The following is a 144,179-nucleotide window of genomic DNA, read 5'->3' on the forward strand; positions in this document are numbered from 1 at the left end:
CTGTGTCTCCCTCTGTCTCTGCCCTTCCCCTGCTCATACTGTCTCTCTCAAAAATAAATAAACATTGAAAAAAATTTTAACAAAGATTTAAAAAATTTTTAAAAACGTGCTTTTCAATTTAATCTCTGGGTGAAGGATTTGCATCCTAATTATAGCATAGCATCTTGGAAGGAACTAGAAAGGACCTTGGAAATAAACAAAGGCAAATCCTTCACCTTACAGATGTGTGAAATAAGGCCCCAGAGAGATGGGACTTCTGTCTCTTGGCATACTGAAAGAACAGCTGTGCCAGGGCCCCAGAAGTCCTGGGTTTGAATCTCACCTCGGCCACTTGTGCCCCTCTGAGGCTCAATTTCATCTTCTATAAAATGGGGCTAAGAACAGAATGGCATGGGGATATATTAAATGATATTATTAAAAAAGATAAAATAGATGTGCTTACCCTAGTGCCTATGCAGTGGAATTATTCAGTAGTGTACTTTCCCTACACTGTTCCACCTTGTCTGAAGATACACCAGATCAAGGTTGTAGGAAAAGTGGGAGTAAGAATCTAGATTATCTGACTTGCAGGCCAGTTTGCTTCCCAGTGATTCCTTTCAGCCAAGCCCTGATGCCTATCAACTCTTCAAGGATGTTATTTTCAATCTCTTAGATAGGAGTACAAGTCCTTTCACTACAAACGCTAGGTGTGTTCTTGGCGGATGATGGATCATGGTCGTCTTCTGTGACTTTCCTTTGCCCTCAGGTCCATCTCTTTCACATAACTTAAAAGGCCTCTGTTAACCTCTCTGGCCTCAATGTGTGGCTTTCTCCTTAAGTACTCAGATCCAACCATAGGAACCTACTCTCAGGCAGTCTGTTATCTTTGTGCACTTACAGCAACCCCTTCAGCCCTCACCGGGCAAATTCATACCCATACATTGTGTTTGCTCCAACTTACATGTCATACTTTTTTGGGAAGACTTCCCCAGCCTTGGGTTCGGTCCCCCATATTATAGAAAATATCCTAACACTATGTACTAATGGATTACTGACCTATGTGAGTCCTCTGCTCTGCTATAAAGTCCCTGAATCTTGAATAGACTTTATTTATCTTGGTATCTGTAATACCTTGCATGACACTTTACATTGTAATTTTATTTTTTACTTTTAACTTCTTAATCAAAGTAGAACATACATTACAAAAACTATATAAATCATATGTGTACAGTTGGATGAATTTCACAAATTAAACGCATGCTGTAACTAGCATAAATCAAGAAATAGAACGCCCCCTCATGCCCTTTCCAGTCATTACCCCTCTTATTTATAACACAATAGTGTTGTCTCTGTTTGAACTTTTATATAAATGGAATCATAAAGTACATATTTTCTTTTGTGTCTGTCTTCTTTCACTCAATATTATATTTGCAAGATTCTAAAAGCTTTTTTAAAAAAATACTGAGTAATACAGCAGTATCTAAGATTTTAATCAATGTATATGAGATGTTTTCCATATCACCAGTCAGAAAGAAGGCAGCTATTATAAGGCATGGGTGAAATTCCCCTCTAGTGGATGTCTACTCAGCATTCTTTCCTGTCTTTCTCAATGAACCACTTTTTTTAGATGCCCCCTCCCACCCATGCAACCCATGTAATTCGTGATGGGGTGAGCCTGATTGATAATCTTATTCCTCCTTGCCAGTGGTTGGCTGAGGAATGGGAGTCTCTATTTTGACCAGTGAGACCTGAAGAGAGATTTTCTGGGGCTCCTGGGAAGTTTTTTACCTATTACTCCAGGAATACTCGCAGAAGCGAGCCTCTAACTTTTCTTCTGGATCTTGTCATGTGTGGATGTAAGGCTCAGACCTCTAAGGCTATCACATCACCAGCCTTGAGGATGAAGTCAATACTAGGAGGAAGATGGGGCCAAGAATCACAAGGAAAAAGGGCTGTCTACTGGATTAAGTCAATTTTGAGCCTATCCTACTTCTAAGTTTCCAGTTGTGTCACTCAGCAAATCTCATTATTGTTTAATCCAGTTTGAGATTTTTCCTGTCTGTTCATGTTTGTCTGTTTTTTATTTGTTTGTTTGTTTGTTTGTTTTATTACTTAAGGAATTTAACTAACATATCTCCTAAGGACTTGGATGATTACCTGGAAGGCTTACTGAATGGACAGCCATGGGAAACCTCAGTCTTCAGAATAAGTTGCAAGTCAGGCAGCAAGGGATGGAGTGGCATGGGGCTGAGATAGAAATGTCTCAAGAAAGAGCTATTCTGGCACTACCCACATTCTGCCCATTGTTGTAGACTTAAGGAAAGATGGAACCTCAGAACAGTAACGTTAAGTGGTGGGAGATGAAGGCAGCTGCTTGTGCCTGTAGGTAGAGAGACTTTTCCTTTTCCCCTTGCTGTGGAGATGACGGTCAGAGCAACAACAGTTGTGTAATCTTAGATGAACCAAGGAATTTCTTCGGAAGACAGGGATTGTGCCAGCTGTCAGGCTGCCAGAATTGGTGGTAGTACCGTCCAAGATGACAAAGATTCTCAAGTAATGGACATGAAGTGTGGTGTAAGGAGAGGCCCCTGGGCTGATGGAATAGGTTTTCTGGTTCCCGCCCTTCCCACCCTGCGAGATAGGAAAATTAATATCGACCACTGAGACTGAGAAAGCACATCTGGGGATATTGGAGTTACTATGGAAGGAGGACGCTCCAACAGAGAGGATATTCTGTGAGGTAGCACTTCAGAGCACTTCAGAGCATTTGGTTCAAATGAACCAAAAATAAAGGGAAAATGAATGTTTCTTCCCCCAGAGCTGGGGGAGGGGGATAGATCAGCTACATTTATATGGGGATTATTAGGGAGATTTTGTGAAAAAGGCAGCATCTGATTTGATCTGTGAAGGAAAGATAATATATATACTTGAAGTGACAGGGAGGACATTTCAGTTAAAGGGAACTGAGGCATAAGGGCAGTAATGAGAAAAGTGGACATAGGAACAAGTGAGTAAATCATTTGGGCTCTGCCATAGGGTGTGTAAAGAAGGAAAAGGCTGATAAAGTTGGAGACAGAAGTTGGGGTGAGACAGTGTTGTTAATACCTCCACAGAGCTTCGAATCCTATCTTGTGGGTCATGGAAAACAAGGAAAGAATTTTAAACATGTCAGTGATAAGACTGAAGTTGACCTCAAGATGATTAAAATTAGAATGGACTCGAATCAGGAAAGACAGAAAATAGGAAGATCAAATTAAAACCCAAAGTCATAGAACAGAGGAAAGGAAGTAAATTAGGGTCATGGTGACAGACTGTAGAGAAATAAAAGAACTTAGGAAGGAGAGTTTGACAGGAATCTGATGGGTGTGAGTACGGCATGATTAAGAGGAATAGGATCATTGTCACAAAACCTGGTCCCAGGGGTTCATAATTTTTTCACACCATGTTACATTTTCTGCATAACCATCTTGCTAGTGAAATGATTCCCAATTTGCAGGCTATTTTAGGAGTATATTTGTAGCAAAATGAAACAAACAAAAACCAAAGTGATGAAGTGGTGCATGTGAAAAGGATTTGCCTGAAACAGACTCCTTTATCTCATGGGGTTAACAGTAGCACCGCTTTTAACCAAGCCAAATTGTGCGTTCTGATGATCGTAATGGGAAGAGAAGTATGTTTGGAGCTCTTTGCACCTCCTCTGTCCTCCCAATTCACTATCAGAACCTACCAGAACTGAGTCAGAGCCAAGCATTTGAAAATGCATTTTTTACAGTTTTTCAGAATTTAATTTATTGGCCAGAATGCATTCATTTCTAAGCAGGAAAACCGAGCTTGGAAATTGACTACAAAACATAATTCTCTTTATTACTAAAGAGGAGGAACTGTGGATGTGCTCCTTAAGGCACAGGTGCCAAAAAGCTTTCTTGATAATAGAGGTAACAATACCTTTCAAAGGAGTGTTCTTAAAAGAACAACTTCAATATCTTCTCTTCCTGAAGGAAAACCATGAACTTTTTTATCTCTCTATTGTCATGATCATATTAGTTGCTTCATAAGTATCTATAAAATAAATATCAAGAAGAGATTGTAGCAAACAGAGAAAAACTAAGATAGGAGAAATCCTAAGCAGTGATACAATTTTAAAACTATTGTGTCAGGGGAGCTGTCTTACACTCAGGTAATTAGAAAATCAATAGACCCTCAGAGATAAAAATAAAGAGGGAAAAGTTTTACCCTTGAAGACTATTTGGTTCCCTCATTTAAGATTAGACTCAAGAGTTGGGACTATGTTTCTGTATTTATTATTCATTTATTATTTTGTATTTTTTAAATTTGGACTAAGTTTAAAGGGAAATCTCCATTCTGGAGATTTTAAACAAATTTGAAATTACTTATGCCCTTCAGTTATGTTGGATTCAAGAACATCATGGGGGCTTATGGAAGGATCCTCAAGGCCCATCACTTCATCCTCAGGAAGAGACTAGAGCTGACATTGGTATTTAATCATGACTCTGGTTGTTTAACAGACTGTTCTCCCAGAATTACATTGGTTTGTGTTATGTAAACTAGAGGTCCTATTTTTATTAATAGTTAGAATGACTAGCTAATCTGTAAAGGAAAATCTTGAGTATCTGAGTTACATTGTACTTTAGAGCAAATTCTGCATAGCACCAGGAAAGGAAAAGTTGGATTTAATGCAGAGCAATTAGTATTATGCAATAAAAATGAAAAGAATTAAGAAGTAATGAGATAGTGTGCCCCAAATCATCCTTCCAATGCCATCATTTGCTGGAAATTTTCCAAAGGGAAACAGAAATGTAAGGATTCCATTTTAATTGCACAAAAAAAGGGAGAAAAATGCTCAACTGCCATAAGAACATGTGGGAGGTAGATGAATTTTGAAACAAAAGATGAAGGTAATATTATGACTCTGGAAATGTAATGTCTCCACTGTGACTTAAAGTGTTGTAGCTTATAGTAAGCATCTTGGCAAAAGCAAAAAATGAATATAAAGCTGGAGTAATTATCATGAATCTAAATTTCAAGATATGAGTAAGGAAAAAAGGTGAATGCTAGCTAAAATTCTTTCAAGCCACTTATTCTTTAAATGCATCAGGGCTTTCTTAGAAATAACTTCATTAGAATAAGAGTAGCAAAGTATCAGCATCCTAAGTCGCATCTAAAAATCAATAATTAAAGCTCTTATCTATATAGAATAATCACTTCATGACTTGTTTCCTTTGTCATCATTCAGAAATTTACAGTGAATTGGATATAACCTGAACTCCCTTCTTCTCCCTTCTTCCCTTCTTCGTTTCCATTCTTTTTAAAAAAAATTTTTTAACGTTGATTCAATTTTTGAGAGACAGAGAAACAGAGTGTGAGTGGGGGAGGGGCAGAGAGAGAGGGAGACAGAATCTGAAGCAGGCTCCAGGCTCTGAACTGACAGCACAGAGCCCCACGTGGCTCGAACTCACAAACTGTGAGGTCGTGACCTGAGCTAAAGTCGGATGCTTAACTGACTGAGCCACCCAGGTGCCCCTGTTTCCATTCTTTTGAGGGGAAGGGATGAAGTTATCATTTCCCAAACAAAGGACATTAGTTGAGGATTTTTATGGACTTGCTAGCTGTATCAATAGCTATTGTTGCATAAGAAATGACCTTGAAATTAAATGGTTTCAAACAACCACTTATTTAGTTCATGATACTGCACATCAAGTAGGCAATTTAGGGTGGTATCATCTGGGCTCCCCCACATGTCTGCATGTACCCATGTGATGACGGGTAGCTCTGCCTCCTGGACTTGGCTGGCACCTTTTGGCTCTCCTCCATGTGATTTCTCATCCTCCAGCAGGCTAGCCAGAGTGTGTGTTCAGGTTGGACGCAAAGGTCCAAGATAGAAAGTGGAAGCATGCAAGGGTTCTAGAGGCCTAGGCTTAAACCTGGCACATGTTTACTTCTGTGGCATTCGTTTAGCCTAAGCAAGTCACAAGGCCAGCTTGATTCAAGATGTGAGAAGCAGACTACCTCTTGATAGGAGGAGATGCAAATTCACATTAAAAAGGCATGGATACAGGGAGGCTATTAATTTGGAGCATCAAGTGATCAATCTGCCATACTAGCTACTGTTCTTCTAGCACTTTAAGTTATTTATTAAAGAAACATCTTTTTATTCCTATTTTACTAGGTCTTTTAACTTAGGGGTGAATGTCGAATTTTATCAAATGTCTTTTTTTTTTTTTTTTTTTTTTTTTTTTTTTGCATGTGTAGAGATGATCATGGAATGGAGGTTTTCTCCCTTGGATTCGGATAATATGGTGGATTATCTTAACTGATTTCCTAATACTAAACCTTCATTGCATGACAGGAAATAATCCCCTCACCTTGAATGTGAGCAGCTTCTGTGGCTTTTTTCCAACTAGTAGAATATGATGGGATGTCATATCTATTATTAAGTTAATGACCTCTGTCTTGTTAACAGACTCTCTCCCTTACATATTTTGATGAAGCAAATTGCTGTGCTGGAGAGGCTCACCAAGGAAATGAGGATGGCCTATGGGCAACAGTCCTCAGTCCAATGGCCCTTGAAGAACTGAAATTCTGCCAACAGCTAGCTCCTCCCCGGTTAAGTCTCCAGATAAGACCTCAGTCCTAGCCATACCTTAGTAGCAATCTTATGAGAGACCCAGAAGCAGAGAACCCTGCTATATCATACCTGGATCCCTGACTCACAGAAGCTGTAAGACAGTAAATGTATATTGTTTTAAGACTGTAAGTTTATGGTAATATGTTAACCAGTAAGAGATAACTAATACACATTGAGTAATAGATTCTCAAGGTGAGAAGGATCTTTCAAAAATCACACAGTTTGGGGTGCCTGAGTGGCTGAGTCGGTTAAGTGTCCAACTTCGGCTCAGGTCATGATCTAATGGTTCATGGGTTCAAGCCCTGCATTGGGCTCTGTGATGACAGCTTAGAGCCTGGAGCCTGCCTCAAATTCTGTGTCTCCCTCTCTCTCTGCCCCTCCCCTGCTCATGCTCTGTCTCTCTCCCTCTCTCTTAAAAATAAAAACATAAAACAAATTTTTTTTTAAATAACACAGTTCAAGCTTATATTCTATTGTGAATCTCCTCAAAGTGCTATTCACCTTATGTTTAAATGGCTCAGATGTCAGAAAACTCACTAATATATAAAGTCGTACATTCCATCTTGGGGAAATAGTTCATTTTAATAAGTTAAGTATTTTGTTCAGAGGTCCTGATTCTTACCTAGATATTATACCCATTTCTTCTTCCTTAGAACAAACCTCAAAAATAAGACCATTATCCTTTTTATCCCTATCTTCTATTGTTATTTACACTATAATGAGACTATGAACATTCTGAGACTGGGGACCAGTCCTCTATATTTTGTAACAGTGACTGTAAGCATCCCTGTATACTTTGTAACAGTGACTGTAAGGATATGTTCAACAAATGTTGGTGGAAGAAAATGGAATCATAAATGTTAAATATTCCCAATTCTTCCAAAATCTCTTACATGATACTGTTTTGTGTCCTGTCTTATCATCTTTTCTTAATCAGGTGCCCACAAATCTCTACCCTTTAATTCTCTTCATTTTCCTCTGTATTTTCCTTCCCTTTGTCTCTCTGTATAACATACAATACTCTGGATAATTTCTTCCAAACTGTATCCCAGTTCATTAATTCTTTCTTCACCTTTTCAGCTGAATCTGAGGTCAAATCCCTTCATTGATTTTTTCAATTTTGGTTATCATATTTTTTATTTCTAGAAGATCTATGGGTTTTTATTTTTCAAATCTACTTTGCCAGTTTTTATAACTTTCTATTTTTTGCAGATGAATTCAAGTTTATCTTTTATTTATTTATTTATTTCAACAAAGTCAGCATAGTTCTTCTGTTGCCTCCGAAGTCTTTTGGAGTCTGTTTATGGTTTCTACTGGTCCTTACTCGTCTAGTTTTCTTATATTTCTGATTTTCTTTGTGTGTTGGACATTGTATGTGAAAATCATTTATGGAAACAATTTGAGGTCCACAAATGAAAGTACTAACCTCTAGAGAGAAGTTTTGTTTGCTGCTGCTAAGCTTCTGGAGCACTTTCACCTAAAACTAAGTTTATGTCTTGAGATAATAATTAAATCACAGGCTTCCATTTTCTTCTGGACTGGTTCATGCTTATCCTGAATGTGCAGCCTCTTGGGGGAGAGCTCCCAGTTTACTGAAAAGAGGGTCTTCTACTGAATTCTCCACTTTGAGTCATTCTCCCTTATCTAACAAAGCCATTAAAACAAAGCTTCTGATTTACCCAGATTGGGAAATTCCTTCAAGGCAAAAGCATTTCTATGCCCACTTCCCTTCTGTGCCAATTTGCCTTCCAGAATTCTCATTTTCTCTTCACTTTTGGCCTTTTAAAAAACTGTCTTGTTTCTTTGATGATTTTAAGAATATATTTCTTTTAAGTATTTTGGTTATGTGACTTCGGACAAGTTATTTAACCTCCACATGCCTCGATTTCCTCATCTGTAAAACGGGGTTAATAATAGTACCTACATTACAGGATTACATGTAAAGAATGTAATGTATGGTAAGTATTCAATAAATGGTAACTATTAACAGTATTTATTTTCATACCATCTTATTTATTCCCTTTAGGGTACTTACCATTCTCAAAAGTTGTCGTATCTATTTATTATTGTTGTTTCTCCTCCACTAGACTATAAACCCCACATTTTCATGTTTACCACTATAAATTGAACAATACCATTTTAAATGAATTAATGAATTTATTCAAGCTTTTCACTATATAAACATTAGCCTTTACTCAATCCCAGTAACTCCCAAATGAAACATAGGTCACTTTCTGTGAACAAATAATCCAAAATCTATTTTATAGCCAATCATTTTTTAAACTAGTACATTAAAAACTCATCTTAATACAAGGAAAATTAAAGAATAATTAGACCAGATTTTACAATTTAATTGCCAAAATCACTTGGATATAGAGCATATTACTTCTGCCCGGGAAAACAATACCTCTCTTCAGATTAAAAAAAAAAAAATACCTTAGTCCAAGTATCCTTTAAAATTTACATATGTACTAATTTGTTGAATATCTCAGTATTTCACTATTTATTCTAGTTCTGTGGACTCTTTTCTTTCATGGAGCCATACTCCATTTATTGCCGTTCAGGGATATTCAGCATGTAATGTCTTACATTACAACCTTTTGATAAAACCACTGCAGTATGCACTCTAATCCATGCCAATGAAAGGAAAGGAATGAACTGTAAACATGTCTGATTATGTGAGTGCCTCTCTGTGGATGGAAATGCCATTTGGTTTATAATCTGATGGCTTAAAACTTCACTATCATCTCTGTGTTCTTTTGATTCAGAGTCTCAGAAGGATGTGGATCATTTTAGACATGATACTGGGTTTGTCTTAAGAAATGCTCCCCACCATCTGTCTTGGTCACAGTTGTCTCTGCTTTGTTGTCTGTGGGGAGAACAGGCACTGACTTCTGCAGAGACACCAGGAACCCCTTCCTCAAAGACATCTTCCTCCAGCTCTCTTTAGCAGCTTTCCAGTAGGCAAACACTTTATTGCCTTTAATTTTTTTTTCAATTAGGATAAGATAGAGGGTTAAACTTAACATAAAACTTTTATATTCTTTCTGTTTACAGAACATATAGGCCTTTGCAAAGAGAAATCTAGATGTTAATACATATTTGTAGAGCATACTCAGCTTTATACAAACATTTCTCCCCTCAATTCATGTGCATGTCAGATTTTTGTAAATTAAACAGTAGTCACATACAATAAGGGGTCTTTGTATTAAAAAAAATCTGAGGTGAATTATTTTAGAAAGCATAGAGGACAGGGGAGGAGTAAGAAGAGATGAAGTTCTATATGAACATATAAGGGCCTCCAGACACTCCCTGATTCATCCCACACTACTTTTCGTTAGTACCCTCGGTTCTTTAGTACCAAAATTTAGGGGCAGAATTTTCCCCTCAAAGCACAAAAAGAACTGTGTGTGTGTGTGTGTGTGTGTGTGTAGGGAAGGTAATAGGGGAAAGGGAATCTGATTATAGTCATTTAAGTAAAGTCAGGTTTCAGGCCCTGGAGAAGTTGAGTTCCAAGGGCTTGCAGACCTGGGGTGTGAAGCTGCGAAGAGAGGGTTAGAGGAAAACCATGTTACAACACAAGGATAGAAGCTGGGGGACTGTGGAGAGCTTCAATGGGGCTTTGCTAATTCTCCTTCATGGTCTGGTGGTGGATCTGGCTGGCCAGAAGCAGGACAATAAAGTGAAGAAATGGTGACTCTAAGTGGAGTAAGTACTTTTAAGGAATTTGTCTACCAAAAAAAAAAAAAAAAAAAAAAAAAAAACAAAACCCAAAGAATAAAGGATTTAAACTGGATTTTAGTAAAGTATGTACTAAGATGGTTTGCTCCTTAAGTTTAGGATTTACTACACATTTGAAATACTGAAATCTTGATGTTTTGGTAATGTTAACATAATAGGTATAATTTACAAAAATATTTGTTCTTCAAATAGTCTCTGTAGCTAATGGGGCTAATTTCCAGAAAACAGACTTTAGTGTCTGTGATGATTAGCAACCACAACACCTTTTGGTGTCTATTCTTATTGCTACTAATAAGAACAAGAAGATAAGAGTAACAAGAAGGCCAGTAGAATTCCAAAGCAGGTGAAATCTAGGGCTATGTGAAAAGTCCTACAGGGAGTAAGTTGAAGTTTTCTCAAGTTACCACCTCATCTAGATATGTATACATATATGTTTTTGTAATCTGATTTAAAATCCCTGTTCTTTTCATCTTCTTTACTGCTTGAAGACATTTCTTTCATGTGTATAAGCTAAAGATTTGGGGCTTAGTCATCTTTTCGATTGATCTATGTCATTTTACCTAATGCTTCATCAATTTCCGCTGCCCTGTCTCCATAAGTTGTGAAGGCAAATGGTCCTTCCCTCCTGGCAGCTGAGGACCAGGTCCTGCTCAGTTCTGATTGGCTGAGACCATTGCGTCTGACTAGTCCTGGCCAGTCAGAGGGCATGTTCACAAGGGCAGGTTGCACTTTTTGTCTCTTACTTTTCTAAGATGATATTAAACCATTGGAAAGATAGCAAGTGAAATTTCCTTGAAAACACATCTCTTTTTAAAAAGTGGCTGTAAATACTTACACATTTATATTGTCTGGTGGTGATAATGACATGTATTAGATCTCTTCAGATTAAAAGTGATTGGATTAAACTGGATTAAACTAAACTGAATTAAACCAAAAAGAGAATTTGTTATTCCTCATAACTGAAAGTCAGGGCTAGAGTTCCAGCTCACTGGACCCCATGTGCTCAAAAGCAGTCGTTGGAAATCTGTCGCTCTCCTTGCCTGCTTGCCCTGCTTGCCCCTGCACTAGCTTCATTCTCAGCCTCTGACCAAGTCATGAGAAAAGTGTCAGCCAGCAGCTCCAGGCTTGTATCCTATCAGTTTATGAGCTCCAGCAAATAATGAGCACCTCTTTTCCAACTGTTCTGGCAGATGTCCTGGAGATAAATTTTATTTAAGGAGTGGCTAAGTAAAATAACCACTGGGTCCAGGGGTCTGGACCTTATTGGCAAGCCAGGCTTACACCATGTGCCCACTCCTGGAGATGGGGTTGGGTGTGGGGTCAGCCACATGAACAGCAACAAGCGGTAAGTGGGCTACGAACCTGTGTTAGGTGGGAAGATTTCATTATGGCTCAGCTCATGCCCCATGTTCTCAACAGGCCTTTTCACATGTGGATAAGGCAGACCCCTTTTTACCTAACAGTAGAAACTATTCTTGAAAAGGGGAAAGAGACAATAACTCATGTGAGGAAAGCAGCTGTCTAACAGAAAACAAAAACAAAACAAAACCAAAAACAAAAAACCTGGAGAGACAGCAGAAAAAAAAAAAAATAGCATGAGAAATAGAGTCGTTAAAAGATTTAAAAAACAAATAAAAATAACTATAAGCAAATATAAGGATAAGTAAACAGCTATAAAGTTAACCACCACATTTGCTTTGACCAATTCCTATAGAATAGAATCTCCTTTAGTACTAAGCTCCCTGAAAATGAGTTGCATTGACCTGTTTTGGCTTACTCCAGGGTATACCTCTTTCTTGTCCATTCCTGCTTTCTACTTTCCATCCTTTCTATTTTCTTTCTGACTGCTCAATCTGTACTGACAGCTTCCTCTTTACATTGGCAGCTACTGTCTTCAACATTTTTTTTTACCAAATTTTGTGTCACCTCTGCAGAATCCAATTTTATTTTGCATTCTTTCTAAGAGAGATGGAAAAGAAAAAGGTGAAGAAGACACTCTACCAAGCCACTGGCACAGTTATTTGATATACCAGAACTAAGGCTAAATAATTTTCTAAATTAATTAAGAATTCCATGCTAGCAGAATATGAAACTAAGGACAGGGCCCTTCTGGAGCTGGGCTCTATGCAACCATAAAGGATATACACTCATGAAGCTGACCCTATGCAGAACTCTTTGGTTACCTTCCCAACTTCTATATTCAGATGTCTCTTCTCTTTTACACGACTGTCCTTTTAGGGGAGGCTGGTCCCATCTTCAAATCCAGGAAGATGGATTAAGTCAAGAGTATATCCCTATTCCTTTTGTCAGTTACTGGTTTACGCATGAACACATGACCCAGTGCTGGCCCATGGGATCTGTTTTCATCTTTGATGAAAAGAGACACCAGAGAAGACATAGCTCTTCTTTCCTAGACATTGTCATATGGGCATAACTTCTGGCATTGGTATAGCCATCTTGCTATTGAGGGTAATTTCCCTGAAGAGGGCAAAGTGGAAACAGAGAAGGAACCCATCAATTAGCTGTTGAATTAACTAGCCATGAAACTACTCCTCCTTAGGCTTCTTGGTATATGACATAATAATTTTTTTTATTAAGCCAATTGAGTTGGGATTTTCCTCTTATAGCTAAAAGCAGCTCAATTTATATATCTTAGTAATCAAAGAAATTCTTACATAAAAGTAAGTTCTTACATAAAAAAATAACAGAAAAAAATTAAATGGAAATGTTCATTGTGGTGCAACATAGGAGGACAGGCTTCTTGAAGATAATTTTTTCCTCACTGAAGAGGCCATCTCATACTGTCCAGTTTCCCTCTCTCATGTGAGATGTTAAAACATTTAGAAAGTTTAAAAATAAGAAGCAAAGAAACAAAACCTATTAAATGAAATGCAAACTTGGATTTCAGAAATAGTTTTGACAATACAAACTTTGAATTTACAAATAAGATTTCCTGAGGATAACATGTTAGTTAAAGCTACCAATCCAGAAGCAGAAATAATAAGTCCTTGAATGTAAGCACATTCATTAGGCCACCTTTGACATTACCACCGTAAGTGACTTATATCTAGCTTCAAGAACTTGCTTATTGGCAAAACAGGGATAAACTAAAGGGAAAGATTTTTTGAGACACTGCCAAGTAAATACGCCCTGAAGCTATTTGTTACAGTCAGGACTCTGTCCATAGTAAGTAATAGGAAATCTAACTCAAGTTGATTTAATATTACATAATCAGGGCCTCTAAGGCAGACTGGATTGTGGTCCAGCTGGATCCAGGCTCAAACAATTAAGGCTCTTTCTTTCTCCATCTCTTGGCTCTGCCCATCCTTGAGAGATACAGTGCTCTGATTGGCAGGTCTCCTCCCACACCCTGCCCTGGCTCGGAGAGGCAGAGCTCGCCTACCCCAGCCTTACAGACTGAGAGTGTAGGAGGGGTGATTTCTGAAGGATAACGTAGGTTTTGTTTAAGAAGATGGGGAAAGGATTCTAGGCAAGTCAAAAGCAAGCTTCTTATTACTGTTTTGCAATGAATTACTGTTGGAATTTTAGTTTATTAATAGCAAATATTGCAGGGAAAGACAAATGTTATTCAGAAGTCAAAATAAAGAATTCTAGGGGTGCCTGGGTTGCTCAGTTGGTTAAGCAGCTAACTTCGGCTCAGGTCATGATCTCACGGTTTGTGAGTTTGAGCCCTGTGTCGGGCTCTGTGCTGACAGCTCAGAGCCTGAAGCCTGCTTTGAATTCTGTGTCTCCCTCTCTCTCTGCCCCTCCCCTGCTTGCACTATGTCTCTCTCTCTCAAAAATAAGTAAACATTTAAAAAAATATTAAAAAAATAAAGAATTCTGAATCCAACACTAATGTATCTTGAATTTAAGATTTTTTTTCTTAATATACCAGTTCAGTTTTGAGAATTGGGTTAAGATTTTAGTCTTCTATTCAATCATTCTGAAAGCTAATTCCATTTCTTAATTGAAGGGGATTTGTGAATTCACATATGTCTGATCATCAAATGTAAATTGAAAAAGGAATGCAATTGAAACCAGAGACATATATTTTGCCAAATCAAAATGATGACAGGTTAAAGAAAACAAAGCAAAATTCTTGAGTGAAGCTATCTATTATGCTCCATCAAAGTGGCAATTAAAAAACCCGGATGTAAAGTACATGACTTAATTGGACTCATACAACATTTCTGACTGCTTGTCAGAAAAGACAATTTAGTTATGAAGTTGACTTCATGTATTAGAAAGCAAAAGTGTGTTTTACTCTTTTTTTTTCTTAAAAAGTTTATATTAAAATCTTGTAGTCACAAGATACTGAATGTGTTGTTACCAGAAAAATTTCAAGAAGGACTTCCTATGAAGCAAAAGGCATACTTCTAATTTCTATTTCTAATCCCAGAACTTTTTATTTACTGTAAGTTCAGGGATTCACCTTGTGAAGAACCAGATGTCCACATCTGCATGAATTTGAGACTGCCTCATTTTCACTGGCACAAAGACAACTACATTAGTTTCTTGTTCCAGGAAAACAAGACATTCATTATCTCAAATAGAGGTAACTTGAAAACTTTGCAGTAATTTATAGACATGCAATTGTAAGACACTGTGTTATTCCAAAGGTGGGAGAAAAATTAGCTATTTAAGAGGTGGTTTATCTAAGTCAAAATTATAGCACTGCTTTGCAAGGAGTTTTCTTGCATCTCGTGCAAGCCCAACGCCTTTTTAAGTTATCACCTGAGGGGCTGTGCACTGCTACAGTCAGTACAGATGGCAAGTCCCAGGATGGCAGTGAAGGTCTTGACTGAACGAAGAGATATCTAAAAAAAGCCCAATTCATTCAATATCATCTTTTTATATCTTATTAAACAGGCAGCATCCATCACCACAATGTACAATAATAATATGTTACTAAGAGAAAAAAAAATGCATCTGACACGAAAACTGGCTGTGGCTTTCTCCCTTATAAGGAAGAGGTCGCATAATTCATCTCAGCAGAGAAATCTGTCTCTGTCTGTCTGCTCTCTCATTGCAGAGACTAGAGAAGAGGCAAGGGGGGTTGCAAGACCTGGGGCAGGGACCCACCATCATAGAATCTTTGGCCATTTGAAAAGGGCTTGATACTGAATTGGGAAATAGAGGTTAGACAGCTCCAAAGTGCTCTTCCTGCCCATCAGCAATGGGAAGAACCACTGTTATTGTTATTGTTTTCGTTGTTTATGGCAGCTGAAGAGGGAGGCAGAGCCAGAGTTGGGCAATTCGGTGGGAAACTAGAGTTGGTGAAATAGCCAAGGATCTTCAAAAGAAGCAAGTCTAGCATTACATTTTAAGTTGTCTGCCCCAGAAATCTGTGATATAACGCAAACTGGTATAGCACCTAACTCCTAACCTTTTGAGAATTATAAGCAAGTTTGTTAGACGTGGTAAGCATTGAAAGAGAAATTAAAAGCAATGTATGGCATTCCAAACTAAAACGAAAAGGCTCAGCTAATGTGGGGTACTGTAAACTTGTGGAATGAGAAAGATAATGTGGGATCCCTGGGCCAGCTCCTCAGAAGCTGCGTGGGTTTGGGCGAGTCACTTACCCTTCCTTAGTCACAACTGCCCGTGGCACTATGGGAATTGTGAGAGTTGGCTTTACCCACTGGAGCATTGCCCTGCATCTTAAGTGAAAGGACAAATGGGAAATTGCTTTGTGAACTGCAAAGACTTACATCTATTCGAGTTATTATTCTAGAATTCTAATGCAAACGTGACTGTCCTCCAGATATTTAAAAACAGCCCATCTTCTACATCAAAAGTCAAATGCCAGAAGGTGAGATTATAACTGGTACCTTCAAACAAGACACTACTTTTACCCTGTCACTCATCTACTCATGTGGGGAGAATTATTGGCAGGAAGGCAAGCAGCGGTGGCAGCAAGGAGTATTGATGTCAGCAAGGAAAGGAAAAAGAGCAAACACAGTCCACCCAAACCCTATCCTGGCTCTCACACTGTTGGTTATAGACACAGTGTGTTTTGTACCCTGAATATTTCTCAAGTACATTCTTTATTCACTCCATCACCTGCCTTCCTTCAGGTGCTTGTTGCCTTTGACTGGGCACTGTACCAGCACATCAATCCACTTCCCACACCGCCGCCACAGTTTTCTTTCTAAAATGCAAATGTGGTCATGTTGCTCTCCAGCTTAAATCCCCAGACTGCCTTCCCAATACCTGGATGAGGTGTCGAGTTCAAGCTCAGCAGAATCCCCACAGTCAGCGCTCCCCATGCCTTGCAGCGCCTCAAATAAGCCACAGAGCCACGTCTTTGCACTTGCCCCTCCCCCTCCTTGTTTTCTGATGCTTGTTCACTGGATGCAAGAAGAGCCACTTCTCCGCGCAGCTTTCTTACGTATCTGCTCCGATCCCCATCCCCTTCACAGCACCCCACACACCCAGAAGTAGTTAGGGGTTTTCTCCAACCCATTAACACATTATGCATGCTGCTTTTATGGCATTTTCCACAGGGAGTATCATTATTTATCATTATTTATTTTTCTGTCTCTTCCACTAGACTGTGAACTCCCTGAGGGTAGAGAATTCCTCAAATTTGAATTCCTAGCATCTAGCACATAACAGCTTTCAATAAACAGGTTTCAAAAAAACGGTTTTCAATAAAAATTGGAAAAAAATAGATGTATTAACACTGACTTAAAAATTCTCCATGTTAGCTCAGTTTTTTAAAAAATGACTACATTAGCAATATATTCTAGAATCACAGCTTGCTTGTAATTTTCTGTCTTATGTACTCAGCATGGAAATTTTTTCAATCAGAATAACTGAAGTTGTAATCATTTAAAAGAGGTGTCACTAGCTAAATGGATTCTTGTGCTTAGAAAAATATGAGTGCAGTGATTAACAGAAAAATTCCAAGACATTTTTCTTTATCCTCATTTTCATGTCAAATCTCCTTTTTTTTGGAACCTGCAGTAAAGTTTTGACTCTATTAATTATGACATTACTGGCTACTGCTATCATTATGCTATCAGCATAACGACAATGTCAAGAATGCTGAACTGTGAAAACCCAGCAGGGACGAAGGAGCATGGAATAGGGAATATTTCGGTATGAGAAACTCTCTAAAGGACTAAATCCAGTGCCCAGAGACCATTATCTGGTAAAACAAAAAACAAAAAACAAAAAACAACCAACAGCAAGATTTGTCTGACCATGGGTATAAGCCAAAAGCATTTCATTTATACTGGGCAGAGTACTGGACATAAGTGGGACAGAAGTATTTTAGCTGCTTTTTCTGTGTAATGGCAACGATCACAGAATTCTATAGAAAAAGCAAGCAAAATGCATTAATTAATGACTCGCTCTCTGGAAAGCCACAATTTACGCTAGACTTGGTGGTAACACTGAGCGGGGCATGACATTCAAATTGGTCTGACTTGGTGGAAATTTTTTAAGGGAAATTGGTAGCCTTTTCCCCTTTCTCCATTTTTTAAGAGGCTTCCTTAAGTGGCACATATCCATTAAAGTCCATAAGTAAATGTTGCTTTCGTGTGTAGGCTGGGATTATTGCTCTTTTTGAAAGGACGGAAGAAACCTGTAGGTGAAAGGGTAGGGCAGCAGGACATCTCTTCCTTTTCATCCACTCTGTCACTACTCTAGCTTGTGCCCTCATCATCTTGTGCCTGGAACATGGCAACTGCCTCAGACATCTCCCATCACCCCAGTCTACCTTTTGCTCTGGCCTTTGCTGGGCCACCCAGCTTCACACAGGATCACCTTGGAGCACCTGGCTGCAGAAGGTGCTCTGAGCATCTCTTGATTCATATTCTGGGCCTTCTCTGATGCCTCAGTGTGTGATGCCCATGGGACCTGCTGGGCCTCTTACCTGCAGTCTGACAGTGAGTATAGATGGGAGCCTTGCTCCTTCATCCCTTGGGTGGATAGATCTGAGGCTCACCCTACATGGTTCCCCAGGAAGTGCCATTGGCATCAAGCCCCTATAGCCTACAGTGGTGGCCAGACAACACACCATTGTATTGGCTCTCTTCCCTCTCTGTTTCACTCTATCCAGTTCCCCCACCCTTGTTCATTGGGATCACTTCTCAAAGTGAACTACCTGGGTGCAAACCTTGTCTCAGGGCCCTGCTTTCTGGGAACACACAGACTCTTCTAACTGGTCTGTGACAGACAGACTTTTTCATTAGTAATTGTAATGGGTAGAAATATACTTTTTAGTATTTGCAATAATGATGTCTCCACTTCTACTTTGTAATGGGGGGGGGACATTTATTTAGTCCAAGGTAACTCAGCATCTTTTGGTTAAAAAAGTATTTTTAAATTATTGCAGTGTCTGTCCTTTAGCATTTAAGCTTTTGGTCAATTCTGGATTCTTTCCCTCCCCTTCTCCTGCACTTCCTCCCAGATGCCATTTAAATTCTGAGATACTGAAATATCATCCTGGCATCTTTTGCTTTTTCTGGTATTTGCCTTCTTCCTTCCTAAGACAATAATCCAGACTCTCATGGTCTAGTAATAGTAAGAGATTACAGAAAAAAGTTACAAATAAGAAAAATATTTCTAAAAATATTACAGAAATAGGGGCACCTGGATGGCTCAGTAGGTTAAGCATCCAACTTGATTTTAGTGCAGGTCATGATCTTATAGTCATGAGATGAAGCCCTGAGTCAGGCTCTGCACTAGGTGTGGAGTCTGTTTGAAATTCTCTCTCTCTCTCTCTCTCTCTCTCTCTCTCTCTCTCTCTCCCCCACCCCAAACCCTCTGCTCCTTCCCCACTCATGTGTGTGCCTGCTCTCTCTCTCAAAAACAAATAAACTTAAAAAAATTACAAATATGTTATTTCTTTTTGGGCCTTTCCCCTCTTTTTCATGTCTACTTCATACCAATGTTGAATACATTTTTACCATGTCAGTTATCTACAATGGGACCAAGAATGGCATCCAATTTATACCCTCTAACATCTAATTTGAACTTGTCTTCTCTTCTTCCAGCTTAAAGTTAGTGTCAATATCCCTTGAAGTGAAGGAGGTACATAGGGTATAAAACTTGGGGTAATATTGGGAAGGAGAAAATGGGTATTAGGGAGGTGACCAGTAATAGCCATTAAAGTTGCCACTGTGATATGCTTTTCCTACTGTCCTTCATGTGACTTCCTGCAGCAAAAACAATGCCTGGTTCAATAACATAAGTTTGCTCTTGAGTACACAGATAAACTACATTTCCCAGTTTCCTTGCAGTCAGGATGGAACCATCTGACTGTGTTCTGGACAGTGGAATGTGAGCAGAAGTGATTTACACTACAGCGAGGTTTGGCGCATGAAAATATCCCATGTACAGTCCTCCATTTACTTATCTCCTCTGTGGTAGCCTTGGAAACCACACATGGAAGATGATGACATCAAGAGATGGAATCAATATAGGACTCTGCGTGACTGGGGACAGGTGAACACCTTATTCTCTCCCCACTCTTGGCCCCACCACATTAGATTGGGATGCAAGTGAATAATTAAGGTTTATGGTGTTAGGTCACTGACACTTGGAGGTTGTTTGCTATAGCAGCTAGTGTTATTTACCCTAATGTATCCCTCAGTATCATGAATGGGAATTCTCCTGCCTAAAATGAATTCTGTCTTCCCTCTTTTTTTTCTAATCAAAATCCCACCAATGTGTAAAAACTCAGCTAAGGGTCTTACACAATACACAAACTTTCCAATGATTGCTATAGCTCATGGTGATATCTCTCTTCTAATTCCTAGGATGCTGTTTCCTATTTAGATCTTAAATATGTACTGGTTTGCCTTGTTATTTACTTTTCCATGTGTATACGTTTACTTACCCAACTACATTATCAATCCCAAGTGGAAAAAATGATCATTATTATTGTTATTATTATTACTTGACCCCCCCCAAAGCAATTATCACCGATCTGTGTAGGTGAATAAAAAGTCAGAAGTTATATAAGGCTTATAAATGTTCTATAAATATCATCGTATGTTTCTAGCATGGGCTAAATATAAGAATTTGACCCTAGTAATTCTGGCTCACAGGTAAAACAATGAATTCTCTGAGGATAAAATTAATTCCTATATATAAATAAGCCGTTCTGAAAGTTTGCTTTTTTCCTCAAGGGCTAATTAATGTTAGCATTTCCTCTGCCTGTCCCCTAAATGCATATTGAACAATATCCCAGATTGTGAAAAAAAGAATTAGAACATGAGACTCTTTGAAATCCCCCCCCCCCACCCACTACCGGTTTCCTGTCACCCATATTCAGCTTCTTTTGAAATGAAAGTTAGCAGGTTTAGTACACTCTGTGCGGGATTTTATGAGTCTACTTTTTCAACAACAACAACTTCTTTAAGTTCCTGAATCTCCTCTTTCTGACCCTAGCTGTTAAACAGTCAAATTTGTCTCTTTTCTAATTGGGACGGAAGAACAAGATAGTAATGTGTATCATTCAGGTGGCCATGATTTACTTTGCAATTAAGCAAAGGGATTTAGGGATGAAAGTTTCAAACATAAAGATTAGAACTTGAAACAAGCACATAATGAAAATTTTTATATAAGCGTCTGTTTTTGAAGATGCTGGAAACCATTTTAAACTGGGGGGAAAAGTTGCCTATAGATTTTGATGCTATAGAAATGTGCCAGCTTTCAAAAGTGCAGATTTCTCTGAACTCCTATTCATTCAGCGGCACTGGGTGCCAGCAATCTGCTTTTCTGCCCAGTCAGTGCACTTTCATTTTGAGCTGGGGAGAATACCTCTGCAATTGTAGAGTTCATGCCCTCCAGTCTTTAGTTTATTCTCCACTGAAGCTACTTGTATAGAGATCAGTCTCTGCTGGTTGCACCAGAAGTTCTAACAATCACACAGCATCCAGTCTTATCCTTTTCAAGTACCAAGTGCAACATATTAATGATGAAGAGTACATTTTCTAGCCTTTCAAAGAATAACTTGAAATGACACAGTAACATGGAAGAAATATCTAAAACCAAAGAAACATTTTTGTGGGCGGTCTATCATTCTTGCATTTTAATTTCTTAGCAGCCAAAATTGAACCTCTGGCTCACAGGAAGGGAGGATGAGAATTAGGATATAAATACGTTGGTTCATGTTTTCTTCCTGTACAAACTCTAATGTTAGAATTGCCTTTTAATATGTGGTCATAGTTTTTGGTTTGTTTTTTGTTTTTGTTTTTTTAAATAGCCATCAAGGACTTTCAGCAGAAGGTTTTTTTTTTTTTTTTTTTTTTTTTTGGTGTTTTTGTTTTTGTTTTTAATATAATTTATTGTCAAGTTAAGTAACATACATTGTATACAGTGTGCTCTTGTTTGCGGGGGTAGATTCCGTGATTCATCGCTTACATACAACACCCAGTTCTCATCCCAACAAGTGTCCTCCTCAATGCCCATCACCCATTTTCACCTCTCCCCTGCACCCTCCCTATCAACCCTCAGTTTGTTCTCTGCATTTAAGAGTCTCTAATGGGTTTGCCTCCTTCTCTGTTTGAAACTATTTTTTCCCCTTCCCTTCCCCCATGGCCTTCTGTTAAGTTTCTCAAGTATGAGTGAAAACATATGATATCTGTCTTTCTCTGACTGACTTACTTCACTTAGCATAATACCCTCCAGTTCCATCCACATTGCTGCAAATGGCAGGATTTCAATTTTTCTCCTTGCCAAGTAGTATTCCATTCACATAACTGTGTTTCTCAAAGCAACAGGTTTTCCATGGTCATACCTCAGAGCTGCCCAAAGTGGGGCTGAATGTGGGGACTTTTCTTCCCCTTCCTACTGCAGTAGTTTTGCTTTTTTTCTGTTTTGCATTTGGATTTCTACATAAAATTTACAATTACAAAAATGGATTCTGGGAAGACAAAAATCCCTGAATGTTGGAATCATGGAAACATTTATTTTCCTCTAATCAGTGCAACTTATTTTTCCATATTGAAATAACCAAAATATTATGTTGTAGGAATGTGTAGAGGATATTTGCTTCCCATTCCCTAGCATCCTGATTTCCTTCGGGGAATTACCTGTCTCCCACTGAATGTGATGCCGGCAGATGGTGAATCTGGGACCTTCCCTCCATAACAGCTGAAGTGACCAATCTCTCCTCTCAAATTCCCAGGCCAGCAAGGGGGTATGCGTCCTCAATCAGATGCTCTCTCCTAGGTGTCTGAATCTGCAGTGGGGGACACAACAAAGGAACATAGGTACTTTGTACATTTTATTAGTGGTATCCTTACCTATCAGAAGACTCTGCCAGGATTCCTCCTTCTTGGTCTTCCAGAGCTGCCTTGGTGCCTGCCCATTTCCAAGTAGATTTTCCAGCCTCCTGGCAATTTAAGGAGCCCCTGATAACCCTTCCACTCGCACATGTTTTTCACACTATGTATCTTCATTTTCCTTGCTTTGCTGTTTCTTAGCTCCTTCTGGATCAGACCATAAACTGCCTTATGGCAACCCTCCACTAAAATGTAGTTACTTGCTGTCCTCTGAGATGTATCTTTCTCTTCTTGTAAGGGCTTTGGACCACTTTCACTCTATCTCCATCTACTCCAATACATAGACCCACCATCTCCCTGTTTTTGATTTGTTCTTCCCGTGTTGATGCTGATATCTCAATGTGTCCCTGCTTCTCTATTCAGTATGCTACCCCAGCAATGGTATGAAAGTGTGTAGGCCTCAGTTGTTTGGAGAGTCAGAACACTTGCTGGGAAGGTGAAGGTGAAGAAGATCTGAATCCAGCGCAGCGAATCAGGAGTGCAGAGTGTCAAAACACAGATGGTGAGGCAAGCAAATGTTAGAGAAGGGGCAGAGAAAGGGCACAAAATCCAGACACACAAGGAATTTAGGACTAGGTGCCACAAAAAACTGAGAAAATTATTTGAGGTAAGGTCTAGTTTGTACAGAGGCTTCTGTGTATTCTGTGCCAGAATAGGGGGTATTCTGGTAAAGATGCCCAAGCGCCACCCGCCCCCAAAATAGTATGGATTTTTTTTCTAAGTTCTATCTGGCCTTCATGAAGACAGTCCACCATTTTATTAACACAGTGTGGAAAATAAGATCTTCTTGATATGTCATTAAATAATGATATCTGTCATTTATTGAGTGCTTTCTATATGGCAGGCTCTTTGCTGAAGAGCTTTGAGTGTAAGGAGAATTGAGGCTGAGAGAGGTTAAATCACCTGCCCAAGATCACACACGAAAGCTGAGATGGGAAAGCTGAGATTTAAGCTCATGTTTGCTAACTCAGAGCCCAAGTTATTAATGATTAAGCATCCATACCATAAATTGGACTGGGCTTTGGAATACACACATAGCTGCTTCTTCCAACTCCAAGCTTCTAGCTGGCATAAGGCAGCATTCAGTAAATACATGTTGAATAAACACATACGAAGGAGCCTGTTAACTCTCACTTGTTGGAGTAAGAATGGGCAGAGTGGCTCTTGTTTGACCACAACCCTACAGCTTTCATCTGGGAAACGCTTCTTCCTCTGCTCTAACCACATGCAAGTAGGAGCTGCCCTTCACTTACAGATCCCACTCTTGTCCCTTCTCTGATTGGGTGGCCCTGCTTGCAGCTGATTCCGGGTTTGGGCTCAGCTGGGAGAACACGAACCAGGCCAGACTTCCCCCGCCAAACTTTCAACCGGGACCAGAGTCTCAGTCTCCCTCTGGTGATGAAGCCAGGAGATATCTGGCCTAAGAGATGCTGGTGGTTATATACCCATGAGGTAATAGATCTAAGAATAAAAAGCTGACCTACAAGTGATTGAGAGACAGGAACCATGAGGAGAGATGGAGGGAAAGTAAGAATAGCAGAGTCTGAGACGTGGTATCAAGTTGTTCTCAAGTCCCGGCACTAGTTGGGTTTAGTTATGTCCACCCAAAATAGTTCTGACTGAGACGGTGGGTTTATAAAAATTTCCAGCACATTAAGTTCATGTTACACTGAGAGAAAGGGGGAAATACTTCATCTTCTGTCTCTGCATATGACATATGCTTCTCCATCTCTAAACCTAGACCATTCAGTACTAGAAGGAAAGATAGTGGGGGGATTAACAGAGTGGAGAAACAAATTCTTGTAATAATTCACAAAGAACACTTCTGTTTTCTTGTCTCACTTGCTGACTGTCAATATTTCTACATTGTAAGGAAGCTTTCCTAACCATTAGGTAGCGAGAAATAAATTTGTTAGTAGCGAGAAATAAATTTGTTACAGTATCACATATTTCTACAGAATAGCTGGTAATAAAGTTTTGTTTTGTTTTGTTTTGTTTTGTTTTGTTTTGTTTTGTTTTACTCTGAAGAACTCTGGGGCACATAAAGAGGGGTTCTTTGCCATCGTAGTCATGAGGAAGGAAGCCGATAATTTAATTTATCATTAAATTATTCTAAAATAAATAATTACTAAAACATTACTATTAACTATTGATTTGTATAACAGGTAAATTAGGACATACTTCTACACCTTACAAAAAATACTTCGTAGAATTTCTGCAGAGTATAATATAATGTATTGCCTTAACAATTTATAGAATCTCCTTGGGGTGCCTGGGTGGCTCAATCACTTAAGCGTCCAACTTCAGCTCAGGTCATGATCTCGCAGTTTGCAAGTTTGAGCCCCGCATAGGGCTCTGTGCTGACAGCTCAGAGCCTGAAGCCTACTTTGGATTCTGTGTCTCCTCTTTCTGCCCCTCCCCCGCTCATGCTTTGTCTCTGTCTCAAAAATAAATAAACATTAAAAACATTTTAAAAAAAGAGTGTGGACAACTGAGTCCTACTTGACCTTTAAAAATAATAAATAAAAGTATAATCTCCTCTTATGGGAAAACCAAAGATTACAGTGAGTCCACACATTTTTTTTTTTTTAACATTTATTTATTTTTGGGACAGAGAGAGACAGAGCATGAACGGGGGAGGGGCAGAGAGAGAGGGAGACACAGAATCGGAAGAGGCTCCAGGCTCTGAGCCATCAGCCCAGAGCCCGACGCGGGGCTCGAACTCACGAACTGCGAGATCGTGACCTGAGCCGAAGTCGGACGCTCAACCGACTGAGCCACCCAGGCGCCCCCACACATATTTAGTTCACATATGATTTATTTAAAAACATATTTATTACATGAAGCTAGGCTGCCAAGTATGGCTATACAGTCTGTGTACTGCACATTGACAGCTGGCTTGAGGCACATGTGGTAGACAAGTTCCAGCCCTCACTTCTCACCCTTAGCCATGTGCCCATGAGGCTGCCTCCACCCACTCAAAACACATATAGGCCAGCAGTGGCTCTAGAAAAAGACCCACAAACCTTCCTAGGACCTTAAACTCTATAAGAGAGAGGCATTCTTCTGAAGCACAACATAGAAAAATGACAGAAGTAACGTTTTCCCTATAAAAGTTAAGCACATAAATGCCCAATAAGTGCTTATTAAACTAAATTAACAGATTGTAGAATAAGAAAGGTAATGAGTTCCTTGATAATATGCCAAAAGAAAAGTGATAGCAAATGCCTTAAATTATATGCTCTTATTTCTTTCCGTGGCTTATTTCTTCCTTATACATGGTTTTTGTCCACTCAACCCAACACTATTAGGATTTGTGACAACCTTATTTTATCCTTTCTCTTGTCAAATGGGGACACCAGAAAAGTAAGACATTCATTTTATTTTATTTTATTTTATTTTATTTTATTTTATTTTATTATTTTTTATTATGAAATTTATTGTCAAATTGGTTTCCATACAACACCCAGTGCTCATCCCAACAGATGCCCTCCTCAATACCCATCACCCAGCCACTCCTCCCTCCTACCCCCCATAAACCCTCAGTTTGTTCTCAGTTTTTAGGAGTCTCTTATGTTTTGGCTTCCTCCCTCTCTAACCATTTTTTTTCCTTCCCCTCCCCCATGGTCTTCTGTTAAGTTTCTCAGGATCCACCTAGGAGTGAAAACACTAAAAAACTAAAATTTTTTTTAGTGTTTATTTATTTTTGAGAGAGAGAGAGAGAGAGAGGCAGAGAGAGAAGGAGACACAGAATCTGAAACAGGCTCCAGGCTCTGAGCTGTCAGCCCAGAGCCCCATGCGGGGCTCGAACTCACGAACCATGAGACCATGACCTGAGCTGAAGTGGGACGCTTAACTGAGCCACCCAGGTGCCCTGACATTTATTTTAATTTTAAAAAGTTTTCTTATTTACCATCAGTGCTTCCCTTCTCTGTCTCTATCCTCATAACTGCCCTGATCCATGGAACACACGACTGACAGGGAAATAGCCACAGTAAATCACACAATCACATCCTGATGACTAGTGCTTCAGTTTATCAACCTTGACAATAAATTCCTCTTTGCGGCTCACCATAGTTCACTTTTTTATACCACAGAAAGGCCCTGGGCATGCTTACGATGCTTTCTATAAATAAGCCACACATTCCAGCTTTCGAAGGAGCACATTCTGCTAAACATAGACTGTGGAGACAAGTAATCCCTGTTTTTGTTGCTGTATATTATGAGTCCTAATTCAGGCTGAGTTTTCCTTATCCCATCTCAACTTGACCTTGGCTATTTTGGGTCTTTCCACAGAGGTCACCATATTACTTCTAGTGCTTCATAGTGCATATCCAGGCCAGGAGTATCTGCAGTCCTGGGATTCTGGAGCCTGACAGCTGCAATCACCATCAACTGGAAGGGCCACAGTGTTGTTAAATAGTCTCATGGATATTCTAATCCAAAACCAGAGGTTTGGGAGTCTCTTGGCAATTGCAAGAGCCATCAGCCACTTGAAAGTTGAAGTCTGGGTATTATTGACCTAGAACTTCCCCAGCTGAGGCAAGAAGGCAGACAACCTAGCATGAATAGCTAGTTGGTCCAAAGGCTCTATGGAATTATATGACTAAGAAAAAGGGCTTAAAGTGTGGTTCATTTGGTCCTCCTAGCCAGTACCAGTATATAGGATTGCAGGTTGTGATTTGGTCAAATATTTTCTTGCTTTTTGTTTGTTCCTTTGGTTTTTACTTATTTTTTTCAAAAGCATATGGCATTCGGCACCAGAAATATGAAATAGAAGTCTTTTGGAGTTACTTGTTATTGGCTCCTTATTCTGAATAAATGTTTTCTTTAAGACCCTTGCTTCTTTCTGTCTATACTCCCTCATTAAGCTGTAAAATACCAATAGACTCATCAGTCACACCACGTTTACCATTAGAGCGTCACGGTGTGTGCAGTGCTTTTCAGTTTACAAAATGCGACAGAACATCCATTCTGTCACTGATCCTCAGAACAGCCTTATGGGGCAGGAATTGTTATTCCAGTGTTCAACCTGAAGAAACTGAGATCAGACTGATTATGTGACAGGTCCACAGAGGACGGCCAGACCCCAATCCAAACCTGGTGATGTTTCCAATTTAACTAGTGTCTTTAGTTTTACAACTGTTATAAGTTGCATGCTGGACGCATGCTGGATGGGAGCCCCGGGACTTCCAGTAAGCCGCTTATTGCCAGCCAGAGGAACTTGCAATGGTTGTTTAATCTCTCTGAGCCTCAATTTCCTCTTCTGTAACACGAAGTCACATTTTGCTCTCGCATTTTGTGATTCAATGACAGGCACACAGGGATATCAGGAATCTTTCCTCCGTGTGTAATACAAGTGTGATATGTGCATTTTACATGCAGAGGAAAATAGAAAATTTGGATTTTTCTCCTGCTGTCTCTTCCTTTCTCTCTGTATTCATTTTTCTTTTACCATTCCTTAGTCTGCTGCCTTTGGTGAATTATTTACTGCCATTGAATTCCTCAGACTGTCAGCTGCTAAGTAAAGAAAATAATGCTATTCTCACATGATTTTATTGGGAGTTACATCTTCTGTCTCCATCAAGTAAATCCTAATATAGCATGTCCAGGTAACATACTATAAAGTCTTATGGAAAGTTAGCTTGGTGGGGTTTTGCTCTGATTTTAGGTCCATGTTATAGAATGTTGATGGCTCCTATATTTGTGTTGAGAATAGAGATGCCAACATTTTTTTGAAATTATTTTTAAACCTCGATTCTAACCTTGTGATGCATGTGAATCTGGTAGTTGCTGGAAACATAAATGGAGAAAAGATGACTTCACTGGTTGATTCTTACCTAAGGCAACAGATCTGCCCATACAGTTAAATCAGCGGTTATCAAAGTGTCCTTCCTGAACCAGTAGCATCAGCATCATGTGGAAATGTGTTAGAGATATAAATTCTTAGACCCCCACCCACGACTGGCTGAGTCAGAAACTCTGGGGTTGGGGCCCCAGAATCTTTCTTTAAAGCCCCCCTCCCATATGATTTGAAGCACTCTGAAGTAAGAGAACTACAGAGTGAGATTTTTGTTCTATTGGAATATTTTTTCCACTCCTAAACTCCCCAGGATGGCTCTGTGGAAGTGAGATCACTGACAGCATCTGCTGTGGTGGAATGGAAGAAATTATATATAGGGCCACTGGGGCATAGCTGTTACTAGAGAATACCAATTAGCTACATTGTCAACACTCCATTACCTTTTAAATTTTCTTACTGCTATCTTAGACAGACAGGATTAATGTCCTTTCCTATATTTAAAGAGGTATTAAACTTTATCAATTAGCATCAACACATAGCAAAGGTTACAAACCAAAATCTTAAAATACTTGTAACTAATAACATTCAAACCTTAGTTCAACTCCACTAAACTGAGGCTAGCCATTTTTCTGTGCTCCCACTGGGCTGTTACTACGTAGTAAATCCAATTTCGGGTCTTAGTTCTAGAGGAATATATTGCCAAATATTTTCCTACATTATCAATTGCTATTCCACACAATTTTTTTAATGTCTAAGCCTGATTACCCTGAGGAAAAAGAACCCTCCTGAGGCACTTAAGCTCATTTATTAATTCAATTAATAGCAGAGTCCTTTTCTGGGAAAGACATTTTCTGTTTTGATCAGCACTTTAGTTTCTAAGATTAATACTCACAAGTTTCCCAAATGTGGAGGTTTAGCCTTAACTCATTAAAAACCTACTATTCATCCTATAAGGTACAAAGTTGGGTTGTACTACTTAATAAGTTTGTGGCTTTGAGCAAATTACTTAACCTCCAAACCTTGGTTCTTCATCTGCAAAATTCGGGTCTCAAAGCCAGAGTTCAAAATCTGGGGTGGAATCCCCCCCCCACCTTTTATTATGTTTATTTATTTATTTTTTAGAGAGAGAGTATGTGTGCACATGTGCACGAGTTGAGGAGAGACACAGAGAAAGAGGGAGAGAGAGAATCCTAAGCAGGCTGTGTTGTCAGCACAGAGCTGGACATGGGGCTCCACCCCACGAAAGATAAAATCAGGACCTGATCTGATATCAAGAGTCTGATGCTCAACCAACTGAGCCACCTAGTCACCTCCCTTTTATTTTTGTTAATGTAACTCACTTCTTTCCCCATTCCTAAGTTTCTCAGCCTTTGGGAGGAGGAAACCCAAGGGCATTCTCTTCCCGTTTGTCCTGGGAAGGCAACAGTTTTGACGTATTACAGGCTTGGATGTGAATCCTAAATTAAACACTTACCAGCGTATGACTTTAGGCAATATACTTAATCTCTTTAAGCTTTAGTTTCCTTATCTACAGAATGAGGTAACAATTGTACCTATCTTGTAGTGTTAGAGAGATATGTAAAATGCTTGGTCTGGCACATGGGAAGTGGTGAGCATTCAAATGTTCAACTGTAACTACTATTATAATTATAATTATTGCCTCTCTTTCTTAGCATATATCAAGCTTGGTACTGTTCCCCTCTTTAGACCAGACCATTCATCTTTATATATATATATATATATATATATATATATATATACATATACATATACATATGTATATACATATACATGTATATATATACACATATACATATGTGTGTGTGTATATATATATATATATACATATATATAAAATTATGAGACAGAAATTATAAGACTTGACTTCCCAATCACTCTTTTTCATCAATTAAATGACAAGCTGTATCTGCTATTGGCCAGTGTTTTGAAGCACACTTTTTGAAGTTGAAGATGGGACTTCTCAGTTGATAATTGGCTTTGACCTCTAAAGCTAGATGGTTCATTAATGGACAAATGACCAAAAGCTTTTTCTTATGGCTTGTAGCCTGTAGCCAAACCCATGCCCATAGTCCATGGGTGGTTTTTCCCAAAACATAAATTATGGGCCATGGTGACAGCCAATCACAAAATTCTTTTGCCTTACATTGCCTTTCATTGAGAGATTAATCCCCTCTCCTCTACTTTTTGCGGAAAGAAAAGCCAACAGGCACGGCTCATACAAATTTTAAGGAGAGGCTTTGCTGAAGGTACAAGTTTTCCTCTTCTAGAAGTGCAGTCTGGCTCTGGGAGGCAGTACACAGACCTTGCTTAAGAATAGTGGGCAATAGGGGCACCTGGGTGGCTCAGTTGATTAAGGTCCGACTTTGGCCCAGGTCATGATCTCATGGTTCGTGAGTGCAAGCCCTGCATCCGGCTCTGTGCTGACAGCTCGGAGCCTGGAGCCTGCTTTGGACTCTGTGTCTCCCTCATTCTCTGCCCCTCCCTAGCTCACTCTGGCTTTCTCTCTGTGTCAGAAATAAATAAACTTAAAAAAAAAAAAAAAGAATAGTGGGCAATATATGTGGATGAGGAAAAATCTTTATTTGTCCATACCTAGGGTTTTAGATCCCTCATAGAGGATTTTCCTAAAGGTCCCTCATCATGACTCCCACAAACTTATTCTGAAAATTATACGGCGTGGTGTATATGTATGCATGCTGTGCTTAGGCAGTGGTAGTTCTCTCCTTTATATAATTCAGGTTCCATGCATAATCCTCAAACGGGGTAATTGAGAGGAGTTTAATGGAGGCCTATTTACAAAAGTATAGGCTGGATAAACTGAGAGCTACCAGGGATGAGGAAAGTACCCTAGAGCCAGCAACAACAGAGTCCACTACCACCCCTGGGCCAGAGAGGCAGGATGGGGAACAGTTAAAGGACCTGGACCGAGAGCTATAGTCTTCAGTTGAGAAACTCAGCAGCTGCCAGTATAGCCCAGCACACTTTCCACCTTCTGTTCTGCAGGGCCTCCTACAGTCACCTCACACTGCCTAAAATCTAGTGGTAGGGAAGCCCATCGATGCCATCCATAAACATCTTTAAAGGTCCATGTATTAGTTTCCTAGAGCTGTTGTAACAAAGTACCCAAAACTTAGTGGCTTAGAACAATAGAAATTTATTGTCTCACAGTTCTGGAGGCTAGAAATCTAAAGTCAAGCTATTGACAGGGCAATGCTCTACCTAAAAACGTTAAGGCAATCCTCCCTTTCCTCTTCCTAGATTCTGATGATTTGCCAGGGCTTTTCAATGCATCTCTCCAACCCCGTGTCTTCACATGGTGCTCATTCTCCCTGTGTCTTCATCCTCACATGGCCTTTTTCTCAGGACACCAGTCATTGTGGTAGAGGCCCACTCTACTCTAGATGACCACACCTCAACTAGTTACATCTGTAATGACCCTATTTCCCAATAAGGTCACATTCTGAGGTACTGGGGACGAGGACTTCAACATTGCCTTTTTGGAGAGACACAATTGCACCAGCAACAGACATCCTTCCAGATGCGGGTGGGTACAGAGCTGGCAAAGAGGAGCAGCAGGGATGACTTGGCACACTCTTCTTTCATCATGTCCTCCATAGTTCACATTCCACAGGGTCCCAGACTTTTACCTCTCTTCTTAGGCTTCTAATCCTTCTTTCCTCACTTTATTCACTCTTTATTGAAGTGTAACATATGTACAGAACAACACACAAGTAATAAGTGCATAGTTTGAAGAATTTATACAAACTCAACATACATTGTAAACAGCATCTGGATCAAGAAACGATGTTAATAACATTGAATAACCACAGAAAACCCCCCTCATGCTCCCTTCTAGTCTCTGCCTTCTCCCAAGGGTAACCATCATTCTGGTTTCTAACACCATAGAATCATGTTGCCTATTTTGGAACTTGATCTAAGTAGAATTATACAGTATGTACTCTTTCACGTTTGTCTGGCTTGTCCCACTCATAGTGTCGTCTATGTTGTTGTGTGCAGTTGTAATTTGTTCATTCTCATTCCATTATATGAATATACCGCACTTTATCCATTCTGCTGTTGATGGACACTTGGATAGATTCTAAGCAGGAGATCTGTTAGATAATATTGCTGTGAACATTCTTATAGATATCTGTTGGTGAAAAACATTTGGTGATAAATGCTCGTGCTTATGACTTTTTTTAAATTTTTTAATTTATTTTTGAGAGAGAGCATGAGCAGGGCAGGGTGGCGGGGACAGTGCAGAGAGAAAGGGAGACAAAGAATCTGAAGCTGGTTCCATGCTGACAGCAGCAGGCCTGGTGTGGGGCTCAAACTCACAAACTATGGGGCTTGAACCCACAAACCAAGAGATCACAACCTGAGGTGAAGTTGGAAGCTCAACCAACTGAGCCCCTAAGTGCGCCCATGCTTATGACTGTCTTGACAAACATCCTCCGGAAAGTCTTGCTCACTTCCTAGTTAGAATTATTTGTATTCTCTTTGGTGTTCTCAAACTGAGCATTTACCACAATGTATCACATGAATTAAGAACATGCATATCTCCTACCCTATCCATAACCTTTTTGTGTGTCTGTGAGTTTTTCAAGGACAAAGATTCTGCTGTATGTATCTTTATATCCTAGTGTGTGCCTGCTACTTATTGGCATCAAATCAGTTTTTAAGTGAGGGAGTGAATAAATAAGGAGAGTGGAGACAGCATGAATCAGGATCACAGGATGGAAAAGGGTATGACCACAGATTCAGCTCATCCTCAAGAGTCTGACATAATGGCATCATCTTGTGTTGTCACCTTCTAGCTTCCATTTGCTTTTCTTCAGGGTCCTGTCACTTACCCTCCCTGCTGCTTCACTTTAGGATTAGGTATCTCTGAAGACCCCATTTTCTCCTCTTCATTAGTGTCTTTACTACACGGATTCTCACATGGATTTCATGCACAAAGGGATCTTTTTTCTAATACGTTAATCTCTGATACTTGAAATCTTTTTTCCCCCCTGGGTCTTTTCTTTTGATTCTTAGACATGATATAATGTTTCTTCACCATGCATTATAATCTTATTTTATGAATCAATGATTTATGTAATCTGCTTCCATTCCATCTTCTCTTCAAATCTGCAGCTCTTTCAAAATTCTCCATGAATGCCAAGGCCTCCACACTCTCCTGGGACCCTAGGCTCCCAACACTGGAGTGCATCTTAGTTACTGCCTCTCCGTCCTCTTATCATCTTTCCTCCTCACTCAATCAGCTGCCAACTCATTCAACACTTTCCCATTAAAGTCTTTCTGACTATTTCCACAGTCACCACATTAACCAATATCCTACCTACCTCACACATGTCCCTACCAGCTTCTTAGCTGGACTCCTCATCTGCATTCTCTCCCCTTCCAGGTTATTCTTAAATACAGAATAGATTTTATCATCTGCTCATGAAATGAGAGAGGCTTCCAATTGCTAATCAGATCCAGCTCAATTATATCCGATCATATCTCTCCTGCATCCTCACTGCACCCTCCCTGGCAGAACCTACTTCTCATATTTGTCCAGCTGCCATCATTGTGCCTCACCTCATTTGACAAGAGCGCTAAACTTCTAGCATGAAATGGAACTGGATTCTGAACTGGCCTTCCAATCACAAGGTGGAGATAACCTCAAAACACAGGACAGGAAGGGTATTTTGATAGCATTTGCTATTTTGATAGCATTTTGTGAAACTTTTCAAACTTAGGATTCAGCTGATCAAGCTATTATTTTGCCACCTTAAAAATATGCCCTAACATACAGTAACTTCTGCTTCACATCTAAGCATATTCCCACAATTAAGTCATGAATTAAGTTTTAATTGCATCCATTATTTACAAATTATATGGGCTAAGGTGTGACTAATAGCCCTTATTACTAAGTGAAGAAGTATATTGGAAATTAAGTCATTTCACGGTGCCTAACCAGGTAGTCATTTGGTAGTAAAGTCTTAGCTAGCTCAACTATATAAAATAAGATATCACATATTTTTGAAAAATGACTTCTGCTTTAAAAATTAAAGGTTTAAACTTAGAGTCTTCTCCTTTGTTATGGATACATTTTAATTTTACAAGAGGAACAAGAGACTTATTTTATCATATTATTTATGGTAGCTAATTATCTGTTTGTAAAAAGAGTTTTTATATAACCTATTTTAGGCAAAGCAGTTAAGAGGCTATTTTGGTGTTCAGTGTCCAGAGATTTTGCATCTTCATATTATATCATAGTTATATATGGTAATCAAAGTAGGGTTTTGTGCATGATTTTATTCAGAGAAAGTTACTGTAATTCAAAGAAAATATTAATCCCTGCCAATCACCAACAAGAATATAGCTTAAGATTGGTGAATGATTCCTTGTACAGTATCCAGGGATAGATGAGAACACAGGCTGGTAGGAGCATGGATGGCCTTGGGCTCGTCAGGGACAGTAGCTCTACCTTATGAACACTAAGGGAAAATTTTGGTATGTGTACATTTGCTATTACTTGGTTTTATAGCCCAACATCGCTTCTTGGGTTTCTTGTCTTATCAATCAAGTCAAAGATGTCCATTGGTTTCCACTGGTGCTGTCAGTTTGATTCCTGACTTTACCGAAAAGCCATTCTAATAATCCTGGTGTCAGCCTCAGCTAAATAAATTCTTGAATTTGTTATCTTCTGTCTTAGGAGAGGCTACATTAGAGTTGAAGCATACTAATGATAAAAGCATAGGTCCATGCTGAACTAGCTTTGGGGAAACAAGGCTTAGCTTTCTGAGTATTAAGTTGATTTTTCATAGGTTCTTAATTGAAATTTCTACATGTGAATGTGCAATACATTGAAAATTTGGCTGAAGAGTTGAGATATTTTTCTACGTTACTATACAAAATTCTTTATCCTTATAAAAAGTCCACAGCAATGTAACTAGCTCATTTATTAATAGAGATAATGGTATACAAAATTTTATAAGCAATGTATTACTATTCAAACAGTTACTATTATCATAACTCTTAACAAGTGGAACCCTCACGGTGGGAGACGATGATACAACAGTTCCTATAACGTATCATGAATAGGTAAGCAAACAAAAGGCCCAGCAGTGTTCAGCAATGTTCCTACATGAAGGACACAATATAATACCTATACACAGAATCCTGAGCCTTCTAGGTTATTTATAAACTCTTTTTGGGATTCTGATAAAGACACTTCTCAACTTCTGGAGCCTAAATATTTCAAGGGTTTTCCCTTTTATTAATAATTTATATCATAGGTGGTGTGTTCTAATGTATATGCTTTTCATCTGAGATACTATTGTGGCCAAAATACTTCAAATATGTCAGTGTATATTTATATCCTATGGAAGTTGTTCAATGTAAGCATGGACATAGTTTAGGCTTCCAACTTTGTAGATCAAGTCACCAAAAAAAGCAATGCTTTGAAAAACAAGATTCAACTCACTGAATGACCAATTTACCAACATTTACTGATATATCAAAAATGTTTTTAATATCTGAATAGGAATATTCAGCTTTAGTTGCTGGTGATAAAACATACAAAATTAATGCCGATATGGCATTTGAAGAATTGGCAAAAAAAAAAGAAAAAAACTTTAACAAGCTTCAAGTTTGATGAAATAGAAACTGTCACCCATAAAAGCAGTCAAAATAATCCTACCACATATAAAATGTTAAGAAAAAATATTGGTTTCAAACAAGGAGCGATTGGAATATGTATACTTGGTGGCAATTGGTTGAGAAATTTGATGTGCAATCCTTCAAAGCATGAGAATAGAATCAGGAGGGTATCAGAGGAAGTATTATAATAGACCATGTGATTGGTGTGGGTAGAGAAATAAATGAGCTAAAATGTGACAGGAGAAACCACATCACCTCAAATACTGATTACCAGTTGTTAAAAAACAGTTGAAGGTTGATTTGCTACCTGAGAAACTGACAGAACATCTTTAAAATGTTATATGATTAGGAAAATATAAAATGGCATTAAATGAGATCCCTAGTTACTTTGACTTTCCCAAAACTTTAAAGTTTTGCTCTGTGTTGTAAACTATAGTTTTTTGGTTCTTATTTCTCCTGTGCATTGCTGCAAAGTTAGTGTAACTCAATCTCAAGGATACCTTATCCTTTGGCATCCTGTGCTGTGAGTTGCTTGGTATAGACTGTTACTCCATTGGAGTAAACTGGGAGTTGGAAGTATAGAGGCTTCTCATTGGCTCAGTTGTCTCAGTCTTTCATTGCCTGGACTATTGCAGGGGGAGGAGGAAACCTTTTCTTCTTCCTGCTGGGTAGTAAAGTAATACCCACCTGCAAGGTCTGTCTCTTCCTGTTGGATCTGCAATTGACAACGAGCGGTAGGGTGTGAGAGCTCCCCCTGCTGAACCTCCCAACTCCATTTATTAAGGTTTCCGTTTATTAATTTGCACAGTTAGTTCTAATGTGGATACTTCCGTCACAGCGGTGGCTATCTTCAAACCTCAATTGCCCACTTCTGGCTTCTTGTGGCTGTCAATTCCTGTTGGTCTGCGTGACTTGATCGCACAGGCTACCGGATTTGCCAATGCTACTTTTCTTAGCTATTATTAGTTGCTATTGTTATACAGGGTTGTTGGTAGCAGTCCCTCATGTGTTAGGCAAACCATAGTGGAAACTTATTGGCGGCAATCCGGAAGCCAATCCACTTAGCCTAGAAATAGTTCAGGGGAAATCAGGCTTTCTCTGGCACGATGTGACTGTCCCAGAGAGAAGCGGAAGTTGATACGATCTAAGCAACTGCAACAAACTCCAACACTGGAGGCATGTATCACAGCCTCAGGAAATACGCTTAGAAATACTTTCAGAAGTAGGGAAGTGGGAATTGATGGGTAGTTTTGAAGTTTCCGTCCTTAAACTGGTGCCCCAGAAGCTGCTAAGAATCTGCATCTTTGATACAATGAACTCTAACTATACAGATGAGAAGATACTCTCATGTTTATACCCAGAATCTCATAAAGGGAAATTCCTGTCTTCTGCCAGTTCATTTGTCTCATGAGGAGTTATGACAGTGCACGTTATAGCAATGGATGAGTTTCACTATGTGCAGATATTTTTTTTTCCACTTTATTGAGGTATAATTGACATATACAATTGGAAGATATTGAAAATGTTTATCATTGTGATTCGGTATACATATAGATTGTGAGGATCCCCCATCTGGTAAAATTGATTAACACCTTCATCACTTTGCATGTTTTTCTGTCTTTCTTTCTTTCTTTCTTTCCTTTCTTTCTCTTTCTTTCTTTCCTTCTTTTTAATTTTGTAAGAACATTTAAGTTCTACTCTTAGCAAATTTCAGTTATAAATACAGTGTTATCAACTATAGTCACCGTGTTTTACATTAGATCCTCAGACCTTATTCATCTTATAGCTGAAAGTTTTTGCAGGTCTTATTTATATCTATGTGATTCTTTATGTGGCTCTTTACATATTCACCACCCTAGAAATTTTTAAGGATTACACCGATTTGTTGCTAAAGCCTCAGAGAAGGTGAAATGTCCAGCCATTACCTAGATTCTTGATAGCTTCCATTGCATTCCTTCATTTAACATCAGCAGTATAGCTTGATTGGCCTGTGCTCATCACTGTTCTTAAATATTTGCCCTCTGTGTCCACATGTACCTGGAGATGCTAACTGGGGCATTATTCAATCCTCCTATATCTCTTTTTCACCATACACTGTTCCTGTGATAAAGTGCCCAAGGAGTGGAATTGACATAGATGAATTTCAACGATACAGTTTTACAATCTTACCAGCAGCACAGTAATGGCCACATCATTTCAGGGTTTATCCTAAGACTCAAAGTCACATGGTCAAATTTGGGGTAGGGCAAAAACTCAAGGTTCATGTGTTTCCACTTAACTTCAAACCGTCAATATTTTCAATTCACATTCTGAGTGTTTGTGTCCCTTATTGGGGACAGAATGGCAAGATGGAAGTGCTAGCACAGTTATACACAACACATGGAATTATATAGAACATAATAATTTGTTTAATGCATTCAGGGATTTGGACACATCTAATCAAGCATCCCTAAAAAGATGGGAAGTTACCACTGTCAGGTAATTGTAACAAAGGAATACCATTTTTTTGTGTGTGTAAATAATGACGTTTCATATGAAAATTGTTAGGTTACAATGATAATTTTTCTTTTGAAATATGTTAGCATACTTAGGATTCTATTCTAATATCTTGGGGAGCATTAGTTAATATTTAAAAAGTAACTCAATTTGAATATCATTAGTTATCAAATTAATATTTTCTCAAAGGTGCTAAGGCTATTAAAGCTAAAATTGTAAAATTATCCTGGCTACCTAAAGCACACGTAGAAGCCCCCAAACAAGGCCAGTCTTCTTATTTCCTGTATTCACAGATGATAAAGCACACAAAATTAAGGTTGGCACTTAGTGCAGGCCCTGGTATATAGTAGGCATTCAGTAAACGTTTATTGAATTAAGTATTGAAATAAATATTGTTTGGGCCCTGATGATGGGTCTAGCTTGCCTTCCAACTCTCCTTTCTCCCTTTTTTGGAGTCTTCATTAATCTGGTTTCCATTGTTCCTCATCTTGCAGACATGTCTGGACTCAAACTGTAGAAAAATGTCATTGGTTTTGTTTTTTGTTTTTTTTTTTCCCTAAGAGGCTCCTCAGCCCCTGTGCAAATCAGTGGTTCTAAAAGATGGATATTGCTTACTTTCACTGTCCCAACCCAACCAAGAAAACTTGTTACAGGTTGATCAGTGAGGTGATGATAAAATTCAGTCACTCTGTAACTGACAAGAAAAGTGTAAGGCCTGCTAAGGATGGTGATTTATGAAGAGTCAGGAAACCATCACAGAAATGTGGTTCCAGCAGAGGCCAGACGTGGTCTATTGTTCTGTCATCACAGAGGCTGAGGGTGGAAAACAGTGGGTGCCCCATGGTCTGGTGGAGCTGCCAAGGTGCACTGTGGTCCCACTAGGTGTGGTGATAGGAGGGATGAATGTCCTTATCTCTCATTAACACAGAGAATGAAGCCACCTCTGCAAAACCTTTTCTTTTCAAAATGAGAACTTTAAAAGCATTTGACAAGCAAAATGGGAAAACCAGTTGATTGCCTTTGCTTCCTCCACTAAGATTGAGGATTTATTAAAGGCCACTGGAAGGGGGAAGAGATCAGGACAATGAGTTTGAAAGAGCATCTTCAGTTTGAAAGTCAGCCAAATAGTCTGAATGTTGGGAATTCTGGTAAGATGAGAAAAGGAAGTGGATGCTGCTTCCTTTACTAATGGAATATAAACCTAAGTAAACAGTCATACACAAAGCATAAAGTACCCTCTGCACCTTGCCCACTTACCCCCATAAAGATGACTGAGGGAAAAGAAGGCCAGTGAGTAACAACTTCCTTTAAATTCTCGGGATATATGATATAATCATAATAATCTACTCTCTATTTTAATTTTGCTAGAATAAGGGAAATAAAGACATTTTCCAGTTTAAAAATGGACAAAGCAATTGAACACTAGAGTGGTTTTACTGAAGAAAGGGGCCAAACAAAAGAAAAATTCAGTTATGTTTGGTCTCTTAAAGGACCCCTGAGGTAGGACAGACAGTAGTCTCTTTGCAGACATACCCCAGATTTGCGAGAATCTCTATCCTTGTGTTGTAAGGAGCACTGATCACAGTCTGTAAATAGAACTGCAGTGCACCAGTCTCTCCAATGAGCTTTGCTATCTCACTAGAGGGATGAGAAATGAAGACGTAAAAAGGCCAGGACTCTGAGACACTTGTACATGACAGTCAGTGCTAGCATCTGACTTCATTTCACTCTGATAGATCCTGTGGTCCATGCTAAAGGCCCTTTGCTGATCCAAAAGCATATACCTCACACCTTCCCCTCCCTTTCTCAAGATTCTTAATAACTGACTAGTGTCAAGCCAGGCCTCCAAAGGAGCCCTGCTGGGTGATGCAGAACATGCAGAGTGCAAGTGAGCCACAGATGGAGCAGGTGGCTTGTGTCCTAGAGCACAGTATTGCCAGGGGAGGTGCAGGACCAGAGAGACTATCATTTACTGGAATGTATCTTTCTGGGTTGCAAGTACTTGATATTTTGATGTTTGTGAAATTACTTCACAGGGAGAGGGAAAGCAATTAGCTATCAGAGTAATTTCAAATAACAGCATCTTAAAATTCACTGTAACAAAAACAGGGCGAAGTGGGTGTCATTAATGAATCACTATGGCAAGATGAGAACTGAACACGCTCTTTTAAACTGATCAGAAAGTATTTATAAAATGCCTACTGTTTGCCCAACTCATTAGAGATTAAAAAAGTCATACAAAACATGATTCCATCTTCAAGGAGATTGTAGGACTTACAGTTAAGTCTTATTTATAAAAACATTTTAAGTGGACAAGATGGGTATGTTATACATGTTGCATGTAGTAATTTTCTTGTAAATCAGCTCTCCTGAAAAATTAAAAAAAAAAAAAAAAAACAACCTCTGATTTGTAGTGTTTGCTAATTCTGCCATCAATGAATGTAGTGTTGGAAAGAGATGTGCATAATGGTCTCTCACAAGCTAGTACAAGCCAGCTCCAGCAGATACTGGTCATTTATCTACATGCACAATACCTTAAGTGGTATTATTAGATCATAGACGTTCTAGATGTCTAGAGAAGGCAGGTCAGCCAGTCAGAAGACTGGCTGAGAGAAGGTAGGATTTAAAGAGGGGAAGGTTGGGGCGCCTGGGTGGCTCAGTCGGTTAAGTGGCGAACTTCGGCTCAGGTCATGATCTCGCGGTCCGTGGGTTCGAGCCCCGTGTCGGGCTCTGTGCTGACAGCTCAGAGCCTGGAGCCTGTTTCAGATCTTGTGTCTCCCTCTCTCTCTCTGACCCTCCACCATTCATGCTCTGTCTCTCTCTGTCTCAAAAATAAACGTTAAAAAAATTAAAAAAAAAATAAAATAAACAGGGGAAGGTCTTTGTATGGTGAACTCTTAAAAGATTAGGCTACTTGTTTATTCTCCCCGCCTCTCTACACCCTACACAGCCTCTACAGGTAGTAGGGCCTCTAGATGATTCAACATTTGTTTGTTTGTTTGTTGAGTGACAAAAACAAATGGTTAGACTGAAAGGAATGGGAAGGGTTTTTTTGAGCAAAACTTTTTTTCTTAAAAAAGGACAAAACAAAAAACAAAAAAACCCCACAAAACTGGAGAGACCCAAGCAGGTATTACCAATTAATGTCTATTAAAGTTGTTGGTAGATGCATACATGTGGTTGTTCTGCATTTTACTTTCTGCTTTCTTCATGTATTGGAAATATTTCATAATACAAATCATTTAAATGTTTTAAAACGCTAAGAGGAAAAGGAAATTATGTGAACAAAGGCACAAAAGTAGGAATGGACACAAGCCAGTGGATGCTGAGTAGACATTTTGATCTGATCAGAGTGTGGCAGGGAATAGCAAACATCAAGGTTGGGTATGAGAACATGGATAAATGGGGATTTCACTCGGGTTAACTGCTGCCTTTCACACTTTTCAAAGGATGCAAAAGAACTCAATCCATTCTTTCTCCTTAGAATTATAATTCATTTGTTAAATTTTGAATTCCTGTATTGGTGAGGGAAATTATTAACATTAATGAAAATTAGAATTAGGTGAGGAAGGAAATATTTAATCTTATTTCATAAGAAAATGGACAGCTTATATAAAAACACTTGTTACTCTGAAATGAAATCAGTGGTATCAAGCAGTGTTTATTAATGCAGCTGCCTCCGTATTGAATACAAGCCAAGTTGTCCAGCCCCCTTGCCCCGCCCTAAATGCACACATATTCTGAAGCAGCCTAAAATAGTGTCCAGCTGGATAAATGTATAGAATGGCATAGGGTCCCCTGAATTAGAGTTCGGTATTCTATTCATTGTATAAAACAAAGAATAAACCTTACGTAAACTTACACTCTGTTGGAAGTCTATTGCTGATAAAACGAAAGGAAGAAATGTAATAATCACAGCAAGTGGGCATTCAAGGCACTGGAAAAAGTAGAGAGAAGGGCATTCTCGACCCGGCTTTGTATATTTCACATCACTGTATTAGCATCTGGTAGTATTAAATAGCACCTTAGAAAATAACTCAGAGCACAAAAGCTTTCAGAAAACATTCACTGTATCTTCAATGCACTCTACATAATGCATTCAGCACCCTGCAGACATGCCATCAAATTGCAGTAAGAGGAAAACAGCAAATGCTTGCCTGCAACACCAGATTTCTGGAATTGAGGATGGAGCTTACTTTATTCTCTCAGTTTCTTAATATATAAAGCTGCTTAAATAAGCTCTATTAAAATTGTGCTAAGATAAAGGCTACAATGGTGGCTATCAATGGGCAAACAGGGTTACAAATCAGTCATCAGGAACAATCTTGAAAGCAGAATTGATACAAAGTTTAGCAACTGACACACAATCTGGTGCCTCTGGTATACCTTTTACTGACCCATAGCCATTTGGAACATGCTATAGCATTCTCCTGTAGTTTCCTCATAGACTTCTAAATCCAAGCTGAACCCCATTACAATGCTCTCACATTCTCTTAGCCTCTTCATACACAGTCATTTTCCCCTTTGTTAGACTCTGAGCTTGTCTTCATGAAATTTTTGGAATATCTCAAGGAATAAAACTTCCACCAGTGATCATGGAATTTCCAGGTCAGATGTTTTTTTTTTTTTTTTCCCTACCAAAAATTAAATAATGAAAATTCAAAAGGAAGAATCTTTTCTTCTGATACTATTCTATCATGCTTACCAAATTCTGATGTTTTCCAGCCAGCATTTATTTTCCTTCTTCTTTGCCTTTGGAGATACATATGAAGCCCTAATAAGCCCCTAACAACTGAGTCCCTAATAAGCCTTTAATAACTCCCCCTAAGTTTCTCTCAGCTGATGTGTTTAGTTCTTTTCATTTCATCACCTTATTTAACCCTAAAATCCTTTGTACTATGCCCATGTTTTTCTCTGAACTTTTTCTTTCATTTCAACCTTCTGGCACCTGTGTTTACTAGTATGGCAGAAAAATAATTGTGTTTTTAAGAACAATTTAGAGCTGAATGCTTAAATGTAACATCCAGAAGCATAGAGTTAAGTACAGTATTCCAGATGTTGTCTAATAGGTCGTGTGACATGACAAGAATGCTTTCCTGGTTGCTGATGTGATATTCTGATACTCAGCACAGTATGGCACCAAAGCTTTCCTAATTATCCCTCCTTCTTCCATCCCAGGCTCTCTTTGACCTGTTCTGTGGCTACATCTCCTCCTCCTATTAAGTGATCATTTCTTAAATTTACAATCTGCATTTTCAATGCTTGCCTTTCATTAATACTTTTCTACTGTTTATACACATTTTCTTCATCTCTCTTTATTAGGCTCCTAAGACCTTTTTTAAAATTAAAAAAATAAAACCTGTATTTATTAAGATGAGATTTAGTCAAATAATTTACTAATATTGGCATTGTTAAGATTCAGATTTTGGTGCATTCTCTGATCCCCGGATAGGATGTAATCTAGAAATTACACATACATTTAAATGAAAATAACATACCTAAATTAAGATGTGGTATTTAGAATTTCATATTAGAACATGCTTTCCATATCTTTGTATCTTCGCTTCTTGATGTAGCCATCTTTCAAGCAAAGGGGTTATATCTGAGTTCTGTGATTTGCAGATGCAAAAATAGTCATCAAGCAAGCTCTTCAAAAAAGACAGATGCCCTTAAATTTGGGCTCCTCAGAAATCTGGCATCTTTACCACCCATTTGAAAATATGTTTTCCCTGGGGCACCTGGGTGGCTCAATAGGTTGAGCATCAGACTTTGGCTCAGGTCATGATCTCATAGTCCATGAGTTCGAGCCCTGTATCAGACTCTCTGCTGTCAGCACAGAGCCTGGTTTGTATCCTCTATCTCCCTCTCTGCCCCTCCCCCACTTGCTTTCTCTTCTCTCTCTCTTTCTCAAAAATAAATAAACATAAAAAAATTAAAAATATGTTATCTTTCAATGATGCTGTAATAAATATATTTTACATAAGGTAGGTAGAGAAGCATTCATTAATCCAACTAATTATTAGAGTTAGTATTATGCCAAATTGGAAATTCTAGTTTAAGAGGGCGTTTGAGATGGTACATTTCTGATATTAAGAAATCAAAAGTAATTTTAAAATTGCCATATAAAGTGACATGTTTATGACAAAGTTCTAGTCTTGTTCTTGTACTGAAGTAGTATGACTTACATATTACAAAAATCACAGAGGGGTGTCCGGGTGGCTCAGTCATTAAGCTATTAACTCTTGATTTTGGCTCAGGTCACGATCTCACCATTCGTGAGATCAAGCCCTGCATCAGGCTCTGCACTAGTAGCACAGAGCCTGCTTGGGATTCTCTCTCTCCCTCTCTCACTGCCTCTCCCCTGCTAGCGTGCACATGCACATTCTCTCTCCCTCCCTCCCTCCCTCCCTCTCTGTCTCTCTCTCTCTCTTAAAATAAACTTTAAAAAAATCACAGAGAAAAACATTTTGAAAGGTCCATTAAGAAACTTCCACTAAAATTATGTGATAAAATTCCTCTGGTCTCATTCAGACCCATGTCCTCAAAAACCTTCACAAGTATTTGCCTGAATCCCTAATTTGTATTTCTGGCCCATACTTGTCCTCTAGTCTCCAGGTTATATATGTTATTTGACAATGCCACGTGGATATCTCAAAGATGAGTCACATTCTACATGTTCAAAACTGAACTTGAGGTCATCCTCCCCAGACCTGGTCCTCCTCCAGCTTTCTCCATCCCAGTGGATGCACCACCATCCACTCAGTTGTCAATCAAAAGCCTGAGTTCTCCTTGGCCTCTTCCTCCTCTCCCCACATCTATTTACTCCATCACTTAGTTCTGCTGATTTGTATCTCCTGAATGTCTTTCAAATCTTTCCACTTCTCTTGTCAATGTCATCCACTTGAGCCAAACCGCCACCATTCCTTCTTTATTGATAGAGTGCCTAACCATCCAGGTTTTCTCAGCACTAAGAGAGTTCCCAGAATGTGGGATTTTCAGTTTTAAACTGGGATAGTCCCGGCCAAGCCGACATGAGTTGCTCATCCTAATTATTAATCTCTGTGCTTCCACTTTTGCCTCCCTCCAGTCCTTTTTCACTCTGAAGTCAGGGTGATTTATTTAAAATGAAAATTAAAAACATGAGCTATCAGTTTGTACCTGCTAGAATGTTTAAATTAAAAAGACTGACCATGTTAAGTATGAATGAGGATATGGAGGAACTGGAACTCTCATACACGATTTATGGGAATGTACAATGTTTTACTTTAGAGTAAAAAAAAATTGGGGAATGTAAAACCACTTTAGAGAAGTGTTGGGCAGCTTCTTACAAAGTTAAACATATACTTGACACCTGATGTTATGTTTATCCAAGGAAGCATAGGTCCACAAAATACTTTTATATTCATAGAAGCTTAACTCTGGATAGCTCAAAGGTAGAAACAACACAAATATGCATCAACAGATTAATGGATAACAAATTGGGGTATATCCAAAGAATGGATATACTTGGCAAGAAAAAGCATTATAGATATGTGCAACAATATGGGTGAATCTCACAAACATGCTGAGTGAAAGAAGCCTGACATAAAAGAGTACATGCTATAAAATTCTATTTACATGAAATTGTAGGAGAGGCAAAAATAATATATATAGTGACAGAAAGCAGATCAGTGGCTGCCTGAGGCTAGGGAGATGTCATCAAGACTAGAAAGAGACTTGAGAGAACTTTCTGGGGCAAAAGAAATATTTATATCTTAATTTTTATGGTGATTATAAGCATGCATTCATTTATCAAAGTTCATCAAACTGTATAAAGTGGGGACATTTTACTTTATGTAAATTATCCTTTGGGATTAAAAAAATGAGAATAATTTTTAAAAACCTGCAAATCTGATCATGTCACCCTTCTGTTTAAAATACTTCTGGGGCGCCTGAGTGGCCCAGTCGGTTTGGCGTCCAGCTTTGGCTCAGGTCATGATCTCTTGGTCCATGACTTCGAGCCCCACATTGGGCTCTGTGCTGACAGCTCAGAGCCTGGAGCCTGCTTTGGATTTTGTGTGTGTGTGTGTGTGTGTGTGTGTGTGTGTCTGCACCTCCCCCACACAGATTCTGTATCTCTCTCAAAAATAAACATTAAAAAAAATTAAAATACTTCAAAGTCGTTCTCCTTTGAAGTAGTTTACAATACTTCACGATATTTTACCATCCTTTACAATAAACACCAAAATCTTAACACCTGGCCCTGCCTGCCTCTCTGATCCCATCTCATGCCACTTGCCCCATACTTTCTGTGATCTAATCCCACAGACCTTTTCTTTCTTTTTTCAGCTCTTCCATACCTCCTACCTCAGAGCTCTTGGACATGTTTCTCTTTGTACCTGGAATGTGCTTCCCCACCCTCTTCTTCGTGGTTATTTAACACCTACTCAACCTTTAAATAAAAACTTAAATGCCACTTCCTCTAGAAAGCCTTCTCTGACCCCTATATTGCATCTGGTCTGCCTATGGTGCACTCTTATTGTATCTTCTAGGCAATGGAAGTGCCTTACAGCATGCATTGCAAGTTGTAATTATGTATTTGTGAAAGATCTTGACTACTGTCTGCCCTCTCATCAGACTTTAAGCACCACAAATTTAAGACTGTTTTACTCATTATTATGTCCCACACATTATAGTGCTGGGCCTAGAGTAGGACTCAGTACATATTTGCTAAAAAAATGAATGCTCAATTACAAAGGACGACTAACCATCATGCCTACGTGACAATAGAACAGTATCTCATTCGATAGGTCTGTGCAGTCTTAAGTTTTTACATTCAAACTAATTAGTGAAGAATTTCAATTTCCAAACACCTTGATACCTATACAAGCCTCACATTAACATTTTTTTCACCAAAGCCAAGCAAATTATTTGGCTATCCAGTTATTGTATAGGTCCCCAGAAAACTGAAAATTTGTAAAAACCAGCCATAGAATAGAATTCACAAAATCACATTACTATTATATTGTTAATTATTTTTGGAACTTGGATTGTTAAATAAAACATCTGTTTCTACCAGCATAATCCACTGATGTTTGCCTTTGCCAATATAATTTAAGCTTACTTGATAACAATTGAAATGTGTTCTTAAAAATACACAGCACACTTTTGAATAAAAAGGAAATATCAAAGGTATTATTTAACTACCTCAAGAGAAACACTTTGTCCTATTAGAAAATCCTCTGATAAAAGCTTTTAATGACACCAAACCTGGGTAACCTTTTGAACACATTAGAGTTAATAGTCGTAAAACATTTCCTCATGAATCTTTATGTTTTAATGTAAGCTATTATTCTCAGAAGAATGGAATACTTTACTTTTTTGGATTTGTACGCTATCAGAATCATGAAAATTAAGATATTTTGAACTGATACCAAAATGATGTTACCTCTTTTGGACATGTGAATGACCCTGCAACTTATTCTACAAAACAGAATAAAAATCAACCACTTTGCTGTGTATGATGTGGTTGACCATAAACACTTGCCAACATATTTGACATGACAAAAATAAATTTATCTTATGTTGGGAAAGTGCAACTTGTCTTTGTTGAGTGAAGTTATTCATGATTAGTAGGATTGGCTTCCAGGAAAAATGTTGCCACTGCAAAGGAACAAAAATGCCTCCTTCTTCTAGAAAACAACAACAAAAATATCAAGAAACAATCTGTGTTTCCATTCTTAACCTTGGCTGCCAAAAAAACCTCAAGTCCCAAGTTTTCTGCTCTTTTCAGGTGCCAAGGAGCATTTATTCTTGTGGGTCACTTTTATTTTCTTATGTTATACCCCATGTTAAAAATCTGTTTTTCAATTCCTAGATAGATAAGATAAATTTCTATAAAAGACATAATCCATTACTGACTTAGCAAAAATATTAAATAACTGATTTCCATACTTTTGAATATTTGCAAGTTATCACTGGACTGATCCCTTAAGGTCACCTAGAGGGCAGGGGCTGCCTTCCTGGCTGCTGTATTTGTACACAGCATAAGACCAACCAAGAACATCCCTTGATTGTTGGAGGGACTCAAAATGTTGACCCCCAAATGAGTAAAATTATATTTAAAAGTTCTGACATAATTTTATAATCTTCATTTCTTCTAGTTGGAGACAAAATAAGCCATCATCCATATTATATTCATACTTTCTGATTTAGCTAATAAATCTTTGTGGAACCTGAATTTTCTAAACAATAAGGTAATTGATCTCAACAAAAGGAAAACAAACATGATTTTCAGAACCTTCAAATTAACTGCTTTCCTGTGATTGAGTTTGAAATCAGGGCCTTAAAAAGACCTTTTGTAGTGAATGAAAATATGTTATGCATCTTGAAGTCTAGACTACATCATCCTACTAGCTGAACTTCAAAATCAAACAGCCACAATAGAGCAACAACATTTACCTGACTTTTATTCAGTGACCTATTTGAGGTGCCTTTAATAAAAATTATAATCACAAATACCCGAATACAGAATGATCATATACCTGGTGTCTCTTGAAATTCTGCAACTTGGGACCATATTAAAATGGATTCTAACTATACTGGTAGGAGTCATAACCAGTCAAATGTCTTTCTCATTTCTACTGGCAATTGTCAGTAATTGCCTACTTTTATTAATTTCTTGTAATTACTTATTAGATTTAGTGTAACTTTAGTTTATGGAATCATTAATAACTATACTTGACTCATCAATCAGGCATAAATTCCCACTCACCCCCACCCCGCTGCCCCCATTTTTAGTTCTAAACTAAGAACCAAGACCTTCCTTCCAAATATACATACAGAATAAAACCCCTTTCCATCAGACCTGGAAAATCTTAGACATGGATTTTAACCTTGGTACTTACATACAGATCAGTCATATGGATTAGTAGTCAGGCATGAGTTATGGAAAACAAGAACCTGTTCTTTCATTTTTCAAAAATTTCCAGGGAGAAATGAATTTTCAGTTTCCAAATTTATATGACAGTGAAGTCAGGATGACGACTCTCTCTCTGTGTGAGTGTTAATTATTCATTGAAAAGCTTTTTAAAGACATAGTTCAATATTTCTTTACTGACTCACTGTTAATAAAATTACAAGTAGTAATTGGAGTCCTAGATTCCTTATAATGGCACTTAACATTTGTTATATTTCTAAATCACCTTTAAAGTGATATAAGCAAATTTCTGGAAATGTGAAATGCACTATAATTTGTACATTAAGCTACCATCACCACCAACCAGTAGCAGGACTAACCCAATCATTATTCCTATATTCATGCCCAGGTGATGTCGATCTACCCACTTTCTTTTTTCTTACTTCTTATTGTGATAAGAACACCTAACATGAGATCTATCTTCTTAATAGCTTTTGCAAGTGTGTAATGCATTGTTGTAAACTACAGGCACTATGCTGTTCAGCAGATGTCTAGAACTTACTCATCTTGCAGAACTAAACCTTGATGCCCTTTGATTACCTGACTTTTAGTCAGCACCTTCCTGTCAGTACCTGGCAACCACCATTCTATTCTTTACTTCTGTGTGTTTGACTATTTTAGATACTTTCTTTTTTTTAACTTGCTTTATTTTTTATTTTTTTTTTAAATTTACATCCAAATTAGTTAGCATATAGTGCAACAATGATTTCAGGAGTAGATTCCTTAATGCCCCTTACCCATTTAGCCCATCCCCCCTCCCACAACCCCTCCAGTAACCCTCAGTTTGTTCGCCATATTTATGAGTCTCTTCTGTTTTGTCCCCCTCCCTGTTTTTATATTATTTTTGTTTCCCTTCCCTTATGTTCATCTGTTTTGTCTCTTAAAGTCCTCATATGAGTGAAGTCATATGATTTTTGTCTTTCTGTGACTAATACTTTCTTACTTCAAACTCCACACAGGTTTAGGTAAGGATAGCACATAGAATTATATTTAAAAGCAGGGATATTTTGTCTGGAATTTGAAGCTGATATGTGTCCTATAATGTCCTGGTTTTCCCATGTGCTGAGCTAGTATACCTGAGAGAATTGTATAGAAAGGAGCCAAGTTTGAGGACAGAGGAGCCCTCACGTATAGCAAGTCTAAAATTTCATTAAGTGTTGTTTGGGATGCTGTTAATGCTATTACTGTAATACAAACATCAAAGAAAATCAGATCACACACTCGGGGCAATCATTCGCTGCTGGAAATCCTGTTAGCTGACTTCAATTATGCTGTGCTTTTCCTAGTTCAGGAGGCTGTGTCAGCCCCATTATCTGCTCTCTAAATCGCCTGCTTAATCAAAGTGCACACATTTGAAACTCATCAAATTAAGTAAAATAAAATTTGAATCTTGTGCTTGTTTGGGTTTGGATTGTAGCAATATCCAAATTATTCAGATTGCTGGAAGTGTGTCCAGGAACAGTAGTTAATAAATAAATAGTATTGAATCAGAATTAGAGAGAACCTTTCTGACAGGAAGCTTATACGCTCTAAAGTAGATTTTTTTTTTTCAGGATTTAGCACCTATTTTTTAAAGTGCAATTCAAGATTTATTTAATCTTTCCATCATATTCCTTGAAAGAAAAATGTAAGTACATAATAAATATATCCTTTTAAAAATATTTATTATGAAATACATGCTGACAAGTAGAGAGACTAAGATAACAAACACCCACCGCCTTTAAAAAAACAATTGTAACCATTTTGGTATATTTATTTCATAAATTTAGAGTACTTTAAAATAAATTGTCTTAAAACATCCATTTTACCCCTAAATATTTACTTCAATATACATCCCTGAAAAAACAGAGTATTTCCTGAAATTCACAATTTCGTGATCACACTTTACAAAAGTAACAATTATTCCTTAATAACATTTAATTTCAGATAATATTCAACTTCCCTCACTTATCCCAAACAAGTCCTTTACAGCTGGTTTATTCAAACCAGGAAATATACTTACTCTTATATAACGCAAGTCTAATTTTTAATTTAAATGTATTTGTAGATACCCTTGTAAATTTTAAGGTCATGTCTGTAACTTATAATCATACTTAAAATCAGCCAAAGAAAGAAATTTACTTCATTATATTTCAGGCATTCTTAGGTTGCTTTGTCAAAATATCCCTTAGCATTTAAATCAAAATGTTTTTGCCTTGTTTTACTTTCTATAAAATTGCTACAAGAAGCACAAGATGAACAAAAATGTTTCCTCTGCCAAGCAGATGGGAAAATTTTCTCAGTATTTCAAAAATTATGACATGTTTAGAAACAAATGTTAAGAGTAAACTAGCTTGGGTCGCCTGGGTGGCTCTGTCGGTTGAGCGTCTGGCTTCAGCTCAGGTCGTGATCTCAGGACTCCTGAGTTTGAGCCCTGCATCAGGCTCTGTACTGACAGCATAGATTTTTTGCAGATAACAATAACAAGAATATCCAAATTGTGGTTTTGGTTAAATCTTTTATCTATTTGCAATATTCGTTAATGATACAGAGTAGAATTCAGAAAAGGAAGGACTTACCATTAATTTGGTCAAGATAAATCTTTTTTCAAGAAAAGTTACTCGAATTTTAAAAGTGATCTTAAATAAGGATATCCTGATTCTGGAACCATCCTATGAGATAATAGAGAAATGATTTTCAAGTATGAGTTCTTAATGATATTTCAGTAAATACAGAAAAAAATGAGAAAAATAAAGGAATATTGTGAATTTTTTTTTGAAATGAAATTTACTAAATTTAAAGAACTAGCCTCTAGTCTGAGATTGTCTTTTCATTGTGTGTGTGTGTGTGTGTGTGTGTGTGTGTGTGTTAAAGTTTTCTGTCTTGGGGCACCTGGGTGGCTCAGTTGGTTGGGTGTCTGACTTTGGTTCAGGTCATGATCTCATGGCATGAGTTTGAGCCCTGCATTGGGTTCTGTGCTGACAGCTCAGAGCCCAGAGCCTGCTTCACATTCTGTTGTCTCCCTCGCTCTCTGCCCCTCCCCCACTCACGCTCTGTCTCTCTCTCTGTCAAAAATAAACATTAAAAAAGTTTTCTTTCTTTCATGATATAATAATCGTGAGTTGATAATGTCATCTGAATGTCCAAATTTTAAAGTTCATAACCCTATATAATTTTCATATTAAAAAAGTATATGTGTTTGATTATCTGTTGGTGTATAAAAAACCACCCCAAAAGTCAGTGTCCTTAAACAACAACAATCATTTATTTGCTCATGATTTTGCAATATGTGTAGTGTTTGGTGGGGAGAGCTGGTCTTTGCTCCATGTAATAGCTAAGTGGCTTACCTGGGCCTGGAGGATTCACTCCCAAGAAGTTCACTGCAACATAAGGGCTTTCCAATGACACTATTTACTGGAATCTCGTTCATATTTCATCTCAAATGAATTTTCTAAGATGAATTAACTCTGAATATAGAATTCCAGTGTAGCCACTGCAGTTCCACAGCTGCATCCTCATTGTGGTTCTCACTATTTCATTCACTCTCTGGACTTTGATGCCTCTACAACAGAAAATTCTAGTGTAACACTCTTGGTAGGACTTTTTTGGTTTTTTAATCAGCTCTGAGGTCCTTCCCTTGCCCTATACTTCTGTTCTCCACCCAGCCCAAGTATTTATGAATTCTAAACCCTTATTAATTCTGACCCTTTTAAAAGGAAAGTGTCCCTCTGATCTAACTCTCCCCACCAAAGTATTATCCATCCTTCAAAGATCAGCTCAAAAGTCAATTTCTTCGTGAAGACTTCCCAAATCTTACTTCAGTAAGAATTCATCTTTCTACCATAGCATTCCTTGAAGGCTCTGATAACAGCAAGTTTCAGGGAGCTCCTTAAGAATGAGTGTCTCGGTTATCTTTATCTTCTTAGTAAATAGTTAAAAGTATTTGTTAAATTGCATTTAACCAGAATCAAATCATATTTTAAATTAGTTTGAAATAATCCTGTAATAATTTTATTTTAAAATGCTATTTTGTCATTTTTGCAACAATGTCTACTCCCCTTTATGCTTCATTTTCTCCAAAACTGGGTGAAAGAATCTCAGTCGTGGAGAGAATCTTGATGCATTATATCACAATAAGAGGATATTATTGTAACTACCCAATGGCAAATGTATTCCATTTTGGAACACATCCAGAAAATGTTGAGTTATCTATCTTCTTTAGAAACCCATTTAGATCTTCTTTAGAAACCCATTCCAAGTTTTTGCGTCTTTTATTCACAGGAAATTTTTCCTCACGTTGAACCTAAACCACTCCAAGCTTCAGTTTAATTTGCTTCTTATCATTCTAGCCTCATAGTCTTCATAAGAAACAGCTGGTGACCATCCATTTCATTTGCTCCCATCACAATAAAAAATCAGCAGGTCTAAATATCCTTTGGAAAGCACACACAGATTTTCTTTTTTAATCAAGAGTCAGTAGGCATCTCATACTAGCAGGACATAAGTTATGTTTTGTTTTTGTTTGTTTGTTTTTCATGATGAATATTGGTGAACTCCTTTAAACAGAGAGTTCCTAAGATTACCATTGAGAAAAATAATATTTCTCAGAGAAATTTGAATTAGACTGTATTTGAAAAAGTGAATCAGAGTTAGTTTGTAGAAAAAGAATGTGCCAAATTAATGAATTCAAAGGAATAGTCACAGGTCACTAGTATGATATGGAAAGAACAGATGTTGAAGGAGAAACTGCAGAAAGTTTATATTCTCGTGACCCCAGAAGTGAAGTGACCCAAGGACTCAGCTGAAGTTTGGCCAAAGGAGAATAGGGTCCAACTGAATCTTAACTGGGCATGCATCATTTCTGGTCACCCTGCTCACAGTAATGACATTACAGTGAGAAAAAAATACACATAAATTTATAAATAGTAATTAAAGGTGGAGCCATACATAGTCCGCTTTGGAGAAACATTTAGGGAGGAGTTGGGAGGCAGTTTGAGAAAGTGAAGCATGAGATCAGTAGAGAAGGAATCTAAGTTATATACAAGTTAGTTGAATTGCAGATGCACTGTCAGGAGAACTGGGGAAGCACTTATCTGTTATTACGCTAACTGGTTGAAACCAGTGTAGATAATAAAAGATGATTGCATTTCCACCTTCTCTTTTCTAAATATAGACGTCATGACTGGACTGAACTTAGGAAGTAGGGAAGTCCAGTCTACTGTAATCTTTTTTGGGCTTAATGCAATTGAAACAGCTTGACGATTACTGCCTGCCCAGGAAATCTGGAACCTTCCAGAGAGAGAGTGATACAGTGATACAGTGATAATACAGGCAGACTGAGTCAGAGAACTCAGGGAGGCTACCACAGGATCAGCCAAGAGGGTCCTTTCCTTCATGCAGGATAGAAATAAAACACAAGCCAGAGAAAGTGAAAACAGAGTTTATTGAACAGTATAAGTGACAGGTAGAAAATAGCAGATGGAGTATCTGGGAGACTCAGAAGGGAAAGGAGAATGAGTCCTGTTGTGGCTTAGGGCTTAGGGGTTTATATTAGGAAAGGGTCTAGGATATGTGTTCCTCCAAGGAGACCAGGGCAGGGTCCAATCAAAGGTGAGTGTTAGATGAACAATAGGTGTTATTCCATAAATTACCAAAGGTACAGGTACTGATGCCAGCATCAGCTAATGTTTGTTTGAAGTCAATGTCCTGGAACACGTTTGGGATCTGATTCTTCTCAGGTGTTACCAGGTGTTTGGGGCATAGTACAAAACTCAGAATGATTAACTTTCTTGCTTTCCCTCTTGCAGTGGAAACATAGCTTCTTTGGTTTATTCAGAGGCAAACTATGGAAGATAGGTAAATGAGGCCTAGGAGAAAAACAGCAGAAACAGATCCTCTCTAAAATGGAGTCCCTTCAACTTTCCTACTTCAATAAGAGGAAGTAAGAATGTGATATAGCATTTGTTATTTGACAAATTTATTTACAGAGTTACACAGGCTTCAAAAATTCATTGAGCCGATTTTCTTACTTGCTTCAGATTTTATGTAAACATTGTAGGTAAACATTGTTATGTGTTTATTCAATATCCTAAGATATTTATCAAGTACTTCTTATTAGAAGAGTAATACCTCTTATTAGAACAGTGCCTGGCACATAGGCTTAGATAAGGTTAGGCATTAGTCTTGCTAGATCTTACTAGATGTAATGCATTGGGCTAGACACTGAAGGATATAGATAGCAAATACATGGACTCTCAGAGATTTAAATCTAAGGGCTCCATGGAAGGCAATTCTAAAACTTCTCTAGTCAGACATTGTGCTACTGAGCATAGAGCTTGACATTTGTCCATTGTCTCTCCATCATGCATCTCCCTGAAAGTTCAATGTCTTTCCAAAGAGGGAAGAGATCTCGGGCTGCAACTATTCTCATCTTCTTAACAACTTTTATACTCACCTTTTCCCAACACACATGATTTTTGTCTTGAATAGTGCAAGTTTTTGGTATAATACTCAGATGATATAAATATAAGTATTAGGGAAAACATACTTAAATGAGGTGGTGCTTTAAAGACAGCCTGATTTTCACATATAATTTTCATTCTCAAGGGATGGCATAGCAGTCACTTTTCTCATGAAAGTAGATGCTAGTTTTTCCAGAATGATGAAAGGTAATAAATAATCTAAGCAGCCATTCCCAAGCATATGCCTCACTATAACTTGCTAAAATTCTCAACTTCTCTGAGCTAAAGGGTTTAGGAGTAGAATTAGTTTGTGGCCTTAAAGCTTCTTGAATATCAAGAGATCATTTTTTAATGTGTAACACACCCAGACAGAAATAAATTTTGTTAGCCACACTCTTGACTATAATTTGGAGGCACCCATCATGGGTAAGGACTTATAACAATATCAGAAGGAATACTTTAATTGAAGAAGATATAGGAAAACAAAATGACTATTAAGAATGAATGAACCCAGGGGCGCCTTGGTAGCTCAGTTGGTTACGCATTTGACTTCGGCTCAGGTAATGATCTCGCGGTTTGTGGGTTCGAGCCCTGTGTCAGGCTCTGTGCTGTCAGCTTGGCACCTGGAGCCTGCTTTGGATTCTGTGTGTCTCTCTCTCTGTCCCTTCCCTGCTCATTCTCTGTCTCTCTCTTGCAAAAATAAATGAGCATTAAAATCTTAAAAAAAAAAAAAAAGAATGAATGAACCCAAATTCAAGGATGAGAATGAGATATGTTTTACAATATAGTTCATTTGGATTCAAGTATTTGCAATGAATATGAATACCATACAGTGGGCTCTGTAGTTTGGGTTTCTTGGAAAGCAGAGCTGAGACAAGAATTCTGGTTCAGGTGTTTTATTTGGAAGGTGATCCCAGGAAGTAGGAGTGAGCAGCAAGAGAATGAGACAGGGTAAAAGGAAAACCCAATATAGATAACATGTTGTAGAGGTCACTGCTGTAAACAGCAAGAGCCTGGATTCCACTGGGAAGTCTGCAGAATGTCTTCAGGAATTTTCCACTTTGAGACAGGAGGCTGGAACATTGATACACTGGCTGTGTTCCTAATCTTTGAGGGTTGCCTCTAGAATCTACTGCTCCAACACTCTGAGGCTTATACTTTCATGAAGGCAGGGGAAATAATTTCCTTTTGATCAAGCTCCAGGTCAAACTGTGACAGGGAAAGTGAACTGTCCACTGAAGCTGTCACTTAACATCAGGAGCGAGTCAAGGGGATGTGACACAAGCACAGAAAGGTCTGCTACAGGGGTTCTGTTAACAATTGGGGTCTCCTCCTTACCGAACCATTAGAATGGATGATAGCCACTAGTCACCATAGCTAAGAATGAAGTCTCTCTTCTCATCTGGTGTATTTTCTTTTTCTTCAGATGTTCTACAGTATCCACAATGTGATATTTGCTACTTACTTCAGGCTATTGCTTTCAATCTCTGCTTATGTTCTCAAAATGAAGGCTTTCAGTTATAATGTCAACAGAAGTTAACTAATGTCAACAGAAGTCTTTAGTTTCCTCCAAAGTGCTCTGTGAAACGCCTGTTTCCTACTTCAATAATAGCTAAATAATGTGCAGGACTTTATATCTAGCTTTCCAATCTGAGAATATCTTCTGACTGTGTTAGCTGGGTTCTTTTTGCTGTATCCAGCATACTCCATGCTCTGAAAGTGCAGCTACATTGGGATGGACTTGTAAATCCCTGTAAGCAAGAAGGTTCACTTTCTTGTGGGGATCCAAGCTGAGAATGGATTTACTTCCTTGGGAAGCACGAAAACAATGCTTTATGCCCTAGTAAGGTACAGTGCGGGAGCATTACCATTTAACTGTTTAATGTCTACCACTGTGTAGGCTTCAGCTGGGGAAAAGCCAATATGAACAAATTTCCAGTAGCAAAGAATTCTATAAACCTTATAATATTTACATAATTAACACTATCCTTAGCCTCTTCACTTATCTTGGAGTAAGGCCCAAAACTTTCTTTTTTAGACGATGTCAAGTCTAGTGGTTCTCATTGGAGGCAATTTTGCATTCCTCTTCAAGAGGCATTTGACAATATCTGGAGACATTTTGGATTGTCACAGCTTTGATATGAGGCTACTGGTATTTGGTGGGTATAGCCAGGGATGCGGCTCAAGAAGAGGGAAAAACAATTTTCTGTTTATCTTTCTAAACCCCCTCTGGGAGGATTGTTTTCATGCTTCCCAAGGAAGTAAATCCATTCTCATCTTGGATCCCCACAAGAAAGTGAACCTTCTTGCTTACAGGGATTTACAAGTCCATCCCTATGTAGCTGCACTTTCAGAGCATGAATATGCTGGATGCAGCAAAAAGAATCCAGCTGACACAGTCAGGAGATATTCTCAGATTAGAGAGCTAGATATATAAATTCCTCTATAACAAAAGACAGACTAACAAGAAAAAAACAATTTATTAACATGTATCCCCCATGTCTACATGGGAGATACCCAAGAAAGATGAGTAACTCATGAGGTGGCATAATTTCAGGCTTAAATGCCATCTTCAGCTAGAGGTCGAGGGGAAGCCAGTTGTAGGATGGTGACCAGGAAAACACAGTAAACAAGAGAAGGGTTTTTATGCAGATTTGTCTGTGCCTTCTCCAAGGATGAGTTTCTTGTGATTTCCTCAGTGACACAGAGGGAGACATCCTTACAAATGGAGATTTTCTTCAGAAAGGGGAAATTTTCTTTACAAAGGGGTAACTTCTACTCTGTTTTCATAGTGTCTCCTGTGTCTGTTGTTTTCCAAAATAATCAACTTAAAATAATTCTTATGCCAAAGATACATATTTCAGAGTGACATATTCTGCTATCCCTTACTGCTAAACATTTTATAATTCACAGGGCAACACCCACAACAAAGAATTGTGAGATTTAAAATGTCAAGACTGCCAAGGTTGAGAAACTTCAGTCTAGAAACAATGAAATTTTACTTCTATTGATTTTTGGAAGATTAACACAAACATCCTTTGTGACTGTATGCAAGTCACTTCACCTTTTCTGACCTCAATTGCCTCAATTTTTTTTTTTTGCGTTGATGAGGATGTTGCACTAGATGGTCTCTAAGGTCATTTCTAACTCTGATATTATATGATTCTATATTATATGATATCATATGATTCTAGGATTCTGCTCTTTCCATTGCTACATGATTCTCCTTAAATTTTGGCATTTTCAGATTTGCCTGTTATTGGAAAAGTTGAGTGTAAATAAGAATTGATTCTTTAACATTTACTCTCAGTGGTAGAAAATTAATTATTGAGTTCCTGTTGAGATAGCAATTTTACCGATTTAACTATGTTATATGATGAATTTTAATATATAAAAGATTAAAGTCACAGCACATCCAAAAATAATAAAGTCACAGTGCATTTAAGATGCAAAAGAGACAATTTTTCCTTTAATATTCTTCTGCTTTGAGCATCAGTGGGCTCTTTGGGTAGTACCAAGACATAGATTGAGAGGTGGCAGTTTGGAGAGAAACACACATTTAGAGAGCAGTGCTCCTGGAATCTCAGCCCCAACATGCTGCTGGTCTGTGTGTACACGTTATGGTGCATTACAAAGAAGGCACTTTTATGCACTGAAGGACTCTGACAAAGCTGAAGAGATCCTTTTCCTTCTACTTCAAGATAATGCGTGTTCCTCAAAAGGAAAAAGAAAACCTGTCGCGGGAAGCGCTATTGAATTACTACAACTTTGCACTACTAATATAAATGCAAATATCGTTTCCTTTTGCCAGAAACCCCAAAGATGAAAAAGATTACCTAAGAGGGGTTCTTGTAGTTCATAAAATATGGAAGACAGAAACAAGCCTCTTTAAATTCGTAAATGAGTCTAACCTAAGAAGTAAGAAATATAATAAATGGCAAATTGTTTAACAACCAGTTCCTCATGGTAGTACTTACAAGTGCTGGGGAGCAAGAAGTTCTGTCCCTTTCAAGAGTCCTTCTGGCTGGACTAAGAATCAAACTGACATAAGACAAGTTTAATAGTATATGTACAGGGAATCTAATTTTGATTCTAATCTAATCTAATTCATCTAATACAGATGTGAAAATCCCAAAGATAGGCAAAATGAGACATATATGTCATCCTAAACTAAGAAAAAGGGCTGATAGGGGCCTGGGAGTTCAGAGGAAAAGAATGCGCTTTACAGGTTGATTAGAGCAGATGTTTGGTAATTAGATGTTTGCCCTGCCATATAGATGGGTCACTCAGATAAAATTTATCTCTGCTAATAGTCCTTATTCTTGGAAAGACCTCCAATTTAGATTATCCTATGTAGTTAAGAGAGGGGCAAAATTTCTTTTAAGCCTGTAGGGTCTTGATTGCCTTCAGCTCAGAATAATCTTCATGCCAAAGTGGTACATTTCGGGGCAACCTGCCCTTGGCCCCTACAATAGACATGTTTGGAAGAAAAACAAAGTAGTCTCTTCATTGCTTTTCCATTCTCCAAGACATCATTGTCCCTGCTCCCAGTAGGGTTCTTGGAAGTAATGAATACTCTTGTCATTTGCAGTTACAATTTTCACTCCTCCCAACAGTCCCAGCATGCACCTGTACATAAGAAAATATCCCTATTGGATTAACCCTGCCTCTGGAGGCATTTCTTCACCTGTGCTGCCTCAACTTGACTCATTTTTGTTTCATAAGGCTCATAGATAAAATGTAAAATCTTAATTCTACAGTGTCAAGAAATTCCATGAAGTTCTAAAATTCCAAAAGTTTTGACAGAGCTTAATGCCACGCCAAAACTTATAAGATAAATTTTAATAAGGATAAATGTAAAATAATGCATTTGGGACCAAAAAATAAAAACTAACCACATAGAAATCAGTTTCATGGCAATTAGTATGGAAAAGGCCTGGAGGTATTAGCTGACTTAAATTTTAATGTGACCAAAAAATGTGATAAAGCTGATTAAAATCCATGATTAAGTTGTATAAATAGTAAAGTCGTGGGGCGCCTGGGTGGCGCAGTCGGTTAAGCGTCCGACTTCAGCCAGGTCACGATCTCGCGGTCCGTGAGTTCGAGCCCCGCGTCAGGCTCTGGGCTGATGGCTCGGAGCCTGGAGCCTGTTTCTGATTTTGTGTCTCCCTCTCTCTGCCCCTCCCCCGTTCATGCTCTGTCTCTCTCTCTGTCCCAAAAATAAATTAAAAACGTTGAAAAAAATTAAAAAAAAAAAATAAGTAATAGTAAAGTCGTGCCCAGTTGAATGGAGATCACGGTCCTCCTGGTCAGAATCACATTCTGTTGAAGGATTCTTATTTTAAAAGGGAGACTAGACTATGTGACTCAGCTGAGCATCCAACTCTTGATTTCGGCTCAGGTCATGAGCTCACGAATGTGAGTTTGAACCCTGAGTAGCGCTCTGTACTGACAGAGCAGAGCCTACTTGGAAATCTCTCTTCCTTTCTCCCTGCCCTTCCCCTGCTTATGTATTCTCTCTATCTCTGTCTCTTTCTCTCTCTCAGATAAATAAACTTAAAAAAAAAGAGACTAGAAAAGGGCAAAAGGTCTTAATACATATGAAAAGAAGAATCGTAAGGATACTGGAGATGTTTACCCTATAAAGTAGGGGACTACAGGGAGATAAGACAACTATCCCCCATTAAGTAGATCCTTCCAGTTTGACACTTGGAAGGGAAGCAGCTTATTTGGTTTTGCATCAGAGAGCAGGACTCTGGACACAAGAAAGACAAGGGGAGGTAGAAGATTTTGTCTTAAAGAATTTTCTGACAATTAAAACTTCCTGATTATATAATTAATTACTTCATGGAGTAGAAATCCCATTACTAGAACAGAATAAACAGAGGCTATTTAACCACCAATCAGGAATCATCTACACAAGGTTTGTGTGGACCAGATAATACTAAAGTCCGTTCTAACTCTAAGAAGTGCAGTTATAATTAATGCTGACCTGTAATTATGACAGCCTTTCAGAGCCAGTCATAGTACAGGTTAGACAGACTGTGGGGTTAAACTATGTGGGTTCCACTTCTACAAGCCCCCTCTCCCCCTTTAATAATTGGGTGACTTTGGGATGCCTGGGTGGCAAAAGTCTGACTCTTGGTTTCAGCTCAGGTCACGACCTCATGGTTCATGAGTTTGAGCCCCGTGTTGGGCTCTGAGCTGACAGCATGGAACATGCTTAGGATTCTCTCCCTCTCCCTCTCTCTCTCTGCCCCTCCTCTCTCTCTCTCTGTCTCTCTCAAAATAAGTAAACTTAAAAAAATTGGGTGACCTTGAGAAAGTTACTTTACGTCTCTGAACTTCAGTTTCCTCATCAGTAAAATGACGACACTCAAAGTACTTATATCATAGGATGGTTTGAAGATTGATTTAGTTAATATCTATTAATTACATAGGGCCATGCCTAGCATTTAGGAATGCTATATAAGAGTAATTATTGGAATATATAACTAAATCTTCTAAGATGAGCAAGACAGATTGCTTAACTACTTCTTTAAAAAAAAACTTTTTAATGTTTATTTATTTTTTTATTTTTTTAATTTTTTTTAACGTTTATTTATTTTTGAGACAGAGAGAGACAGAGCATGAATGGGGGAGGGGCAGAGAGAGAGGGAGACACAAAATCGGAAGCAGGCTCCAGGCTCTGAGCTGTCAGCACAGAGCCCGACGCAGGGCTTGAACTCACGGACCGTGAGATCATGACCTGAGCTGAAGTCGGACGCTTAACCGACTGAGCCACCCAGGCGCCCCTAATGTTTATTTATTTTTGAGAAAGAAACAGAGAGTGAGGAGAGAGAGAGAGAGGGGAAGAACAGAATGTGAAGCAGGCTCCAGGCTCTGAGCTATCAACACAGAGCCTGACATGGGGCTCAAACTCATGAACTCGAGATCATGACCCGAGCCGAAGTCAGACGCCCAACCGACTGAGCCACCAGATTGCTTAACTACTTCTACTTGGAGTATCCCTTCACCAATCTTCAGACTGACTAAAGGAACACCACCTGCATCTTTATCTGTTTTCCCCCAAGTGACAGATGGCATTCAGATGGAATTCCATTGTCTCTGGGCAAATTGTAGAGAGTGTACTGGATGTTTTCTTGTCCAACTAAGTTAAACGTAAATTCACTGCTTTCTTGACAGTCGAATCCTTGAGGGGTAAGAGAATTGCTTGAAGGCATATATGTTTTTAGTTAGATTCCCAGGTCACAGGACCATTGGACAGTGGTCACCAGGTCTGTCAGTTCGAAAGGCTCATTCAGTTCAGAAGTCTGTCCATGATTTTCATATCTATATGTTCTTTCAAAAGTAGTTAAAATTGTATGAAATCACATAAGCTCAGGGTAATGCTCTAATATTGCTATTTGTTAATTAAAAGTGGTTAAGATTATAAAATAGTTAAAAATGGTTAAAGATATCTTGTCTGTTCAGCAAACTAATTCCTGTAAGAGCTAACTAAGGTGTATTTTTAACTTTTAGACTCTACTGACATTTCTATTCATTTAAGTCTTCTATTTGTTGGGTCAGCTGTTCTCTTTTAAGGTACGGATTTTCTCATGAATTATTCTATTCCATTATTCCACTAAATCAATAATATTTAAAAGCTTCATATGTTCCACAATATCTATTTCCTCTATTCTGAGATATCAAAGCATAGGGACTCTGATGCATCTCTTTTATCATCTCTCCAAGGAAGGTGACATTATTGACACTTCATTAGGGCCTTGTTAATAATGTCCCCAGAGCATGACGGATGAATAGAAGATGCTGAATCAAGAGGCTGCTAAAGGCCAAGCTGCCGGAAGTGTCAGATCTTGTTGGCAGTTGGCAGTAAATATAAGTGGAGGCAGGAGGGGAGGTGGTGAAGGTGAATGGGATGAGGCATAAGCTTTCTGAGCTATTTGTGAACACATCAATCGGTGTAATCTCCCTAACCTCTTTGAAACTTTATGAGTTACAAGTAATCCTGAAGCAAAAAACAGTGGCTATAACCTGGCACCGGTATTGTGTCAATACTAATTGTTAACTTTTTCACTCAGAATTCTGGGATAATTTTTACAAAAGAAGAATGAATATACATGAAATAAGGACACAAATGGATGTAGGTCCACTAGTGTACTGATAAATGTTTAAAACCCACTCTCTGAGGGGTGCCTGGGTGGCTCAGTCAGTTAAGCATCCGACTTCGGCTCAGGTCATGATCTTGCGCTCCGTGAGTTCCAGCCCCGCATCGGGCTCTGGGCTAATGGCTCAGAGCCTGGAGCCTGCTTCGGATTCTGTGTCTCCCTCTCTCTCTGGCCCTCCCCCCGTTCATGCTCTGTCTCTCTCTGTCTCAAAAATAAATAAACGTTAAAAAAAATTTTAATAAAAAAAAAAACACCAGCTCTCTGAGAAAAAAAAATTTTTTTTTTTTTGAGAAAACCTGATTTCTAGCATTTGCTGATTGCTGTGGTAAATACTCCCCTATAGCAGATGTCAAGCTAAGGCCATGATTTTACTGAACATGGAGCTGGAAAGAGATGTGTACAATCAGCTCTGCTGAGCTGACACAGCTAGAAAATGCAAGTCATTGAGTGTCATTCCAGATCAGAAATGATTAAACTTATTACTTAGGGCCTTACTTTTAATGTATGATTTTAAGTTAAAATGAGAATTTTCCTAAAATGTCATGTCACATTTGAACATATAAGCCACTATGTCAGATTAATGTCAGGTTGATAAAAGCTTTGGAGGAAGATGGCCTAAGTTTGGGTCCAGGCTTTATTCCTTATTACTGGTATAGCCTTGTAAGTCATTCAACCTCACTAAAACTAATTTAAATAATTACACTAATGACTGGACTTAGCACAGTACACAAATAAGTGTTTGGAAGTATTAACAGGGTGTATTAGTCCAGGTTCTCCAGAGAAACAGAATCAATAAGATATATACAGGGGTGCCTGGCCACAAATTCAATTGTGAAAAAATTTTAACTACATTCAGTTTTAGTTATTCAATTAACTTTCCACTTTAACCCCTAATTCTACTTAGATAGCCGAGCCTTAACCCTTTCAATTCATTGTTCCCTACCCCGCAACCTTCATATGGAAGGGGGTCTCAGTTTGGAAACGTTCATAATGCCAAGACATGGAAGAAGGCAAAATCGAGGACATATAGGTCACCACTGAAATGCTTTCTTCATGTCTTCATTTCTTCATTTTCTGTACCCCAGAAAAAAAGTACAGCAGAATTTTCAGGACCCCAGAGGCTAGAGCACACTAGATCACAGCCTGAGGATACAGAAATATTTCTACTGCTATATTGCCATGTGAGTTATGAAAACTCCTATAAATGTGTTGCTGGGCCATGGACCCAGAATCTCATGCATGTATTCCCTCCTGGACTCTCCTCTAGAAGCAAACATATATATACACTAGCCAGTATTCTATTCTATTCTATTCTATTCTATGGTACTTGTATTTCTCCTGGCCCTTTTTTCCAACCACACACATAGGCACACATGTAGCAGTGAAAATTTGATCTTCATGAAAAGGAGAGAATATTACAGGGGCAAAAATTCAGCTAATAACACAAAACTATCTCATACATATCATCCTACATACACAGTACCTAGGATAAACTTTTTGTGAAGCAAAATGCTTCTATATACAGGACTTTGAAAAGTGAGTTGCATAAACTGAATTGCATAAGAATAAATGTGCCATAAGTAAACATTTCTATTTCTGTAACTCTCCTTCACTGTCCCTCTGCTTTACTAATAGTACTCATGATATGTCATCATGAAGAACTACATTTTTAAAGAACTAGTATGTTTCAAACAAGCAAGACATAAAAAAAAATGAAAAATTCCCTCCTCTCCTCAAATAAAAAATAGAAAACAAAGTATAAAAATGTAAATATTAAAACACAAAGAGGAAATTAAAAGACAGAAACATTTCAAAATGCTGTTTTATGCGAGTGTGAATTATCAATGCCATCTTTTCCCATGGGCTGCCACCAGTGATTTTTTTTTTTTTATGCAACTAAAGGATCTATGTAAGGCCTTCATGTGATTCTAAATATATTCAAAACTCAGAAGCAAAATCTTTCTAAAAATGGTTTCAACCCCAGAAAAAAAGGTACAGCAGATTTTTTTTAAAGCTCTCTAGCCTATTGCAATAATAGACTATGCTCCCGGCCAGTGCCTGCACTGCGGAGAACAGGATCAGAGTCTAAGGCCAGAGGCCACTCTCAGTGGTCTCAAGTGCTGTGTGTGAGATCAGAGTCTGACCCATTTTATCTTGCACCCTGAGCTCTCAGTCACTGCCTCTTATATTTCTCATAGCTCACCCTAACACCATCAAACTACTCCAATCCAGCAATATGCAACTAACTGCACATTCTGTTCAGGACCAGATTCAATAAGCCAAGAATAAACAAACCAGTATTGGTAGGGGAGGTAGGCAGCCTCAGGGGCCTTTCTGGGATGGGGTAAATCCTGATCACAGATGCCAGGCTTCAGACTGGACATTTTTGCTTTTTGTCTAGTGAAATGAAAATTTAAGCACCATATGTAAACATCCATTTTGTAATCATTAAGAAACTCATAATGATTTTACAACTGCTCTTTGCTTATTCTGACCTATTGGCAAATGGACTCTGGGACAAAATAGCTTTCCCAAAATGGCTGAAAAATTATCTCCCTAAGTGCCCTGGGTTAAAGGAAGACCTGTGTCTAAAATGTCTTTTGGAGGGATTCCTTGGTTTTAGGAGGAAGTTCTTTGGGGATGTGATCCTCCATTGCTTTTGGGGTAGTACTGACAGAGGTTATCTATGCCGAAATAACTTCACACCAGGCTCTAAGTATCTGTTTAATAATGGATTGGGGAAGTAGGCACGTGTTGGTGACATTTGTTCATACCCTTCATTTCTTTTATCATTTAATTTAAGTTCACTGAGCTCTGTGTGAGACACCATGATAGACTCTTGATAATATAACTTATTTGTCTGCACATGAATGTGGAATGCTTTAGTATTCTTTTTATAATTTGCAGAAACGGCATGAAATAAAATTAATATAGAGTAATAGACCATTAAAAAATAGAATCATAGGTTCCTGATTATAGCCTAGGAAACGAAAAATCAAAATTAAATGATTTCCTTAGGACCATCACTACTTTAATTTTTTTACTTGATTTATTGAGGAATGACATACAAGTGAATTGCACAGACATTAGTTGTAACTTTGATGAATTTTAACAAGCTATATCTGCCATGAGTATTTTTAATATAAAATAAAATATAAAATGCATATAATTTAGTATGCCCTCATAAGGAATTATTTCATCTAATATTTGTTGAGTTCTTACCATAGTAGGAGTGCCAAGCACTCAAGGGGACAGAGAAGGAATAAAATTGATAGTCACTGCCATTATAGCACTGACATTGTAATTGCATTCTAGATAATAAAAAAAAAATAAGCAAAGCCAAAATATGTCAGAAGCTGGTAAGCACAACAAAGAAAAATGAAGGGAATAGAGTGTGATAGGGTCAGGGGAAGGTTGTGCTATTTTTGATAGGATACTCGGGAAAGGCTTCAATGACAAGGAGATATTTGAGCAAAGGCCTGGAAGCCAGGAGGCATGCAGATGTCTGAGGGATGAGGGTGTCAGGCAGAGGAAAGAGCCGGTACAAAGGCTCTGTATTTCATGCTTGGTGTGTCCAAGGTCCTGCGAAAAGGCCTGGTGGCTTACGGAGAGTGAAAGAACCATGGGGCAGCTAATGGCTGGATCCTATCCAGCCTGGTAAGGACGTGTTACGGGTGTGGGGTTTGAGTCTAAGTGAGACAGGAAGCTCTGAAGGTGTCAAGGAGATATGTGACATAATCTGACTCACTTTTCAAAAGGAGCATTCACTCTATTTTGTGCTGAAGTGACTGAAGGGGAGCAGGGGAGAATGCAGGAAGAATCTATTGAAATAATCTTTGCAAAGAGGAATAATCTTTGCTGGGACCAGGGTGGCAGCAAGTGATGAAAGTAATTGACTTCTGGGCATATTTTTGAAGACTAAGTCAACGTGATTTGCTAATGGATGAGATGTGCCATAAGAAAGAGAGCCTCCAAGTTGTCAAGTTCATCATGCAGCTATCAGTTGCAAATCATAATAAACCCAATTAAAAACAGCTTAAACAATATCCATTACCTTAACTAAGGTAGTAAAATGCTTTCTTTCCATCTACTCAGCTATCCCCATGTCTACTAGCTTGCCTTATGATCAGAGATGGACAAATAGGTCTAGGTACTCTGTCTTTACCCACCAGAGGCAATAAATAAATAAATAAATAAATAAATAAAATAAACAAACCTTTTTTTAGCCCTATGAATTCTGTCAGTAAAGAAGCTTTTCCCAGAATCCTCATTAGATTATTCTCACATTTCATTTGCCAAAATTGGATCACATTCCACCCTAAACCAATCATTGGCAAAGGAATAGAAGCCATGATAATTGGCTTAATCAATAAGTGTTATTTACCCAAACCATATGGGAAAGGCATCGCCAGAAAAAAAATTCTGTCAATATAAAAGAAGGGGAAAATGGCTGTTGTTTGGAAAACCAACAGAATCTAATACATAATAATAATAATGACAGTCATATTTACACTTGTGAGTACAGCATAATGTATAAACTTATTGAATCACTATGTTGTACGCCTGAGACTAATATAACAGTGCATAAACTATACTCAAATAATTTTTTAAAATAATAATAATTCCAATCAATACAGTACTTAACCCCATTAACGGTGAGTCATATGTGTAAAGGAAAGAGCACAAGGTGGCAGGCAAATCAGGAGGTCTGTTTATCACCAACTAGTTGAGATTATGGGAAGTCACTGATGTTTTCTGTGTTTTCATTTCCTCATCTGTAAAATGAGGGGGTTAGACTTAAATGCTCAAGACTCTATTCTATGCATTTAGCCTGCCACTTTAGACCACAAGAAACAGTGAACAGAGTGGTTTACAAGGGCAGTACGAATTTAGAGAACAGAGAAACAGCATGAGCTGTAAAAATGCAGGGAAAAGATGCAAGTTCATGGAGTAGATATGGGAAAGGTACAAGATGTGGTGAAACTGGCCAGAAATAAACAGGAAAATCAGGTGCTTGGGAAGAATGAGGGTGCTGATCTAGAGAGGAGGATGACTTCTGTCAGATAATAATGGGTATGGTTGCAGTTTTTGAAGGCTTTTGAAGAGCAGGCTGGCTTGGTGCAAAACGTTCAGAGAAGTGACATGGTAATATTTTTAAGAAGGTTACTCTAACAGTGAGCATTAGATATACCAAGTATGTTCTATAGAAGAAAAAATTAGAGGCTGGAAAAGCAGCAGAAGGAATATATAATACATAATACGTAATACATAATATAATACATAATACAAATACATAATACAATACATAATACATATTATATAATACATAATACATAATATATATGTATGTAATATATACATAATATATAATACATAATACGTAATGAATTGGTGGTATTTCAGAAGGGAAGAGACTAGAATACATGAAGTCTGATTTTCAGTTGAAAGTTAAAACGAACATAGTAAATGGTTAAGAATCCACGCTTGGGAATCAAACAGTCCAGGATTAAAACACTTGCATGTCTTTTCCTAGCTTTGTGAACTTTAGCAAATAATTTGAACTCTGTGCTCTGGTTTCTCATCTGTGAAACTGTAATATGAACATAATCTAGTCCATGGTGATATTGGAAGCATTAAGTAAAAAAAAAAAAAATGACTATATAACCGTACTGATGACAGTGTCTTATGACAACATATACTTGGTAAATAACTATTATTTTCATCAATAACATTATTATTAGTGTTGTTATTATTTTTATTCAGTGGCAAAATTCTGGACCCATCTGTCCAATTTGTGAGCTTTTAGAAAAAGGTCACTGTAAGCCAGGGTGAATTTTCCATTCTTGTTTTTTGTTAAACTGAGTTTCCTTTGATTTTTTTTTCCCTCCAGTGTCTTAAAAAGTTATAGATCTTGTTTCATTCATGTGTATTTTCCTCCTTAAATTTTCAACACACATAGAACTAACATTGACATTTACATCCTCTCTCACTCACCCTCCAAAAACACCCAAGTTCCGGTTAACATACTTTACTTCTCTTTGCTCCCTCGCTCCTCTCTTCCATCTATTATATTGATCACATCTGAAAATTTTGTTGTAGATCATAAACTTTCCACACCCCCTCTTATTTATACTTGATAATGGCCTTTTACTAATGTATTTGCTGACACTACTTTTTGTATCCCAATTATTCTTCTTCCTCTTTTCACTTTTTTCCTGGAGAACATGTTCCAGAAATTCTCCCAGGGAGCTTCTGTGAATGATACATTTTCTGAGTCTTCAACATGTCTGGAAATGTCATTATTTCATCCTTACTTAGATGATCATTTCGGGTATAGAATTCCGTGTTCATTGCCATTTTCCCTCAGAACCATTGAGAAAATATTATTGGGATGAGCACTGGGTGTTGTATGGAAGCCAAATTTACAATAAATTATATTTTAAAAAATAAATAAATAACAAAGGAAAGATGGTCTTTAAAAAAAAGAAAGCATTTTTATTTATGTACCATTTCACATATATTCATATGTATTTTCTTTTGTACATATATATGTGTATCTGTACACATATTTATATGTGTATCTGTACAAAAGAAAATAATGTGTATAATATTTAGTTTGTAGTAATTAGAGCAAAATAATAAAAAATATAAAGAATAAAGTAAGTGATAAATTATTAGCAAAACTAACACACCTAAACCAGCGCCCAACCTAAGAATGTAGAAGCTGCACACGTGTTCCTCTTTCCCGCACCCCATCTCATTCTCCCCCCACCATCCCTGCTACTCCCATTGTATTTACATTCCTTTGCATTTTCCCCATAGTTTTACCATAGATGTATACATCTCTAAACAACACATTATTTAATTTTGCTAGTTTTTAGGCTTTATAAAAAATAAAATTATACTATAAATAGTTTTCTATGACTTACTGTTTTTTTATGGTTATTTTTTTCCCTTTTTTTAAGTTTATTTACTTTGAGAGAGTGAGACAGAGAGCATGAGTGGGTGAAGGGCAAACAGAGAGGGAGAGAGAGAATCCCAAGCAGGATTCACACTGTCATCGCGCAACCCCACATGGGACTCAAACCCATGAAATGTGAGATCATGACTTGAGTGGAAATAAAGAGTTGGCCGCATAACCGAATGAGCCACCCAAGTGCTCCTATGGTTATGTTGTCGTTTATTATTTTTTTCCTTCTACAGTATATCCTGTTGTGTGGATATGCCTTACTTTATTTATACATTTTTCTATTGATGGATATTTATGTTTGGGTTGTCCCTCCCTCACTCTTTTTCTTCTTCTTCTTCTTTATTTTTTGCTATTAGTAACAGTGGTGCTATGAACATTTTTGTATATATATACTAGTGTTTATGTACAAGAGATTCCTCCTAAGGCATATATCTTCTCCTGGGATTCTTGGCTCATGAAGTATGCATATCTGCAACCTTAGATAATGCCAATTTTTTTCCTGAGGGATTATCCCAATTCAAACACATACAGCAAGGTATAAAAATTCCCATTACTCCACATTTTCTCCAACCTTGGAGTAATTTTGCCCTAGTCTATATATAGGGGATAATAAATATATTTCTTATGCTATGAATTTGCATTTTTCTTTATTACCCAAGATATTGAGCATCTTTTCATATGTTTAAATAGTTTTCACATTTTCTCTTTTTTTGAAATGTCTATCCATGTCTTTTCCCTGTTCTATTTGATTGCTTGGGTTTTTTAAATAGTAATTTGTAAATAGGTCTTTGGATATCAATCTCTTGTTGGTTATATGTGTTACAAATACTGCTTATGGATTTTTTAAAAACTTCATGATTTTTTTTTATAAAGAAACATTCTTAATGTTAAGGTAATCAAATTTATCCACCTAACCTTTTGTGGTTAATGCTTTTCTTTGTTTTATTTTTAAAAATCTATTCGAAAGAGCATAATGATATCCTGCTATAATTTTTTCTAAAAATTCTGTTTTATATCTTTGATCTGATGTTTATTGTTTGTGTATGGTATAATACAGAAAATTCTATTTCACTTTTTCCATACAGATTACTTACTGTCTCAGCATTTATTGAATAGCCCTTCCTTTCCTTAATGGCATGCAATGCCACCTCTAGCACATAGCAAGTTTCTGTATCGGTGTGAATTTTCCCTGTACTAATATATATGACAATATCAGAAGAGGTCCTAACTGTATCTATAGTATGGAGGTTCCTCAAAAAGCTAAAAATAGAAGTAGCTTGTGACTCAGCAATTGCATTACTAGGTGCTTACCCAAAGGATACAAAAATACTAATTTGAAGCGACACATGCATCCTGATGTTTATAGTCACATTATCAACAATAGCCAAGCTATGGAGAGAGCCCAAATGTCCATCAACTGATGAATACATAAAGAAGATATGATATATATAGGCATGTATATATATATATATATATATATATATATATATGACTCAGCCATTTGCAACGACATGGATGGAGCTAGAGTGTATTATGCTAAGCAAAATAAGCCAGTTAGAGAAAGACAAATACCATATGATTTCACTTGCATGTGGAATTTAAGAACAAAACAGATGAACATAGGGGAAAGGAAAAAAAAGAGAGAGGGAAGCAAACCGTAAGAGACTCTTAAAGATAGAGAACAAACTGAGGATTGATGGAGGGAGGTGAGCAGAGATGGGTTAAACGGGTGATGGGTGTTAAGGAGGGCACTTGTTGTAATGAGCACTAGGTGTTACACGTATGTGATAAATCACTAAATTCTACTCTGAAACCAATATTACACTATATGTTGATTAACTAGAATTTAAATAAAAATTTGAAGAAAAAAAAAGGTGGGTTAATGGGATTCCCTCTGAACCTACTCACACAATCCATTACTATTCTGCAAAATATATCTGGGTATCAGGGGAGCCCAATCCCCCTACTTTGTTCTTATTCAGGAGTTTCTTGGCTATTTTTGGGCCCTTGTTGTTTCCCTCTAAGATTATTGAGTTCCTCAAAAAAAAAATACTTATTGGGGTCTTGAGTGAAATATCATTGAATCTATGGATTCAATTGGAATCAATTAATAATTTTGCAATATTGCTTTCTTTCCAAATTCTTCCCTAATATATTTCAACAAAGATAGATTTTTCTTTATAAAAGGACTTGCACATCTATACTAATATGTATTTTTAGATACCTTATTTTTTGCCACTATTATAAGTTATATGTGTTTAAAAAACTAACTTATTATTATATTTTCTGTGTATTACTGATATATAGAAATCTAATTAATTTTTGTGTGTTTGATCTTATATTTATTAAGCCACTTTTTAAAACTCTATTATTGGGGTGCCTGGGTGGCTCAGTCGGTTAAGCGGCCGACTTTGGCTCAGGTCATGATCTCGCGGTCCGTGAGTTCGAGCCCTGCGTCGGGCTCTGTGCTGACAGCTCAGAGCCTGGAGCCTGTTTCAGATTCTGTGTCTCCCTCTCTCTCTGACCCTCCCCCGTTCATGCTCTGTCTCTCTCTGTCTCAAAAATAAATAAACGTTAAAAAAATTTTTAATAAAACTCTATTATTAATTTTAAGATAAATCCCCCCCCCATTTTTACACCTTTCTAATATCTTCCACTTTTTTTTGTCCTCATCTAAAATAATTAAATAATGATTTTCTTTTACTACTCTGGTGAACTACATTTGATTTTTTTTAATGCCAAATAATTATTGCATTCCTGGGATAAATTCAACTTGGTCATGATGTATTACTTTGATTTGGTTTTGGTGGTATTCTGCTTGTAATCTTTTGCATCTGTGTTCACAAATGTAATTGGCTTTTATTTGCCTTTTTTATGCTGTTTTTGTCTGGTTTTTGTATCAAGATTATAATAGTCTCATAAAATGTTTCAGATATATTCCATTTAATGTTGCTGATGGGAAATCTGATACCAGTCTTCTACTCCCTCTTTAAGATGTCCTCTCTGACAGTTTTTAGGATTTTCTTTCATTTGTTGATGCTCTAAAATTTCAGTATAGTGTGTCTAGATATAAAGATTTTGTTCTTGGTGGTTGTGGTATTTTGTGGTATTTTTGGAACTAAAAAAAAATTCTACTTGGCACTTGATGGGTTCTTTTAGCATGAGAACTGGAAATGTTCTTCTGCTGATTCTTTGACTATTGCCTCCCTCTTCTGTCCTAGAATGCCAACTGGACCAAAAGTTTAAATATTTGGATCTTGACTATAATATATAAGGCACCCTTCCCTGTACTGATGTATAATGATATCAGAAGAGGTCTTAATTTTTTATTATTGTTCAGATTTATCATCATTTTAGCCTTTTGCTGCATTCTGGGAGAATTTTTTGTCTTGATCTTAAGCTCATTAATTCATTCTTCAGTTACATTTATTCTGATACACAAGGCATCTATTATTTTCTGAATAATAATAATTAAAAATATGTGATCTCTATTTCTTTTGAGTATTGATATAGATCATTTTGACAATTTCAAACACATAGAACAAAAAGTTGGATCAGAGAAAACTAAATCAATGCAATAAGAGGCAAGAAGGTGGGGACGGTGGGGAAGAACCAACTAGAAATCATGGTAAGTAGAAAGCATGGAAAAAATTGGCAAAATGATTCTCAACATAATCAGCCAATCACAATATGAATGTAACTAATTTATTAAGAAAAAGAAACTCTAAGACTGTGTGAAATAAATCCAACTGCAAGCTGTTTATAAGAGAGATAAAAATAATTCAGGAAGTTTGAAAATAAAGGTATAAAATAGATATCACAAGCTGTGGAAATAGAAAATGGTAATTACCATTTATTTTTATTTCATTCTTGATTAAATGGCAATTTAGTGAAGAACCTTGAAAACAAGAGAGATGCTATGAAAATGAATGCAAATTGCTGAACTAGCCATTACCTCCTGTAATATGAATAAATGTAAAAATTGAAAATAATTTCAAAACATTTACCTTAAGGGCATTAAGAAAATAAACATTAGTCAAGGTAAGGTGAAGATCCTTTTTTGTCAGATTTATTCTCATCATATATCTTGCCAACATAAAACTCAAGTTTCTGTTTAAGTCTAATTACAACAAGGGTCAGGGAACTTTCTGATAATCATCCCAGAGCTGGTAAAGTCATGACCTAGAAACCAGGAGAACTACGGTAGTTTGCTATAGGAACAGATTTGTTAGAATGTTTTCATAGAAAACCATGCTTGCTCACCTAATACTGTAAACTCTGGTTTAGAAATAAATTTTAGTTTCTAATCTCGTGATAAATAGCCCACTACTGATATGTCTTTGTTGCTCTTAAGCCTAACTCAATCATTATAGTAAGGACTGTGCAGATATTTTCAGGATTGAGAATATAAAGGCAATACTTTTTTTTAATTAAAAGTAAGTAAGTCACTTAAAAATTAAAAGCCTATTTTTACAAATAAAGTAAATACATGACTTAGATTAACTTTTAAAAATAGTTTCTTAATTTAAAATATTTTAATAGGTAATACTACACAAAGTTTCACTTTCATTAGTTTTATATGAGGATATAGCAGGTTTTAGCTTGGGCCTCAGTATTTAACCAATATTTGCCTTTTGGCTTTCGTTGGACCTCGATATTGTGAAGGCTGAGTAACCAAATACCAATTTCAATGCCATTTATTATTCTACCTCAGGGAGGTTTCTGAAATTGATGTGAATAAAGTAAAACAGATGAGATGAAAACTCAGAGGTAATTTTATGATCTTAAAAGCCAATTTTGTCTTTTTAATGCTACATTTCTAGATTCAACATTTAATGACAATTTTTTTCTCAAGTGAATATATTAAGAATAAGAAATGTAAGTAAGAGTAACAATCTGAACAATCTGAATCCTACACAGGCTTTGTAGGATTGCTTTGTTGAGGTGCACCATTACCATTGACCAAATCTCTAACTCCAGGAGTTGAAGAGAAGGTAACTTTGTTTTAGTTGCTATTAAGGAAGAAAGCAAAATTAATAGTACAGTGCCCACAGCACCATTAGCAGGAACTTATACTGCCAGAGCTGGCCAAAAAAGTCTCTTGCTCCTACACTAACTTCAGTTGGAAGGATGAAACTATTTGGTATTAAAATGTCTAGTATAATTACCCATATTGTGACAGTGCTGAAAAAGAATTAGTCTGTGCATTATAATGTCAAACTTGTAAAATGTAACTAAGTTTTAATGATAAAATTTTAACTGTAACAAAAGTTTAAGTACATTTCATATACCTATATTCCAGAAGGTCATTTTGTGATAGAGGTATTTGGCTTCAGCCTTGAGCTTAGCCACCTATTGATATTTAACATTCGGACATTCAGCATTGCCCAAAATGTGTAGTCGGTAAGTACATCTTTAGTTTCTTGTGTACTCTTCTAATATTTTTAAAATAACTCTAGTATATACTCTTGCTTTTTTCTTTCTACCATGTATACCCTTCTGCACTGTAATATACTCACTTCAAAATACAATCCAGAATCTTAATTCTCCATGGCAAAGGCAAATGCTAACTAAAAGGCAGCTGCTGTATAATATTCATGTCAGACACAGTAGGATTCAAGGCGAAAAGCCTTAGAAGGGCAAAAAACAAAAAACAAAACAAAACAAAACAAAACAAAACCTTTATCAGGCACCTGGTGGCTCAGTAGGTTAAGCATGCAACTTTGGCTTAGATCAGATCTCACGGTTTGTGTGTTCTAGCCCCACATCAAGTTCTGTGCTGATAACTCAGAGCCTGGAGCCTCTTCAGATTCTGTGTCTCCCTCTCTCTCTGCCCCTCCGCCTCTCGCACTGTCTCTCTCTCTCTCTCAAAAATAAGTAAACATTAAAAAAAATTTTTTTTGAAGATACTTAATCTTGGTAAAAGGTAAATGGACCAGTAACAATAGAGTAATGAATTGTTATGTTTCCAAATAACATGGTTTCAAAATATGTTTTTTTTTTTAATTTTTTTTAACATTTGTATATTTTTGAGACAGAGAGAAACAGAGCATGAACGGGGGAGGGTCAGAGAGAGAGGGAGACACAGAATCCGAAACAGGCTCCAGGCTCTGAGCTGTCAGCACAGAGCCAGATGCGGGGCTTGAACTCACAGACCACAAGATCATGACCTGAGCTGAAGTCGGACGCTTAACTGACTGAACCACCCAGGCTCTCCGGTTTCAAAATATGTTAAGTAAAAGTTGACAAAGCTAGAAGGAATAATAGCCAAATCCACAGTTCTACCATGAGACTCTCACATACCTTTCTCAGAAAAGAACTGATGAAGTAAACAAAATATAAATAGAATATAAATAATTGGATGAACCAATTACCAAAATTACTCCAGTAGATATATATGGAGAAAACATTGTACCCAACACTCTTGGAGCATTCCCCAAAATTGCTCATGTATTGACAACGGAAATACCACAAATCCCAAGGTTTATAGTACATAAGCTACACTTATTGACCACAATGCAATTAAATTAGAAATTAGTAACAAAATATATTCAGAAAATCCACATCTGACATTTCTAAATAACAATTAGCTGAAAAGGGAAATCAAAATAAAAAATTCAAATGATTCAGAACAAAACTAAAAGCTCAAAATATAAAAATATATAAAATAAACTAAGCTTTCAACTCAAGACACAAATAAATGCAAAAGGTAAGATGAGATTAATGAAATAAAACTAAAATTCAGGTGGCTCAGTCAGTTGAGCATCTGACTTCGACTCAGGTCATGAACTCATGCTTTGTGGGTTTGAGCCCCTCGTCAGGCTTTGTATTCACTGCCAGAGCCTGGAGCCTGCTTCAGATTCTGTCTCCTCTCTTTCTCTGACCCTCCCCTGCTTGTGCTCTGTCCCTCTCTCTCTCAAAAATAAATTAAAAAAAAATTTTTTTTTAAAAGCTAAAATTCAATCAATAATTAAGCTAAAAGAAAGAAACAGCATTAAGAACAAAACAAAAATGAGAAGTGATTACAGATACAGGGAAAATTGGAAATTATAAGAGAATAATACATTTTGTCTTATGCCTGTAATTTTGAAAGGCTAAATGTAAAGTTTCTACAATTTTCTAGGAAAATATAAATTTTTTTGATTGGCTCAAGAAAATATAGAAAACCCCAGTGATAGAAATTAAAATGATAGTTTCCCTCCCCCTACCTTCCCAACAATGGTACCAGGCCCTGGCAGGCCTCTAAGGAACAGATATTTCTTTTCTTATACAACTGTTTAGAGAATAGAAAAATGTGAGAAGCCACAAACCTCATCTTATGAGGTATTATCCTGATTAAAAAAAAAAAAAAAACCCTCAAAGGAACAATAAGCAAATATCCTTTTTGGATATAAATATAAAAATATTAATAAACTAAATCATATAAAGTATGAAAAATGGGATATTGCCTCTTAAAAATAGGACAAGTAGAATTTTCTCAGGAATGCTAATAAGGTGCAGCATAAGACAAGACTTGAACCAATGTAACTCAATTCGGAAGAAATTAAAGAAAAGCCAAAAAAGTTTTTGATTAAATCCAATACCCAGTTATGAAATAAACTGTTCTAAAACTAGAAAACACCCATAATTTGATAATGTTTAGCTGTGGAAAACCCAGAGTAAATACCATACTTAATTCTGAAGCTGGGCCTGGATTAGGGTGAGACAAGTGAGGCACTCACCTCAGGCCTAGGATTTAGGGGGGAACCAAAAAACCCAGTAACCAAAATAAATAGTATTTGAATGTAATTTAAAAAAATCAATATGAATACAAAATAAATCATGATGGTTTTAGAATATCAAAAATGTTTTAGACCAAGGCAGTGCCAAGCCATATTAGAGCCTGAAGCAAAAGAAGAATTCTGTACCCCAATTTAAATGCTTTTATGTGGTTTTTAAAATGGTTCTGAGATGTCTGGGTGGCTCAGTCGGTTAAGGGTCTGACTTCAACTTGGGTCATGATCTCATTGTTCGTGGGTTCGAGCCCCATATCAAGCGCGGAGCCTGCTTCAGATTCTGTGTCTCCCTCTCTCTCCGCCCCTCCCCTGCTCATGCTTTGTCTCTCTCTGTCTCTCAATAATAAATAAATGTTTTTAAAAAAAGTAAAATAGTTCTTTTTATCCCCAGAAGTAGTTGAAAAAATTACTAAAAATTGTGACTTTAATAATATTGTTGGGGCGCCTGGGTGGCTCAGTCGGTTAAGCGTCCGACTTCAGCTCAGGTCACGATCTCGCGGTCCGTGAGTTCGAGCCCCGCGTCGGAGCCCCGCGTCGGGCTCTGGGCTGATGGCTCAGAGCCTGGAGCTTGCTTCCGGTTCTGTGTCTCCCTCTCTCTCTGCCCCTCTCCTGTTCATGCTCTGTCTCTCTCTGTCTCAAAAATAAATAAACTTTAAAAAAAAAAAGTTTAAAAAAAAATAATATTGTGAGTTCCTGTATACCCTTCCAGAAATGTTCTAAGCACATAAGCATATGTATATATATATATATATATACACACACATATATATATATATATGTGTATATATATATATGTGTGTATATATATGTGTGTGTGTGTGTGTGTATATAATATTATATTTTTAAAACTTGGGCTCATAGTATATATTTACATAATTTTTCCACTTATTCTATTTTGTATACCTTTCCATATCCATAAAGATCACCTACATTCTTTTTTTAAATTTTTTTAAGTTTATTTATTTATTTTGAGAGAGAGAGAGAGAGAGAGAAGGGTAGGACAGAGAGAGAGGAGAGAGAGAACCCCAAGCAGGCTCCATACTGTCAGCACTGAGCCTGATACAGGTCTTGAACTCACAAACCGTGAGATCATGACCTGAGCTGAAATCAAGAATCAGATGCTCAACCGACTGAACCACCCAGGTACCCCTCACCTACATTCTTTTTAATGTACATTATCAGTATAATTCTTCATGTTGTGCATGTAGTCACAGGGTTCTAAGAGCACGGAACAAAAAAATCATATTCCTGAAGCAAGAATCCCCTCTTGGATGTCCTCTGAGAAATGGCCCTTGCTGTTCTATTTGAAAATTCAGGCTCATAATCTCATTCTAAAACAAAACAAAACAAAACAAAATATCCTCATATTATTATTAAGCTTAAATATTTTTTAAGTTGAGATAAAATTGACATATAACATTATATTAGTTTCAGGCATACGAGACAATTCAGTATTTGTTTATATTTGAAATTATCACCATAATTCGTCTAGTTAATGTCCACCACCACACACAGTTACAATGTTTATTCTTGCGATCAGAACTTTTAAGACCTACTCTTCTAGCAACTTTCAAATATGCAATACAGTATTATTACCTATAATCTTGTGCTGTCCATTACATCCTTATGACTTATTTATTTTTTAACTGGATGTTTGTACCTTTGGACCACCTTTACCCATGTTGCTTTCCCCGTACCTCCACTAAATATTTTTTTCACATCAAAAATAGAATTTTACAATTTTATTTTCCAAGCTTTAATGGAAGCAAATTCATCAATAACATTTTCAAACTCTACTCTTTTGCTTCTCTCATTTTCAATTGAGAGAATTGCCATTTTGACAATTTTTCTTGGCCAAGTGATGATCTTAAATAACCACTGTTAGGATTTTTAAAAAAGCAGAATTTCTAAATTAATGGAAGGGTAAAAAATGTCCCAGAAAAAATTGAATCATTAAAATAAATTCAGAAAGGGAAAAAAGAGAATACCAAAAAAGGCATCAAATAAGATGGCAAAAATCAGATTAAATATCTTAATTATATAATTACTATAAAATGGCTAATTTCTTGATTAACAAAGATAATCAGATTGAATAAAAAAGACATCCTGCATGTACTGTTTGCAAGATACACGCTTATAACCAAAAGACCCCAAAACATTGCCAATTGATTGGCAAAGGACATCAATAAGTGTAAACAAAAAAGAGAGCAGAATGGCAACATTAAAATTAGAAAAGCAGAATTCAAAGGAAAGTGCATTAAATGGGACAAAGGTGTAAAATCGAAAATAAGACTGCAACAGCAGTTAGCTTTTATTCAACTAAGATAGAAGTGAAATATAAAGCAAAAACCTTTTTAAAAGGACCAAGGAGAATTTACACAAATTATAATTATACTGGGAGACTGATACTTCTTTTAGAATTTGATGGATCAAGTAAACCAGAAATTTTTTAAATACAGAACTATTAAATTATATCATGAAGAAGTTTGATGTAACTAATAAATTTAAACTCTATAGAGAATACACATTCTTAATATTAATACAAGCTTTGAATTCACTTTATGAAACTAACATAACCCTAACACCAAACCTGACTGAGGTAGCAGATACACACAGTCACACATTCACAATTATAGCTCATTTTCACCTATGAACAGAAATAATCACTAAGACATACAGAGTACTTACTATGTTCAGGCTACTCTAAGCAGTTTATGTGTATTAACCCATCTAAACTTAACAACGCTGTTATTGTCATTTTATAAATGAGGGAACACACAGGATGGTTAAGTGACTTGCCCGAAGTCACACGGTGAATTTGTGGCAGGTAGTTTATAGGAAAGCTGGAATATGAACCTAGGAAAACAGAGTTGATTCAACATTAGGAAACCTACAAAATCTATTCATTACATAGATAAAAATAAAGGAGAAAAACCATACCATCATATTCATAAATACTGAAAAGTCACTTGACAAAATTCAAAGTTTCTAATTAACAAAGAAATGAAAACGTTATGGTGAATTAGAATAGAAGACAACTTTCTTCGTATGTTAGAGAACACATCAAGCCAAAGTAACAGCAAAACACTAGATGCCTTCCCACTAAAATTAGGAACATTAATAAATACTTTAAAATAAATAAAATAGCAAGCTTTACATTTATGGAGAGATAAAAAAGAACTTTGTAAACAATTCACACATATTACCTGCTTATGTTTTGAAAATAAACAATTAGAATCCTGAGTTATTAATCCCTTTATTTTGGTGGAGCTACAGTTTTGATGATGGTATAGCTGTTTCTTCTCTTTGGAAAGTTTCAATATTTCTTAGGCCTTTTGTCTATTCAGATAAAGGAAGCAAACAATAGAATGGTAATATTCCAAATTAAAACTTCTAGGATTTCACAATTCATTCCTCATAGTAACCAACCCACATCTTCTCCCACTGTTTCCCTCTGCCCTAGCTCCTAACCCAGTCAGAAGTGGTTGGGGTGGGGGGTGATTAGGGTTTCCAGATTTGCAAAAGATACAACTGATAAAGTTATATCCAAAATATATAGTGAACTCAACACCAAAAAATCAAATAATCCAATAAAAAATGGGCAGGGTAACTAAAAGACATTTTTCCAAAGAAGACATACCGATGGCCAACATACACATGAAAAGATGCTCAACATCACTCATCATCAGGAAAATGCAAATCAAAATCAAATGAGATATAACCTCACACCTATCAGAGTGACTATTATAAGAAAGATGAGAAATAGCAAGTATTAGAGAAGATGTGGAGAGAAAGAAACCCTCGTTCATTGTTGGTGGGAATGTAAATTGGTATACTTACTATGAAAAATATACTATTTTTCCTCAAAAAATTAAAAATAGAATTACCATATGACTTAGTAATTCCACTACTGGGTATTTACCCAAAGGAACTAAAACACTAATTTAAAAAGACATATGCATTTCTATTTTTATAACAGCATTATTTACAATAGCCAAGATACGGAAGTATATACACACACATGTATATATATATAATGTATATATGTATATATATGTATAATATATATAATATATAATGTATATGTATAATGTATATATATAATGTATATAATATATAATGTATAATACATTATATATATAATGTATATATATATAATGTATAATGTATATATATAATGTATATGTGTATATACATGTAATGTCTGTGTGTGTGTGTGTGTGTGTGTATAGGAATATCACTCAGCTATTAAAAAGGATGCGATCTTGCCATTTGCAACAACGTGGATAGACCTAGAGGGTATTATGCCAAGTGAAAGAAGTCAGACAGAAAAGGACAAACACTGTATGATTTCATGTCTATGTGAAATTTGAAAAACAAATGAATAAACAAACAGCAGAATCAGACCCATAAATACAGAGAACAAACTGATAGTTACCAGAGAGGAGGTGAGTAGGGGGATGGGTAAAATGGGTGAAGGTAGGTATGAGATTCAGTCTTCCAGTTGTGGAATAACTGGGTTGCGGGGTTGGAGAGTACAGCACGGGGAGTGTGGTTAGTGGTATTGTGATAGCATTGCACCTGACAGATTGTAGTTACACTTATGATGAGCATAGCATAATATATAGAGTTGTTGAATCACTATGTTGAATACCTATAACTAGTATAACATCATGTGTCAACTATACTCAAATTTAAAAAATAGCACAAGATTAATTTTATTATTATTTTTTACAGCACTGTTGCAATGCCATTAACTGTGTTCCCTGTGCTGTGTCTTTGATCCCTACAACTTTTTTATTCCATGGCTGGAGGCCTATATCTCCCACTCCCCTTAGGAAATGGAAGAGCAACATTAACCACAAGAATTGTGTGTGTGTGTGTGTGTGTGTGTGTGTGTAATGAAGTCCCAGTTAGATTTGTATTTCAGAAAAACAATAATTTTTTTGAGTGTAAGTATGTGTCCTGCAATATTTGGCACACACTTCTATTAAAAAGTATTCATTATCAGAAAGTCCAATTTAACTGGGCATCCTTTATCTGGTAGACCTAAGGCTGATTGCAGGTTTTAATTTTGTACTGTGTCTATCTGAAGCCACGGCTAGATACAAGACTGAAGACTTTTCAGTGCCAATTTTTCCTAGTGTATTGAAATTTCATTTATGAATTCCATTTACATGCTGAATCTAAAATATCTGTTTTTCAGCATTTTTACATGTGGATATAAGCTCTTAAATGTGGATATGGATACAATTAAATTTTATTTTATTTCTATCCATCAACCAATAGACAAACCTATGAGCATTTAGCTGAAACAGGTAGACTAATGGGTGTTTTCTAGAGACATTAATAAGAAAGAATTATAGCAGATGCATTATCAGTAGATACACAAATAACAGGGCCCCAAAGCACAGTGAGTGCTCCTTTTAAAAGCACCCATTAAATATAAAATTAGGAAATGTATCCTTAGGTGGCAAAAAGTGTTTTATTAACTAACCAACATATTTTAAAGGCTTGAGCTTCCTAGGGCTCATGTTGAGAAATTCCAATAATCACTAACTCGAAAAAAAAGAAGTATCTTAATTGTATATGAACTCTCTATGCAAATAGATACTGTGAGGCTTGGAGGAAAGAATAAGGCTTGTCATTACAGCAGGACCTGAATTCAAACCCATGTTTGACTGCTTACTATCAGTATGATTAAAAAAAAAAAAAATTAACGTTTATTTATTGTTGAGGGAGAGAGAGAGAGAGAGACAGAACATGAGTAGGGGAGGGTCAGAGAGAGAGGGAGACACAGAATCTGAAGCAGGCTCCAGGCTCTGAGATGTCAGCACAAAGCCTGATGTGGGGCTTGAACTCACAAACCACGAGATCATGACCTGAGCCGAAGTCAGAGGCTTAACTGACTGAGCCACCCACGCGCCCCTATCAGTATGATTTTTTTAAATATATTTTTTTAATTTTCATAAATGTTTATTTATTTTAGAGACAGAGAGACAGAGCACAAGCAGGGTCAGGGCAGAGAGAAAGGGAGACAGAATCTGAAACAGGCTCCAGGCTCTAAGCTGTCAGCACAGGGCCCAACACAGGGCTTGAACTCACGAACCATGAGATCATGACCTGAGCTGAAGTCAGACACTCAACCGACTGAGCCACCCAGGCACCCCTCAGTATGATTTTTAAATACGTATTTTTTTTATTTTGAAAATTTTCAAACCCACAGAAAAGTTGAAAGAATGGAACAGAAAGACCCTAATATACTCCTCATCTAGATTCATTGCCAACATCTTTACCCACACACACACACACACACATACACACACACAAAATCATTTGAAATCATGTAAACATTTTGTGTCACAGTAAATCTGTACCTCATGGCTTAACTATTTATTAATAATTGATGCCTGAATCAGCTATTATATTGTGTGTTATAAAAAGGTGATTTTCTAATCTTATCATTTCTTCTATATTTATTAGCTATCATTCTACTGCAAAGAAAAACTATTCCTTTCTCTGTCTCCCCCTCCCTCTTCTCATATCACGTAAATTTGTGATCTCTTTTTTAAGTTGGGTGTGTTATAATCCATTATTATCATTTTTCTTTTGGGTACTGAAATTGTCACAAATTTGGTCAGTGGGTGGCACTTCAGGCTGGCTCCTGGGTCCTTGTGACACAGCCCCATTAATCTCTGAGCACTTTGCTGCTTTCTGGCACAGGATGTTCCAGGCTCACCTTGTGCTTGTACATTTCTTGCCTCACACTTGGAATCATCCATTTCTCCAAGGAGACCGGGTTCCTTTTAATGGGAAATAGTTTTAGAAATCAAGATCTAGATTCTGGATACAATTACAACAGGGACATTATTTCTTCTAAGCCTGTTCAAACTGAAAAAGAGTATAGATATACATGTGTGTATATATGTATATACATTTTAATGTGTGCATACATGTCTATAACTATATATAATGCATCTTAAAATTATGAGTTCATACTAATATGCACAATTGAAATTCAACACTATGTTTCTTTTTCTTTATCCTCTTCTTTGTATACCCAGCTCCCTCAGTGAAAATCAACTGATATTTCCAACAGTGTCAAAATGTTTACTGAATTAGTTCCATCCAACATACACAAAAATAGTTTCAGAATTATAACACCAATACTACCACCAATAACAGACCTGGTAAATAAAATTGTAAAATTATTTGTAATGTCTTTGTATATCCTACAGAGGTATACAGCTTAGAAAATGTGCTTAAAAGTTGCTTGGATTAATTTTTCTCTACGGATAATGTTATTAATTTCTCATATTGCTAAAATCATTTGTTTCTATTTGTATTTCATTCTGTGCTTGATTTTTCACACTTTCCTATTTAGTTGTATTTTTTGAAAATATATAACATTGACATGTTTCACAAGTGAAAACAATATACAAGTCTATAGTCAGCTAAGTCTCTCCAAATCCCATCTTGTTCCCACCATAGTTACGGTTATAGCTGATAGTTGATAATAGATGATAGATTATAGATGATAGATAGGTAGGTAGATAGATAGATAGATGACAGATGATAGATAATTGACAGATAGATATTGACACATAGATATGCATGTATATTCTTAGTTCACCTTCTTTTTGCACAAAAGGTAGCATACTATAACACATCTTTTTGTCTTTTGGTTTTTTCACTTAACATATCCTGGAAATGAATCCATATCGCTTTATACAGATTTTTTCTCATTCTTTTTGTAGTTTCTATCACTCTGTTGTTTATTGAACCAGCCTTTTATGGATGACATAATCCATAAATATTTTGCTACTGCAAATAATGCCACAGTGAATAAACTTGTGTGCATGTTGTTTTGAATTTGTGCAAGTGTATTGGAGGTAAATTCCAAGGAGTGAAGTTTCTGGGCCTTAAAACAAATACCTACACAGTTTTGTTAGATGTTGCCAAATTTTCCTTCCTAGGGGTTATATAACATTTTGTGTTCTTACCAGCGGTGAATAAAAGGTTCTTTTCTCCTAGTACCTGGCCAAAACAGCGCGTTGTCAAGCTTCCAATCTTATAAGTAAGAAACGATAAATTTTAAAATACTTTGAATTTAGAAGTGTAATCATGAGCAGGTTACTGAGCCTCTCTGAGCTTTGATTTCCTAGTTAAGATAAAAATGCCCATCTTAAAAGGTTGCTGTGATGAACAAATGTATGTAACAGATAGATTTATGGATGCACTAAAAATCTATGAATTGACACATAAATACTCAATAAGTGGTATTTATTGTTAATTTTTTTATGTATTTGGTAGGCAATAAATTTTGAAGTAATTTATTTATTTTGAATAAGTCTTTATAACTAATGTGGAGAACTATCATTCCTATGATGATGGAGAATAATAAAGTCAGAGGCCTTAAAGATTAATAAAGGCAAATAGTTTTCATTTCATATTCCATCTTTAATTGCTTGGTAATGACATATGGAAAGTTAGATTAACAATGATTAAGATGAGAAATCTTTGTTTAGCAGGTAAGTTATACCTATTACAGGCATGAGTGTGAAGGGTCCATACATATCACTAATTTGGTCCAATTCATTGATTTTTAGAGTTGAGGAAGTTAGGGCAAAGAGACTGGGATATCCAATAGGTGATACAGCAAGTTAATATCAAAGTCAAGATTAAAAACTAGAATTCCTCATTTCCAGTGTCAGGCTTTTTCCATCATACCATAGGGCTCTCGCTCCCTCTCCCTCCTCTCTCCCTCTCTCTCTCTCTCTCTCCCCCTTACACACACACACCCTCAAGTGGATTTTTGTTGTTACACAATTTAGCCCTCTTTTTCTGGAAGAATACCTTAGACTTACAGTGTGTATGGATTTTACATTTGTAAAACTTTGCTGTACATGGTTTTCAGGCTGGAGATTTCTTTGTGGTGTTTAAGTAGCAGGAAATCGTCCGCAATTGACACAGGGGTGATCCCTCCGCGTTCGTACAGCATGACCACTTGCCAATCAAGCTCCTGGTCCTGGAAATGAGATAAGCTGTGGTGTCAACGAAGAGGAAATGGCTCTCCAGTTCTGGTTTGGGTGATTTAGCATAAATGGAAAAGTAAAAGTATAAACAGCTTTTCAAATGGAAAAAAGTACAGGCATCTCACTGTGCACTTAATCATTGATTCTGTTGTTCATTTTACTTTCCTAAGTGTGAGGTCTGTTTGTAAGCAGAGGCAGTAAGCAGCATTCATTGTGTGAAGAGCAATATTGGGGACAGGTAAAGGGTTACATGAAAAATAGCCTATAGAGGGAGAAAGTGAAAAACAAAATGACAAACATTTCTACAAAGCAATACATTAAGTGTAAATTAATACACAGTTACACTTTATTAAGCTATCACTTATCTAACGATCTCAACTCTGGAACACAGCCTTAAATCCTGAATATGCAAAGCAGTTTCTGAACAAATGAAAATACAAGTTAGAAAATGGATGCACTTGGGGCACCTGGGTGGCTCAGTCAGTTAAGTGTCTGACTTTGGCTGAGGTCATAATCTCACAGTTAGTGGGTTCAAGTCCCACACTGGGCTCTGTGCTGACAGCTCAGAGCCTGGAGCCTGCTTTGGATTCTGTATCTCCTCTCTCTGCCCTTTCCCCGTTTGAACTCTGTCTCTCTCTGTCTCTCAAACAAAATAAATGTTAAAAAAAAAAAAAAGAAGAAAATGGATGCACTTGACCAGAACCATCTTATGCAGCCACAGTCAGAATATTATATAGACTTTGGCTTTTATTCTTGAGAGTGAGGAAGGCATCATCACAGGGCTTTAAGCAGTGGGGTGACATGAACTAACTCCCTTTGTTCCTTTTTGTTTTTAATTGGAGGGTTATGACATACAGTATTAGGTTAGTTTCAGGTGTACAACATAGTGATTCAACATTTATATACATTATGAAGTGATCACCATGATAAATCTAGTGACCATCTACCATGAACTCCCTTTGACAGGATCACTTTGCCTGCCATGTTGGGAGCTGACTGTGGTGAGAGGGGTCTAGGGTGCAAGCAGGAGACTAGTTAAGTTATTGCAACCATCCAGGTAAGAGAAGATGGGGGCTTGATCTGGATGGAAAGAGTAGAGTAAGAATAGTTCAGATTCCGGATATATGTTGGAGGTAGAGCCAACAGAATTTACTATTCGGTTGGATGTAGGAAGTGAGAGACAGGGAGGAGTGAAGGATAACTCCACATTTTTTGTTGGGCAACTGTAAGTACGGTATTGCCAATACATGAAATGGGAAAGACTACAGAAGTTTGGACAGAAAGATGAATACGTTTTAATGATGGTGGCTTGGCATCAAGAACAAGTTAATTTTTATTCAGTAGACTTGGTGATAAAAGGCAGAACAAATAGGTGATATACCATTATAGAAGATTTACCTTTGAAAAGAAACAGTTTAGGTGACTAACCATTGGCAGCTAAAGAAATAAGCTTATGTCTTCAAAATTGTTCTTTGTGTAGAACTCAAGAAACTCAAACTCAAGGAACTTAAGCACAACTCAAAAAAGTCAGAAAAATGAAAATGCTTTCATTTCTAAGAGCCAAGAGGACACAAACTCCAGGAATAATCAGATTTAATTGAGCTTATTCAGGAAAGTTTTCTGGAGTAGCTATGGTTTAACCCAGAAGAAAGGTTTTCCAGAAGAAAGCAAGGTAGAAGGAATCTTAGAGATGGAGTGACACTCCAGTTTGGAGAATTCAAGGGGCCTTCAGCTAAAAGCCAAGGCCATCGATTCAGGGAGATACGAGAGAGAGAAAATGGATTTGTGAGAGGCTCTGAGACACAAAGTAAGAAAAAGAACAAATGGTTAGGCATCAGGATTTCCAGAACCACCACTGACTTGATGGGCAAATGCCCACTTCCTCTCCAGAGGGGTTGGCTAAATTGTGTCAAGGCACCTTTATGCCTCAATTCATATTCTATAATTTTAAGTGAGACATCCTCTTCAAGCCTGGGAAGAGGTTATTTCCAGAAGGTATTAACCAACTGCTCATCACCTCCAACAAGGACCGGATGTGAGGAAAAAGAAGGATAGGTTAATTCTAACAGAATTTCTTGCCTGTTATTAAATCTCAGAATGAGGTCCTGAAACAATCTGCCACCAGATTAATCTTCTTAAGCACCACTTTGTGTTACTGGCCTTTGCCAAACTCCTATGGTTTCTCATTGCTACCAACTCCAGTCTCACCTGCTCAGACCTCTCTAATCTGGCCCCTAAAATGTCCTGGCAGATGATGCCCACCCCTTTTGTCCACATGCCTAAAGGTCCAGTCATTCTGGCTGCCCATAATTGTTCCCATAGACATGATGTCAAGAGCCTTTGTTCATGGTAGTGCTACCTCTCCTACAATGTCTCCCTGTCCTTGCTTCCCTTTCTCCCAGCTACTTTTGAGAACTAGGAATGCCTTTCTAGGAAGCAGTGATCTATTTCTATACATATACCAGTTTCCAATTTGATATGTATGTTCATTCTTCTCACTGAATATCCAAGGACAGGGTTTACAGTGTGATATGTGCTGGTTAACTCCAGATACTGACTTTGATAAAGTATGTTTTTGTTATAGTACAGAAAATCAGCAAAATGAAAAAATCAGAAGCACCAATACACATACTTTCAAGTTGTCAAACACTACATTTACAATATACCATACAAATGAGGATCATATGTCTTAATAAATCAGCTGAAATTAGGAGTTGAGGAGGATAGGAGGGCAGAGTAGAGGAGGGGGGAGAGAGCAATCTGAAGCTTCTGGACTACTTAAGAGAAATGACTTAGTGCCAGATGATGAACTAAATTGGAGATTTCCTGTTTTATAAACCAGGATTCACAACATAGATATATTTCTCAAACTGTAAGAAATGTTTTATTAAAATTTGAGAAAATGCTCTTATTTCACTCTTGGGAGTAAAAAAGAGAGAAAGAGATGATCTTAGTCGTGATGGCAACAAAGCTGTATCTCATTAGTGAATGTAACGTAATATGAAGACACAGAATTTCAAACCTGTCCTGAAGGCAAAGCGATGCAGTTTATTGATTGTAGCAATATATGCCCAACTCTGCACAGCATTAAATTAGATTCCATTGGCCTATGGCTTGAGATCCCTGTATCAAAAGATTAGTAGCCTAAACCACTTGAGCATTTTGCATTTCCCCAGCATTGGATGTTTTATAGCTGTCTGTGTTTACTGCAGTCATTTACTTCTATGTTTTATTTGTGATAACTCACTCAGGATGGATGGTCACATGATAAGATCATCTTGTTGGAAAAACCACTGATATTAATAATGTGATTCAATGCAGAGGAAAACAGTGCCATCATAAACATATATTGGCATTCCTTCTTGTCACTGAGTTTTGAATTCCTAACTCTCTATATGGCTCAGTCCCTAGATTTAAAAAGGAGAAAAAAAGAGGAGAAAAATTCTCATGCATGACATTTGTTTTTAAAAACTGAATTTCCAGCATTTCTTTCTTCAAACTAGTCTAAAATATTTTCATCATTTTGAAGAAGGTTTAGATCCCTACATAAGTAGAAAATTCTATCTCCTTTTTCTTACTAGATGTTCAACCTCTTACAGTAACAAATTGACAAAATGCAATGTTTTATTATGGGGCAATGATGATAACACTAGTAATGGGATAAGAGAAGAACTGAAACTGTTCAATTTCAAATAACTAACCCTAAACATCTCTATGGATGTTATTCTTATGAGGATTTTGTTCCCCTTAAGAGAGAGATCGTGTGCATGTATGTGTGTGTTTAGATTAATTTTGAGTTTTTGATGTTGTTGCTTAACCTGCAGCTTTGATACTTCTTTTTGTTATCTGATGGTGTGGTGATAGAACTTTTTGATGGCCACAGTTTAAATACTGGACCATAGGGGCGCCTGGGTACCTCAGTCAGTTAGGCGGCCTACTTCAGCCCAGGTCTCGCGGTCTGTGAGTTCAAGCCCCGCGTCGGGCTCTGTGCTCTCAGCTCAGAGCCTGGAGCCTGCTTCAGATTCTGTGTCTCCCCCTCCTTCTGCCCCTCCCCCACTCACGCTCTGTCTCTCTCTGGCCCTCAAAAGTGAATAAACTTAAAAAAAATTAAAATTAAATACTGGACCATAAACATTATGCTAATCTCACAAGAATAGTTACATGTGAATAACTTGAATATCTAAATAAACACAGTTCTTATGTTAGATTTTACACTAATTAAAATAATTCAATGTTATATCCAAATTAACTTTCCCCTCATTTAAATTCCTGTGGCATTTAGGTGTCCTTCCAGGATATATGACAGACTGCATCATTTCCTGGTCATTTGGAGAGGCATGGGAAAGAGGGGAACCTCGCTCCTAAGTAAGCCAACAGAACAACCACTCAGGACAGATAGAGCTAAGCTGGATGGAGGTTTGATGAGAACTAGGTTAAAATCTGTTTTCTTCGTAAAGAAAAGGAGAAGAAATGATGGATAGAGATTCTCACACAGCCTGAGTGCCTCACAGTGACCATGCCAGATAAGAGGGCCAGCCAGATGGCCTATAGAGATGGAAAGGAGACCAAAGGTGGGAGGGCAGTGTTTACCAGAAAGTTCAGCAAAAATGTTGAGAGAGAATGGGTAGAGAACAGATAATGAGAAGAGGACCTGGGGAAGGGTGTTCTTTCCACTTATGCTTAAGGAACATGCATTAACTGCACCAGTGCAAGCCAAGTTATATATGTATCAGTTCATGTCCACTCTATAAAATAAGGCAGAAGTGATTAAAGAATGAAAAAAAAAATTCCTAGGAAGTTATGAGCACTTGCGGCCATTTAGATAATTTTAATTTTGTATGATTTTAAGTTGTCACTTAGACAAACATTTCTGGAGAACCGTATTAGAAAATTCCTGTGTTTAGCCCATGTAAAACCTGATATTTATGGTGCCAGCTTAGCCCAGTTGAGAACCCTTAATTAGTAAGCTTGATAGTTGATTTCCTCAATGCAAAGTATCTCTTGGGAGCAGAACCTGGGGTGAATCTGCCTTTAAGTATCAAGGCTTTCAGTCTTCTAAATTACTATGCCTGGTTTCCATCTATTTGGTCTACTTAGGGAGAGTCTTCACAGTGCCCCATTCCTGATCTTTGTTCTCCCCACCTAAAACTTAATTAAAGTTCACTTAAACGGAACACCTTGTGCCTGGTAAGAACAGTCTTCCTCACAGTAAAAAACCTAATTCCATTTCTCCTAATGAAAGTTTAATGTAAATTCTGTTACATCCTGTGACCCAGCAGGGACAGAAAAAGTAAGTGTAGCATATGGGATCCAATGAGAGACACTGGGAGATGGAAATTAAGGAGTCAAGCTGCAGAAAGGAAAGCAGATCACTTCAAATGGCGGGAAATTTAGCCAAGTGCCAGTGCACTGTATCCAGAAAATATAGGCCTGACATGTACTAGTTATCATCAGGAAAAGGAAGAAATGGGGAAGAGAGAAAGAGAGAAAGAGAGAGGCCATCAACTGGATCTAGAACACTTCATTTCTCATTTAAAAAAATCTAATGCAAACACAGAAAAATGAGAATATTTCTTAAATCTGGGTAGTGGGTACATGTATATATAATAAACCAGTGGTTCTCAAAGTAGGGTCCTCAGACCAGCAGCATCAACATCATTCGGAAACTCGTTAGAAACACAAATTCTCAGGCTCCTCCCAAGACGTACAGAATCAGAAACTCTGGAAATGGAAGTCAACAGTATACGCTTTAAGAAGACCTCCAGGTGATCCTCATGCACACTAAAGTTTGACAACCATTATAATAAGAGTATTCTCTGTACCTGTCTGTATGTTGTTTTAAAATGGCACAGTGGTGATGGGGGAGTCCTGGCAGGGGTGTTGGTGGAGAGCAGTTCTGCGGAGAGGCCAAAAAATTTATTTAAAAAAATAACAAAGTAATGGTGTGAGGGAGGTTAACTAAGACAAAGTGTCAGGTCCAAGACAATAAGGGTAGAACATTGTTAGCAGGGAACATGGATGGAGACAAAGAAAATAGCAAGTCTGCTGTTGCCAAGCAGGGGCCCACCTCAGCGCTGGACTGATTAACTACAACAAGACTGAGCTTCCGCGGTGATGTCTGGGTTACTGAACTCCCTTTCTTCTCTCCCCTCCCTTGTCCCTGCTTTCCAGCCAGGCCAGACCACAGGTGGCCCTGCAGGAGAGGGTCAAGGGGCTCTGCAGCAATTGGAGGGCCACACTGGCTAAGAGTAAAGCGGGTTGATGCCTTTGGACAGAACTTCTCCAGGTAACAGAACTCCCCTTTCCTTGCCTATTCCAGATCTGAGCAAAAGGAACAAAGTTAATTTAAGAATTTTTTAAAATATATTTTCAAGTCTGTGAAATGTAACAAATTTTAAAATATAAAAGATATAGGGGTGCCTGGTGGCTTAGTAGGTTAAACATCCAACTCCTGGTTTCTGCTCAGGTCATGAACTCATGGTTCATGAGGTCAAACCCTACATCGGGCTCCGTGCTGATGGTGCAGAGCTTGCTTGGAATTCTCTCTCTCTCTCTCTCTCTCTCTCTCTCTCTCCCTCCCTCTCTCTCTGCCCCTCCCCTGCTCAAGTGCTCTCACTCTCTCAAAATTAAATACATAAATAATAAAATTAAATTAAAAAAATAAAAATAAAGTGCACAGATACAAGTTTACCAACAATCATGACCACAAATTAAATATTTGCAAGGCTCCAAGTCTTCAGATTTGGCCCAAATTAACCCAGATGTTTTTCTCATCTTTTTAGTTTCTCTTATGTGTCTCCTCTCCTATGTACTTTCTCTTTCATCCCAGAAAGTTCTTAAAGCTCCTGGAGTTTAAATGCGCTGACCTGAAGCTCCCTGCCAAGACATTAGTACTAATGGCCCAGTGTGAAGAGGCTGCTGTATTAAGACATCGGTGCTTGATGCTTCAGTCACACTTACCTTGGTGAAGAATCCCTTATCATTTTACCTCTGACAGCAGATGCTGAGAAGGGGAAAAAAATGCAAGGAGCCTGAATTCTTAACTTTTTAACATTGCTTTTGGATTTAGCACAAATGGCACATCATAGATAACTTACTATTTCAATACACACACATACACACTGATGTTTATAGAAGCTGGTTGAAAGAAGTGTTTAATTCCTTCACAGAGATTTATTTAGCACTCCTTAGAAATGTTTGTGTTGCAATTCTGCCATTTACCAAAGTGTAGGGATAACATCATATTTCCTCAGAGGGATGGCTATCTAAATCTCCAAGATCTACTAAAAGGCAAACAACTACCATTATACTGTTTGGATTACAATCAAGAACTGGTATTCATGTCAGTATCTGCCCTTTTATCCAGTAGTATAAATTCCAAGGAAGCAAGCCACATCAACTTAGAGGAACCAGAGGAAGTGAAAACTTTCCAAAATGAAAATCCCGATTTTGTAGTAATAAAAATTATCCTGAACACGAAATGAATGTTCATAGTTGTGGTAGGCAGAACGCCCTGGCAAAGGTGTCCACATTCCAAATCCCCAGAATCTGTGAGTATGTTAGGTTGCACAAAAATGAAGACAAAAGTTACCAATAAATGGACTTTAAAATAGGAAAAGTGCCATAGATGATCCAAGTGATCCCAATTAATCGTAAGTGTCCTTAAAAGGGGAAGTAAGGGTGGGGAGGGGAGATAGAGAATGAAAACCAGTGACATGGCAGCATGGGCGCTTGGACTGAGGTTTCTGACTTTGAACACAGAAAGGGTCCTCAAGCCAAGGAAAGCAAGTAGCCTCTAGAAGTGGGAAAAGGCAGGGATATGGACTCTCCCCTAGAGCTTCCAGAAGGAGCACAGTCTTATTGACACCTCGATTTTAGCCCAGTGAGATGTACTTCAGACTTCTGACCTCCAGAACTGTAAGGTAATAAATGTCTGTTGTTTTAAGCCAGCAAGTTTGTGGGTGGAAAGTAATGCAGTAGGTTTCTGGGAGATATGATGGAAAAGTCAGAATCCCCGTTTTTCTAGGACTTACTTGGGAAATTCTCACTGCTGAGGAGATGGAGAGGGAGAGGGAGGGGAGGGGAATTGGAAGATGATGGGGAGGGGACATGGGATGGAATGGAGACAGGGAGGGGAGGGGAAGGGCATAGGTTTCCTGAGGTTACACTAGACAGGTTTTCCTTTCAGTCCCTCTTTCAACAGACAATTCTAAGGAAGGGTAGAGCTGGTTTGGCAGTTGAAGTCTGAACGCTGGCTTTTTCATTTGTAAATGAGGAGATTAGATCGGTTCATTTCAAAAGAAAACCAAGTCCATCTCAGAAATGCCCTAATTACATCAATGAGATACAAACAGGTACTACATGTGTAGAACTACTTCATGGCTTCAAGTATTAAAAAGGCTCACAATTTAAAAATCTGTATGTGGTTTGGTTATAAAGAGTGAGGATTTTGGATATTCTGCTTTATTTCATTATGTTTAAAAGGCCTGTATTTTCTATATTAGAAAACACCTGAGTTTGGTTTTCATTCCTCAAGCTTGGGGTTCAGCTACAACCACACTGAAGCTCAATAGGATGGGAAGCTCAATAGGGTGGGAGGTCTTCATGCAGATGGAGCACTGGTCTCTAACGGCCCTTCAGGTGATTCTCTATCTGCAAATGCCCCAATGTCACATCTACTGTGCTCATTGAAAAAAATGAGTGAATATGCATGAAAGCATGAATATGCTGCCTTCTTGCTGCTTGTCTCCATTTATCCCACTGTCTATGTAACCCAGCTGAGAAGTGAGAAAATACAGTGGTTTCCTGTGGCCCAGGACACACCTGATTTGCATTCCCCCATCTGTCCTTTTCCTATCATGTAAAGAAGATCAAGTTATTTTGAAAAAACATAAATATGACTTTAACACATCTTTCTCATACTAATGAGATGAAGTATAAAGAACATATATTCCTTCAGAGTCTTGTATCTAAAATACATTGAGATTTCTAAGAAATAATATGGATTAAAAAATATCAACCAAACAAATTGAATTTTTGCCACAGAATGAGTTGTAACAGCAAGAAAAACTGACTCAAATGATCTGCACGCCTCACTCTTGCATTCTCTCTCCTCTCACTGACTCATTTTCCACTTAATCTTCTATTCATACAATTATCCACGTTCTTGATATTGACTCCTGTGTCATGAGTTTTTCATAGTGATCTTTTGTTCAAATGAATTAAGATTGGCTCTCTAAAATGCACTAACTCCACAAGCATGAGTTAATTAATTCATTTGATTTTATTTTTCCCCCACCATGTGAAACTAATGTTATGTCAGAAGTTGACCTTGATAGATAATCAGAAACAATAATGAGAGAAGAAAGCAGAGAACTGGCTTTCAGATATTTGCTGTTAGAGTGTTTATTTTTTTCCCCAACAGACTAAGGAATTTTAAACTTCCATGTAAAATATTTCTTAAACAGAATGTAAATTATTCATAGAATATGTCTGACAATATATAGTATAAAAATAATACTTCTTAGGCCAGTTTAAGATCACTTGACTATCTTACCAAACTGGCATGCAGTCTTTGGAAGAACTTATTCTTTTTTTTCCTATTCTGAAAGTTACAGCCACATAGAGCAAAGTCCTACATTTCCTCCTTCCCATTTCCCATGATGCTAGAATATTACCCAGGAAATAAACATGATTGAAATTGTTTGTTTCCTAAAACCATGAGAAAAATGTGAACTGCTTGGAAACTTACACCCAAGGGAAAAGGCTCATACTGAGATCATTGATGTTGTGAACGTGTTTGGTTACTTTTCTCAAGAGTCCACTTCTCATCACTGGAATGGCAAGCCTGAAGCCCATGGAGAAATAGCCTCCTGTCCAAGGTCAACAGAGTTGGGGGAAAAGACTAAGCTTAATAGACCTCTCAAATGTTTAGTGATGTTGATGGTGGCAGAAATGTTGCACTCAACCTTCCACCTCTGTCAGCTCCTTGGCAGGGCACACATTTGATATTTTAAGTATAATTTATTAGATGCCTTCAAATCTAATCAAAGATTTGGATTACATTTCTTATCTTCTCTGAGCTGCCTTTGTTTACATCTGTGGCCTCGGCTCTTATAGAGTTAATTCTCTGTTTAGCTTGCTTGTAGTCAAATGTATAAATAAAGTGGCAGGCTGTAAAGGACTATTTGGACAACTGCCATTGTGAGAATAGGGAATCCACAAAGAGAATGAGAGGAGTAAGCAGCTCTGCTGTGTAATGGGCAGAACAGGAAAATATTGGGGGGAGGAGAAAGGAAACTGGAGAGCTCTGTGTTTGAGAAGTGTCATGAGAGAGCACAAGAGCATGGAAGGCACAAGATGCATAAAGGAAATAAACAACCAAAATAGTCAAGATGTAGAACTCTAGCAAGGCACAGTGGAAGAGGAGGGTATCTAGTTTAATTATTTTGTAAAAATAGCTCTCACGTCCAAAAGGTCTGGAACCAGCTGAAAAGTTAACTGACTGAAAGGCAGGATCTATGGAGGATAAGGAAAATTCAAATGAGACTTTTCTTCACACTGTATTTTACTCTGGGTGCCACAAACTTTGAAATAAAATATTAGTGGCAATGAAGAGGGGCTTAAAAGAATACTTCAAATGTTGTCTCAAAAAGAAAACTCTCAAATCTTTTTCCTTCTCTTGAGAAATCTTTCCTATGTCGTTCATTGCAGTTTCCTTGCTCCTGGTGACACACTGCTTTCTGAGTTTGGCTTTGCTTATTAATAGCTTTCCAGCTTGTGACTGAGACTGTTTTACTCTCTGGGGTCCATGTCCCTTTCTCTTGAACACTAATATCTCATTTTCTATCTCCCTGTCTTCTTGATCAGATGCCTGCTGCCTACTATCGCATGATTTTCCCATCCATAGAAATTAACATAGAATTAAGGCAGAATCATGGCATGACATGTTCACTTAGCTACTATTAATGTTGCAATAATTTTAGAATGCAATTGAGGGATCACTAGCAACTAGTTAATTCTTCATATTAACTGTTGAAAATGCTAAGGCCCTCAATTTTCTCTTTTTATCATTATCCAGGTTCTTTTCAAAATGTTTTCTTAATAAAATGCAGGTGAAGGAGTCTAGAATATGCCACTGTGACATAAAAATTATTTTGTGCAGAAGATATTTGAAATAGGCTTTTTTTCTGAATTTCCTTATCTGCCTAAAAGTAGAGCCTCCCAAAATAATTTCATTGTCTTAAATCCCATTCCTAGGAGTTTCCCAGAACAAGGCAAGATTGACTCTTCCAACTAGAGGAAATCACACACCATACCTAAATAGACATTGTCTTAAAACTATGATTATCTCCTATTCTCCTAAAGACCAATTCATCTTTCTTAAAGGCCATTTGTTTTCTCTTCTCTCCTTTCTTTCCTCTGCTAAGATGACCTATAAGCCCCAAATTCTAATTATCTCCTTGATATACATTTTTCTGTGAACTTCTACATGATTAAACTTTGCCTTTCACTAGTCTGTCTTTTGTCAGTTTAATTTACAGGTCCCCAATATAAACCAAAGAGGGTAAAGGTAAATTTTTTCCTCCCTGACACAGGCCATTCAGTATGAGCTTTTCAATGTCCTACTGCCATTTGTAATCTGATAAACTTGTGTGTTTGCCCACCCACTCCTCCATTCTGCAGGGATCCTTGCTCTCCTCTTTGCCATTTCTGGTGAGCCTCTCTGTCTGCTTGTCAATCTCTATTTAAGAAATACCTTGTCAAAATGACAAGAAATAACAAGTGTTGGTGAGGATGTGGGGAAAAAAAAAGTAACCCTTGTGCACTGTTGGTGGGAAAGTAACTTGGTGCACAGACTCTGGAAAACTGTATGGAGTTTCTTCAAATTAAAAACAGAAATACCATTTGATGCAATAATTCCATTACTGAGTATTACCCAAAGAAAATGAAGACACTAATTTGAAAAGATATATGCACCCAATGTTTATTGTAGTGTCATTATAATAGTTGAGATACAGAAGCAACCCATGTGTCCATGAATAAATGAATGGGTAAAGAATTAGTGTGTGTGAGAGAAATGGGATATTATCCAGCTGTAAAAACATTGAGATCCTTCCATAAAGCATAATAACATCCACATTATAGGGATCTCAGATGAAGAAGAGAGAGATAGAAGGGAAGAAAATTTATTTGAAGAAATAATAACTTAAACTTCCCTAATCTGGGGAAGGAAACAGATATCCAGATCCAGGAGACAGAGATCCCCCCAAAAGTTCAACTCAAGGATATCCACACCAAGACACATACTAAATAAAATGGCAAAAAGTACTGGTAAAGAAAAAAATTTAAAAGCACCAAGAGAAAAGAAGACAGTTACTTACAAGGGAACCCTCATAGGGCTACCAGTAGATTTTTCAGCAGAAACTTTACAGGCCAGAAGGGAGTGGCATGATATATTCAAAGTGCTGAAAGGGAAAAACCTGCAGCCAAGAAAACTCTATCCAGCAAGGCTATCATTCAGAATAGCAGAGATAAAAAGTTTCTCAGACAAACAAAAACTGAAGGAGTTCATGACCACTAAGCCAGCTCTAAAAGAAATATTAAAAGGGACTCTTTGAGTGGAAAGGAAGTACCAAAAGTGGGAGTATAAAAAGTAAAAAAACATAAAAGCAGTAAAAATATTTCTGTAAAAATCAGTCAAAGCATTCATAAAATAAGAGGATGTAAGATGACACTATAAACCTAAAACGCGGGAGGGAGAGGAGTAAACAATTGGGTTTAAACTGGAGCACCTGGGTGATTCAGTCAGTTAACCATCTGATTCTTTTGGCTTAGGTCGTGATCTCACAGTTTGTGAGTTCAAGCCTCGCATTGGGCTCCACACTGACAGTGTGGAGCCTGCTTGGAGTCTCTCTCTCTGCATCTCTCTCTGCCCCTCCCTCACTCATTCTCTCTCCTTCTCTCTCTCTCTCTCTCTCTCTCTCTCTCAATAAACTTTAAAAAATGGGTTTAAATTTAAACCATCAACTTACTATATATTGCTATATGGAGAAGATGTTATATACAAACCTAATGGTAACCACAAATAGATAATAGATATGTAAAGAATAAAGAGAAAGGGATCCAAGTATATCATGAAAGAAAGCCAACAAACCATGAAAGAGAGCACACAAAAGAGTAAAGGGGAAGAGAGAGAGAGAGAGAGAGACCAACAAACAGACTCTTAACTATAGAGAACAAACTGATGGTTACCAGAGACTGGGTGGGTCAGGAGATGGGAGAAATAGAGAATGGGGAATAAAGAGTACACTTACCATGATGAAGATAAAATGATAAAAAGAAAAAGAAAAAGAATGAGATCTTGCTATTTTCAACAACATGGATAGACCTAAAGGATATAGTCGTAAGTGAAGTAGGTCAGAGAAAGATAAATACCATATGATTTCACTTATGTGTAGAATCTAAAAAGTAAAAAAATAAATAAATAAACAAAAAGCAGAAACAGACACATAAATACAGAGATAAACTGATGGTTGACAGAGAGATAAACTGATGGTTGACAGAGAGTAGGTAAAGGGGAGTGAGAAATACAGTCTTCTAGTTATGAAATGAGTAAATCAGGGGGATAAAGGGTACATAGGGAATATAGTAAAAGAGGAACAAACTCATTTGAGGAACAAACTCTAACAGTGAGAATAGCTAACATCTCATTGAGCACTTACTATGAGCCAGACAGTGTTCCTAGAAGTTACATTAACTTACTGGAGGTCACACTGCTCCTGGTGACTGGGCAGAGATTCCAGTGCACTAACCTGGGGCATAGCTCACTCTCTTTGACACTACACTTGATTATACTTCCTGCCTTGTTTTCAGGAACCAACATTTTAATAGAACCAGGTATAAGATAATAGAAAATTTTGTGGCCTGGGACCAAAAAAAGAGGTCATGCCCAACAAAAAGCATTGAAAGCCAAAATTTAAAAACACTTTTTTAATTTTTTAATTTTTAATTTTTTTGCCAAGCAAAACCATTGTCTTCTAAATTAGGACTACTGGGGCAGGCTATTTTGTGGTCTCTGCCCCACAAGGTGTTTACCCACCTTGGTAAACACCAAACCTTCATACTCTATTTCTCTCTAGAGAATAAGATGAGAATAAGATGTCTCTCTAGAGACAAAATACCAAAGATGGATGTATGTTCACTGGCATTTCAAACTCATAATGTTCACCAGCATTCCTGCACTACCTCCTCATGATGAATTGTCTTTTTGGTGTTTCTGGTTCCATTATTCTGTAATCTGTTCAAATTACTAACCAATTGTTAACTCCTTTCTACTGTATCCCAAATACCATTACAGGTGAAATCAAATTTCTTTTTAGCATATCAAATCATTTCCTCTTTAAATTGTAATAGATAAAGACCTAGTTCACATCTTATTCTTCACACCTAAACTAACCTTTTAAAGGGTATTTATGCTTCTAATCTCTCTCTGTAATCCAACTCATTCAGTTGTCTTCAGATTAATTTTCCCAAACAACTATTGGAGCTTCAATTGTTCCTCTACTAAATAAAATTCTAGAAGGTACTCTTTTGGTAATAAAGGCTGAAAGGAATGTGCATATAGGAATCTGGAAAAGACTGCATAAGCTAAGGCTCATTAGAAGCAAGTCAAGGCAATTCTCAGATTGAGCTGCTCTCCTATCTTTCTCTCCTTCCTCATTTCTCTGCTTTTCTTCATGCATCAGCCACAGTGTTCCCCCTCTCCAACACCTGATTTCCTTTGCTTATTCATAGCCTGAATCTGTACCATGCCAGGACCAATTCTGCCTGACCTCCCAGGCTCAGGGGCCACCACCACTTGCAACATAGTCTCAGTTCCCCAATTTCAAAGTCCCTGAAAAACAAGATGACTCACATGTTTATTGTTTATCATTCACTTCTAGAAGGAAACCTGTATTTTCCCTTCTTATGTTGTTTTAGGATAGGTCTCTATTTGTCTCCTGAGGTGGGAGAGTATAGGAATCAATACTTCAAGTTTTTCTCTATTCTTTAACTGTCATTGGGTGGGGGTCCAAAGTCTTATGTCAACAGTGAGACTATAAAGATCTTGGCTTCTTTGGGCTATCTTATCAGTAGGAGGGATCATTTGCTCCTCAAACACCCTGCACCTTGGTTCTTTCTCTCCCTTCCCTCTTCCTTCCTCCCCCTCCCCCATACACTCTCTTTTCTCTTCCTCTCCCTTCTTCTGCCTCTTCTTTCCTCTTCTCCCTTTGTCCTCCTCTTCCTTCTTGCCTCACTTCCTCTCCCTCCGTCTCAGCTGCACATAAAGAGCCAGGCTTGCCTTATATGTGCAATCTCCATGAAGTAGGTGTAGGGAAGGAAAATACCTTTTTCCTTTGCCCTTCTAAGTTCTTGGCTGGGACCCCTGTAACAAAAGACATATTTGCAAGAGAAAAACACAAGTTTAATGTAAGTTTTATTTGACACAGGAGCCTTCAGAAGAAGATGAAGACCCAGGAAGTGGTTAAATCTGAGTGTTTTTGTGCTGGCTTTGATGAAGAGTGAAGAGTTGTAGAAAGATGTTATAGGACAAGGGTTTGAATTAAGTGTTGTCAACTGGGAATCTAAACCGCAAGGCCTGTTTGTTTAGATTCCTCTCTGTGTCCTTCTGTGTCTTCAAAGATAAGGATCCTCTTTTCCTCTGGGTATAGGAGGGCACTCATATAAAGTTTTTATGACCCATATCGGAGGAAGGTCAGAAAGTCTTTCCTATATGTGCTGTTTCTCAAATTCCTTCAACTTAGAAAATATTCAGTATGCCAAGGGGCCATGTTTCAGGGTAGTGTGTTCTGAACTCTGTTACAAGCAAACCAATGCATGTAGCTAGACCTCCACTTTTGAGTTCCAGTTTTCTGCCTGCACCTCAGTTAACCAGACTTATCCTTCTCAAGGAGTTAATAATCTTCAGTCTAAGGGAAAGCTCCAATTTAGCTTCAGATCTGAGGGGTTCACTAATCCAATGTCACCAGGGAGACTCGTACTTTGAGAATTACTGGGCCTCCACAGTAAAACTTGATCTCCATTGTTATCTCTTCTTAATTTGTTAGATCCAAAAATATATATTATATTTAACATATATTTTTATATATATTAACATATATTAGATATATATTTTGGATCTAACAAATATATATATATATATAATTTTCTCCCTTGGCCTCTAATAGAGCCCCCAGACCTGCCTCTATTTGAGATGGGAGTCAGGTATACAAGGGCTGGGTCATGTAGTCTCATTCCCAAGGTTACCCTACCTCCTGGTTTGCCAGGGATAGCCCCAGTTTACAACTCATGACCGTACTGACTTATTAATATAGCCCCCTCTTTCTTAAAACTGGGTTCCAGTAAGGACAGGTGATATCATCACTCTATCTGTTGTCTACCCAACAAGGGCTATCCATCTGCAGATTCCTTCAGGAAGGGATATATGCTTAGCTATCACTACTGTAGTTTGTACCAGCTACAGACTTGTTGGTTTGGCATTCAAGTGCCTCCATACTCCTTCCCTTGACTATCGGCTTATATGCTTTTTACATTTCAGCTAATGTGACTGCTATTTTTTGTGGTCACACTATTTGGTTTTCTACCTTTATTCTGCTTTTGTTTTACTCTGGAAATACCTGTCTCTTCTATTTTTCATTCTGTTTTTTACAGAGTCCTAGCCATCTTTCCAAAGCCAGCCAAAATGCTATTTTCACCATGAAACATAAGAGTTCAGATAGAAATAACATCGATAAACAAGGACTTGAGCTTCTGTTCCATTACTTATTAACTGGGTGGACTTGAAAAGCTTAATTGTCCTCAGTCCCTGTTTTGTCATATATCTAATGGGGAAACACCTACCTAATAGTTTTTTTTTTTTTTTTTAAGATTAAATGAGATAATTGCTTATGTAAAAACATCCGGCATAGAGTAGTTGGTAAATAAAGATGAGTTAATTTCCTTTTATTCCCCTGAATTCATATAGTACTTTTGGTATACTGACTTATAGATAATTGTATATGGGTTTTACCACTTAGCTAGATTTCTTAAAGTAAAGGCTCATGATATGCATATGCATATATATATATATATATATATACACACACACATAAATACATACATACATATATATGTGTGCATGATATGTATTTTGTGTATGTGTATACATATGTATGTATATGTGAGTGTGTATGCACACATAGTGTGTGTATACACAGAAAACGTTTTTTCTACATATTCATTCAATAAATGTCCAAACTGAGACCCAGAGATGTTATGACTTGCACCCAGATAATTAGTTAATTAAGGTTGCCTCCTTTTCTTTCACCTAAAGTTTTTATAGAAGGGAAGTGTGTATCCGTATATAGACTTACACTCTAGAGAAGTCCATATAATATATTGATTGAACAGCACAGCCTGGAAGTTGATACCATACTGGCACACACTCTTTATGTATATGGACACACCATCCCGCATACACCATGATCTCCCTGTTGACTGCAGTTGGGCTAGTTCCATGCCTCTACTGACCTGAGTCCAGATCAGTGATATGGACACTGTAGCAGAGTGTCCAGGTTAAACTGGGAAACTTCTGTAGGGGTAAATCTGTTTTGAATCCTGGGTCTCCCATTTCCCAGTTTAAGACCTTGATAAAATTATGAAATATTTCTGTGCTTCACTTTTGTCATCTGAAAATAGTATCTATTTCATAGGGTTGAGTGTTAAATGGACCAGCCCTTCAAAGAACTTAACCTGGCATATAATTAGTACTTAATATGAGCTGTCTTCCTTCTCCTCCTCCTTCCTTTCTTCCTCCTCTAATAGGTGATACTACTTTAGAGTTTGAAAGTTGGTGGGAGCTCCCCACTACTTGCTAAATAGGATGCTGCCTGATTCATGAATAGCTTAATAAAGCCAATTTGATCTTTAAAAGGAGGAGGCAAGGGGAAAATATTTCATGTGAAATATTGTATGACATGTGAAAAATATATGAAATTCAAATTTTGGTGTTTATTACTAAAGCTTTATTGGAAGGCAATCATACTTATTTACTAAATATTGTCCTATGGCTGCTTTCACACCACAATAATACAGTGAAGTAGTTGCATCGGAGACTGAATCCTACAAAGCTGAAAACATTTACCAACTGGCCCTTTAAAGAAACATCTATTGATCTCTGCTTTTTAAAAAAAAATTTGTAATGTTTTTATTTATTTTTGAGATCGAGACAGAGTACAAGAGGGGGAGGAGCAGAGAGAGAGGGAGACACAGAATATGAAGCAAACTCCAGGCTCTGAGCCTGACGCGGGGCTCGAACCCATGAACTGTGAGATCATGACCTGAGACAAAGTCAGACGCTCAACTGACTGAGCCACCCAGGTGCCCCTGATCTCAGCTTTAAGCGGTTAAATGACTTGCCCAAAATTACAGAGCTTGTAGCACCAATATCTTGCAATTTGAATCCAGATCCTTTCACTATCTCAAAAAACAAGCTCACTGACTAGATTATCTCTTTACTTTTTAGACAAAAATGTGTGTGTGTGTGTGTGTGTGTGTGTGTTGAATTTTTTGGGGACTGACAGTCTTCTTAGCTTCAATTTCACTTGTAAAAAGTTCAATTAGGGAAGTGCAAACTCTGCAGATGCAGCCTCTCTCGAGGACGGCTGCCACAAGTACCACCTACTCCCCACTTCAGACAGCCCCACTTCTCTGTCTCAAGCTCTCCTCAAAGCTGAAGTGTGTCACCTGCAGGATACTTGTCTCTTCCAGCAGCACCATGATGAGACTTATTCTTAGCCTGACCTCAGCTATAATACTTACCAAGAGTATTACACCCCTCGGTGCTCTTGTGATTAAGGAAAATCAAAATAACATATTATCGGATGGAGGAAAATACCACCCTCCTATTATACCTTAATAATGGTTTCTCCAAAAAACAATTTTTTGATGTTTACTGATAGTATCTCCTCTGTTTAACATTTATACAGAGAAAGCTTTAGAAACTCATATGCTTACTTCTTCTGCTTCAAAAGAGGTTTGTTGATGGTAGGTAAACTTACAATAACCTGGAAGACAGTCATCTGTTCTCAACAGAAAGTAAGTTGCCCAGAAGATTTACTCAGGAGCAAGATGGCCAATTTTGGCAGTTTCCCAAATATTTCTGGGTTGGCCCATGGTACCCATTATTTTGTCTTTTTGTATGAGTTCTCAGAATATTAATCATATCCCTATTCAAGCTAAATAACCATATTCCAAAACCCAGTTAATTTTGGAAACTGCCTAAATTTTGGTATAAAGCCCATTCTCCCTTCTTTGTGTTAATGCTGATAGCCAAGAATTGAACTTCAGTAGTAGAAGACAGGGTATATAACTTCTTTCCCAAATATTACATTAAGTACATCTAGTAGTACTAAGGCCAGTTATCCATTGGGCTATGATTTCTCATGCATATTATAGTTATTAATATTTTTGTCAAGGGAAAAGGCATAACACACATACTATTATATATATATTATATATATATATAATATATATAGTAGCAAGTCTCTAAGATATAGCTATAAGGTGGTTTATTTCATTATCATCATCACCATCATTATTACTAATAAAGGCCTATCAGAAATACAATAGGACTGATTCTCTACTAAGCTATCAGTCAGGGAAACCTCCTCCAAGGCAGTAATTCCTTAAGAGTAGAGAGAATGAGTACAGCAGAGATTGCATACCTTGCCTTTGTTACAATTTGCACTGGGTCATGGATCCCTCCTAATACTATACAATCCATTGTGTAATTTATCTGGCCACTGAAGGTTTTAAGTTTTCACTTTGAAATGATTTAAGGCTTACAGAAAAGTTGTGAAAATACTGCAAAAACAAATTTCCCTAAACTCTTCACCCAGATTCTTCAAAAATTAACATTTTATATTTGTTTTATCATTTTTTTATAAATTGATATAGATAGATAGAATTGTGGTTTTTGCACCACTTGACAGTAAGTTGTAGATATGATGCTCCTTTATCACTAAATACTTCAGGGTGTATTTTCTAAAACCAAGGGGATTTTCCACATAACCAGAGCACAGTCATCAAAATCAGGAAATTAACTTTGATACAGTTAAGTCAGGAAATTAACTTTGATGTATGGAGCTCATTCAAATTTTGCCAGTTGTCCTACAAGTATCTTTTATAGGAAAAGAAGAATAAATCTGATTTAAGATTCACTCTAGGAGCACAAATTGTTGTTTGTTTACTTTTCTCTCTTTAGTTTACTACTTTAATCTGGAATCTCCAGTCTGATGATCTTGACACTTTGGAAGAGTCCATGCCATTTATTTTGAAGAACATCAATTTGTAGATTCTGATATTTTCTCATGAGTAGATTCCACTATACTTTTGGGGACTGGAATATCACAGTGATATTTGGCTCTTAGTGCATTGTATCAGGAGATACATGACATCTACTTGTTCAATTGTAGGTAATATTAATGTTGAACACTTAGTAAGATAGTGTCTACTGGGTTTTTCCACAGTCAATTTTCCATATTTTCCTTTTTTTAGTAAATATTGTATCTAGAGACTGTGTAATATCTTCTTTCTCATCAAACTTTCAACCAGTAATTTCTTGCCTGAAACAGTTATTGCTATAGAAGTTGCCAAATGGTGATTTTCTAATTTCATCTTTCCTTCTACATCTATGACTGTATGGAGGAGCTTTCCACTCCTTGAACATTTATTTATCTATTTATATTAGAATAAACATGAACTCTTATTTTATTCAATGAATTATAAACCATACATATCATGGTTTATTTTGATGCATAAATTGTTCCAGTTTTGCTAGTGGGAGCCCCCACTGAAAATTTCTGGGGTGAGCAGTAAGTTCACCTGTTTATGATTATTCTGGCAGCACTGTAAAGAGCATTTTAGAAATATAAGACAGGAGGTGGAGAAGAGATGACAAATGAGAGCATTGGGTATGGGAAGGACAGAATGGGTCCTAATACCTGGGGAAGCAGAATCAATAGGATTTTGAAACTGGGTGTAGAGTTAAAGGAACAGAGGTTTAGGTCTGGGTAATTGAGAAGGTAGTGGTGCTACAGGTAGAAGCAGAGATTTCAAATGAAGACAAGTTTGGATTCGCTGAGTTCAAGTCTCCAAGGATACATCCATGTGGAAGTTTTGTTGCTATTTCTTTGCCCCCCAGTCAGGAATTCTGCATTTGGGGACAATCAGATTCTACCAGAACAGGTCAGGAAGGAGTGAAAAAGTAAAAGGGTAGAATTCCCATACATTCCTTCATCCTGCCCCTTTCCCTAGCAGCATTCCGACCAGATGTTAGCTGATGAACTTCTTCCCATTGGTAGGAAATGTGTGGTGACTGAGTGGTCTATGTTCTTATTGTTAGTGGGGTGATGGAGTGGCCTGAAAACCATACGCTGTGAAATTTGTTGTGTATTTTCACTCTGGAAAGCAAGATTGAGAGAGAGAGAGAGAGAGAGAGAGAGAGAGACCTAGAGTTCAGAAAAGAAATAATGGTAAAGGAGTAGTCGGTTAATCATCCAACTTTGGCTCAGGTCATGATCTCCTGGTTTGTGAGTCGAGCCCCGCGTTGGGCTCTGTGCTGACAGCTCGGAGCTGGAGCCTGCTTTGGATTCTGTGTCTCCCTCTCTCTGCCCCTCCTCTTCTCACGGTCTGTCTCTCAAAAGTGAATAAACATTAAAAAAAATAAAATTAAAAAAATGTCAGTGGTAGAGTAAGGGAAAGACCCTACAGAAAGTAAGAATATCAGAGACAAGTTTTTGATTGGTCATCAAAACCTAGATAAAAGACATTTCAAAAAGGAAACAGTAGTAAATAAGTCAAATTCTGAGACTGAATAAAATGAAGGATGAGATGAGGCCATAAACTTGACAATTAGGAAGGGAGTGTCATATTTAAAAGAAAAATCTCAAGAGATCAGTGTGGATAAGAATGAATTTACAGGTGAGTAAGATGAGGTGGGAAATTGACCACAGTGAATGTAGTCTACACTTATAACATCTAGGCATGTAAGGAAGATAGCGAGTGCCTTGAATGAAGTGGGAGCAAGAGGATATTCTTAGGGTGGAGGACCTGACTAACACGTTGGTCTAAAGTACCTAAAACAGGACAAGATCAAGAATGCAAGAGGCCACCTTTGGAAAGGAGAAAGTCTTACTGGACCTGGGACAGAGGGGAGAATAATGGATGTAATTACAGAGGAATCTTGAAGTGAAGAGGAAGGCTGGTGAGGGAAGCCGATGTTCAAGATAAGTAGCCTGCTTTTCTCAGAGTGGAGAGTGGAATCAGAGTGGAGGAAAGAAAAGGATTCAGAGATTTTTGAGGATTGGAAATGATTTGGAACAATGGCCATAAGGAGTGAAATATGCCCAAGGATAATGTAGCAGCATTATTGTATATAGGAGAATCTGATTGTGCATATGCCATGTTAATGATGGTTTGAGCATCTTAACATCTCAAATCTTTCACAGATCAGAAAAAAAAAACAAATGGATGGGTATGTTGTGTGTTAGGCTTTTCAGAAAGCAGATGTCGAGTCAGTATTAAATGTGCAAGAGGTTTATTCAGAGGAAATCCTGTGAAGGATAGACAAAAGAAAGTCACAGAAGGTGAGGAAAGACTTCAGACTGATGCAGGTCTGACCTCTGTGATGGAGAAGGGGAAGGAAGGAGGATTAGCTAGTAAGAGTCTCAAACTTCAGTGCAGTTCTCAGAAGTTTGGCCAAGCCAATAGGAAATCCATAAGCAAAGTCCTCTGTTAAGGAGTTTCCCATCTTGCAAGAATGGGCTGACTTTAAACTTTATTTATTTATTTTGAGAGAGAGAGAGAGAGAGAGAGCGTGCACACACATGCAAGTGGGGGAGGGGCAGAAAGAGAGGGAAAAGGAAAGAATCCCAAGCAAGTTCTGCACTGCCAGCTTCAGAGCCCAGTGAGAGGCTCAAACCCACAAACCTTGAGATCATGACCTGAGCCGAAACCAAAAGTCAAACACTTAACCTACTGAGCCACCCAGGTGCCCCTGGGCTGGCTTTAATATGCCATGGCCAGGCACTGGTTGGGAGCAGCTTGCAGAAAGCATGGAGTGGGCCTTGGGTTCCAGGGAGAAGGCAGCTCAATTTTTCTTTGCAATAGGGTATTTGAGGACCGCATACTCATGGCTGCCACAGTGGGCATGTAACAATATGTGTGTGTGTGTGTATATATATATATATATATATATCTTAAGATCAATTCTCTGAGGGAAAGAAAATCACCTGGTTGAGTTCCTAGCAAAAGCCCCAAAGATGGGCCAAGATAAAAACCTTAGCCTTCAAGGACTTGTCTGCCTCTAATCTGCTGTGACATAGGGCTGGAAACTGAACCCCTAAGTGAATGGATTCAGGGGCCTGTGGAAGGTTTGAACTGCCAGATCCAAAGTGAGAGAAGCAGAACCTAGATAAAAGCTAGGTAGATCACCTTCTAGTAGCTCTGAGGACCTTGCATCACCAAATTTGAGTAGATAGACAAGACATCAGGGAGGAAGCAAATCATACAAAGGTGCCTGAACAGCTATGTTAATTTAACAGGAGTAAGGGCAGTGTTAAGGAAGAAAACCCCTTTGGGAATATAAACACTTGGAAGAAGAAACAAGGATCTCATTTTTATTGCTTTCCCGATCAAACTCTGGATGGCTTTGTGCTCTATATTAGAGAGAATCCATTTTCGGATAGGTGAATTAAAAACAAACAAAAAAAAAGATTAGCTATAATTCAGGACCAGCTGAGAACAGATAAATTGAATTTTTAATAACCTTAAATAGCATAATTATAGGAGTCTTGGCAGAAAGTTAAAGATTAGCAAGCACTATATAGAGAATATATAGTGTTTGAAGGGGGTGATAATCAAAGATGTTGGTCATAACCTCCGTCCATCCATCCCCCTTTGTGTTCTGTATAGCCCCTGCTCATCCTCAACCTAGGATGTGATGTCAAAAATAATTTCTCACGAGCTCCTGAAGAATTCTGACCCAGATATATACCAGTGCCTAGAACATTGCCTGGGACATAATAGGCATGCTATGATGAATGAATGAAAGCAGGTTCACTGAGATTTTATGTGAGACATCAAAGGTCATTCTGAAGGACAAACCAGAAAACCAGGAAGTCAGAACTTTTTTCTCCTGGGTATCCCAGCTAAAGAAAGTTCATTTTCATTAATTTGTCATCTCTAGTATGTATCTTTTTACCTCTAAGTATCCTGTTGCTTCTATTATAGATAATACTTAATAGATATCTCTAGGGGCGCCTGAATGGCTCAGTTGGTTAAGTGTCTGACTTCAGCTCAGGTCATGATATCAAGGTTCATGAGTTCAAGCCCAACATCTGGCTTTCTGCTGTCAGCATAGAGTCTGCTTTGATCCTCTGCCCCCTCTCTCTCTGCCCCTCGCCTGCTGGTGTTCTCTCTCTCTCTCTCTCCCTCCCTCCCTCCCTCCCTCCCTCCCTCTCTCAAAATAAATAAACAAACTTAAAAAAACAGATATTTCTACTTTGAAAGTTGCTATATTAGTCTGGGTTCTCCAAAGAAATAGGACCAATAGGAAGTAAGTAGATAGGTACGTAGAGATGATAGATGATAGATAGATAGATAGATAGAAAAGAAAGAAAGAAAGAAAGAAAGAAAGAAAGAAAGAAAGAAAATGTATTTATTGTAAGGAATTGACTCACATGATTATGGTGACTGAGAAATCTAAGATCTGTAGTCAACAAACTGGAGACCAAAGAGAGCTGATGGTATAAAGTAACAGTCCAAATCCAAAAGCAAAAGAAGACGGATGTCCCAGCTCAAACACAGGTAGAAAGAAAAAATTCTTTCTCATTCAGCCTTTTATTCTGTGTAGGCCTTCTACAGATTGGATGAGACCTACCCATATTAAAGAGGGCAATCTGCTTTATGAAGTCTACTGATTCAAATGTTAATCTCATTCAGAAACACCCTCACTGACACACACAGAAATAATGTTTGACCAAATATCTGGGCACTCCACAGCCCATTCTAATTGACATAAAATTAATCATCATGGTTGCTAATTGAAAATCTAAAAACAACGTTCTGTAAATAAATGACACTTCCTTAGACTATTCCTATGAAGATAACTTCTCCTTGGGTGAATTTAACACAGATGGAAATAAAAATTAGACTTGGCTAATTCCCAAGTTTTCAGAATTACAAGGTTGCCTAAATGAGACCATTAATAAAGGCAGGACTTTGAAAAAGAGAGCACTTTCCATTTTAATACTAAGTGTCATTAATGTATGTAAAAGACATAAAGACATAAGGAGTTCAGTGACAGGCAGCAATCTCCTGGGTCAGGAGAACAATCTCAGTTCTGATTATGTGTAATCATCCTCCAAGGTATGAGCAAGGGGGCACTTTCATTTTTAGCTAAAGGGTTATGGCATTTTAGAATAAATTCAATTACTTTTCTAACTCAGTGTCGGACTTTTAAACTTAACTGCTCTGAACTCACTTCTATTGTGTAATGTTTATGGGCTCACCAGCTTTCAGGTAAAAAAATAAGTAGAAACAATAAGACTACTACCCTATAGCTTGTCCACGTTCTGTTCAGGGTCAGGTTCAAAGAGGCTCAGTTTTGTTTTGTTTTTTAAGTAAGCTCTACGCCCAAAGTGATACTTGAACTCAGGACCCCAAGATCAAGAGTTGCATACTCCATGGACTGAGCCAGCCAGGAGCCCCAAGGAAGCTCAATCTTCATAATCTTCCTCTGATCTTTCCCAGGTTTGGGGGTTTTATATTTTTAACAAGTAGGTACAAAACTAATTTACAATTCTTCATTTGGAAAATATTTAATCTTCATTTAGAAGATTCTGTTTTCAGGTTTTTTAAGTGGGAAATTATAGGATTTTTTAATAGGAGACACAATCATACCATTTTTAGTTATAAAGATAATATAACAATGACATTTCTTCATATCTGTTTTCAAAATTCTCATTCAAAAAGTTATTTTCTCATTCATTTTTTTTTAAAACATCACCTTTTTGCACAGATGGATAAATTTTTTTTAGGTAAATGGTACAGTCAGGTATGATAAGATAGAATCATTTTAACCTCTTAAAGTGGCCCAAGAAAGCTTGAGCTATGAATAAAAGAAGACTTATCTCTGCCATTTCCCTTTCATTTAGTTGTGCTTGCTGTATTGTTTCTATCTTTGATCTGAGATTTCTTTGCAGGAACATTTTTGAGGCTCCCTGTCCATTTTATGAAGATGAGTTAAAGCTAGATGATACAATCTATAAAGCCATTCATTTGTGCACATACAAACTGAACTTTGCATATGCTGAAAGCAAGTATGTGAACATAAAATTAACTCCACCCCCCTCCCCAAGTAATCCTACCCTCTCCTCAGGATACATCCTGTACCAGACAGACGTGACATGTGACCATCTGATGGGCAGATGAAATCAGAGTGTTAGAACCAATCTCCATATTTACTAGTAGTGTTACGTCACTTACTGTTCACACCCCCCCCCCTCCGGAATCTATCTTCACCTTGAAGTCATTTGTGGGCCCATCCCAACAAGGTCAAGGAAATTCCAACTATGAATCACTGCAGAGACATTTAGATCCTGTAAATTCTTGAGAGCAAAGCTATGTCAAGACAAACAAACCTTCCTCTTCATAATATTGATATAACTCTCATAACATAACTTTGGTGCATTATTTTGCTAGTAGAGCTTCTTTATATTTTGTCTATCCTAAGCACTCCCCCTATGTAAGAGTGGATAGTAAGGAATAAGGGACTCAAGGAGAAAAGAAAAGAAAATCCTGTCCTGCTACATTATCAGGGTCTAGCATTTAGTATGTGCTCCACATTAAGTTGTCATAGTGATGTGCTACTGATCTTTTTTGTGATCTCATCGGAAGTTAGGTCTCACTTTGTGATATGCACAGAACCAAACTTAGACTGCAACACCCCCCTCTCACGCTGACATTCCTTGATCCTATGAATCTGTGTCCTTGATGAAAATTGCCTATGTTGGCCAGCAGTGCTGTTCCTGAGTGATGTGCACACCAGTCTGAGTCCTTACTTGGCCCAATGTCTCACTCTGCTTTTGCTGGAATGCAACAAGAGCTTCAAAAGATGGGCCTGAAAATGGATATTCATGAGAATTAGAAACAAATCACAGCAGGGAACTAACAACATAAAAATACTTCAAACTGTGAGGAATTAAAGCAACAGTTCCTGTTGTGATGTACACAATGGACACAGCATGTGGGCAGCTATTAAAAAAAAAAACTGGAAGAAAAAGTATATCTATGAGAAACAACTTTTAAAAGACCACAGAGAATTCAAATGTCTCATGGTCAGAGAACTGTAGGGTTGAAATAGTGAATCTGTGGAATAAGTTTAAAGTTTGAATCCTGAAGTATGTTTTGCCACAACTTGCCCCATCTCCTGGTGCCCACAAATCCCTCTCAGTGTAACCAAAGGTCCCCCTCCTTCTATCAGTCCCCAAGAACTACATGGTTAAGGTTACCATGTCCATTCCAAAATCACTTAAGTACATAAAATTGGATGAGGAAGGTGGGTAATCCTGATTCAGTCCCCAACCTAAAACAAGGCATTTATGAGGCACCTGGGTGGCTCAGTCAGTTGAGCATCCAACCCTTGATCTCAGCTCAGGTCTTGATCTTGGGGCTGTGAGTTCAAGCCCTGCATTGAACTACCTGCTGGGCATAAAGCCTACTTAAAAAAATAAATAAGGCATTTCTTTCTAGACTAGTGTTTTAAGCTCAGAGTAATTTGTGACTTGTTATGTCTATGGGTGATTAATAAATCATATTACATCATCACCATATTATTTTTCAAATGTAAACCTACCCTAGCATCTCAAGGCAAGTTACTCTGAATTGAACAAAGAATGAAAATAAAAGTATAAGTTTATGATTATCATTTAATACTGTGTATGCCTCAAAGGGATTATTTTACTTAAGGATCACATTCTTCTGGGGGAAATTTTTTTAATAATATTTAATAAATCTGACAGTGACCCAGAACTCCCTTTTGATATTGAAGAAAATAACTTTTCCTAGTTGGGTAACTAATGAGCAATTTATTACACTCAATCTGTTCTATAATCATGATGTCTAGATTGTAAAGTCCCAGAGGGCAATGACTGCACACTTTGTTCAGTGATTTAAAGACCTTCTCCAACTGGTATAGTATTAAATAAGAAGAACATTTTTGTATCACCTAGGATACTTTCAGCTGGAATTAATAGAAAACTCATTTCAACCTACTCAAGCATTAGAGAGATGCATTATCTTACATAACAAGTAGTCTAGAGTTAAAGGGAGTTATCAAGTGGCTCAATCATATTATCAAAAACCCAAAGGCTTTCCATTATATTCAGAATATCAGCTTTTGCTTAGAGGTCAGCTCCCCTCATGGTTGTAAGATGGCTACCATGTCCCAAGCATCATGAGGAAATGTATCAAAGTCTGATGGATAATATGGCCATCTCTTCCCATGCATCTCTAAAAGGAGGAAAACATTTCCCAGAAGCCTCCTACGTTCCCTTCTTCAGGAACTTGGTCACATGACTACTATTAAACCAATCACTGGCAAGACAAATATAACCCAATTGTTGATTAATTTACGCCAATCCTAATTTAAGGCTTTGGCTCATGTTGGAAATATAGATAACTATATCAGTTAAGAATAGGTTAAGAGATCCAAAATAATTGAGACCTCAATAAGAAAGAAAATCACCCACAAAAAAAAATTGAGGGGCAAGCAATCCTGGACTATGTACAAGATACCTATTGCCACCCAATGTTTTAAAACAATAAATAATTGACTATGACTCTGAGAATGTTCTCTGGTCTCAGCTGAACTTCTGCATCTACTGTCGGTGGATATGTCAGCCACAGCAGGATTTATTGTTGGTGGATGGGTTTCTTCATATGTCTGAGACCTCAACTGTGACAAGTAAGCTGCCTCAGATCTGTTCTACACTATCTCTCAACCTGAAGTAGACTAGTCTAGGCTTGTTCCCATGGCATAGGCAAAGGTCCAGGAGAGAAGCAGAAATATGCACATCTTCCCATTATAGCATAGCAAATCTCCCTAAAGTGTAATGGTTTGAAATAGCCACTTACTTAGTTTAACAGCCTGCAAACAACAATTTAGGCTGGTCTCACCTGAGCTCCTTCATCTGTTTACATCAGCTGTGTTATGGCTAGATATCTCTGCTTTTGCAAGTCTGTCAGCTGGGAGCCCTCAGCTGGGATCTCTCATCCTCCAGCAGGCTAGCCATAGTTTGTGCTCGTGGTAGAAGCAAGGGTCCAAGGAAGAAAGTAGAAGCATGCAAGGGTATTTGAGATCTAGGCATGAAAGTGGCACAGGGTCACTTCTGCTGCATTCTATTGACCAGAGTAAGTCACAAGGCCAGCCCAGACACAAGGTGTGTTAAAAATATATTCCACTTCTTTTTTGTTTTGTTTTTTAATTTAATTTTAAATTCCAGTATAGTTAACATACAGTGCTATATTAGTTTCAGGTACACAATACAGTGATTCAACAATTCTATACATCAACCAGTGCTCATCACTACAAGTGCACTCCTTAATCCCCATTGCCTATTTTACTCGTCCTCATACCCACTGCACTTCTGGTAACCATCTCTTTGTTCTCTATAGTTAAGAGTCTGTTTCTTAGTTTACGTCTCTCCTTTTTTCCTTTGGTCTTTTCGTTTGTTTGTTTCTTAAATTCTACATGAGTAAATCATAAGGTATTTGTCTTTCTCTGACTAGCTTATCTCGTTTAGCATTCATTATACTCTCTAACTCCATCCATGCCATTGCAAGTAGCAAGATTTCATTATTGTTAATGGCTGAGTAATATTCCATTGTATATATAGGTATACCACATCTTTATCCCTTCAGCTATCGATGGACACTGGGGCTCCTTCCATAATTAGGCTATTGTAAATAATGCTGCTATAAATGTAGAGGTATATGTATCCTTTGAATTCATGTTTTTGTATTTTTTGGAAAATACCCAGTAGTGCAATTACTAGATTGTAGGATAGGTCTATTTTTAACTTTAAAAAATGTTTATTCATTACTTATTTTGAGAGAGAGAGAGAGAGACAGAGAGACAGAGAGACAGAGAATCTCAAACAGGCTCTGTGCTGTTGGGGCAGAGCCTGATGAGGGACTTGAATTCACAAACTGTGAGATCATGACCTGACCTGAAACCAAGAGTTGGACACTTAACAGACTGAGCCACCCAGGTGCCCCCTATTTTTAACTTTTTGAGGAAAGTCCACACTATTTTACCCCATGGCTTCACTAGCTTGCATTCCCACCAAGAGTTCATGAATGTTTTTTCTCCACATCTTCACCAATACTAGTCGTTTCTTGTGTTGTTGATTTTAGCCATTCTGACAGGTGTGAGGTGGTATCATTGTAGTTTTGATTTGCATTTCCCTGATGATAAGTGATGTTGAGCATCTTTTCTGGTGTCTGTTGGCAATCTGTATGTCTTCTTTGAAGAAATGTCTATTCATGTCTTCTACCCATTTTTTAATTGGATTATTTGTTTTTGGGGTGTGGAGTTTTAGAAGTTCTTTATATTTTTTGGATACTAACCCTTTATTGGCCATGTCATTTGCAAATATCTTCTCCCATTCCATAGGTTGTCTTTCAGTTTTGTTCATTGTTTCCTTGAGTGTGTAGAAGCTTTTATTTTGATGTTGTCTTAATAGTTTGCTTTTGCTTTCATTCCCTTTGCCTCAGGAGACAGATCTAGAAAAATGTTGCTATGGCTGCTGCCAGAGAAATTACTGCTTGTGCTCTCTTATCTTTTAGTATTTTTATGATTTTGGGTCTCACATTTAGGTCTTTAATCTATTTTTAATTTATTTTTGTGTATGGTGAAAGAAAGTGGTGCAGTTTCATTCTTTTGCATATCGCTGTCCACTTTTCCCAACACCATTTGCTAAAGAGCAGTCTTCCCATTGGATAGTCTTTCCTGCTTTGTTGAAGACTAATTGATCATATAGTTGCAGGTTCATTTCTGGGTTTTCTATTCTGTTCTATTGATCTATGTGTCTATTTTTGTGCTAGTCCCATACTGTTTTGATCATTACAGCTTTTTAATATAACTTGAAGTCTGGAATTGTGATGCTTCCAGGTTTGTTATTCTTTTTCAAGATTGCTTTGGTTATTCAGGATCTTTTATGATTCCATCTAAATTTTAGGATTTTTTGTTCTAGTTCAGTGAAAAATGCCAGTGGTATTTCGACAGGATTGCATTAATTCTGTAGATTGCTTTGGGTAGTATAGACATTTAACAGTATTTGTTCTTCCAATCTATGAACATGAATTTCCTTGTGTCACCTTCAGTTTCTTTCATGAACGTTTTATAGTTTTTGGGATACAGATCTTTTACCTCTTTGGTTAAGTTTAGTCCTAGGTATCTTATTCTTTTGTAAAAAGGATCGTTTCCTTAATTTCTCTTTATTAGTGTATAGAGATGCAGTGGATTTCTGCACATTGATATGTATCTTGTGACTTTATTAAATTCATTTATCAGTTCTATGAGTTTTTTTCAGTGGAGTCTTTCAGGTTTTCAATACAGAGTATCATGTTATCTGCAAATAGTGGAAGTTTTACTTCTTTCTTACTAATTTGGATGCCTTTTATCTCGTTTTCTTGTGTGATTATTGTGGCTAGGACTTCCAATACTATGTTGAATAAAAGTGGTGACAGCGGACATCATTGTCATCTTCCTGACCTCAGGGGGAAAGCTCTCAGTTTTTCCTCATTGACTATGAGGTTCACTATTGTTTTTTTCATATATGGCCTTTATTATGGTGAGGTATATTCCCTTTAAACCTACTTTGTTGAGGTTTTTTTAATCATGAATGGATGTTATGCTTTGTCAAATGCTTTTTCTGCATCTATTGAGATGATCATGTGGTTTTATCCTTTCTCTGATGTGATGTTTCATGTTGATTTATTTGCAAATATTGAACCAGCTTTGCATCCTGGGAATAAATCCCACTTGATTATGGTGAATGATTTTTTAATGTATTGTTGGATTCTATTTGCTAGTATTTTGTTGAGGATTTTTGCATCTACATTTATCAGAAATATTGGCTTATAGTTCTCTTTTTTAGTGGTATCTCTTTATTTGGTTTTGATATCAGAGTAACGCTGGCCTGATAGAATGAATTTGGAAGTTTTCCTTCTTCTATTTTTTGGGTGACTTTAATAGAATAGGTATTAACTCTGTTTTAAGTGTTTGGTAGAATTCACCTATGAAGCTGTCACGTCCTGGACTTTTGTTTGTTGGGAGTTTTTTTTATTATGATTCAATATCCTTGCTGGTAATTGGTCTGTTAAAAATTTCTATTTATTCCTGTTTCAGTTTTGGGGGGTTATATATTTCTAGGAATTTATCCATTTCTTCTAGATTGTCTAATTTGTTGACATATAGTTTTTCATAATATTTTCTTATAGTTATTTATATTTTTGTGGTGTTGATTGTTATTTCTTCTCTTTCATTGGTGATTTTGTTTGTGTTGTATTCTCTTTCTCTCTCTCTCTCTCTTTGATGAGTCTGGTTAGAGGTTTATCAATTTTGTTGATCTTTTCAAAGAACCAGCTCCTAGTGCAATTGATCTGTTCTACTGGTTTTTTTTTTTTTTTGGGGGGGGGGGTTTTGGGTTTTTTTTTTAAGTTCTTTGTTTTATTTTTATTTTTTTTTTTTTTTTGTTTTTTTTTTTTTTTGGGGGGGGGGTGTTGGGTTTTTGTTTTGTTTTGTTAGTTTATATATCATCTATTTCTGTTCTAATCTTTATTATTTCCTTCCTTTTCTGGTTTTGCATTTTGTGTTGTTCTTTTTCTAACTCCTTCAGGTAATACACTCTACTTCTTGATGAGCATAGTGGCAAAGTCACATTGCAAGGATCCTGGATTCAGGGAGAATAGTTGGGTTCACTTTTCCAAACCAATCTACCTCAGCAGTGGTTCTGCTCCTTTCAGCTCACTAGTATGCTATCAGTCTGTGATCCTTGTCCTTTTGGTCCAAGATGTCAACCACCACATTTACGTTCCAGGCTGCAGCTTGAAAAAAGGAATAAAGAAGATGAGGTGATCTCTCTCTCTCTCCCTCTCTCTCTGCCCCTTCCCTACTCACATTCTCTCTCTCTCTCTCTCTCAAAATAAATAAATGAACTTAAAAGAAAAAGAGGATGAGGTGAACAGCATGCTAGCTGTCCTTTAAGGGACAGTCTTGGATGCTTCTAAGTGATTCTTTGTTTATATCCAGTTGGCCAAAACTTAGTCACTTGGCCACACAAGGAAGTTTGGGAAATGCAGCCTTTATTCTGCATGGCTAAAGGCACTGATAAATTCTATTCATTTGGAAGAAGGAGAATAAGCACTGTTGTAGGATAAATGTCAATCATCCACAACACCCAAATATATCAATCAGAGAAGATGGGGAAGGGGTTGTATATAGGTAGCCCAACCAACTGTATCTGATACAATCTCTTATGTGTACAATATATAAAAATCATTTCAATCCAAGTTTTTTTTTTGTTTTAACAAATTACCCCTATGATTAGAAAAAAAAATCCACATTAATGTTATGACTTCCATTTTCCTTTTTCTCCAGAGGTGTGAACTGCTGTGTACTAAACCAAGCACAATAAAGATTCCCTTTCTACTCAGCTAAGTTTGCACTTGGATGGACTGCAGAATATCCCAGATGTCACTTGTAGCCCATCCTAGAGAAGAGTTTTGTTACAATATTTCCACACCAGTGTGATAAAATCTTGTCAAGAATTGTATTGTCAGAATATCTTCTTGCATTCAATTATTCTTCCTAGGCTTTTGAACCACAATATGCCTGTGGGGATCGAGAGAAGCCCTGATTTTAGAGAAAGTACTTAAGATTTTTCATTGCATCAGAAATCAACTCCAGTTAGCTTAAACAATAAAAAAAGAATCATTTAAAGGGGTAAGAGATGCTCATAGTATTGATGAGAAAGCTGAACAACAAGGACTGTCCTGAATGTAATAAGACAAAGCCAAGATTAGCCCCAGTCATGGCTACTTGGGACTTCACCTCTGACACTTTCCACCAGATTCTGGCTTCCAGACTCCATAGCAGCCACCTGGAACTCTCTTACTGACCCCATGCTTTCATCAATTCTTTAAGATCTAAAGTTCTAGGTACATCTAATTCAACACCTTTAAGTCAGCTGTCCAAGCTCTGGTTGCCAGGACAATGAAGAGAGAAATATCTACCCTTCCATCAATTTTTTTAAAAAGAAATCAGGCTGTTTCCCACCTGTCATTGGATTCTTTCTAAATAGGAATGATGTTAGGAAGCTGGTCAACCAAAACAGCAAAGCTACAGAGGCTATGGGTGCTACAGAGGAATAGAGTCATTTCACTCAGTTAAACAGGACATTGGGATGAAGGGGTAGAGAATCATTAGCCAACATTGGGTAGGGAAAATGAAATTTATGTGTATGTGTATTAGAATATATGCTGATTATCAGAATTTCAAGGGGAATATTTTTTTTTATCTTTAAACTAGAAACAAACACTCAGTTAAGTGAACGATGTGAATATAACATGGATTACATTTGAAAATCTTATGTATGTTAAGATGAAGTAGAAGAAATTTTAAATTGAGGGACACTCACTAATAGAAAAAAGTAATTATGAAATAAATATGACAATTTTTAGACGTGTAAGATCTCAAAAGGTATTCACTTTTTATACCCTTTTCAGGAAGCCTCTAGGGTGTGTACTACACCAAACAAGAAGATAAACCAAGAAAGTGAAAAGCATACGACACAGGAAACATTGTACCTAGTATAGGAGAGCACTGGAAGGAATTCCTAGCATGAGGGTGAAAAATCCCAGGAGAGAGCTATGCAACAGACCTAGACAGCCACCAGCTCATAGTGGAGCAGGAGGATGGCTCCAAAGTGTGGGAAATATCCATACATATGGATATATGTATGGAGATATTTGGAGGATAAGTTGGTGATAGACACATAAAAAACAAAGCAGATGGAAAATGATTTCATTATTAACTATGTAAGATATAAAACTATATAAGAAATGTAAGCCCAGTCTACCATACTATATAGTTCAATTGCAAATAACTTGGTTAAAACAATGTTAACACTGAATATTGTTCTAATAAGAAATAGTGATTTTAAAAAAAGAAATAATGATAAAACCAGGTTCTGGGATTTGCTTCAAAATAGTATGAGATGGTGGAGGAAGAGGGTGCTGGGTGGGTGGGGCAGGACTAGCCACAGGTTAATGGTCGTTGAGGCTGGGTGTTGGGTACACCAGGGTTCATTATATAATATACTTTTTGCGGATATGTTCAAAGTTCTCCATAATAAAATGCTTTTTAAAATGATGATATAACTATATTAGAAAGATAGTGGTGGGGGCAGTGATACAAGAGAACTAATCTTCATCTTCTATAGTAGGAAGCCCATAGACAGTGTCTAAAACTAAAACTCACATAGTAGCTGAAAAAGCATATTACCTAGAAATATGGACATAAAACACCATAAACTATAGCTAAGAGACAAAATCAAGTGCATTGAGGAGAAGGAATCAAGGATAAGGAGATTGAGGCTGCTGTTTTCCATTTTTGGCCTCGTAAACCAAGTTGACTTCTAAAGCTATGTATCTTTAAATCTTTTAAAATAAAAATTAAATTATTAACATCCAAATAAAAAAATATCTTAAAAGAAAGAAAAACAAAGTAGAGGAATTAGCCTGAAAAGGTCATACTTGCTGTGTACCACTGGAGGATCCTCTCTGAGCTGAATAACCAGGACTTCTGTAGGGGTAGAGGACAAGGATATAATCAGGCATGAGCTAGACTCCACCCACAGATGAGTTTCCCAATGGCTACCCAAAGTTTCCATTAAAGTTAACAAGAGGGGCACCTGGATGGCTCATTCGGTTGAGCATGGGGCTCTTGATTTCGGTGCATGTCATGATCCCAGGGTGGTGGAATTGTGCCCCCTGTCAAGCTCCGCACTGAGCATGGGACCTGCTTAAGATTATCCCATTCTCTCTCTCTCTCTCTCTCTCTCTCTCTCTCTCTCTCTTTTTCTCTTTCTCTCTCTCCCCCTCCTCTTCCTCCTCCTCCCCCTCCTTCTCCCCTCCCCCGCCCCTCTCCCCCATTCTCCCCACCATGCGCACGCACGCACTCTCTCTCTCTCTCAAATATAAATAAATACATAAATAGATAGATAGATAAATAATAAGGTTAACAAGAAAGGCAATTAGGTAATTACAAATCTGTCCTTGGCATACCAATTATCTCATACTGGCCAGCTACTTACAAGCTAAATTTCTAACTTTAAAAGATGAGAGACACTAAATACTCCTGAAATTCTCTTAAAGCTTTTTCTCCTTCAATACATTCCTTCAACACATCTTTGGACTTTATAGCCTATCCTTTTCCTTGTGCCCTCCTTTGGCAGATAATTTTGGTTTGAGGAGATATTAAATATATTTGATGATTGATATGTCATAACAACTTAATCAGTATGCATGAACCCCAGCCCTACTGCAGAGGTGGGGGCCTCTAGGCTGTCTGCCAGACCAAGCCCTAATCATTTGGTCATTGGACTCTGGGGAGATTCTGGGGATTCCAGAGGCTACCAGGGCAAGGGTACAAGGCACACAGGGGGCTCAGGACATTAGCTAGCTATTTATGAACTTTTACCAATACTTTTCAACATTTTTAACAATCCTTCACTGCACTAGTACAAACCAACCAGTATCAGCTCTGTCTCAGGATTCTCAGCACTTAGCACCTAGGCCAAGATGGAATGGCCATATTTAGTCAGGTCTCAACCAACCTGCAGTTTGGATCTGCTTGAGACCAGCACCACAGATTTTAGCACTTCTATCGGAACTTAGCATTGGGAGATAAGGACGTGAACACTCTTTGCCTAAGAATGTATCACTGATGTTCCCTAGTCTGCTGAATGACACAATATCTTTTTTGTTTTCACTAGTTTGCCATTTTTCACCATTCTACCATCGCCTTAATGCCTACCTTCCATGTATTACCGAAAGCGTCTTTGATTGTTCAAAGACACAATAATCCCAGGCACACAGGAGGCACTTGGTGAATGAATCACTATGGCTTCTAGGAAGGAGTGAAGGTATCTTGTGCAGAGAAAAGATATGAAGGAAAATCTAAAGAGAGATCCTGGAATTCTGATACTATCTTAAGAGAGGGCACTCTATGTATGGAAATTTTATCTCAATGACAGCACTCGGGATCCCATTCTTTTCTCAAATGGCAAGACTGCAAATCCAAGAGAAACTTAGATAGCTAGGTGTATTAAGAAAAGGGCAGTGGGTGATTACTGCTTTTGCATTCTCCTCAGTCCTATCTGTCAGCAACAGTCAGTCCATTTTGATAAAGAAAAGACACTGCTCTGCTTGTAGATAAGCCTAACTGCCTTATTCTCATCCCCAACTGCTTCCCTAACTCTATCCAGTCTGAATGAGAACCTCTTCCCTATGACCCTAACATGCACTCCTCTTACTCCATCCTCCTAAGAGGCAGTTGTTTTTGGATTGACGACTGAGTCATGCATTAGTTTAATGCTTTTCTTCTGTTCTATGTCCGTCTCCAACGGTCATAGATTCTAAATCCAGGAAAGCAAGGAGTGAGTCTAATTAACTGTCCCATTTAAACAGTCATGCAAAGCACTAAATACAATAATGCACTTTGTAGATTTTTAAAAAATGATGGTGAGGGACCCCAAAATCTGAAGCATAAGCTCATAATAATGATCACTTCTACAAACTGGGATTCTTTGTTTTGTTTTGTTTTGTATTTATTTATTTATTTAGTTAGTTATTATTTTTAATGTATGAAATTTATTGTCAAATTGGTTTCCATACAACACCCAGTGCTCATCCTAAAAGATGCCCTCTTCAATACCCATCACCTATCCTCCCCTCCCTCCCACTCCCCATCAACCCTCAGTTTGTTCTCAGTTTTTAAGAGTCTCTTATGCTTTGGCTCTCTCCCACTCTAACCTCTTTTTTTTTTTCCTTCCCCTCCCCCATGGGTTTCTGTTAAGTTTCTCAGGATCCACATAAAAGTGAAAACATGGTATCTGTCTTTCTCTGTATGGCTTATTTCACTTAGCCTATGACCCAGCAGTAGCACTGCTAGGGATTTACCCAAGGGATACAGGAGTACTGATGCATAGGGGCACTTGTACCCCAATGTTTATAGCAGCACTCTCAACAATAGCCAAATTATGGAAAGAGCCTAAATGTCCATCAACTGATAAATGGATAAAGAAATTGTGTTTTATATACACAATGGAATACTACATGGCAATGAGAAAGAATGAAATATGGCCCTTTGTAGCAATGTGGATGGAACTGGAGAGTATTATGCTAAGTGAAACAAACTGGGATTCCTAATCTGGTATTCATAAATGTGAGTGGGGAAAAAATACATCTTTTTTAATATCTCTAACTGAAATTTATTCATTTCTTCCATAATATAAGCAATAAACCGGAAAAGCATCAGCTGTACATATGAATTTGTCTCCAGTAGAGATCACAGATATATTACATTACAGTTGCTGTAGATAGCTCAAAATAATGTTTACTAATCACTACTTCAAAATTATAATAGAATGTATAATAGAATTATAGTAGTTATTAGACCTTTCCACTAAATCTTGCTATTTGATGTGTTAATAAAGAAGCATGTATGTGGGGTACCTGGGTGACTCAGTCGGTTAAGTGCCCGACTTTGGCTCAGGTCATGATCTCACAGGGGTTCGAGCCTGGTGTCGGGCTCTGTGCTAACAGCTCAGAGCCTGGAACCTGCTTCGGATTCTGTGTCTCCCTCTCTCTCTGCCCCTCCCCCACACACGCATGCTCACTGTCTCTCAAATAAACATTAAAAAAAAGTTAAAAAAAAAGAAGCATATGTTCTAAATTTGTCTTTCACAATATATGTTGATAACTATGTTTAACATGTTTTATTTCCTTTGAAATTCTATGTGTTTTATTTTATGCTTTTTAAAGCATATTCTGAGAAGCAGTTCATAAGTTCAGGCTGTCAAAAGGGTCCACGACACACACACAAAAAGGTAAGGATCCCCTGCTCTATGCAAAGCACTTTATGTAACTATTTTATCATTCCAGTAACCCTGTGAGTTAGATATTCTCATTCACCATGGTACAGATCATGACACCGAGCCTTAGAGAAGTTAGTAACATGCCCAAAGTCACAAAGCTGAAAAATGGCAAAGTCAGGATTAGTCAGTCTGACTTCAAAGCCTGTGCCTTAATCACATCTACAGCACATTGTGGGAATGGCATGCAAATTATTATCTTATGTACCATAATAGGGTTAATTTCTGCTGTGAAATGAGTTTAAAAATATTTTTGGCCTTTGTCTCAAAAATGATTCTAGTTATTACTAAGACTTAAAAATAACATTTTCTGCTACAGAGGTACTATAGGGAATAAGGGTAAAGCAAAGTAGGATTACAGAATCTCTTTCCTTTAATATCTAATGAAATGAATGAAAAAGTTAGTCTAGGAGTCAGGCAGCAAATATTAATTTCCAATGATGTGACAGATGCCATTCTAGGTTCTGGGGGACTACAGCAATGAAAAAAGCCCTGCTGTCATTTAACACCAACTCAAAATTCACCCAGCAGCAAGCAGACATGGAAAGGGAAATCGCTTCATGGAACAAATGGCTTTCCAGGAAAGATCCTGATATGATGAGGCACAGTCAGACTGCAAATCTGGTCTCTGACTCCCAGAAGTAATGCAAAGAATAAAGGATGGATTTTTTTCTTAAAACGTGACTGGAAGATTGAGTAGGCAGGTGTAGTAAGTCCTCATGAGGACTCCTATATCCCACCAGAGTGAGTCTGCGAAGGCCAGAGCTAGCACCAGTGTTTGCAATTTTCATAGCACTAAAAACGCATGAGTTGGGGAATTTGCTGCTACACTCATTTGACAAGAATTTTTTTTTTTTTTTTTTTTTTTAAGTAGGCTTCATGCTAAGGGTGGAGCCCAATGCAGGGCCTGAACTCACAACCCTGAGATAGATCAAGACCTGAGCTGAGATCAAGAGTCGGGTGCTTAACCGACCGAGTCACCCAGGTGCCCCATTGACAAATATTTTTTTTTTTTATTTTTTTATTTTTGGGACAGAGAGAGACAGAGCATGAACGGGGGAGGGGCAGAGAGAGAGGGAGACACAGAATCGGAAACAGGCTGCAGGCTCCGAGCCATCGGCCCAGAGCCTGACGCGGGGCTCGAACTCACGGACCGCGAGATCGTGACCTGGCTGAAGTCGGACGCTTAACCGACTGCGCCACCCAGGCGCCCCAAATATTTTTAAAATATAGACCTGTAAGAAGAAGCTGTGCATTCTAGGAATAGATAGTGGAGATTTTAGGCTGAAGAAACAGGGAATACAAGAACAAATTAAGAGGGTGTGATGGTTATGTGGCAGCTTGGCAAGGCTGCAGTGCCCAACTACTCATCAAATACTAGCTTAGGGTGACTCAGTTGGTTAAGCATCTGACTTCAGTTCAGGTCATGATCTCATGGTTCACGGGTTTGAGCCCCGCATCAGGCTTGCTGCTGTCAGCGTGGGGCATGCTTCAGATCCTCTGTCCCCCACCTCTCTCTGCCCCTCCCCTGTTCTCTCTCTCTCTCAAAAATAAATAAAAATTAAAAAACAAAACAAAACAAAACCACGAGCCTAGCTGTACCTGTGGAGGTATTTGGTAGATGTAATTAACATCTGCAATTAGTTAACTTTAACTAAAAGAGTTTACCCTGGATGATGAGGGTGGGGGTCTCATCCAATCAGTTGGAAAGCCTTAAGAGCAAAGACAGGTTTCCTGGAGAAGAGGAAAAAATTCTGCCTCAAGACTGCAGTACGAATTCCTGCTTAAGCTTTCAGGCTGCCCTGTGGATTTCAAACCTGTCAGCTCCATAACTGCATGAGCCAGCTCCTTAAAATACACACATACACATACACTCACTCCATTTGAATATCTGCTTCTGAAGGACCCCGCCTGCAATAGTTGTTTCCAAGAAATATATCACATTGATTCTGTTCCTCTGCAGAATGCTGCTTGATACAGAGAGTTTGAGGAACAGAAAGGCAGCCAGTGTTACGGAGCACAGTGAAAGTGGAGTGGGGGCTGGTGGAAGAGTGATAGACAATGAGGCCAGAAAGGTAGGTAGTGGCCAGGTTACCTTAGATCTTATATTCCACAAAATAAGAATCCATAGAAGAGATGAAAGCAACAGGTTAAGTGAGGAAAGACATCAAATGTTAATAGATCTAAAAACTAGGCATGCCTGTGTGGTTCAGTCGGTTAAGGGTCCAACTTCAGCTCAGGTCATGATCTCATAGTTCATGAGTTCAAGCCCCACATACAGCTCTGTGCTGACAGCTCAGAGCCTGGAGCCTGCATCAGATTCTGTGTCTCCCTTTTTCTCTGTCCCTCCCCCACTTGTTTCCTCTCTCTCTCTCTCTCTCTCTCTCTCAAAATAAATAAACATTAAAAAATAGACCTAAAAATTAAATTAGGTTTCTTGACTATCAGATTGGCAAATATCCCAAGACTCAACAACTACTTTGTTGGTAAGGCTGTGCAAAAGCAAGCACTCTCAAGTATCTATGGTGGGAAGGTAAAAGGGCTTAACCCCTATGGAGGGGAATTGGGTAATATCTATCAAAATTACATATACATTTACCACTTGATCAAACAGTCCCGATTCAAGGAATTTACAATGAAGATGTACCTTCATAAATATGAAAAACACAAAAAGTTCTTCTTCATAGCATTGTTTGTAATAGCAAAATATTGGAAGCCACCTAAATGCCTAGCCATAGGAGATTGGTTAGTAAACTCTAGTACATACACACAGTAGAGTTCTGAGCAGCTTTACAAAAAAAAAAAAAAAAAAAAAAAAAGATTTCTTTATACTGACAAAGAATGATTTGGGGGATATTTTGTTAAATAGAAAGCAAAAGGAGAAGTAATATAGATTGCTAACTTTTAAGAAGAAACGGGAAATAAGAGTGTATGTTTGTGTGTGTGTGCACATGCATCCATGCACATATTTGCTTATTTTTGCAAAAAAAAAAAAAATCCAGGAAAAAAAAATTAGCAGGAACTAGAAAAATGTTCCTATTTCCTATGGAGTGGAAGAGATAGAGATAGGAATAAGACTTCCCTGGGTATAGCTTTTCACATGATTTTGACACTTACACTACGTGAACATTTTAAATAATTCTAATAATAAAATTAAAATGATATGGTAGATATTAATATGTGCTACCCAGATCCTCTTTTAAGGAAGCATGGGCTACCCAGCCATGGGAAGGGCAGATGGCAGACAGCAGACAGCCTGCAGCTCTCAGCTACTTCAGGATTTGCCAGCTGCAGAGGAACTGCCTCATGCAAAGTCACACCCTTCCTGGGGCAACCACATCCTGCAACTGAGTGAAGCAGGGACATAAAGGCCCAATGCTGGATAGTAGTCCTGAGCTCCTGCCAGGTTGGCTGAGGCTTTGTTTGGGCTGCATCACCGTTTGTCTTCTCCCTTCTCCTAAATCCTATTGCATTTCTCTTCACAGATATTGATCTCTAATAAACACCTTGCACCCTAAACTCCAGCTCAGCATGTTTCTGAAGAACCCAGCCTATAATAGTTGCAGCCAAGAAATGGATTACTCATCAACTGGCTGGTAATAAGGACCCCTTCACCGGTGGCAGGTGGAGCATAACAGCCCCTGGCACAAAGTGGTGATCCAGTTGTTCACTGGTGATGAATTGGAAGGATAGACCAGTGAAGGGAAATGCACTAATGCACTGTATCTCCTATCTGAGAAATATAGAGGAAATGGTAGTATTGCCAAACTCCATTGATGCCTTGCAGAAAGATAGCGAACAACTGAGGGCCAGTTAACCGATAATAAAAAAGGCTCTGGAAGCCAAAAGGCCTCTCTTTTTATTTACATACAAATAAGCTCATCTCCGTTGCTAGGAGAGCAGAGAAAGTTGAGGATGAAGTTAAGGTGCAACAATGTCAGGTAGGTTATGCCCTGGTGGGGAAAAACTGGGCCACTGACTCAGGGGTGGAGATACCAGGCCAATGCTTCTGAAGATTTTGACTCCCCAGATTCCTCTGGACCTTCTGAGCCTGTAGTAGTGTCCCACTACTCCCTATTAAAAGTGAGTATTCCTGGGGCACCTGTGTGGCTCAGTTAAGCATCCGACTCTTGATTTCAGCTCAGGTTATCATCTCATGGTTCGCGAATTTGAGCCCTGCATTGGGCCCTGCACTGACAGCGTGGAGCCTGCTTGGGCTTCTCTCTCTCTCCCTCTCTCTGTCCCTCCCCCTGCTCTCTCTCCCTCCCTCTCTCCCCTTCTCTCTCTCTCTCTGCCCCTCCCCTGCTCATGCACATGCTCACTCTCTCTCTAAAAATAAAAAAAATTAAAAATTAAAAAAGAAAAGTGAGTACTCTAACCATTCTGAAAGATAATCATAGAGGCCTCTTTCCTAAAAGGCAGCAAGTTCCCACCTCAAGATTTGTCCCCACCCCCACTTCTAACCTATAGTCCTATGATTAGGGTTAAATCACAAAATAGCACAATAACACAGCGAGGAATGAGCTGGGCCTGATAAGGGAGGAAAGAAATCATATCCTAGAGTAACAATAAGACTATGCTAGCAGGTATTTGAAGCTGAGGAAATATGTACTGACTGGATTCTGAAGGTGCTGATCAGGGAAGAGTTTATTGGCCTGGGAGCACTTCACAAAAATACAGTATTTATTAGCCTTGCATGGGCCCCTGAAGAGGGTGTGACCTTGTTCCTAGAATGGCTCTTTGAAGCATGGAAATGGTCTGCTCACATGATGCTACATCATGGCCAACATTGAGCAAAACTGCAATGCCAGTGTTGCTGTGGTAAACAGTAGAGGAAGGGATTAAAAATCTTAGGAAAGTGAGTATACTTAAATGGATATACTACTATGATGAGGAGACTCTGCAGATGATTATGTCCCATAGGGAGGACCAGAAGACATACCATTTACCAAGGCTCTGAGAACAAACTGTGTGAGAGACACTGGCATCAATAGAAATTTCTAACAGGGTCAGGGATGATGGGAGGAGAGTCTATTACAGAACTTGGCTTACTGATAGAAATGGGGATGATAGAATCCCAAGAATAATAGAAGGCCTGAGGTGGCCCTAGGGAATAGCAATTATTGTAATGGCCAGCAAGATCAGAGGGTAAGCCAAGGGAGTCTGACCCACACAAAGTTACCTAGGTTATTAATGATGTACAACTGGCCCAGGGGTAAAGTGGATTGGAATTAGTTAGTTTATATCAGCAGAAGCAATGAAGGATAAATGACCAAGGGGTGAGTGGTATGATTCCTTGTCCAGTCTGATACCTGAGCCAGCTTTCAAATGAAAAACTTAACTGAAGAAGTGGCAGGATCTTGGGAAGGAAGAACTCTGCAACACCATGACCAGTAAACATGGGTGATGGTTTTCCTAGTTCTTCCCCAAAGAGACTTCCAGCCATTTGTATGGGTAAAGGAAACTCACCAAGGTAAAGGAAATATCCAGACATGCAAGGACGGATGGGTCCAGGGTCTAGGTGAGTCAAGACCAGGCCAGTCAAGTCAAGACCAATGTAGCTGGGTTCTCTGAGTACATGTCCATCCCCACTGTTTACTTCTCTTGTCCCTGAATTAAGATTCATATGCTTGGCAGTTGGTATAAACTTTACATTGGCTTCTTGGTCTGTAAAGCAACAGTAGAGAAGACCAAGTGGAAACCTTTAAACTATCACCCCACCCCAAGATAATAGATATATAATACAGTAATGCTTCCCAGGGCAGCAGAAATTAGTGCTGCTGCTCTTAAGATTCTAAAGGATATAGCAGTGGTGGGTTCCATCCATTTAAGTCACTAGTCTGGCCCCTGAAAAAACTGGTTGAATCCTGGAGAATAACCATAAACAAGTTCAACCAGTTAGTACCCCTGATCACAACCACCATTTCACTTGTGGTATCTTTGCTAGAGAAGATTAATATGGCCTCATAAATGCACTGTGCAGCCATTGATTTAGTGAGTTCTATCCTAGTCAGGAAAAAGTATGACATGGAACAGTTTTGTCCCAGACATCTGTTAGCTCCCTTACCCTCTACTGTTATATAGCCTGAAGCCATCTGGACCATCCAGATATTCCACAGAATATCACATTAATTTGTTACATTGATGACTTCATGTTAATAAAGCCACATAAACAAGAAGTGGTTGGTGTGTTGGAGGCCTTAGTAAGACACATATGTTCCAGAGGGTGGAACATAAACCTTGCAGAGTTTCAGGAACATGCCACATCTGTAAAATATTTAAAATTTCAGTAGTCAGGGTTGTGTTGGGATATCTCCTCAAAGGTAAAAGACAAATTACTGCCTGTTATACCGCCTACCATGAAAAAGGAAGTATATTAGCTGGTAAGCTTTGGTCCCTAAAGGCAACACTTTCTGGTTCATATACTGGGTGATGAATGACTGCCAGCTTTGAATGAAGCTCAGAGTAAGAAAGAGCTCTGCAATAGGTCCAAGAAGCTATGCAAGAAGTTATGCCACTGGGACCACATGATCCACAGAACCTACAGTGCGAGGATATCAGTAGTAGGAAAGGATGCTATGTGGAGTTTTTAGCAAGTCCTAGCAAGAAAATCAGAGCAGGACCCCTGAGGCTCTGGAGCAAGGCTATACCATTGATAGAAGAGAATTATGTACCTGGCATGCCACGTGGGCCCTGTCGAGATGGAATGCGTAACCATGAGAATCCAAGTGACCATGCATCTGTAATTGTCTCTCATGAGAACTCATAAATTTATAAGATTGAATAGCCAGCAATAATCTCTCAGAAGGCAGTAGTGGTATATCCAACTTTGAGCACGATGAGTGCCAGAAGGCACAAAGCAAGCTGCATGTGCAGCTAACCCAGACTCCCATGATACACACCACTAGAGCATTAGTGCCCTCTCCTAGGTGAAGGAGGAGGGAAAAAATCTAACCTTAGTTTGTAGATAGGTCAGCTCTATATTGTGGGTACAAGCTGATGTGAAGGCAACTGCAGTATAGCCTCATTCAGGAATAGCTTCAACAGTGATGAGGAAAAGCTTATCTCATTGGGTAGAGGTCTCACCAGCAATGACTTGGCCAAGAAGATCAGTGACAAGGAGGTCTGGAATAGAAGCATATGGATGGACATATGGAAGTGCACACAAGGTGTGAAGATTTTTATATCACATCTTTATACTCACCAAAAAGCATCCACTGTGGGAGACAACCAAGTAGACAAAATGATTTTGCCAGTTAATGTCAGCCGGCCTTTGTCAGTGCCCATCTAAGTACTGGTACGATAGGCACAAGGGTCAGGATGATATGTTCATTCCTTATCGCTAGCCACTGAAATGGCCTACCACCAATAATACTCCAGTAGTAATGAGTATAACTAGTTCCTAGATCTTGGTTTTTAAAATACCAAACTTGATTAAAAGGGAGCAGGATTCTTTAGAGAAATGGATTCCAGATCTGGGACAGAAAGAAGTACAAAGTGAGCCTGGAACATACTTTCATACTAACAAAGCAAGAAAGTGCTCAACAGGTCACAGGATCCAGCTTAAAGGAGTTCCCACCAAAGTTGGGACTGTCTGAGAATCATGTTAAAAAATGATATGAATGAGTTATAATTCATTGAATAAAAAGACAGTTATAAGTCCATAGTGTTCTTTTTAAAAAGTAGGATGGAGAGAAGAAAAAGAAACCCCTTATTTGCAAAAGAATACAAGCAAATAGATGCAGTAGAAATAAGCAGGAAAATCACAATTTGCGAACAATTGACATAGGTGGAGATCATTAGTGAATGCTTAAACCTATAGGTAAAAAGTTTTTAGAGAACAGGATATTCACCCAGTTTTCAAATATCACACCACAGATTAATTATTCATTACAAGGAGGGAAATATATAATTTTATAATGGAGAGATGTGGTAGACACCATTACAACCAAACGATGAAACTTTGCCTCATCAATAATGCAATAGAAGATATTTTTTTTGCCTCTAGTTGTGATGTACTTAGACATGATATTACCTATGCTATGCTCTTGTCAGAATGTTTAACCTGAATCTAAACACAAGGAAACCGTCAGATAAATCCAGATTATGGGATAAACTACAATAAAACAAGCTTTTCAAAATGCCCATTGCTAAAAGCAAAATAAAATGTAGGGGAACTGTTGCATATTAAAGATGGTTAAAGAGTTATGCTAACCAAATGCAACATGTGACCTTTGGATGTTGGATCAAAAACAAAACAAAACAAAAAACAAGTAGAAGACACATTTTGGGGGACAATTGGAGAAAACTGAGTATTGGACAGCATATTAAATAAAAAATATTATGTTAGTGTTAAATCTCTTGGATATAATAATGGATTATTAGCAGAATGTACTTATTCATAGGAGACACTTACCAAAGTATTTAGGAAAGAAGTGTCCTGTTAGGTAAAGGGAATGTGGCAAAATGTTAAGGATGGGCAAATCAGGTTGAAGGATAAATGGGTGTTAATTTTACTATTCAATTTTTCTGGATTTTCTTTCAAAATTAGCCATTGGAGGGGCACAAAGTTTTCAAAGGTAATTTGGCATATTCATGTTGCAAAACTGATTTTATGCCATAAATATGCAAAATGAAGTAATTTTAAAAGACAAAATATAAATTAGGAATCAGTGTATGGTATAGACAAGGCGGAAAAATATATGATTGACTTAGAGGAAAATCTCATGACTATCCCAGGAAATCCCAGGGAGATAAAGAGATAGGAAGAAGCTGCATATGTGGTACAATAGACCTTTCTGCAGCTAAAAGGAAAGTGTGTGCACAAATGATTTTAACCGGAATCTCCCCAAAACTTAAACCATCTTTTCAGGCAGAATGGGAAGTTTAGGGAAGGACAGTGGGTGTAATGGAAGGCAGAGGGAAGGAAAAGACAGAGTAAGTTTTATGTCACCATCACTGTCAGAATTCTCTACTCTGCTACTGGTTTATGTGATTGCAGGGAAATGATACACAGACACTTTCAAACATATAAACCTGCTATACATCCTGGGAAAGAGGCCTGATTCAGAGGTTACCTTTGGACCTCAGTTTGTCTCTTGGCTTTTCTCTAGGTAGTAAATCACGGTTCCAACCATATTGGCAGCAAAGATCTAGGATCATCCTTTTCTCTTAAAGTTGTAGCAAGGTCTTTCACGAGCCCTGAAAATAAGCTCTGAGATCTGGGCAGTGCATGAATTGGATATTGAAGATAAACTATTGAAAAGCCAACACATCCTAAGCCCTTGTAACTATGGAATTAAGTTTTGGAAACACGTAAAGCTTTCTCCAGACGGGAAAGAAAGTATGATACATTTAGCATCTCTATTACTTTCTTCCTGTTGCATAAACATTGCCTCATTATCATTGCTTAGCAAATCAAGGTGGAGTCAACAGTGTAAACCTCTGTGTTTGCCTCTTCTGGGGACAGCCATATACTCCACTACTGCTATTCCATACTGAAGAGGCTGACTCTTAGGAAAATGAAAAACTCAGCCCAGCAGCTATCTCACTAGTTTTCTGTGCTTTTCTTGAAAGAAATATTTTTACATTTTTACACACGGGCTCTGGTAATTCCAATTGTATTCCTTTAGTGTTGTGCACAATAGCTTTCTACACACCATTGCAGAGGAAAAAAAGATCTATAGATCAGGTCTTTAGGATACACGTGGCAAATACCAATAGCTCAGTGTTCCTGTCCTTGATGAATTTCCTCTCAAATATGAGCTAGGACCATGTCTTGAGATATTTTTCCTGATGGTTCTATGTATACCTTCAATGACAAATGATGCTGGACTTCTCATTGAAATGAGAATAGGCTGATGGGTCTTTAATGTGCTGGGTTGCAGGGTTACAACATCATATGCTCTTCCTCTTTTTCTCCTGCTTTACTGTTTCTGCTTCCTCTCCTTTCACCTCTCCAGCATCTCATTTCTTTTTTCTTTTTCTTATGTTTATTTATTTTGAGAGAGAGAAGGAGAGAATATCCCAAGCAGGCTTTGCACTGTCAGCACAGAGCCTGAAGGGGCTCCATCTCGGGAACTGTGAGATCTGGACCTGAGCTAAAATCAAGTCAAACGCTTAACTTACTGAGCCACCCAGATGCCCCTCCAGCATCTCATTTCTAATCAGAGAGGATCAGAGCTTTGTGAAGCAAATGTTTCCAAACTGTATACTATAGTTGTAGGTATAATTGTTCTTTAAATGCATGGTCTAAAAGGAATTATAGTTTGCAATGTTAGTGAAGGTATTAAAATAAAACAGGAGTGATAAAACTCATATTTTTTTCTTCAACAAGAATATGCCACATTTAGGCAGGAACAGATTTTGAAAATAAGGGGTCCAGTTCTCAGTATTGAAAAATAAATTCACCACTTTTGTCTCACACTCATGTATATTAATTACTGTTTTAGCAAAATCTTTCATTGCTGTCTAAAGAATGTCTGATTTAAATACATTTTAGTTCTATTCAGAAAAAAATATCCAATTGAGTTGTTTCTCTTAATCTATTCTTTTTCTCACTGGAGCATAAAGCAATAAAGTGCAGGCTGAAACTCACAGTAGGAAAAGCAAAATTGTAGGATGTTTAGAGTTACAAGGAGCCTTGGAGGCCGTTCGGTGCAATCCTCTGGTTCATGAAACCCGTACACAGTATCCTCAACTAGGTCAAGAACTGGATTTAAAATCCCTCCAGCAAAGTTGGTACTGGAGCTACTTGTCTTTCAGAGATCTTGAGAAAAACCATGTGATTCTCTTTTGAAAATTATGCAACTAAGTGTGAGAAGAACCACCTAGGATAGTATTACAAAAACAGTACTAGGAAGCCAAGTTTTGTTTTTAAAACAAAGTAATGTTCTTGCTTGGTTAGTGTAATAGGTCTGCTCGACCTCACAGAACAGCCTGAAAGTATTTCTATTAGATGAGTAATGCAATTCTATACATAAGAATGAAATATTCCTATATCTACTTGTGTATTTGTAGTATTTATTTAATTTTCTTTCTTTTTCAGGTGCCTAGGGGAGAGTTGAGTTAATCTTATTCATCAGTTAGTACATTATCAGTATCTACCCCTAACCTTACTCATATTCTCTTACCCTAGGTTCCCATTTCTAATTAAAAACAAATACAAGGATAAATGTTCCTAACGATATATTTATCATGGTAAAATATGTGGTACTAGGTGCAGTCTATCTATTACATGAATAAGGTAGGGATACAGTTGTATATTTTTTTATCTACTGAACCAATTTTTCTAATACCCCTGTATTAGAATAAAATTCTAATAAGTGCTGTCATTTCTCCATTGTTTTGGGGTGTGGATTTCAAATATCAATTTACACACACACATACTATATGCTCTGTTTTACTGGCTTATTTATTTGTTCCTACTCCACTATCATACTGTTTTTACTAGTAAAGCTTTCTTTTTCTCCCTGATAAATGCTAGAGGGTAGTACAGCTCACTCCTGAGCTATTCTTTTATCTCATGACCCACTTCTTTCCTGGGTGATCCAAGGCACGTGCTTGTCTTTCGTTACCAACTATATGCATATAACTACAAAATATATGTGCCTGGTTAGGTATAGAAGGTCCCCTTAAAAATGAAAACACACCAGATAAACTAAAAAATCATATTTTTATTTAAAAACACAAAGAAGTAGGAATGAAATAAATTCTGAGAGGGACAAGCCCTTATGAAGGAGTAGAAATCTGGGCTGCTTCTATCCTTGGAGACATTTGCTGAATCTCGAGGCACAAGAGAATAGAGAAGTTAAGTCTTCCATAGCCAAAACTTTGCTAAGATAAGGAGAAGCCAGTCCATTTTTAAATGTTATTTTTAAACTGTTTTAATGAGCTATAATTCATACTATTTTCCCATTCAAAATGTACAATTCAGTGTTTTTTAGTATACTCAAAGGATTGTGCAATCATTATCACGTTCTAACTTTAGAACATATTTGTCCCCCCTGCCCCCAAAAGAGACCCCATACACATCAGCAGTAATTCTTCATCCCTGTCTTCCAGCGTAACTAACCACAAATCTACTTTCTATCTCTATGAATTTGAGTACTCTGGATACTTCATATAAATGGATCATACAATATATGGTCTTTTGTGACTGGATTCTTCCACTTAGCAAAATGTTTTCAGGGTTAATCCACACTGTAGCAAGTATCATCATTTCCTCCTTTTTTCTTTATTGCTTAATAATATTCCATTATCTTGATATGGTCCATTTTGTTTATTCCTCAGTTGATGACGTTTTAGTTTTCCCCTTTTTGACTATTATGAAAAATGTTATCATGAATATCAATGTATAAATTTTTATATAAACATACAATTTGAATTTTCTCAGATACCTACCTAAAAATGGAATTGCTGAATCATGTGGTAACTCTACGTTTAACTTTTTGAGGAACTACCAGACTGTTTTCCAAAGTGGTTGCATCATTGCATTCCTACCAGCAATATATGAGGGTTCCAATTTTTCTGCATCCTCTTCAACACGGTGTCTGTTGTTTTGACTATAGCTCTATTAATAGGTGTGAAAAGGTATCTTGTTGTGGTTTTGACTTGCATTTTCCTAGTAACTAATGATGTTGAGCATCTTATATGCCTTATTAGCCATTTGTATATCTTTTGGGGGAGAGGGGCAGAGGGAGAAAGAAAGAGAATTTTAAGCAGGCTCAATACACAGCACAGAGCCCAATATGGGGCTTAATCCTATGACTCTGGGATCATGACCTGAGCCGAAATCAAGAGTTGGATGCTCAACCAACTGAGCCACCCAGATGCCCTACATTGCTTGATTTCTTAATGTAGAAACAGCCTTGCATACCTGAAATAAATTTCACATGGTCACATATATAATTTTTTTCATATGTCATTTGATTCAATTTGCTAATATTTTGTTGGGGAATTTGCATATATGTTTATGAAAGATGTTGCTCTGTAGTTTTCCTTTCTTGTAATATTATTTATTTGGTTTTGGTATTAGGGGTACGTTGGCCTTATGAAAAGAGTTAGGAAAGCTCCTTCTATTTTCTGAAAGTTATTAAAGGATAACTGATACCATTTCTTCCTTAAGTATTTGTGAGACTCACCAATAAAACTATCTGAGCATGGTACTCCCTTTTTTGGTAGTTTATTAGTTATTGATTCGACTTCTTTAATAGATTTAGGCCTCATTAAATTTCTATTTTTCCTTATGTGAGTTTTAGTAGTTTGGTCCTTTTCATACAGGTTATCAAATCTGTGGGCATAGAACTATTTGTAATATTCTTTTATTATCCATTTAGTGACCACGGAATTAGTAATGATGACCCCTCTTTCATTTCTGATGTTGGTAAATTATATCTTTTCTTTTTTGGTTAGCCTGGTTAAAGGTTTATTAAACTTATTCATCTTGTCAAAAAAACAATTTTTCATTTTGCTTAATTTTCTCTATTTTTTTTCTGTTTAATTTTATTGAATTCTGCTTTAACTTTTAGTAGTTATTTGCTTCTTACTTTCAGATCACATTGCTCTTATTTCTCTAGTATCATAAGGTGGGAGTATGTTATTGATTCTAGATATTTCTTCTTTTCTGATATTTTCTTCTAAATACTACTTTCACTGCATGTCACAAATTTGGCAAGTTGTATTTTTATTTTTATTAACTTCAAAATATTTTAAATTTTTCTTAAAGTTTCTTCTTTGATCCATGTCTTATTTAGAGGTATGTTGTTTAATTTTTAAGTAGCCAGGGGATTTTCCAGCTATCTTCTTGATTTCTAGTTTCTGTCTACTTGATCTATCCATTAATGGAGGAGGGTTCTTGAAGTCTCCCTTCAGTTGTGTCAGTTTTTGCTTCATGTATTCTCATGATTTTTTTTTTTGGGGGGTTCATCCAGGTTTAGGATTGTCTTCTTAGAGAATTGACCCCTTTATCAATGTGTGATGCCCCTTTTATCCTTAATAATTTTCCTGATTCTGAAGTTTGTTCTGAAATTAATGTAGTTATTCTAGTTTTCTCTTGATTTGTGTTAGCATAGTGTATCTTTCTCCACCTCTTACTTCTAACCTATCCAATATTCATATTTAAAGTGAATTTCTGGGGCACCTGGGTGGCTCAGTCGGTTGAGTGTCCAACTTCTGATCAGGTCATGATCTCACGGTTTGTGAGTTTGAGCCCCACGTGGGGCTCTGTGCAGACAGCTCGGAGCCTGGAGCCTGCTTCAGATTCTGTGTCTCCCTCTCTCTCTCTGCCCCTCCTCAGCTTGCACTCTGTCTCTTCCTCTCTCAAAAATAAATAAACATAAAAAAAAATTTAAAGTGAATTTCTTATAGGCAAGAAGTTAGGTCTTTTTTTAAACCTACTGTGACAATCTCTGTATTTTCACTGGTGTGTTGCAGTCACAAATATTTAAAGTGATGATTGGTATAGTTGGATTAATACCTATGATGTTAGTAAACTTCTATTAATATTATTGTAGTGTAGTTGACATACAATGTTATATTAGTTTCAGATTTACAACATAGTGATTCAACAATTCTAAACATTACTTGGTGCTTGCTATGCTAAATGGTAGTCGCCATTTGTCACCCTACAAAATTATTATAATATTATTGACTATATTCTGTATGCTGTAGTTTTCATCTCCATGACTTATTTTATAGCTAGAGATTTGTACCTCTTAATCCCCTTCACCTATTTTGCCAACCTGTCCCTCCTTTGACAACCACCAGTTTGTTCCCTGCATTTATGAGTCTGTTTCTGGTTTGTTTGTTTGTTTGTTTGTTTGTTTTTTGGTGGGGGTGTTGTTTGTTTTGGTTTTTAGAGTCCATATATAAGTGAAATCATATGGTACTTATCTTTCTCTAATTTATTTCACTTAGCATAATACCCTCTAGGTCCATCCATATTGTTGCAAATTGCAAGATTTCATTCTTTTTTTATGGCTGAGTAATATATATCCATCCCATATCTCACATCTTCTATATCCACTCGTCTATTGATGAACACTTGGGTTGCTTACATATCTTAGCTATTGTAAATAATGCTGCTATAAACATAGCGGCACACATATCTTTTTGAATTAGTATTTTAGTTTTTTGGGGGTAAATACACAGTAGTGGAATTGCTGAATTATGTGGTATTTTTATTTTTAATTTTTTGAGGAAACTCCATACTGTTTTCCACAGTGGCTGCACCAATTTGCATTCCCACTAGTAGTGCTTGAGGTTTCCTTTCCTCCACATTCTCATCAACACATGTTATTTTTTGCCTATTTGATACTAACCATTCTGACTTGTGTGAGGTGGTATCTCATTGTGATTTTTATTTGCATTTTCCTGATAATTAGTAATGTTGAGCATCTTTTTTTTAATGTGTCTGTTGGACATATGTATGTCTTCTTTGAAGAAAAATGTCTATTCAGGTCCTCTGCCCATTTTTTAATCAAATTATTCATTTTTTTGGTGTTGAGTTGTACAAATTCTTTTATGTTTTGGATGTTAATCCCTTATTTGATTTAATACTGGCAGATATCTTCTCTGATTCAGTAGGTTGTTTTTTCATTTTGTTGATGTTTTCATTTGCTGTGCAAAATCTTTTTATTTTGGTGTAGTCCTAATAGTTTAGATTTGTTTTTGTTTCCTTTGCCTGAGAAGACATATCCATAAATATGTTGCTAAGGCCAATGTCCAGGAGATTACTGCCTATGTTCTCTTCTAGGATTTTTATGGTTTTATGTCTTATATTTAGGTCTTTGATCTATTTTGAGTTTATTTTTGTGTCTGGCATTAGAAAGTGGTCCAGTTTTATTCTTTTACATGTAGCTGTCCAGTTTTCCCAGTACCATTTCTTGAAGAGACTGTCTTTTCCCCATTGTATATCCTTGCCTCCTTTGTTATAGATTAACTGACATAATTAATTGATTAATCATAAATCTCTGGGTTCTCTATTCTGTTCCATTGATCTATGTGTCTATTTTTGTGCCAGTACTATACTGCTGTGATTACTACAACTTTGTAGTGTATCTCAAAATCTAGGATGTGGTACCTCCAACTTTGTTTTCTGTCTCAAATCGCTTTGGCTATTTGGGGTCTTTTGTGGTTCCCTACAAAATTTTAGTATTATTTGTTCTAGTTCTGTGAAATTGCTGTTGGTATTTTGATAGAAATTGCATTGAAACTGTGGATTGCTTCAGGTAATATGGATATTTTAACAATATTAATTCTTCTAATCTATGAGCATGAAATATCTTTTCATTTGTTTATGTCATCTTCAATTTCTTTCATCAATGTTTTATAGTTTTGGAGTACAGGTCTTTCACCTCTTTGGTTGAGGTTATTATTTGTTGTTTGTTTGTTTGTTTGGTGCAACTGTAAATGGGGGTGTTTTCTCTTTCTGCTTTCTGAGATCACAAGCTCACTGTGGACCCTTTTCTAGTCTGGGCTTTTAAGGTGGAGGGGGAGAGATTGTCCTCTTGGTTCCTTAGTTCTTTTAAACCACAACTTTATTTTTCCTGTGTCCCAGCACAACTAGGCCTGGTGTGACCTTGCAGACTGTGGGCTTGCTGAGGTTGCAAACTTGCTGTGATGACCAGATCCATCAGTTATGGTATCTGGACCTTGCTCTGGTCTAAACATTTAAGGTGGAGTGGAAACATAAACCATGCTTCTCCAGTCCTTCTGACCTAGAGAGTGTTCCTGCAGCTCCTCTACCATTTGGAAGAGTCCTAATGTTTTCTCTTTTATATGCTAGTTGCTCGCTTGCTTGCTGGTTTGTTTGTTTGCTTATTTATTTATTTATTTATTTATAAAATAAGTTTATTTATTTTTAGAGAGA

Source organism: Panthera uncia, chromosome B1, assembly GCF_023721935.1.
Source record: "Panthera uncia isolate 11264 chromosome B1, Puncia_PCG_1.0, whole genome shotgun sequence".
NCBI classification, from domain to species: domain Eukaryota; kingdom Metazoa; phylum Chordata; class Mammalia; order Carnivora; family Felidae; genus Panthera; species Panthera uncia.